The sequence below is a fragment of the Episyrphus balteatus genome, chromosome 4, assembly GCF_945859705.1.
Source record: "Episyrphus balteatus chromosome 4, idEpiBalt1.1, whole genome shotgun sequence".
NCBI lineage: Eukaryota > Metazoa > Arthropoda > Insecta > Diptera > Syrphidae > Episyrphus > Episyrphus balteatus.
The window spans coordinates 69,984,198-70,128,376 of NC_079137.1; the positions used below are offsets into that span (position 1 = coordinate 69,984,198).

The 144,179-nt window shown below is 28.9% G+C and overlaps 9 protein-coding genes across 23 annotated transcripts in view; 4 read left to right on the forward strand and 5 right to left on the reverse strand.

Annotated features, from left to right (window-relative positions):
• Positions 1–4,945: 4,945 nt before the first annotated feature.
• On the reverse strand, positions 4,946–8,777 carry LOC129919701 (cationic amino acid transporter 2-like). The gene is made up of 5 exons (XM_056000672.1): positions 8,389–8,777; positions 8,041–8,301; positions 7,708–7,976; positions 5,777–6,014; positions 4,946–5,717 (listed from the first exon to the last, which is right to left on the reverse strand). Exons 1-5 carry the CDS (start codon positions 8,735–8,737, stop codon positions 5,095–5,097), a joined length of 1,740 nt encoding a protein of 579 aa, XP_055856647.1. The 5' UTR covers positions 8,738–8,777; the 3' UTR covers positions 4,946–5,094.
• Positions 8,778–12,776: 3,999 nt separating this feature from the next.
• On the reverse strand, positions 12,777–48,198 carry LOC129918303 (high affinity cationic amino acid transporter 1-like). 2 transcript variants are annotated; one of them, XM_055998767.1, is made up of 6 exons: positions 47,765–48,198; positions 15,422–15,850; positions 15,082–15,342; positions 14,755–15,023; positions 14,457–14,694; positions 12,777–14,392 (listed from the first exon to the last, which is right to left on the reverse strand). In XM_055998767.1, the coding sequence occupies exons 2-6, from the start codon at positions 15,768–15,770 to the stop codon at positions 13,683–13,685; spliced, it is 1,827 nt and encodes a 608-aa protein (XP_055854742.1). In that variant the 5' UTR covers positions 15,771–15,850; positions 47,765–48,198; the 3' UTR covers positions 12,777–13,682. The 2 variants fall into 2 exon arrangements, with proteins under 2 accessions (XP_055854742.1, XP_055854743.1); XM_055998768.1 differs by lacking the exon at positions 47,765–48,198 and adding an exon at positions 30,469–30,668.
• A 3,418-nt stretch (positions 48,199–51,616) lies between these two features.
• On the reverse strand, positions 51,617–56,607 carry LOC129919714 (general transcription factor IIH subunit 2). The gene is made up of 4 exons (XM_056000690.1): positions 56,456–56,607; positions 56,196–56,397; positions 55,998–56,137; positions 51,617–52,517 (listed from the first exon to the last, which is right to left on the reverse strand). Exons 1-4 carry the CDS (start codon positions 56,518–56,520, stop codon positions 51,698–51,700), a joined length of 1,227 nt encoding a protein of 408 aa, XP_055856665.1. The 5' UTR covers positions 56,521–56,607; the 3' UTR covers positions 51,617–51,697.
• Positions 56,608–65,000: 8,393 nt separating this feature from the next.
• LOC129918357 (uncharacterized) lies at positions 65,001–76,209 on the forward strand. Of its 3 annotated transcripts, none has more exons than XM_055998832.1 (9): positions 65,001–65,388; positions 70,654–70,718; positions 70,790–71,233; positions 71,297–71,480; positions 71,537–72,266; positions 72,323–72,463; positions 73,904–74,774; positions 74,832–75,479; positions 75,548–76,208. In XM_055998832.1, the coding sequence occupies exons 2-9, from the start codon at positions 70,667–70,669 to the stop codon at positions 75,643–75,645; spliced, it is 3,168 nt and encodes a 1,055-aa protein (XP_055854807.1). In that variant the 5' UTR covers positions 65,001–65,388; positions 70,654–70,666; the 3' UTR covers positions 75,646–76,208. The 3 variants fall into 3 exon arrangements, with proteins under 3 accessions (XP_055854807.1, XP_055854808.1, XP_055854809.1); XM_055998833.1 differs by lacking the exon at positions 65,001–65,388 and adding an exon at positions 65,569–65,592 and having other exon boundaries at positions 75,548–76,209; XM_055998834.1 differs by lacking the exon at positions 65,001–65,388 and adding an exon at positions 65,934–66,108 and having other exon boundaries at positions 75,548–76,209.
• Positions 76,210–79,419: 3,210 nt separating this feature from the next.
• Positions 79,420–92,649, reverse strand: LOC129918205 (ADP-ribosylation factor 1). The gene is made up of 5 exons (XM_055998602.1): positions 92,492–92,649; positions 84,490–84,768; positions 84,310–84,419; positions 83,839–83,964; positions 79,420–80,537 (listed from the first exon to the last, which is right to left on the reverse strand). The coding sequence occupies exons 2-5, from the start codon at positions 84,635–84,637 to the stop codon at positions 80,373–80,375; spliced, it is 549 nt and encodes a 182-aa protein (XP_055854577.1). The 5' UTR covers positions 84,638–84,768; positions 92,492–92,649; the 3' UTR covers positions 79,420–80,372.
• Positions 92,650–96,919: 4,270 nt separating this feature from the next.
• On the forward strand, positions 96,920–98,391 carry LOC129918551 (tRNA (cytosine(72)-C(5))-methyltransferase NSUN6). Its single transcript, XM_055999156.1, has 2 exons — positions 96,920–98,155; positions 98,220–98,391. Exons 1-2 carry the CDS (start codon positions 96,990–96,992, stop codon positions 98,314–98,316), a joined length of 1,263 nt encoding a protein of 420 aa, XP_055855131.1. The 5' UTR covers positions 96,920–96,989; the 3' UTR covers positions 98,317–98,391.
• A 2,179-nt stretch (positions 98,392–100,570) lies between these two features.
• Positions 100,571–101,427, forward strand: LOC129918552 (ER membrane protein complex subunit 4). Its single transcript, XM_055999157.1, has 3 exons — positions 100,571–100,736; positions 100,792–100,921; positions 100,975–101,427. The coding sequence occupies exons 1-3, from the start codon at positions 100,681–100,683 to the stop codon at positions 101,287–101,289; spliced, it is 501 nt and encodes a 166-aa protein (XP_055855132.1). The 5' UTR covers positions 100,571–100,680; the 3' UTR covers positions 101,290–101,427.
• A 4,238-nt stretch (positions 101,428–105,665) lies between these two features.
• LOC129919848 (uncharacterized) lies at positions 105,666–109,780 on the forward strand. 2 transcript variants are annotated; one of them, XM_056000932.1, is made up of 7 exons: positions 105,686–105,749; positions 105,811–106,064; positions 106,131–106,293; positions 106,348–106,392; positions 108,741–108,998; positions 109,059–109,171; positions 109,243–109,780. In XM_056000932.1, exons 2-7 carry the CDS (start codon positions 105,814–105,816, stop codon positions 109,613–109,615), a joined length of 1,203 nt encoding a protein of 400 aa, XP_055856907.1. In that variant the 5' UTR covers positions 105,686–105,749; positions 105,811–105,813; the 3' UTR covers positions 109,616–109,780. The 2 variants fall into 2 exon arrangements, with proteins under 2 accessions (XP_055856908.1, XP_055856907.1); XM_056000933.1 differs by having other exon boundaries at positions 105,666–106,064; positions 106,131–106,290.
• Positions 109,781–135,070: 25,290 nt separating this feature from the next.
• Positions 135,071–144,179, reverse strand: part of LOC129918266 (CUGBP Elav-like family member 4) — a 993,834-nt gene continuing 984,725 nt past the window's right edge. For 5 of the 11 annotated variants that reach the window (XM_055998714.1, XM_055998715.1, XM_055998716.1 and 2 more), the window contains 5 exons: positions 143,235–143,372; positions 141,894–141,971; positions 137,802–137,978; positions 137,311–137,475; positions 135,446–135,827 (listed from right to left, as the gene is read on the reverse strand). In XM_055998714.1, coding sequence (XP_055854689.1) covers positions 137,348–137,475; positions 137,802–137,978; positions 141,894–141,971; positions 143,235–143,372 — 521 coding nt within the window. In that variant the 3' untranslated portion in view covers positions 135,446–135,827; positions 137,311–137,347. Of the gene's footprint in view, positions 135,828–137,310; positions 137,476–137,801; positions 137,979–141,893; positions 141,972–143,234; positions 143,373–144,179 lie in introns of all 11 variants that reach the window. The other 6 variants (XM_055998708.1, XM_055998709.1, XM_055998707.1 and 3 more) reach the window with 6 other exon arrangements.

Consider the following 144,179-nt stretch of genomic DNA (forward strand, 5'->3'; position numbering starts at 1 on the left):
TAGCTTATTTGAAAGGTTATAAGTTATAACATAAAGGTCTGCACTAAGAAATTATGACTTAAAATTTAATCTTAAAAAAAGGTAAATAGGGATTAAATGAGATGGTAAGCGGCTTGTCGTTAAGAGTTGAATTTTTTTAAATAGAAAGATAAGTTTATTACAAGAATGGCATAGATCTTAAAAAAAAAATCTTAAAAATTTCAAAGCTGAGTTGTGAACAGTTTTCTAAAACGGAAGCATGAGGTAAGTCTTGAAAAAAGTGATTACTATGCTAAGAAATTTCTGACGAAATTATCTTATAGGTATTATTTATCGATTTAGTGAAAAATTATTTTTAAAAATTAGATTTTTTTTTCTTATGACCTAGATTTCAAAATATAATTTTTTGAAAAACACCTTTTATTCAGGGTTCAAAAAAATCATTTATATTTCTATGTATTACAACCGAAAAAAATTGCTTTAAAAAAATGTATTGCATTGAAAAATATTTGCATTAAAAAAATATTATTGCATATATATATAATATATTTGCATTAAAAAAAAAAACAATTGCAAATAAAAAATTTTCTGCGTTAAAAAAATTCAATGTGTACATTGAATATTTTTTTTTAATATTCGTCCAAAAACTACAACAATGTCCTACATTGAATTCATAAATCACTTCGCAAAATATTGAAAACTTATAAGAAATCATGCGTGCAATTCACTCGTGGTAGAAGTGAAACCTTAAAAAATCATTTTTCTTACAAAAAAAAAAATTGAAAAAAATCTACCTTTTTTTTATTCCATCACCTTTAAATCCATATAATAATAAATTTTATATCATCTGAAAGCTTATTATTTCACCTTGTATATGACGCTTCAATCACATTTCTATCATGCCTACAAAAAAAGAAAGAATTTTTTAAAGCCAACTATGTCGAAATTTCAAAATTTCAAACTGAGATTGCGGTACTTCCTTTACTGGTAGCTGGTCATCGGCAACAGATCTCCACACTGCCTATAATCTCGTAAAGGCCCTAACTACATTTTTCATACTTCTGAGTTATAGAGGAAAACTCTGAATCCAATACCGCAATTTGCATATAAAAATGAAAAAAATTAAAAAAGTGTTTGGAATTTGCTGACTTATTTGAAGACCTAGGCTAAAAAAATAAATGAGAATAAATCCGAGGCAATACCCTAACTCCAAATTTGCAAAAAAATCAAAATCGAAAATTTTGTAGTTAGGGCCTTTACGAGATTATGGGCAGCACAGGTGTTTTGAGGTATTTTTCAAGGACTGTAGAGCACGTACCGTTATGTGTGATATATCAAATGAAAAGTAATATTATCAGCGTGGGTATTAAAGTTTAATACAATTTGTATGTGCTCTAGATCAAAAGATATAACGAGTTTATTATTTTTTACCGTTATCTCAGGAAATGAAATTAATTGAAGTTTAGCAAATTTATAGTATATTTTTAATTACCTATCTACAGCAAAAATTTCATTCATCTATCTATTAAAACAAAAAAGTTATAATCAATTGATTTTTCCTGTCGCTTTTTCGTTTCATCTTGTTTCAAATCACTACGATACTAAAGAAGTTTTCACTTCAAAAAAAAAAAAATATAAAACAACAAAAACAAAAATCACTTTCAATTTTAATGATCAGCTAACAAACCGGCGAATGTTTACTGACCATTAATATTTCAAAAATTCAACTCACGACAAAATTATTATTTGCTCACCTTTCGACGAAATCGCTTCGGCACACTCATTCCACCACATACCTACTATATTGGTTATTGGTAGGTATTGCAAATAAAAGTTCCGCATGTCGTCGGTGGTTCAGGTACAAAGGACTCTTGCATTGTTAAAAAATTTTATGCCAATCTTTGAGCAAATAACATTGCACATCGAAATCGAATAAGGACCATGCCACACACATTTTTTTATTCCATCCTTCCAGCTATTGCGAGTATAGTAAACGTCATGCATTTATGTTTCCTCCTGAATAACGGTTGGTATACTGGGAACGCACCTTTCAAAAATTTGTTTTATATTCCTGCAAATTTATTTATTTACCTGCAAGTTAAGCACAAAAAAGCTGCTTACACAAGCACAAAAATCCATTTCTGTTGTGGTTGGAGGGTTGTGGGGGTATAAAATGTAAATAACAACAATTTATCGAGTGGTAGACAATTAAACAATAATAAAATTGTATACACCACACGCACAATCACATCTATCCATATCGTTTTTCGTTTTGATTTTGTGGATGCTGATTGCAACAGACAGAAAGGACACCCATTACTTGGACCAGCATCCTTTACAGTCCCTTGTAAAGTTTTAGAGATTTTTGATTTAAATCATGAATATGCCTGCATATTTATATGCACCTATAGTTTTTTGGGGAAAAGGGTGTATAGATCCTTTTGGCTGCTGGATTACCTGCTTTTGTTTCTTTGAATAATTCATTAGCAAAAGCCTTTCAAGTGGAAAAAGTGCATCGAAATATTTATGGCAACACTTTACATTTTCCCACCTTCGTTTTTTGGCAACAAAACAACATCCACATACAACAACTAGGTAACGACTACGACATATAACAACGCGTGGACGACGACAGCATCCCTTAACGTAACGAATTTTGTTTAATTGATTGGAAATATTCATAAATTAATTATTGCTGGGGGCCCATCACTATTGAATTTGTGCAAAATTTTACACCACACTATACAAAACTTTTTACGCTACTAGCAAATAGCTGATGGGTAGTTTTACAGTGGGACAGACTCAATCGAGTTTTGGAATAAAATTATAAAAAAATTAAGAAAGAATTAAGCATTCCTTCAAGGATTTACTAAAAATATCTAAAATTAAAATTTAATAGATATTCGTTCTGTAGCTTATGAGAAATTCTAATAAAAATCTAGTACAATTTTTGGTTAAAATAGTCTTGGCTTTTAAATCAGTTACGACTTACTACTCTAAATTGGGTGCCATTTTGATAATTTATTTTTAATTTCATAATATGTTTGATTTATTTTAATTTTTACCCAATTTTGATCCACTGTAGATTTTATAGCGAAACCAAAAATAGTTCATTCGTTCACAATTTGAGGTTACATTTTGCCTATACACTTTTAGCATTTGCAAACCATAGGCAGTTTAAAACCAGGTGTACCAAATTTTTGGTGTTATAATAGAATCAGCAGGTAATAAATAATTAAAATATTGCAACATACTATACAACCACCTACTACTATCAACTCGTTGTTACCTACTTTAAATACTTTTCTGTGATATTATTTAAGGGCAGGTTGTTAATGGAGTGATATTGAGGGGGGAGAGAGAGAAAATGGAATGCAGACAATATATAGTTTCATATAACGAGACTAGACTACCTGAGCTCTATTCCAACTGGAAATGTTTAATTGCATTAAGCTTCTGAGCTTTTACATTCGCTATAGTCCTGCCAGTCAGTAGTATTTATATTATTTTATAGTTTATTAACGATTTTAGGCTTTAGATTTTAGACTTTTGATGATGGCATATAACTTAACTTAAGTGTGTGAAATTGTAGAAAATAATCCTATTTCGTATAGGTATTTTAGGGAATTGTTGAATGTTGACATTTAATTTATTCAAATCAATAAAATGAATTTATGAGAAATTTTATTACCAAGTCAATGCATATGGAAGTATAACTGGAATAGAAGTAAGCAACACACAAGTATTTTGAGTTGAATTTATAAATAATACAGAAAAAAAGTTATACAGCAGAGTTGTGGAGAATTTTAAGGTGAACAATCATTTCACGGACTTTTTTTTTAAATTTGATAAAAAACGCTTAAAATTAATTTTTTTTTTCCTTTTTAGATCTGTAACTTTTTTAATATTCAGAACATCGAAAAAGTGTTCTTACTATAAAAGACGCAAACTACTTTATCTGAACGGCTTAGCAGACATGCACTTTTTATCACAATGATAGTCTTAGTTTGTCTATTCCTCGCAAGATGCAATTGAGTCTGGGAATGGAACCCACACCTCTGGCGTCATAGCCTATCCCTGTAATCATCGCATCAAGGGATACCTACTACAACTCAAAGCACTAAAAATTTGTGATTGTTAGCTTACTCAAAATTAAGAAATATATAGATTAAAAACCCAAAAGCAACATAATCTCAAAGACGCCACCCTTGAAAAGAACAGGCAATTTAATTTTTCTAATCATTTCTTTTTTTATTGCGAATTTATTCTTGACTCATTGTATTTTGAAATAAATTCGATTTCTGAATAAATACCCTCTTGTAGATATGCATCATTAAATACCCTATAAACCTCTAAGAAATTATTCTAATCTCAGTAATCGACCACTTGTTTTGAAAAATTTTTCCATATAAAGATTAGATTATCATCGACATGTTTTTAATTGAATTTTTATCAAAATAAAAAAAATATATACAACAAAAGAAAAAAACACATTTCGAAACCAGTTAATTGTATTTTTTTTTTTTTTAATTCATATAATTTTAATTTATTGTTTTATTTTAATCATTATTTGATTACTTTTTAAATATGCACCTAATATGTTAAAAAATTATCATTTTATTGTGATTTAATTTTTTTCTAATCCTACAATCAGATGGTCAAAAGGCAATAATTCAAATTTCAAAAAGTTAAAAATAGGTTTATATTGTTTTGAAAATAATTAATTAATCACGTTTGTGGCCATTTGATAATAATCTTAAAATTAAGTACCTACACAAAGAAAAAAACAAAAATAGGAATTTTAAAATTAAATTCTTCTTACTTATTTCAAAATATAGTTAAAGTAACAAGTTTAATTATTTAAAACAAATAATTTCATCATTTAATGCAAGTTTAATATCTTTGGTTGTATCGTTGGTTTTATTTTTTTTTATTTTTTTTTTTTTTTTGTTCAAATAACAAAAATATAGAATATTAAACTATTCGATGTCTATGCTCTCTTAAATATTAAAAATATAACAAATTTAAATCTAAACAATATTTTCTTAACAATCAAAAAATACTGTCATGTAAGTTTTTTTTTTTCTTGGAAATGCAAGTCCTTTTTAAAAGTTATCATTTTTCACAATCTAATTTATGTCCATTTTCGGTTGTTGGAATTTTTAAATTATTAGCAATACCTTGGGTAGAATTACGAATTCCATAAAAGAAATAAACTAAATAACCAAGCCCAATCCAAACCAAAAATCGAATCCATGTATTGACGTCTAATTGGAACATTAAATAAATATTAAACAAAACACTGATACATGGAATAAATGGCACCAATGGAACTTTAAATGACAGTTCCATGCTTGATTCTGGCTGTCTTTGTATCGAAAAAACAATCAAAACCAACAACACGACAAGTATGCATAATAGAATTAATCCCCAAGGATTTTCTGTGTTAATATCCATAAATTTAATAACACTGCAAGTCATGAGAGATAAAACGAAAAACAAAACTATTCCAATTTTAGTAATGTTTGATGTAAGAGAGTTGGCTTCTTTGATGAAATTCAAATTGAACAATTGTCTCATGATCACTGGCATTTGAACTTTGACAGATTTCATTTGAATGTCATCTTGTTGGTAACGAAGGACGAGGACACAAATAGCAACAATAGCGTAGGCTAGAAGAGTTCCTATAGACATCATTTCGATCAGTTGATGAAGATCGAAAATTAGAGCCATTATTGCTGTTGGAGAGAAAAAAGTTAAAAATTATATTTATATATATTCTTTTATTAATAGTTACCAGACAAAGTTCCTGCTACAATTGATGCAAGAAGTGGAGTCTTAGTGTAACTATTTACTTTTGCAAAACATTTGAATAGAATTCCATCTTTGCCCATGGCGTATAGAACACGTGGCAGGGGGAACATTGCACCTAATAAACTTGTGCAGAGTGCAAAAATAGCTCCAACTGTAACAATCCACTTGATTGCTATCCAACCAACTTCTTGGAAGACATGTGGAAATGGTGCATCAGGATTCTATAAAAAACAATAAAATAAAACAAAAATCTAAGATAATATTTTTTTTTTTTGTAAAAAAAAATAACCTGGCAACCATATTTCAATGAAAAACCTTTAATTTCTAAAAAATATTCAACAAATTGTTAAAATTAAAAAAAAATTACTCTAAGAAAAATGGTTTCGGTCATTCCAGAGCAGCATCTGAATTAAGAGATGTTTAAAAAAAACCGTTATTCAAGCAGTAAGTGGTTGCCACTTTGTTAAACTTATATTTTTGGACGCATAAACTTAGAAAACATCTTCTTTTGATAAATATCTGGCTTTTAAAAACAAATTTAACAAAATATAGAATGGTTATTCATTGTTTAAGTTTTTTTTAATTTCATGGTTGCCAACTGCTTAAAAAAAAAAAAAAAATAAAAAAACTTTAAATTTTAATGTTAAATGTCACATTAAGTCTAGCATAAAATTCAGTTTTGTTCACAGAAACAATCTTTAAGAAATTGCTTTAAGTTGCTAGGCAAGTTTCTTGAAACTTAATTATTCTATCGAAAAGTATGTCAAGCAGTTTTGAGTTTAATGGTATAAGTATAATTTTGGTACTATTTCTTAGTTGAGATGCAAATAACAAAAAAAAATCATGAAAATTGCATCCACCAACAGAAAAACTGTTTCAAAATTTTGCTTAAATGTTGTATTCGATAAAGATTTTTTTGTTTGTAATTTTATGCAGTTATTGCTTCAGTAACTTATATTTCTTAGTTTAATAATGTTTTCACTTTCTAAGCAAAAAATTTGCATTCAAGTTGAGGCAAGTTTTTTTTAATACTACTACTTGATCCTTAGGAAAACTCTATTGTTATTTTAAGTAAAAGGAATACAGCTTAAGGATCTAAGCCACTTGTCTGCAAATACTATCAACTTAGTTGTTCTTAAAACAAAAATTATACTTTAGTTCTGAAATTTTTTCTTACCGCAAAATTTTGGTTCTGTCCAATAAGAATGAACGTTTTTTTTTTTTAAATTTTTTTTGCTATTTTTCAGTGAAATAATCAATATTTGAACAATTTGATGATAAAAACATTTTCAAAGAAAAAAATTACTTGCAAGTCGAGGCAAGTTTTTTTTATACAACTCCTGCATCTGAAAGAATGTTCACAAAACGTTTAAAAAAGTTTTTCACTTCCCTGCAGTTTTCCATCAACTTAGTTATTGCTCGTTAATATTCTTATTCTATAAAGATGAACTATTTTTATACAAATTTATTTTGCAATTGTCTATTCATCAAATTTGATGATATAAAGGTTTTCAAAGAAAAAATTGCATGCAAGTTTTTTATTATTCCTCAATCTTTAAAAAAAATCTTTTATCATTGCGTAATTCTGCAAAAATGGAAGAAAAGTATCAAAAAATTGCAATCATTTGCCTACAATTTGCTATCATCTTAATTGGAGGAACTAAATTACCTTTATAGCTGTCTCCTCCCACTTCTACTCAGAGAAAAACACTAAATCTTCACTATTTGGAACCAAAAAGTAAATTTTTTAACGCAACTAGGTACACAAGAACACAATTATTGTAAACATGTTTAAAATTTGCAGCCGCAAGTAACTAATCCTAGATTCACTAAAAGTGACATTTTCAGCAAAAATTTTGCTATTGAAAAACACACAAACACATCTTAATTTTGTATTTTTTTTTTCGAACTCACCTGCAAGTAGTAAGGCCACATCATTGTCAACACCGTTGAAACTCCAAAATATGCCAAAAATATAATTACCAACGATATGATAATTGACAGGGGAATATTTTTCTTTGGATTGATAGCCTCCTCACCGGTAGTAGCCACAACATCAAATCCAATAAAACCATAAAAGCATTTTGCTGCTCCAGCCATTACGCCAGCCCATCCATAAGGCATAAATCCACCAACACCAGCATTTTCAGGGACATCTGTCAGTGCCCAATTCCCTGGATCGGCTATATAAAGAGAAAGATCAATCAATTCTCTCTCTGAAACAATCACAATTACCCCCCAACTTACCCTTTATTGCTCCAGCTACTAGGACAATGCAAACTGTCACCATATTCACACACGTAAATATATTGTTCAGCAAACTTGACTCTTTAACGCCAAAAGCCAATATACAACCCAAAAAAACCACCATACCGCATGCAAAGAAATCCGGATAGGCGCCGAGGAAGGCAACATTAATTGGCATTGTATCCTTCAATGTCGTCGCCATTGTGTTGTTAATGAGTGCATCCAGATAGCCACTTAGTCCTCTTGCCACACTCGCAGTTCCTACAGAAAATTTACATGGCCACAAATTAACACCATCACACTTTGATAGTTTTCCTTTCACACACACACACACACGCAGTCACTTACCGATGACATACTCCAGGATCAAATTCCATCCAATAGTGAAGGCAACAAATTCACCAACTGTCACATAACTGTACACATAGGCACTTCCTGCCCTCGGGACTCGTCCAGCGAATTCTGCATAGCAAAGCCCTGCAAAAGCTGATGCAATAGCAGCTAAGGCAAATGATACTGCAACAGCAGGTCCAGCCTGTTCGTATGCCACTGAACCAGCCAGGACATAAACCCCCAGACCAAGGGTACTGCCAACCCCTAATGCTGTCAAATCAACGAGTGTCAATACGCGGGCTAGTTTTGACTCAGTTTCATCTGGCATTTTCCGACGAGTTAACGATTTCCAACAAGAAGCCATTTTGTGTTTTTTGCGCTTCAACAAATTCCAGAAAAGAAAATACTTTGACGACTTTCAATGAAGACGGAGGAGGCTAGAATGAAAATGAGTATTATTGACATGTTAGTTTAAGGCTTGAACAGGGTTTATCAGTTTTAATCATACAAGTATATTGTTTTAGATAAGACCCAATTGCTTACCTCATAAGAACGTGTGTATAAAAAAAAAACTAAAAAGCCTTAATCGCTTCATTTGAAATCAATTTTATCAGAATAATATAAGAAAATTGTATAGATGACTTTTGGAATACGTTATTGAGTGAACCATAAAAGACGTCTTTAAGTGGGCACTAACGCAAGATAGCAATCAGATGTCATCAAATTAAATTGTTCACGAGTTAATTAATCATGTTAAGTTTTTTTTCTTTTTTAAATAAGGATAATTATAATCGGTTAACATGGTGTTTAAGGTTGTAGATTAGATTAGATAGTGATTTAGTTTTCTGTTTTTTTTTTTTTATAGAAATGGTAGTTGGAATTGATAGAATTTGGCAACAGTGATTTTCAAGATATTTGATAATAATTTAATGATACTAATACTATTTATAAAAAATTACTAGTTTTTATCATATTAACTATCTTACAACTCTTGACAGCAAATGATAACATTTAAAGTCTATACACAACTCAAACTAAAAACAACAGTGTTACGGAAGAAACATACAATATTGTAATTAATCATTCAAACCATTCCGAACATATTGGCATATTTATCGTTGCTTTGGGTTTTCCAGGTTAAAGAGTGATTTTTTTTATGGATTTTTACATATATGAAAAAAATATGAATTGGATATGTTTTAATTGAGTGTTTTCAATGAAGAAAATAGCTGTGAGAAGATCTATTGGTTTCTATTGGTGAGAAGGTCTATTGGTTTTATAAAGCAGCGTTGAAGCTTTTGCAGAAGTGTTTGCCGAAGCTTCTGGCTCAATTAACTTCTACATAATCCACTCATCCACAAATTTAAACATCTTTGATGAAGCGTTTAGCGAAGTTATAACTTCTTTAAGAACATTTCATGTGGAAAAAACTTTATAAAAGCCTCATAGAAGCTAGTTTTTTTACCCTTAACGTTATGTTAGTTAACTTCTGTAATTTTATCAGCATTATTTAAAAACATTGATAATAAAGAAAGTAGAAAGCTGCGTAAAGCAAAGAAGAGATTTGAAACTGTGTTAACATGATGACCATATTAATAATGGCGCAAAATTTTAAACGATTAAGTAAATTGCTAAAGGCATTTTAGTAAGTTACTACTACTAAGCCAAAAAGCATACGGATTTGTTACTTAGTGACTTACTAAATGGTTTTAGCAATTTACTTAATCTTTTAAAATTTTGCGCTAATGTAATTAACTAAATACCTAATAAAAAAATTCAATGTTCGCCAAAAAGAAGAATTATAAATTTACTTAAAAGCACTTAATAGAATAAATTAATGTTTCAATAAGAATTAAATATTGACGTTCAATATCAGCTGACAGAGGTTGAGAAACTACATAATTTGAAAAGAAAAACGTATAAAATCTATTAACTAATCAGATAAACAAAATGAGTTGAAACTTTTAAAAATAATCGCAGTACAGATATTGTTAATGATCAAGTAGCTGATCGTGCAATCTTAAATGCGATCAACTAACCGATCAAAAAACGTTATTGACCACACTCCATACAAATTATTGGCGCGATCAGCTTTGTGATTCTACTATAAAGTGCTTAAATGTTGCAAACAAGATACTAACTGAATATCAGTTCATCAAAATTATAAAGAACACCGTGATTGTTGAACTTTAATATTTTACAAATTGTTGAGTCATACGCATAAAATAAAATCAATTTTACGATATGAAGCTCTATACGCATCGAGAAAGCTTATAATCCGCTTAGTTGGCTTAATTTTTTTTTTTACAAATTTTAAGCTCATCCCTTTAAGATCCATCCTTTTAAACTTCTTAAAAAATGATTTGGTCCGAGAAAAGTCAACAAGTGTCAACTCAACCCGCTTGATTAACTAATTAAGAACTTACATTAAAAAAAAAGATACACATACGCCATAGTGAACATAAAATTTAAACCACAAAAAATGCTTCAAGAAAATTTATCGCTGACTTAACAATCAAACCACTTAATTTCAAAAGTATACTGTTGTTCATCTGAAATTGATAGCCCTCACCTGTTGGACAGAAATAGAACGGAAAGATTTTATGTTTAAAAATTACTTTTTCACTTTTCAACTTTAAACACCAAATAAACTTGGCTAAATGAAAAAAAAGACAATTAAGATATACAAAAAACTTAAATCTTAAAATACTTAAGTCAACACAAAATTCTCGTAAGTTAATAAAATTCTTAAAAGAAAACAATTCGATCCGGCTTACTAACTTTTGACATTGAATAAAAATAGCAGATCAACTTGATGTGGTTAAAAAGGCTTTCACATCATATCGTGTCAACGAGTTTTTAAATATGCAACTATGGTAAAATATTCAAGTTATTACCGGTACTAAACCAAAAGGAACAATATTTTTTGTTACTGGATCTATAGGGCAAGTATTGGTTTCGTGTAAAAAAAAAATGTTCGACGTTATTATTAAAATCAACGTTGCGATTCGTGCCGTCAGAAATTTGGGACAGATCATTTTTATAAAATTCTGATTTTTTAAGTACTGCCATTATCTTAAAAACGGCTACAAGAACAATTTTGATTAAACTTTACACACTTAAAATTGTAAGGAATTTCATTAAAAAGCTAAAACGGCCAAAACATGAAATCCAAAATTAAAAACAAAATTGAATTTTAAAAGGAATCACAAAGTCGTATGTGACTCAAATTATTTAACACAAGGTCGTATGTTGAATTCTTAAAAGCTTTGAATTGAGTCTCACACATTTCTTTTTTACTTTTTCTATGCAATAATGTTGGCCTTAGGGTTATGAAGATTTTTCTCCTTTTTATCGCAAATTAATTTTTTTTTCATTTCGACCTTGTTATTTTCGGGCGACGAAATATTTTTCGAGTTTGTTTAAAATTTTTAGTCAAACTGCATTTTTTTTGGGAATTTTTATTTGCCTATAATAACTTTTTTGATCCGCAAAAAACAACGGCAAAACCGTGCGATCTAAACGTGCACTTTATTTTTTGATGAAGTGGTGTTTTTTGAAGCACATTATGATTTTCTTCTGACCAAAATGATGCATATTCTACACTGAAAGAAAAAACCTTGATTGGTTTTAAAGCAAGTTCCTTGTTAAACTTTAGATCGGTAAGTGCTGAAATGCATGCAGTAAGGCAGATATTGAAATCAAAAACTGCTACATTGTTGATAAGTTTTTTAAAAAGTATAATAGTCTAAGAGCCCCCAGTTAATTTTGTAGAGGCACAACCTAAATGTGATCATGCAGTTTTTATATCCAGATGCGTTCTAAAAACGAATTCTAAAGTCTGGCAGCTTTATATGTATTATATTGTTTTCAGTGGGCTAAGAAAACTGAGTTTTCCATTAGTACTCTTATTATTTTACATTCTAATGATCCCATGTTTTGTCAGGTTTGTATTTTCAATTGTTCTAACCTTCAAATCCCAATCTTCTGATCAACATTTGAAAAAATTTGAGGAATTTTTTTCATTTTTCTGTTCCGTTTGACCGACATGAATAAAAATCAATCTAGACAATTTCATAAACTTCATTGAAAAATTAATGAAAACGGCAAAAAAAAAACATACTTACCTAAAATGTAAGACGACTCTCTAAATACTCAACAGATATTCATATTTTTTTTAATCTTAAAATAAAACACTCAAATGTACACATAAAATTTTAATGTTCCACCAATTTTTTTTTTATTTTAAATATACAAAATAATAAATTCTTACAAAACTAAAATGGAGAAAAAAAAATAAAATAATTTTACTAAATAAAAACAAAAATAAATTTAAAAGAAAATTACAAAAATAAACATTAAACTAAAAAAAAAAAACTTAACAATAACTATAAAATGTAGAGTATGTACAAAAATATTACCGGTTAAAAACATCAATAGAAATATAATTATTATATGTTTATGAAAAAACAACAAATTTATAGATATCCAAAGATTTCTTGTAAGACAGCATTTTATGTTAAATTAAATGTCTGACATTCTTTCACAATTGAATTTGAATTCAACGCAAAGAAAGAAAGTATACTTTTAGGTAAATGTTCTTAGATTCGGACCATTGAAAATGATGCTATAAAAAAAATGCTGCCAAATTGAATACAATTTAAAAAAAAGCAATAAAATGGATAGTTTTTTTTTTAAGTTTTCTTAACTTAATTTCAAATGGCAATCAAATGAGAAAAAGATTTTAACCAGTAACAATAAATACATAAAATCATTATTTTATACAAAAAATTAATTATTTAATCTTTTGTTTCATTATATAATATCACAACACAATATTGTATAGCTTTTATTTTCAATCTTTTACCTATTTTTAATTAAGTAACAGATTTGATTTTTTTTTTCTTGTATATAAAATAATATTTAAGTAACAAATGACAAATTTAAGGTAAAAATGTAATAATTTTCTTTTTTGTTTTCTTTTGTTTGTAAAATTGTCGAATAAAAATGATTTATAGGAAATTCGAGAGGACGGAATTTAATGGGCTCTTGTTTAAGACCTATAAATTCATATTATCCGAAATCTATACTCTCTTAAAAAAAATCCAAAATCTATACTCTCTTGAAAAATAATTTGTTTTTTAAAAAAAATGTATATGGTATATAAATTGAAATCTATACTCTCTTAAAATATAATAATTATAATATTGATACAGTAGAAACGCAATATTTAGTTTCTTAATTTTTTTTCACTCAAACAGCAAAACAAAAAAATATTGTTTGACAATATTTTGTGGATGTGAATGACTCTAACTTTGCTGTTCTGTAACACTGTATCGTTTGCCATTCGGTGGCTTATCACTCACAACATCACCATTAGATTTTCCACCAATATAATTATGGTTAAAACCATTTTCAGGAAACTGTGCCATGTCAAGTGTTAATTGCTTATTGTCAATGCCTTGAGTTGATTTACGAATTCCGTATAAGAAATATATCAAATAGCCAATAAAAAGCCAGACCAAAAATCTTATCCATGTCTGAAGATCCAATTGGAACATCAAATACAGATTGAAAAAGACACTGATGCAGGGAATAAATGGCACTAGAGGAACTTTAAAGTTCAATTCAGCACCTGAAACTGGTTGACGTTGAATGGAGAACAAGATGAGCAATAGAGCAGCTGTCAAAACGCCTATTGCCACAATTCCAGCAGGATTATCCGAACTAATGTCAACAACTTTCATAATTATACAGGTAATAATGGAAACAATACTAAAAACAACAATTCCAACTTTTGTAATATTCGAAGAAAGTGAATTGGGTTCCTTGATAAAATTCAAGTTGAATAGTTGTCTGATGATAACAGGCAATTTTACGCTGACATTTTTCATTTTAATATCGTCTTGCTGATAACGAAGAACAAGGACACATATAGCAACAATTGTGTAAGCCAGTAGAGTTCCAATCGACATCATATCAATGAGCTGGTGAAGATCGAAGATCAGAGCCATGATAGCTGTTGAAAAAGTCTTAAAGTCAATCACTATTACAAAAAAAAAGTAAGTTGCATTTTGATTTACCTGCAAAGATTCCAGAAACGATAGTTGCAAGCAGAGGAGTCTTGGTGTAGCCGTTAACTTTGGAGAAAAACTTAAAAATGATTCCATCCTTGCCCATGGCATAAAGAACACGAGGCAATGGAAACATGGCGCCCAATAAACTGGTGCAGAGAGCAAAAACAGCTCCAATAGTTACTATCCACTTGATTGTTATCCAACCAACTTCCTGAAAGACGTGGGGGAAAGGTGCTTCAGGATTCTAAAAAGAAAAAAATATCAGTTTTTTTCATTTTGATATAAGCCTGCTAGAAAAACTCACCTGTAAATAGTATGGCCACATCATTGTCAAGACCGTAGAGACTCCAAAATATGACAAAAATATAATTATCAATGAAAAAACAATAGAAAGAGGGATATTTTTCTTGGGATTGATAGCTTCTTCGCCCGTAGTTGCAACACAATCGAATCCTACAAAACCGTAGAAACATTTTGCAGCTCCAGCCATTACTCCAGCCCATCCATATGGCATAAAGCCACCAGTACCAGCATTTTCTGGGACATCAGTTAAAGCCCAATTACCCGGATCAGCTAAATAAGTCTCAAAATCATCAAAAGCTCTCTCACCATAACCTCACTTATAACTTACCCTTAATTGATCCTGCAACAAGGACAATACAAACTGTGACCAAATTGACACAAGTGAAAATATTATTCAAGACACTTGATTCTTTTACACCGAAAGCCAAAAGGCAAGCCAATAGAAGAACCATGAAGAAGGAGAAGAAATCTGGGTATTTACCCAGGAAGCTGACATTAATTGGCATTACCTCTTGAAGAGTGTGTGACATTGTGTTGTTAATAAGTGCGTCAAGGTATCCACTTAGACCTCTTGCCACACTGGCCGTTCCTTTAAACAAAAACCGATAATTATAACCAAACTGATAATTTAACTTGTTTATTAAATTTCATCTTTAAACCCTACTTACCAATAACATATTCCAATATCAAATTCCAACCAATAGTAAAAGCGACAAATTCACCAACTGTCACATAGCTGTAAACATAGGCACTTCCCGCCCTCGGGACTCGTCCTGCAAACTCGGCATAGCATAAACCAGCAAAAGCTGATGCTATGGCAGCAAAAAGAAACGATAGCGTTACAGCAGGACCAGCCTGTTCGTATGCTACCGACCCAGCTAGGACATAAACGCCCAAACCAAGTGTACTGCCAACACCTAATGCTGTCAAATCAAAAAGTGTTAGGACACGGGATAGCTTGGATTCAGATTCATCGGGCATTTTTCGACGGGTTAATGCTTTCCAACATGCAGCCATTTTGTTTTTTTTTTTTTTTTTAAGTTATCTTCTTGGTCTATTGAACGATTTTGAGAGTTTGTGACTTATTTCACTAAAGGCTTAAATGAGAATGAAAAAAAAAAATCTAACTTATATTAGGGTTTAAATAGTGGGCCTAATCGTAATCAAAGTTTTTTTTATTAGGTAATTTGTTAGTAACTGAAGACCCTCTATTATTTAGTTAATTTTTTTATGTTTATTTTTGTTTATTTATATCACAAAACCAGACGAATGTTTATCTAAGATCTTTAGCAATAAAAGGTTTGTTTGTTATATGAATGAAAAAGAGAAAAACAAATTTTAAATCTGCACCGGATGTTTGAATTAATATAGAACAAAGATACGAGTTTTTAGTAAACACCAAAAGCTTTTAACAGAACACAAAAATTGAAGGACATAAATACAAAGCATGTGAATGAATTAATTTCATCTTTTCGGATAAAAGTTACTGAAAATATAATATACACTATAAACCATTAATATCCAGAGTAGCACAAGTCAGTAAAAAAGCAAATAAATTAATTTTTTAAAAGATCCAAATTTTAAGCCATCCCTTTATTGAATTAAATTAAACCAATTCCCATTTTTTATTTATTCAAAAGCAAATAAATATATTAAATTGTTGTTCTTAGAAAATTGCAAATACATTTTTGTATACCACCAGACTAAAATGTGATAATATCATTTAAGCTATACGTAAAATCATACCATTTTTCACATTAACTCTAGTTAATGCTGTCATTAAGAGCCTTTAGTCTAGTGTATTACTTTCATTTTGAGGAGTCAAGCTTAAAAATTAAGATGAGATTTGAGTTGATACTTTAAAAACTAAACTTAAATAAATATTTTGAAATACACGATTTGTGTAGTAGTTAAAATATTGGCAGATTTTTAGAGGAAACCATTCCCTGTGGTACAAATACTAATCCGACTTTAACCAGTTTTTCAGACATTAAGTCGGCTTTAATATTTCTTTCATAGATACATTCACGGAAATTTTGTCGTACGTGACAATCAACATTTTCATATGTTAACTTATATCTAACGAGATTTCGACCATAGGGCCAGATTATTAAGGGGGGGAATCCCTCTGAAAATTTTTATTTTTGCATTAATTTTTGTTTGCCTTATAAATTCATTTATCAACCGAAGAAACTATTTTCAGTGGTCTAAGCCTTAAATGAATCCTCAAATGCCCCAAGATAGTCCCGAAACCCATGCCCATTGAACCTACCTCAGTACGAAAACGAAAACTTTAAATGGTTTTTCCTCAAAACGCGCTTATTTCCGCGCCTTGCAACGTAACTCAAAAACTAATGAAGCTATCGACTTGAAATAAATTGCAAATTACTCTAATTATTGGCCATTGCATGAATCTAAAAGTTCAACAAAATTTTTACAATAAATATTTTTTTTAACAATTTATTTATAAAAAATCATTGTGTTTTTTCGTCTTTTTGGTCTCTAATTTTTATTTTACACTTTTTTTTTACTAAATTTAGGTTCATGCATGCGTATAAATATATTTTATTGGTTTTGATTATAAATAATTTTCTGGACCTGGACATTGCACGGCGCAAACTCGAGGCGTCAACTTTAAAAAGCTGTAGAGCCACCATTTTGTTTTTTTTTTTGTACTTCAAAAAAATTGTATCAATACTTTATAATGTCAATAATACCTATCACATACTTTCCCAAATTTCAATAAATGCTTTCAGTTTTCCAAAAAAAATTATTGAAAAAGCTGTCGTCCCGAGGGATTTCCCCCCTTAAGGAACTTTGTCAGTCTGTACGTGACATTCCTTGTTTTAAATTATTTTAATAAGCTGAAATAGCAGAATATTTTTTGGTCATAGCGATAATTTTACTACAAACTCGAGGGTTTGGTTTAATCTTCAATAAGTAAGTTAAAATTAAAGGGCAGAAAATTGAATGGACCGGGCGCCTAGCATTGAAATACGCTACTGGCGTCATGCCTACTTTCCACATTATTTATGTGTAATGTGTCTTGAAGTTTTACTGTTTCATAATGATACACATTAAATATGTTTATGAATAAATTGAACAATATGTCCAGGTGTAGTTCGTATCAAGGCTTTGGTCATTTCAGATTCGACTGCACCTTTAAAACACCTGCATAAATAGTAAAATTCTTGCGGAGCATAGTAAATACCTACTTGTATTGCTTTCAATTAATTTGTGACGTTAGTAGCTAATTGTTTTATAAATTTAATTGACCAACAAAAATTTACTTTATTGCTAGATAAGGCCAACAAGCACCAGGAAACTATTTAATATGTATCGTTTTAAAAATTATAATTTGTGTTGGAAATTAATAACAATGTGGTTTTTGGCTAAACGAAATATCATGCCTAAAAAATTGGTTGAGAAAGTTAAACAAATCTGTTATTTCATTGTGTAGCTAGAAAGATAAAACTTTGTTTAAATCTTTGGGAAGCATTGTTAAGATTTTTTCCAAATGAATTAAACTAAGCTAATATTGTAAAGAAAAAACGTGCATGATATGTTTTTACACATCTTTTTCGATTTTTAAGAATTTTTCGAACTTTCTTAGAGAACGTTCTTAGAACAACCAGTAGGTAAATATAAAATTCTCATCATTTTGCCATCGCAATTTCATTTCAACTTTATTTCAATTTCAATTATATTGTATTTCAATTTAATTAATTAAGTCACTCGAAAACTGATACAGTGATAGCTTGTAATTTATTTATTCATTTTGGTCACACAATTTCATGAGAATCAACAAGAACGAACATTTAACCTTTAGTGCTTTGATTAAACGATTTTTTTTTTCAGATCTTGAAAACGAAATAATTGTTAAAAGTGCACTATTTCTTATAAGAAAATTACAGTGGTAACAGTTGTATTTTATTTAAATTCACTCCAAAACTTAAGAACTATTAAATTGACACTTTCCTTTATATACTTATTGGCTATTGGTCTTATATCTTTTTTGTTGACCATTTTTACATAAAATGGAAATGATGAGTGAACCAGTGCAATTTTATGAGCGTCAATAAGACAAAATTAAACGCGTTTGCATGCAAAACAACCGTGAACACCTGCACTTCGATGAGCGATTCTGGTTTTTTAGGAAACATGTTTACATTTTGTTTAAGAAGTTTGTTAGCTGGTTTCAGTTGGTATGTGCTTAACTAAAGACAGATAACTAGGACGTATTGGACTTTGAAAAAACTTCTAGACAAATAACTTCGTTAGAGCAATAGTTTGTTGAGAAAGAACAGTTTTTCAATTTCATGCTACACCTTTTCTTAGATGAATAAAGAAGCTAATATTGTTACTCTTTTTTACGTTAGCTTCGTAAATGAGGTTGATTTCATACTTCTTTTCTTCAGGAAAAGATTGAAAGCCATCCTTTTTTCCAGGCTTTACAATGTGTAAATAAATATCATACGCTTCTGTCTTAATTTTTTCGAGGAACAAGCAGTGAAAAGTTAGAATCTAAAACTGGTCAAGACAATGGATTTCTATATGCTTTACTTAGTTCAGCGTAAACATTACGATTTCAGATCAGATTCTAGCTAGAATGTTGTTATTTTCCAGAAAGTCCGAAGGGCTCAAATGTCTGACTTATGTTTTATTTGTCTGGAGAGACCTTAAGGCTATACTGGCGCCTTTGTTATTTTCATTGAAAATGGCTTAGTCATAGTTTTTTTTTTTTTTTGATAAAAGTCATATCTCAAAGTAATAAAGATTCTATCTTTATCAACTAAAGGTTTGACGTATTTTTTTGTTAAATAATTAACTTTGTATGAAAAAAGTATTCTTCCTTTTGGTAACTCACGTTATAAAAAAAAACGAATACTTTTTCGTTTCGGTGATTCACCATTCAAATATATCAAATTCACCATTTCATAATTTGTGTTTTCCAAAAAGTATGCAATCTTATCAAAATCACAATAATTTTGGTGTAAAACAAACTATGTATTCATAAAGTGATTCATAGTTTGAAAGGTATTAATGAAACCAAACGTTTAGCTATCAATAAAAATAATAAATTAATCAAGCAAATGTGAAGTACTAAATCCTATTTGAAAAGACTTAATTCGATTGTTGCCTACTTAAAATTTAATCTAACTTCATTCATATAAAATTAAGATATACGTAGGTAATTATCTCTTGCATTAGACTTTAATCAACCTAAACAAGTTGAGCATTGCACTGTTTTCACTTGTTTGTGTGTTCTGAAAAAATTGTTTACAACTCGAGGTACCTACGCTAGACGACTTTCAATAAACTTATTTTTTTTTTTTTTTTTGTTGGTTTATCAATTACAAGAATGTGCCATTACTTAAAGTCTTCTATAAATCTGGATTTACTTAATAAAATTTAATAATTCCGATTAATTTTAAAATGAATCACCTGAAAAAAAATAACAATCAGTATAGTAACCGTCATTAAAAAGGTATTCAATAATATGGTGTCACTATTTTTTCACAGTTACTAAGTTTAAATAATTTTATACTCTTATCACTTCAAAAAAGTCAATGACAATAACAATAATGAAATTTCAAGGCTTGAGTTTAAAGTCTCATGAATAAAATAAAATTTGAGATATAAAAGTCAAGTATCGAGAGAAGAAGAAATTCATTGACGCAAGAAAGTTAAACAGTTAGGAATTTAATCAAATATTAACCATTCACCATTTCTAGATTTATTTTTTATCTGAATTGTGGGTTTTAAGGGGGTTCTTTTCAAGACTTCGAAGTTCAAAAGAAATACATCTGAAGACTGAAGTTGAATTTTCAAAACACACTTCTTCAAACGATTTTTTGAAAAGGCTACCACAAAGTAGCCTTTTTTTAGTAGGAAAAAAAATTTATTTTTTGGCTAGGTTTTTTAACTGTCAAACTAACGAGATTGTTCAATTATAATAAAAATTTAATTCCCAAGAAGTCATTATTTTTTTAAAATGTTTTTATAACTTTTACTGATAAAAGTATTAAAAAATGCAATAAATTTGCTTATTAATAATAAGCTTTAATAATATGTTTTGACAGACAACATGTCTTGCTTAAAATTTCAAAAACAACTCAACAAATAAATCTTATCATTTTTATCATTAATACCCATTGAGGAGACGGTCGTCGACGCCTAATAATAATTTATATCATAAACTTAGTCAAATTCATCAAAAGCCGCCACAGATTGAACGTCACAATATAACTGATAATATATTTATTTACCAAGTCAGGTGAAATTATATATTGATCCACTTATAAATTGTTATTATGTGGGTTAAAGAATGTATTGGTGATTAAAAATATGGTTTAATTAAGTGAGAAAAATATTAATTCATATAAACAAAATAAAATATATTTTAACGGTAATAAAATCCAATACAATTAGCAGGGGGTTATAATTGATGTAAAATCATGCTTAAATCTGTAATTTGTTTACTCTTTTATCAATAAAATATGAGTAGGTAGTTAAATTATGGATTTGAATCTGAAAAACAATTTTTTGAAATTTTAACTTTTCTAACAATAATTGTATGCAAGCAATCTGCTTGAACGCTTGAATCTGCTCTCTGTAAAAATACCCTATTCACTTGAAAGCAGAGTTGTAAAAATATTAATTGGATAAAAATGCATTTTAAATAAATAAAAAAAAATTTGCTTCAAAAAATATTTATTCCAACTGACAAAAAAGAATTTAATTGCAATATTTATTGCAACTAAAAATATTTTGCATTAAAAAAATGATTGCAACTGAAAAACTATATGCATTGAAAATAAAATTTTTATAGCATATAAAAATATTTTGCATTAAATAAAAATGTATTGCAAATAAAAAAATTTTTGCATTGAAAAAAAAAAATTCCATGCAATTTTTTTAAATATATCCATCGAATTTTTATAATTTTGAATATTTGATCATACGTTAGGTTCACTTTTAAAGTTTACATAGCTAATGTAAGAAATTCGATGAATATAAAAAATTTAAAATTTAATGCACACATTTTGAATTGTTTTTTTTTTTTTCAATGCAGAAAATGTTTTATTTGCAATAATTTTTTTTTTTTAATGCAAAATATTTTTAGTTGTAACAAATATTTTTTTTATCAGTTGCAATATATTTTTTTATGCAAATTTTTTTCAGTTGCAATAAATATTTTCTTTTACCTAATGTAATTTTTTTTATTCCCAATAAATATTTTTTTTTTAATTTGTACAATGGAATTCAAATGCTTAAAAAAAACGATTTCCAATTCTACTTGTTGTAACCAAAACATCAACTTTCGACAGTTAAATGTAACACAAATACGCTTTACATTACGAAAACAAATACTGGGAATAACACATTTTGTTTAGTTTAATTCCCAATGTCAAAGTCCCAGTCCAACTTAGCAAACATAAAACCGAAAACTACGGAAGGTCAAAACAAATGATTTAATCGACAGAATCAAATTATTTTTTTGTACTATTTTTGTGATTTTTGCAATGCAAAGCACGTTTTTAATTTTATTACAGAGAACTCAGTTGTGTGTGGTATTCCCAGAAGTAAAAGCCACTCGAGGGAGTGGAAAAAGCCTGCAAGGCATAGACCCTTTATAGCACTACACCACTTTTACTTTCACCATGTAAAAATTGCTATTTTATTTTTTTTTGTCTTTTAATGAATCAACACCATACGTTTTTACATCAACTAAATGATATTCAAATTGAAATGCTAATTCCGTTTTAGAATTTTTTACAAAATTGGTTTTAACAAAAAAAAAAGGATTTTATTGATTAAGCGGAATACCTATGTTATATTTTATTGATAAAGATTGTAAAGGTTTTAATTTCTCTTTTATAGGTAAATTGATTTTTTTTTATTTCGAAAAAAAAAAATAAATTGGACTTAATTTTAATTGGAAATATTTAAAACCATTGAATAAATTTGAATAAGCAGAAAAATATCCTTTTTTTTTTGTAAAGGTGAATTGATTAATCCGCTTTAAGGGTCTACATCTACATACATTTGAAAGGTTTTATTTTTTGTTCAATGCCAGAGAAAATTGGATAGCAAATGAAAATTTGTAATAATTATGCAAACCAGCCAATAAGCTAGGTACTACAAAAAATGTTTTCAATAGAGAAATTAGACTTTTTACTACCTTTTATTATTATTACTACCCTAAACATGCAGATTAAAAAATAGTTTCACGAAAGATCAGTTTTTTTTTTTTTAATTTAAAAAAGATATTAAGCTACTACTGAACAGTTAAGAGCAGGTAAAACGTTATCAAGACTACCAAAAATCCTGAAATTCGTCCGATATGATTTTGAATGTGCTCTGCTTGAGTATAGCTTTTTAAATATCTTTATTAAACATTTTGGATAAAATAAGATACACGAAAAGATAAGTGATTCAAATTCAAAACACACAAGTCTCTAGGTTAATAACAATTTTTTTAAGAATTGTCTGAGATAAATTGTAGCTTTCTAATTTGATTATTTTCGGGTAGTAACAACAATAAAAAGTTGAAATTTTTTTATATTTATCTCTGTTTTCTTCGAATGCAAAATTACACAAAATTTGTAAACAAAATTTATAAAATACAACGCAAATGCAAAGTAATATTGTTACCAAAATGTTTATTATGATCGCGTGTCAGTAACATTTTATAGAGTGTTAACCTATCTACTAAGTTTATTTATCATTCATTTAAATTTATCTTCAAATCATTTTCCCAAGTACCTTGTCATATGAGACTGAAACAAATAGTACCTATTGTATTTTTTTACGATCAAGTTTATCTTTCAAAAGGTTCACAAGTTAAACCAATTCAATATTAGCTTTTTTTTTTGGAACTTACATAAATATAGAACTATAAGGGAACTTGTTATCTAACTAGGTGGCATCCGTTGTTGTTTGTATAGTTTTTGAAAACAAATTCTATTTGTTAATCATTGAATGAAATAAATATAAACTTTGAAAATGCTACCATTAAGTCTAGAGTTATTGTTATTACTGCACAAAATTAAGAGCTTTTTGTGTATCGGCACACGTTAATATTTATCTATTTGCCAACGTTAACTAATAAATAAGAGTTTGAATATTTATATTTGTTAGATAAATGTTTTAAGTCTTTTAAGATTATTTTAAGCCTTCTGTCAAACAACTATCTTGAGTAGAAAATCCTTTAATTTTGATAAAAATTAATTGATTTGTTTTTTTATTTAATATTCTTCAATGGGTTTTTATAATAACTCTGTAAGACTCAAGGAGATTAAAAATTTAGATTCAATATGTATTAAAATTTTTAATTGTAGTATCAAAAGTGGTAGGTAATTTATTATCAAGATCTACAAAAAAAATTATAATTCGGTTTTCGAAAAATTTAGTTTTAAATACAAAAAATTTGTTTTTGATAAATTTCACTTCCGATTTATGCAGGTTATAAAAACGGAATTAGATGTTTTTTTTTTTCAATTTTTACTTGCGATATAGGTACTATATATCAAGTTATGCATTTGTACAAAAACAAAAAGCGAGATAGCATTTTTCCATTACATTACGATGGTAGAAAATGCCAAAAAAGTGGGTCCCGGAAGTCCGTCTGTCCGTCCGATTGATTTCAAACTTGGTATGCAGCATTATTTGTTGACTCTCCAGACGGGTTTTTGGACCAAAAATAACGGTACTTGTCATATTTTGTTTAAAAAATTCAAATGTAAGTTTAAAGACAAGGTCTTACTCCTAATAAAAAATTTTTACTTGCTCTATAGGGCAAGTATTGGTTTCGTGCAGAAAAAAAAATTCGAGGTTTTAATCAAAACCAACATTACGATGATGGAGAAGATCAAAAAAGTAGTTTTCGTCATGCCGTCCGTCGGTCTGTGCGTCTGTGCGTCCATCTGTACATCGAGCTAGGGCCTAAACAGGTGGATGGATTTGCTTGAAACTTGGTACAGATAATTTTTGCGTAATTTCCTAGGTCTGTTTTTTTTATTTTTTTAATATCTCCTTTTTAACGCATACCTCCCATATACCGTTTTTGAGGTATTGCACTTTTCTCGAAAACGGCTCTAACGATGTCGATAAAATTGTATATACGTAATGGTCTTATAGATCCTAACAAAACTGCGTTTTTAGTTTTTCTCAAAAAATTCGGAGAACGGAAATATGGCGTTGCCATTTTGCAAAAATTGACATATTTTTTAGGTTCATATATTCAATCGAAGCATAAGCTAATTTTATTCAAAATTTACAGACAACTAATTCTTTTCATTTTGAAATGTAAACTAATTTTTTTTTTAAGTTATAAAAAATTGAAAAATTTAATTTTCTTAACATTCGATTTAAAAAAAAATTTTTTTCGAAACTTAACAAAATCTTAAATTTACAATAGATATTTAAGATAAAGACACTTTGAACTACAAGAGCAAGTACGTGCGACCTAGTCGTGCATTTTATTTTTTTTTTTAAATCATTATTAACGGTACCTGCCATAGAATAGTTTTTTTTTCAAATCTCCGAAACTGCTTATTCGATTTCAACGAAACTTTATGTGAAGAAGCATTTATATAATTTTAATATAACCCAAAAATAAAATTTCAAAAAAAAATAATTTTTGGATTTTTCAAGTTTTCGAAAACGGGACATTGAATTTTTTTGAAATTTTGTTTTTAGATGTTGATTAGTGATTACCAATTTTATTTTAAGACTTTTTTTCCAAAAAATTATTTATAAAAAATAGTTTTTTAAAAAACGGCTCTTACGATTTTGAAATTTTTTTTTCTAAAAATGCATCTTAATACATCAATCAAAACTGCATACTTGTTTTGGAGGGCAATTTGATTTCAGATATTACTTAATTTTTTTTTTTAAACGATAGTAGGTACTTATATTTTCCAAATTTCTATATAAAAAGTCTTAAAAATTTAAGCAACTTGAACTCTAAGAGCAAGTTCGTGCAACCCAGTCTTGCATTTTATTTTATTTTACATTTACCAAAACTTTTATTTTGAATGATATTCCCTTAAAAATAAGCAAAAATATTGTAATTTTTTATTGTAATTTGTTGGTGGAACATTTGCTATTATAAAACTCTACAAACATTTTCAAGTAACATAGTTGTGTTATTAATTTTATTTTTAAAACAAATAATATTTTACTAAATTAAGTGTGAAAGAAAATAATTGTTTAAAATTAGTAGTTTTTAATGTTCTAATTTTGAAGCACTTCGAACTTCGAAGTTAATTACTTGTTCAAATTTAATAGCGAAATATTATTTTTCAAAGATCCATTTCCCTTCTAGAAATATCTGCCCAGATACGGTCTTGACTGACCCAATAAAATTATAGAAATAAAATCAATTAAACTTTCATTTAAATTCATTGACAAAATTCAATATTGTTTGGTGATTTATATATCATTGTGACTCTTGTTGTTGTCGGCGGAGTCTTCAATCATATATTTTTTTTTTTATTTATTTAAGATGATTCAGCAGCATGTCACAAGAACACACAAGAGTCGATTATTCAGTTTAATTAACTTTAAATATTTGACCAGGTCAATTTGCAAACATTGACTCTCTTTAATTTGAATTTAAGTTATCCATGAAAGTATAGATAACCAACTAACCATTTTTCGAACCTTCAAATTTTGAGTGGTTGTTAGGTTGTTAAATTCTTTAGTATTCTTTAAGTTCCCAAGTTTGAATTTACATTCAATTAATAAAGAATTTAAATGCAATTATTCGTTTGTGGAATATAAACAAAGTTAAGTAAACAAAAATTTGATGTCAAGCAGGGGCGTAGACAGGATTTTTTTAAAGAAGGGGCTTGGTTTAAAACCTCCTGAGAAGTTTTGTAAACAAAGATAGATCTGATTTAGAGAACAAGAAGTTAGACCGTATTTTCTTTCTTATCAAAACTAAGTTTTTTTTTTATTCGTAAAAAAAAATATACGTTATCAGTTATTTCTTAATTCCTTTCATTAAAATTCTCAATTTATCATTTGAAGTGCAGACATCAGGTTTTCTGTTCAAATTCCACTTCAGAGTTACGCGAGTCGCATTAGGTTGTGACAACAAGTAGTTAAGAATTTAAGTAGCCACCTATTTTGCATGAAGTAAACAATTTTGTTTTCTAAACAAAACCAAACCATGTTATTATTATTAAGTGTCTCCTCTTGACAAAATCCGATATCCCTAATTTAAATATTTAAAGGTGGTTATTCGATGATTTTAGATTTAAATTTATTAAATTATATAAACCACCTTAATAAATATACATAGGTCACCACATCATGTTGTTTTTTTCTAAAAAAAAAATAAAACTTTTGTGTGTGTGATTTTAAACAAAGCTCCAAAATTTAACCACAAACATTAAATATGGTTGAAATGATGGTTTTTCATATTTCATTACAAATTTTATAAAATAATTTCATAAAAAAAAATGAATTTTAGATTTAGAATGCATTTTGTTTTATGAGCTTGTGGTGTTTTGGTTTAATTCTAGATTTTTTTTTAGATATAATTGCTAACCACATCAAAAATATAATAAATTAGGTATTTTATTCTATAAAATGCATAAACACAATTTAGATATAGGGATGCGTAGCGTATATGGATATGATGTAGACCACAATTCTGTTATTTAATTTTTGTATTGTATTGTGTTTTATATCCTGTTTTATATGGCTTTAGAAAAGTATTGTGCAGTTTAAATTATTTAGAATTAAAAATTATGTGCTTACTATGATTCACAAAGAGTCATTTGAAGCTCAGCTAATAACAATTTTGAATGAGGCAAATATTTCTATAATATCTTAGCAATTTTCAAAAAAACTGTTTTTCTTTTTCATTAGCATAATAAAACCTACTAACTGTAAATAATAAAAAATTTGCTTTAACACTTGTTGTGTTAAATATTTGTTTTAATAATTAATAACACTACTCTGTTATATTTAACAAAATAAGACTAACTTGATTCCTTATTAAAATATTTGTTGACAACAAGTTTGATCAAATTTGAATTAATTAGCATGTTTTTTGTCATGCCATCTATTATTATTTGCAATGCTAATTTTTTTAGCACGCTTATTGAATGAAATATGGAAGTGCACTGTTACGAATGTTAATTTATACAAAAAAATTTACTATTTTGTCATTGTTTCATTCAAAAAAATTTTGAGCGTAGGATTTGCCTTAAACTTGTATTGATTGTGATTTTGAGGACAAAAGATTTCTTTCAATGTCAATGTGCCGATTTCTCTTCTATATTTTTTTTATTTATAATTAAAGCCACTGTCTTTCTTAAAAAAAAAAAAAAACAATTTTTTGAATAAAAAAGAGGTGTTTACGTACATTAATTAAATGGCATTCCGGAAACGCTTGTTTTGGAATGAATGTATATTCAAATAACATTTTTTTCCCTGATACTAGGTCATTTTAATTCTAATGCGAACAAAGAAAAATATAAAAAAAATATTTATCGAACTGTCATTTCCGTGATAGTGGTTTCCAAAAAATTCAGTTCAGGGAACGCATCTTTACATATTATGAGACGGACAATATTGAAATTCTGTTTCAATACTTATATATAAAAGAAAAATTATAAAGCGGTAAAGTTTTCATAAAAAAAATATTACTCATACACCACAGTGACTCAAAGTTTTCACAAAATTGATGAATCACTGAGGTTCAAATATTTATTACAATTGACTTTTGTTGTTGATAGTAGGTAAGAATTTATAATGTCAAATGTAAAAAGTATGTTTTTGAAAGGTGATTAATACTTTCACAAGTAAAATTTCGAGAATTCAGAAATTTTACTTTCCGAATAGTTTTTTTTTTTCAATCAGAGTTGTTTCCACATAAGTGGAAAGTAGTGAAAATGACATGTAGTGGTGAAGGCACGATGTTGGAACTGCTTTAATTATACTGGAACAAAAGGGTTTTGTTTTACTAAGATTGATGAACTTTTCTAAAGGTTTTTGGGGTTCTGAACTCGAACTCGACAAAAAAAAAATTTCTACCAGTCCGCGTTTTCGAGATATTTCCATTTCAAAATCTCAATAATCGATTATTTGCTTCATTTTAAGTATTTTCCTAGTACCTATCTATATGACTTAAACTAGAGGTGCTCGAAAAATCTGTTGGCAATTTCGAAATCAGTGATGCCAAATTACTAAAAAAAAACAGTTAAGAAACTTCATAAAACATAAAAAAAAGGTGCAAGTTTGCTTACCAGTGCTATAATACTGGCCAACAATTTTCAACTTTTTAAAATTTTTGGGGTAATTTCATACTTTTTTTTTTTTTAGATTTTATTATTGGGTACAAGCGTTTTTTAAGTTTTGTTGGAAGAATTTGGAAACAGAGTTGGAATTCTGTTAGCTAACACTCCTCAGAGGAATTAATGGATTTGTAGCTTCGTTTTTCAAAACTTATTTTGTTAAGTATTGTAAAAAAGTTAGGTACATTACATTTTTTTAAAATTTTTTGTTTTCAATTGGTTTCTGCGATTTGAGTATTTCAGTAAATAATAGAAGCTGTAAAGCTTAATAAAAACCTACGTTATTAAAATTTTTAAGTTTCTGTTTTTTTTTTTTGCAACAGAATTTAGAAGAGTAATTTCTATCTTCGTGACCTTTTTCTTATAATATTGAATCCTAAGCGGGCTTTAGGTCTTTATTGAATCTAGATTATAGATTATTTATCGACGTTTCGACGTTTCGAACGTTCGAACGTTCGAAACGTCGATAAATAATCTATAATCTAGATTCAATAAAGACCTAAAGCCCGCTTAGGATTCAATAGAATTTAGAAGAGTATTGAAAATGATATTGCTTAGTTCCTGTAGTTCAATAAGATTGTATTTGTAAATTTATTTGAGGAATTAACTGGTCACTAACCAATGGATTAACCGATTAAGTCCATTACTTATATCTATTGACACGGTCAGTATTTTCGTAAAAACTTAAAAAGATGTGTTTTTCTTAAAAATGTTTTAAGAACGCAAAAAGGCAATCTTTTAACGAATCTCTAAATTTGATTTAAACAACCCAAAATTCCGTCACATGTTCACTGAGTTGTAGCTGGTGGAATACGACAAGGCTCTTATTTCAGCCGACCATTTCCATGGTTTGCTTTGATTTTTAGTTTTGTCACTTGTCTGGAGGAAATATTGGAATCATTTACGTTCATTTTTTTATGTTTAAGCTTCAAATTCCATAATCCCTTGAAAATAATACAACACGCAAAATGTACTTAGCGTTAAGTTGGTCATGAATATGAACATGAACTTTTTTCGAAACTAAGAGTTATTTTTAATATTAATATTTTTATCAATAGTTTTACAGTACAATAAAATAACCTATATACTATACGATCAAAAAAAAATTCAAGGTACCTATATTTCAAAATTATTAAAAAAAAGTTAGCATATTTCTGGCTTTTATCCAAAAAAAAAATCTCCATGACAACTGTGTGTCACACATAAATAAAAATGTTAACCATCACGTGTGAATAAAATAAATTAAAAACAATTCACTCCCCCATATAATATATCATGCTGTTATAAATACAAATTACAAAAATTTAAACAAAAAAAATAAAATGCTTAAAGGTATATAGAAAAAAACAAAAAAAAAAAAGGTTATAACACGATGCACGACACAAATCGTCAGTACTTACCGACTTACACAATACAAAAAAAAAAACTTTTTTAATTTTCAACTAAAATATTTTAATTCGCCACGTTTATTATAAAAAAAAAATAATAAAATAAACGTAAACAAGTAAAACGATTAAAAAATTTATTTTACAAAAATAAAAAAAAGTAAAAACAAATTTGCAAATTAATCACAGACTATTATATACTCCATCGCCCACACTCTATATAAGGTACACAATGTGGTGGAAGTGATGGAAAGTAGGTAAAGGTACTGCTTTAATGTCAGTGTCAGACACAATATTGATGCATCATTTTAGAGGAGTTGTAGGTAGACCACACAAAATAATTAATATAATTTCAATTATCTATTTCTTAAGCGCACTGTTATTATTGATGTGGAGGTGGAGTTCCATCACGAGGCTAAGTGTCAGTTTAACCGCTCATTAAGCCGCTTAATCTCCCTATTTCTGGCACCTTATATTGTTGTTTACATAATCAAATTGTCTTGGTAAACAGTAGAATCTCTTTAACATGGGTCACACTTTATAAAATTAGAAAGAAAGGAATTTTGACATCAGCATTGATCAGCTATGATGTGTCTTCTGGTCGAAATATATTAAGTCTATTTGGGTACTGCCTAAAACAGAAGTTTTTCAACATTTTTAACCCAATTCCTGTTTGGGTAGGTAGTCTAAGATTGTGCATTTTTTTCGCAAAAAAGATAGCCGCGAGAGAGAAAATAATTTTCCCTTCTTGCGAATTTCTGCCCAAAATATTTCTTCGGACAAAAATCTGAAATCTGTAAAAGGTAGTGCTTTCTATGTTTTTCTTTATTTTTTCTTTTAAAATACATATTATATGAAAAAATTAAAAAATGAAAATGTTTGAAAAACAATACAAAAAGTTTTGATATTTTTCGTTTCTATATTTTTTTTTACAATTGATGTTGTTGAAAAAGTAGCAGAAAATTTTTTGCTAAAAGCGTTTGGGTACTTTAACACAATTTTTTCACTCCTTAAAATTTGACAGTTTTCATATTTTTTTCCAAAAAGAACCCAAAAAGACCTATTGTCAACGTGTAAAACCTTCTTTTATATTCTTTTTTTGTGTCTTTAAGGCTCGGTGCACTGCACACTTGGTTTTTTTGATATTGGAGGTAACGATGTGTCAATCTAATAACACTTGTAGGAAAAAAAAAATGTCGGAAGAAAGAACTTTGTTTGGTGATTTGAATTGACTTTAGTGTGCTGAACTGTTTACAGATTTATTCTTTCACGTCTAGTTTTTGAGCTATACTCATCACAATTTTAGCTATAAAGTCTTAAAAACTAATTTTAAACTCAATTCTTTTTTATGTCTGTGCGTCCATCTGTACATCGAGCTAGGGCCTAAACGGATGGACGGATTTGCTTGAAACTTGGTACAGATGATTTTTACGTAATTCGTTAGACCTTTTTTTATTTTTTAATATCCCCTTTTTAACGCATATCTCCCAATTAACGTTTTCGAGGTATTGCAATTTTCTCAAAAACGGCTCTAACGATTTTTATTAAATTTGGTGTACGTTTTAGTCTTATTAATTCTAACAAAACTGCGTTTTTAGTCTTTTTTCTCAAAAAATGCGGAGCACGGAAATATGGCGTTGCCGTTTTTTGCAAAAATTGCCATATTTTTAAAGTTCCTATATTTCATCAAAGCATAAGCCAATTTAACAAAATCATAAATTTCCAATAGATATTTAAGATATCGATACTTTGCACCACAAGAGCAAGTCGTGCATTTTATTTAAATATTTTAGAGTACAAAAATTAAATACTTTTAGAACGTTTTAATATGGCGTTTTGAGATTTCATAAGTAGGTAGTATAGTTTAAAAAAAAAAAAATTAACGGTGATGTAATTCAAAAAAGTGTTTTTTACCTGTTAATATTCAATTATTTCAAAAAATTGACGTGCCATTGAAATTTTGACTTCGGATTCTTAGCACACAAAAATCCTTTAGAAAAGTAGGGGTTGATTCAAGCTCTATTTTCGTTGCCAGTGTAATTGATGCAACAGGTCAAGTGGTACCCCTGCGATGTAGTCTTATAGCATTTTTGACCTTAAAGCTCGGTCCCGGTGCAAACGTGCGTTTTTTTCACACCATTTGAGTATACACAAGATCGGTGGCACTGCTTCAATCAACTGATAAATGTTACCACTTGTGCGATGGCGTTGCGGGAAAAAAACTCGCAGATTCCCAAAAATACCGCTGCGTCGCCACAGCGTTACCGCACTCTTTTATGATTTCTGTAGAATCAAATAACTGCGTCATGCGTCAAAAAAAACGCATGTGTGCACCGGTCTTTTTGTATTGTATTTTAATCTTGTTTAATGGTTGGAAACAGTAAGATAAGTTTCAAAAAGTTATTCCAAGCATATCGTCATCTTATAAAGTTTGTTTAGCGTTCTTTTTATGCCTTTAAGGTCCAGTGCACACTAATGTTTTTTTTTTTAATTCAATGACGCAGTGATTTGGTTTTAACTGTACTCAGGCACACTTGAGGTGACGCTGAGGTGATCTATCGAGCGAAAACGCTGCTGTGGGTTGAAATTCCGGGAAAAACGTAACGGGATGTCAAAGCTTCATCGCCAAGTATGTGTTTATGAATTATTATTAATTTAACCTTCAAAAAAAGCAAGTATGCATTGGGTCCAAGAACAAAACACTAAACTCTGAATTCTGAGAGCCTATCAATCATGAGAGTATGTACTGTTAGCCACAAGAAAAAGACTGATACAAAAAAAAAAAAAACAAACCCATCTGTTCGATGGCGGTAAAAACGATTGAATTTGGATATACACACAAAAATATTGAAGGCTAAAAATGAACTAAAAGCCTTGTAAGTCGTTTTAAATAATAAAGCTTTAAGTCTCTCTTTCGCTCTTTGTTTCTATTTTAACTGTTCAACCTGCAATAAACTAGCTTCAAATGCTACGTCTCACAAGTTGTCCATAACAGCTGGTAATGTTGGTGGCTGCCTATGATTTTGCTATCCGATGTGATTTGACTTTCAATGAAAAATAACTTAACCAAGTTTGAATGCGGAATTTCATATTAGCGCATAGCCGATTAACTTTTTTTTGGGATGTATTATGACATTGACGTGACCCAAAGATGGTTGAATCCGACTAAATTGGATTTTATCACGCCATAATTAGATTTTAACGCAATAAATTCCAAAACTCAAACTTCCAATTCAATATAAAATGAATTTATTATAGACAAAAAAAAAAAAAAAACAAAAATTCCAATCCATTAGAACCTTAACGGTTATTCTATATAGAATTCATAAAATCTATATTTTTAGTTTGGTATACCTAGTTTATATTAATAACCCTTTTTAGGTTATGGTTTACTGGTTTGGTTGTAGCTATTTCTATGTTTCTAAAAGTTCTAATAAACCAATTGTCCAGGAACAAAAAAGACTATATTGGCCCATAGAGAACAGAACATAGAGAGGACATTACTAGTCAATTAGAATTAATTGAAATTGAAATAATGAACTAATTGACATCCTGAACGCAATTATTGTTTGTAAAACATGCTTTGCTCTTCGAAGCTATTTTTCAGACTCTACCACACCATACAGGAAATTCATTTTAACAGTCAATTTCACTTACAATAAAACACAAATAAATATGTATATATTTTTTGGTCCTACAAAATTGTGTCCTTTTCCACATAGAATTTATATAGTTCATCATCATTCGTCCTAATCAAAAATAAAGATAACACATAACAAATATAGTTACAAAAAAAAATTAGGTTTGTTTTATTCACAGGAAAATGTAATAAAACGCAATGTTGGTCAGTAAAATTTATAGAGAAAATTTATTATTGTTTTTTGACAACCCAGACCAGACGATCGACTATATGGACACGACGACGGACGACGGAAATCGATGATGATATAAAATTTGATTGGGAATTCGAGAGAGAGAGTATAATTTTCGAATATAATGAATACAATAATACAGATTGGTAATTACGACACATACACATTCACACAATGTATGGATACAATGAAATTTGAATTTTAATAAATAATAAAGAAAAAAAAATATCCAATATTGACCTTTTGGCGAATATGCGTGATAATAAACTCTGGAAAATAAATTGAAATTGTCGATTGATGAACTGTAAAAAAATTAATATCAATTAAATCGTATATTGACATGAGACTACCTATTTAAAATATATTTTTTCGGCATATCATTCAATGACCATGGGAGAAATGAATGAGAAAAGGCTTTAATTGTTATCGACTTAGCAACTGTATAGCCAAACACATGTCAAAATATTGCATTAAATTGGCAAGGGGGCATATTATAAAGGAGAATGAATGAAGTATTAGATCTTCGATAGGGTAAATTGTGAATAGTCTTGTAAGTTTAAAATTAGATTTTGAAAAAATAAAATGCACGACTGGGTCGCACGTACTTGCTCTTGCAATTCAAAGCACTTTTATTTTAGTTTTATCTTGTAGAATCAAAGAACTGCCTCTGCATACATTTTAAAGAAATTTGGTTGACGTAGGGGAAGAGTCGACTTGGAGGTTGGAGACCACATTTTTGTTAAATTTTTTTTTTATTGACTTTTTTGAGAAAAACTAAAAATGCAGTTTTATTGCAATTACTTTGAATATTACGTAGGAAAAGTTTAATCAAAATCATTACAGCCGTTTTTAAGAAAATTGCAATAACTCGAAAATGTTGTATGGGAAGAGCCAACATCAGCGATTTAAAAAATACCATATTTCCACCATGCGTATTTCTTGAGAAAAACTATAAAAACCCACTTTTGTTGGAACTATTTACAGCATTACGTGTGTTAAATTTAATCAAAATCGTTAGAGCCGTTTTCGAGAAAATTGCATTATCTCAAAAATTTTGTATGTGAGAATGTGAGATACACGTTTAAGCGAGATATTAAAAAACAAAAAAAAACTAACCTTGGAAATTACGAAAAAAACATCTATACCAAATTTCAAGACAATCCGTCTACCCCTTTAGGCTGTAGCTACTTGTACATATGGACGCACCGACCGCCGCCGCACCGACGCGACGCACAGACCGACGGACGTCATTACTAAACCCACTTTTTTGGACTTCTCCATTATCGTAATTTTAGTTTTGATTAAAACCTCGAAATTTTTTTTTTTGACATGAAACCAATATTGCAAGAAAAAATACTGTAAGGATTAAAATAGTATTTTCAGTATTTTGCCTGTGTTCTTTTGTTGAGGTTTGCCTCCAGGAAATTACCAGAATACTTTAGTTGAATGGCATACATTCTACAAGTCTTTTGATAAACCCCAAAATCATATCGTTAAAAAACACCGACTTAAAAACAAAACAAAAAAAGAAGAACTGCAGTCAATATTAATAATTAACACCGGAAAATTGTAAATCACAGCCGATATTGAGAAATCGCAGTGGAAATCGGTGAATTGTATTCGAGAAATAGTAAATCTCACTTGAAACTACGCAATCGCACTCGAAGATGATAAATCGCATCTGAAAACTGGTTAACCGTACCCGAAATAGCTTAATTGCAACTTGAACTTGTAAATCGCAAACGATAAATTTATGAATAGCAATTTACACTCGTTAAGTGTACCTGTAAAAAATAAATCGCAGCTCACAAATCGCAAGCAAAAGTAGTAGGTTGCGATGTGGTTGTTAAATCGCATATAAAGCTGATAAAACCCAGCCAACACTGGCTAGTCACGGTTAAATTGCAACCGAAGAAACTTTGAAACTTTTAAATCCTAGCTGAAACTGGTAAAGTGCAGGCTGAACTGGTAATTAGTTTTGCGTAAACCGATTTCAATTAAATCTTTTTTAAGTCCCGGGAAAATAGGGCCACGGTACGGGTCAGAAAAATTAATGAAATTCCTCCATAAAGTAGGCATAAACGCCCATAAAAAAATAACATCAAGCTAAATTTAGAAAATAAAATGTTAAAAATTATGTTACACTATTAAAATAGCATAAAACTGTAATGCCTAATTTCATAAAGCCTTTATAAATATTTATTAGGGTTTTACATCCTAAAATGACTTTTGTTTAATACAATAACAAAAACGTCATTCAAAACCTGTTAATTATAAAATCGGATATAAAAAATTCTATTTTAAAAAATTTCCAAATTGGTTAAGTAGGTACAGTTTTCATAAAAGTCAATATCAAAACTGCATGAATGAAAATGGGAACGAATTCACCTTTCGAAGTGCAAAAGTCGCTGCAATTACCTACTTATTTAATTGTAAGTAACATTTTCTTAAATGGTGTAAATCTACTGTTCGCATTTCGTTTGCAGTAATTAACGAATCAGAAGTTTAAACCCTTAGTATGTATTAAATTCATGAATTATTCTTCTACAAAAGAAAATTCTGTTTAACTCATGAAAAATGTCAACAAAATACATAATTGCATTCCAATAAATTTCATCACAAATTGTTCTGATATTTGATATTAATAAAAAATTTAAGTTAATGTTAAAATTGAAAAGTCACATTCCATAAGCTTTATTCATCAAAACAGAAAAAAAAAGAACATTAAATTTAAAGATTAAAAGGTCATGCAATTATATAGCATTGTCATGTGATTCCTTAAAAAAAAAAGTGTGTAAATGGTCAATTTGATATAATAAATGTATATTTACTACTTTTTTATTTTTTTTTGTTGTTGTTGACATAATTTATTATAGAAACAAAAATACTGCTAAAATTGCATGTAATTTTCTCATTAATATTAATAATATATATAAAATAAACGACTATATGCTTTACTTTCCGCATAAACAAATTCAAATTTCCACGAGAAAATTACAATAAGTTCCGCTCTTTTCAATTGAAATTCATCAAATGAAGAGAGAAAAAAAAACAGCGAACGAATTAAAAACCCTGTGAATAATTGAAAGACTAATTAAATTCGTGTACCAACTGATTGAACAGGTTGGTAATCCACCTTGGATTCGGTATATTACAAACTCCCACTATTTTTTTTTTTTTTTTGTTTTTCAATTTGTAAAACGATAAAATAAATGATTTTGATATGTTGTTGTATGACGAGTATATTGATGGGTTTCAAATGGCCTCTCGTTTACATAGGAAAATATTTTTTGTTGTTTCGTTTTTAATTTAAACAACAAAAACGCTTATTTTGCAATAATATTATGCGCATTTTTTTGTGTTTCATTGAGTGCATTTAATGTTTTTACATATATATTTTATTGAATAGATTTTATGATTGTTATGTTATTTTGTGTGTAAGGACTTTGGGTAAAACAAGCTTGTTCGAACTTCAAAATCTTAGGTTTTGTACAACGCAATTTGAGGGTGCGTTCATTAGCTGATTGTTAACTTTCCATTGTGAGTCAAACATGCGTTCCGGAAAAGAGATTTTTTTAATTTAATGGCATGACCTGTAATATCGACTTTAAGAGAAAACTTATTTTTTTTTCTAAAATATTTCATTTTTTTAAAGAATGATTAAAAAACCCAAACAATATGTAGTAAATTTATGTCAAATTTAAGAAACGTTCCGAAAAAGCTGTTTTTTTTAATCAAAAAATCATATGGTGTTAAAAAGTTATTATGCATTGGAACTTACTTTCCGTTTTTCATGAGAGTCAAGAATCAAAATGAAAATATTTTCAGTGAAGGGTGTTTTTTTTTTAGTGACATACTTTTGAACCTTAAATTAATTGGAATTAGTTTTATCTTGAAAAATTGGACTGAAAAGATTTTATCTACTGAGAAAGTAAAGAATATTGACATTTTTAAATTTAAAAAAAATTATAACTCAAAAAATCCTCCAAGAAAGAAGTGCTCCAGATTTAAAATCAATAAAATAGGGGCAACCATTCTGTAGATTGTCATTTATTCTTTCCACTTTATTCCAAATTAAAAGTTACAAGTGAACAATAAACGATAAAAGTTTCTACACGATTGTTTTACGAAGTATATTTATGCAAAAACACTTTAAGAAATTAAAAAGAAATATTTTAATTAAATTCATAACTCTGATTGTACTCACATGTCACGTCTCAAAAATCAACATCTTGTCGAACTTGTTCTTCAATATAGATAGAAATCGGCATTAATCATTCCATACAAAAAAAAAATCACCCAAGAAAGTAAGATACATTTATTCTCATTTATTCATAAGCTTATAATTCTGCCGGAAGTGAGTTGAAAGAAGAAAATCAGCAAACTTAATGTTGCACATTTTTTATACTTTCATATACCTTTGTTTATCTACTTCCAAAAAAAGGTACATTAAGGTCACTTAATGGATTCATGCATACATATTAGGAACCTCTTTATTAAATCTATCGAAAAACTAATTTTTGATATACATTAAGGTGGTCCTTATATTGCTTTTTGCCGAAATTTCACGGTGGATAGCCATCAATTATGTAGTTCTAAATAGCGAAAAAAATATTCTCTATATTTTATTTCAACTGACTTGTCTCCCGGTACAATCCGGAAAACCCTTTATAAAATTAGAAAAGGAAAAGGAGAGGAAGGGAGCCAAATAAAAATCTAAAAAAATTAGGGAAATTTTTTTAGCATTTCCAAATTAGCGAACATTTTACAGTATTTGCAACCTGATGGGGGCTATTCAACTTTGAGTCCCAAATAAGGACCACCCTAATGTACATACTTTAAACAACTTATCAGTTTTCTGACAAATTTAGATCAAAAATTTTATTGTTTTTTACCAATCGAAAGCACCATTTTTAATGGCATTCAAATTGTTTGTCTTGACTAAGCACAATTAGCTATGTACCTATGTAGTTCAAAAAGTTTAATGAAGAGGTCTAAAGAAGTAGAAATTTCGTCCGTGTAGCGATATCTATATTTCCCATTTTGAAGTTATTGAAATTTTATCAAAAACGGGTTTGAAAAAATTCTATTAAATTTGATAGGTATGAATATCTAATTTTTAGAGTTATTGTAAAAAAAAAAAATGAACCGTAGGTTTTTTTAACAGAACATTAAAATCTAATATTATGGAATTTAGAACCATTAGAGCAAGATGGTGCAACAAGTCGTACGCTTTATTTTGATTTCTTTTAATCGAAAACAACTTTTTTGCAATCAACTCTCACCTCGTCAAACTTGTTATTTAAAAAAAAAGATATAAAACAAAAATGTAGGTACACGAAGAAAGGGTTCAGTGTCCGTTTTACAATATTCTTTTAGCATTTTTTTTTTAGAAATTCCATTAATAAAAACAATAAAAGAGAAATGTCTGTGTTTTGCCATATGGAAAAAAAAACAAGATAAATGTGGGTTCGATCTACCAAGAAGGTACCTACGTATATTTTTGGAACTTATACATTTTTTTTATGATAAAGAGCGTTATTAATGAGTACCTAATCTCTCAAATGTTAAAAATTGCAACCGTACATGATGGCAACAGCAAAAGGTTTGGAACCATCCAGAATTTTAACTTGAATTAGGTTATTTCATTTGGTCACCCACTCGAAGCTTTTTGGCTAAGACGAATGTTGTAAAAAAAACAAGCTAGTTTTAATTAAAATTTATATTTTTTATAAGGAATACAGCTTTTTGACTGACAGACAAAAATACAATTAATTGTTTCTTAGAACACAATTAATATTTCAAGGTCAAAAGCAGTACAATGTAAATGTTCATACTTGTTACTGACTAAAGCAAGTAATAAAAACCGGTTTCGCATTTGAAGCTGCATTGTTGGTCTTTAAAAGTTGGTACTTTACAAAACACTCACAACATCTTAAAACCTGATTTAGTTACGACTTATTTCTTATGATCAAAAAACACCCATACACAAACTTAAGTCATAAAAACAAGTACATTTTGACCAAGCCCTGGATTTTATTTCAATTTGTGGGTAGTTAATGCTCCTTTACAGTGAATGTTGATGAAGGATTTAATTCCCAGAAAATTCTTAACATAAACTTGGCAAATGAATTTCCCGAAAATTATAAAACGCCATTCCCCCTTTTTTCATTTCAAATCGATATTTAGATTTGAAAATTTAGATACTTTTAAATGAATATTTATAACAAATTTGTCGTTTCAAATTAAAATCCCCTTCGGCTCAAACAATTAACAAAATACTAAAAAAAAAAATTAAATTTGCACGCAAAAGGCTCGCTCAGGCGACACGGAACACATCAAAAACAACTTCGATAATGACAAAGCCGCATGGTTCGTTTAATTCGTTTATATTTGTATTACAAATATACTATACCAACCATATTCAAAGAGAATTTAATTATTCCCTTTGAAAAGTGCATTAAGCCTCTGGCTAAAAGAGATGATGACTCCGCACTTTATTGAAAATGTCATAGTCAAAAGATGTCCTTGTAATGACTGACGACAAACAAAAAAAAAAAAACAACACAAACTCTCACTCACAAATCAAAAACATTATAATTTGGCTATGGAGTTATAACCACCCTCTAAAACCTCACTCTATAAAGTCTCTGTCATTATGAATAAAGAGTAGATAGGTACACTATAAACAAGTACAAAGTACAGATAAAAAATAAACAACCACTAAACACAAGTTTAATAAAACATTAAAAGGATATTTGTTTAAATAATTTTATGCATAAATCATGAATTTAATTGATGTATAAAATGTGGAAGGGTGTGCATAGTTAGACTAGGGCTTCATTTTTGTTTCAATATACAGTACACACTGTGAACCACAATATAATTAAACGTAATGCGTATCGACTTGTTTTTAATTGGCATGTTTTCAAAAAAAAATACCTAGCTATTTCAAATTTATTTGCACAGTTTGAATGGAAATATAAATGTGTATGTTATGTATCTTATTGGAAATTTATTTGTAATAAATAATAATAATTATTTGTGGTGAATGATCGAGGTGTAAATATTTATATATAAAATGTTTCACAATCAAGGCCGCACCGAAGAGTGTTTCACTAGTTAATTAGTACTTTTTACCCACTATTTATTCACATTTATTTTACAATATTTGATAATATTTTGTTATAATTATTGACTTTTGCAAACATTTAATAATATTGAAATTTGATAAATAGAACTCTTATGCACATGAACGTAGAATAGCTAATAAATGTACTTAATGAGTTCTGTGGTTTATCTTCAATGTTTGACAAATTAAAAATAAACATTTTTATTTGTCAGGATTATACTTAATTTGGAGAGGAAAAAAAAATAGGTACAGAAACACTTATAAAATTTTAATTTATAATTCTTTATTTAACCGTGTACTGATTACAAGTTAGGTAGGTACTCATAAAAATTTTATTTCTAAATATGTACTGAATGAAATTCAAATATCAAAGAAATTATTCATAGATACAGGTCATATTCTCAGTAGAAATTATTCAATACTTATGGAAGAAGAGACCTAAAATGTATCATTTCCTAAATTTGTTACACTTTCGAGATGTACTGATTACAAGTCTGTGAACAAACAAATTTCTTTGGCACATCTTCCATGTGCAGAATACAGTGTGCTAGCAAAAACGTACCTTTTAACTTAATAAATACAAGTTTTATATAATGCTTTGCTCTAAATTGGTTTTATAGAGTACATGTGCTATGAAATGAGTACATAAAACATTAAAATGGCAATGTTGCCATTTTACCCGATCAGTGTGTTGAAGATTAATTAATTATTTAATGAAAAGGGAAAATCAGTTTAGAACAATTTGAAATATAATTAGTTCTTAAAAGATTGTATAGACCAAATATGCTATACAAAGAGTACATTGAACACTGTGTTTGCGTACCTGATCAGTGCGCAGAAGTTTTGGAATTGATTTAAGAAGAGTGGGGAAAATCAGCTAATCTATAGACAACTTAATTCTAAAAAGATTGTATAAAAGACATGTGCTATGCAATGAGTACATAGAACACTAAGAACATTGTGTTTGCGTACACAATCAGTGAGTGAAAGGTTTGTTATTGATTTCATAACATGAAAAATCAGCTTCGCTTAAGATAGTTTAGTTCTAAAAAGATTGTATAGTTAACTTGTGCAATGCAATGAGAACATAGAACACTAAGAACATTGTGTTTGCGTACACAATCAGTAAATGAAAGGTTTGTTATTGATTTCATAACAGAGAAAATCAGCTTCGCTTAAGATAGTTTAGTTCTAAAAAGATTGTATAATTAACTTGTGCAATGCAATGATTACATAGAACATTAAGAGCACGGTGTTTGCGTTTTGCGTAGCAAATAAGTGTACGGAAAGTTTTGTAGTTGATTTCAAAAAATGGAAAATCAGCAAGACTATTGGCGGCGAAGTAAAAATTAAGTAAGTACAAGAAAATACATTCCATACATAAAATAAAGGGTCACAATAAAACGTCATATGAACCGATTACATAAATATATCGATAGTAGGAAATTAAAAGTTATTATCGTGAGAACTCACATACGCGTTATTTATACAAGTAATATAAGTAAGAGTCGAGTAGTAAGCTACATATAAATTTGTATTGAGTACACAAAGTATTGTACTCATTTAAGAGTTTTTACCAAACACTTTTTATTATTTATTTATTACTGTGGTACTATATTCATTCATTTAGTACATTTAAGCATGGCTATAGGCGTTTGCCGTAGTAAACTCCTAGACCTGCTTTACTCTAAAATGCTTCTGTACAAAAACGATCATTACAAACACTGTTTTTTTTATTGTTAGATTGTTACTGTTAAGTCAGTAACATTAACTTATCCTATAGTTTTTACTTTGAACTAATAAAGTTATTTTAAATCCTCAATCCGAAGAAATGACGTCTGCTTAATTTTTTTTTTTATGTTTAGGTAATTCCATAGAGATTAAACTCTTGTTAAATCATCTAATGAAAAAAACCCAAATATTTCAAAATTCGTGTGCCCCACTTAATCTCTGATAACTCTCCTAATTACGCTGACTTGCAATATCCAATGATCTTTAACTGCTATATAGTTAAGTAGATTTGAAGACAGGCCACACTTAAATTCTTAATCACCTTTAAATAAATGATCAAATAGTAATAAATCGCTTAGTTAACTTGAGTAATTATTACCTATAGTATATTATTATCATTATTATTTATCAACTTAACACCAAACTGTTGTTGACCAGATGTACTTTTTTTTCTTTTTTTCAAATCTGATATAAAAAAAATCTTTCCACTCACAGAAATACTTGAAAAATTATACGAGGTTAGTACCATACATCATATAACATTTTTTTAATACCTATTGAGAAAGTATCATTCATTAATGGCGATCAAACAAAAATGTAAACACAACGACTTGATGGTGGCTAGCGGCATGCAGTCAGCAGCGGCGCTAGGCTATAACCACTTAACACATAACTAACAACACTTTGATTGATAGCAACCTTGTAGAGTAAATAATAAAATAAAATAAATAGATAAATTATAATTATTATTTATTAATCAACAAAAAAAAATATATCAGTTTCCTACAAGTGCACTAAATGCAAACTACGTATCTATTGATTTTCACACAATGATTTCAATATAAAGTCTGTGATATAAATAATAATTATAGGTATCACACAAACATACTTTGTTATAAATTTATGCTGGGCCATCGTTATACATTTCAAATGGCAGTTTACCATCGAATGTAGACTGTATATTTTTAAGTTATACTCTTGGTTTGTAGTTTAGGCATTAGCAAACGGTCAGTTATTATGGCTATTAGATGAATATTTTGTTGAAGTTACTGAAGCTTTTTTTTATTATTTGTATCTTGACGTTGTTTACCTTGGTTAAAACAATTTTACTCTACTTAAAAAAAACTTGGAGGTTTTAGTTTTAATTACAACAAAATAGTGTAATTTTTTCTTGATTTTATAAATCAAATTCCAACTCATGCAGTCAGGCCCGTAAGCTATGGAAAGGGAATCTGATTGATTGATTTGATTTTTCAATCCGACTTTTGTACTCTTTTTTTCAAGTTACTTAGAAACTAAGGGAACTTATTTGCTTCGAAAGGGAACTAAGCCAATTAATTCAATAACAAATTATTTTTTAACAATCACTAGCAAATTTATTTCTTTTCCTGTGGAAAGAAACACTTTGAGATTAACACAAAAAGTTAAAAAAAAATTTCGCGACTACGGACCTGAGTGCAAAATTGGTATGATGCTAATCAAACAAGATTTAAAATGTTTATTTTTAAATCAAAAGTGCATTGGCCTGAGGTAAGTTGTGGTTGGTCATTATAAATATACGATACCTCAACTTTTTTTTCCAGAACTTGGTCGTTGAAATTTGACCAATTTTTTTTTTTTTGGGTTGAATATTCAACAAAATTCAAACTCGTTATAATGCGCGTGGATTCTTAAAAAGAAGATCACTGATCTTATTCAAATTTGATTACATTAAACAGGAATTTTTAGGATATCCCACACGATAGGCGTTTCTGGTAGAATAAAAATCACCTTTTAATGTAATTCTTTTTTTTCTCAGAACTAATTTTGAAATGTGCCACAGTTTTTATTAGCTCTTTTATTAGACTTGTTACTTTTGAAAAAAAAATGTTTGAGTTTGTAAAATAGTTGCGATGCATTAGTCTTTTCTTTTGCATTTATGAATTTCTTTATGGCAAACAAGGGTCTTAACAGATTGAATGATTTGCGTGCCTTAAAAATAATCAAGGAGTTTAGAGTTTTTTATGTTTTTATAAATTAAATTATTTAGAAAGAAATCACATATAAACGTATAAGACCCGGTACACCGGGGTGTATACTTACTTTTTTCTTTGCTTAGAACCGACAAGTTTTACAGCTATAGAAACTTGAACTTTTACATTAAAATTAGGATTCTCGATACTATATGACACATTTATAAAAACATATAATTCTTATTTAACAAACATATGTTGATAAAAGAAAAATATCAATAATTGTTTTTAGAATCATCTAGGAAGAAAAGGAATAGGTAAAAATTTTCGAAAAAAAAACAGCAATTCCAAATTTCGGTTACACGAAATACCATTCCATGAAAAATGGTATCCGTTTTGAATTAAATGAAAAGAAAAAAAAATCAATAAACGGGTTACTAAAAATATTTTACTAAATTTGAAATGTATCCACACTTATTTTTCAGTTTAACTACTTCTTTAAATTAAAAATTGTAAAAAATAAGTTTTAACATTTTTTTTCTTTTTTTTAATTTCTTTAAAGTTATATTTCTTTTCCAGCGTTTGTATCAGTGATTACAAACTTATCGTGTGAACCTACTTAATTTTAAAAGGCGTAACGAGTATCTACGAAAAAAGTTTTAATTAAATTGAATTTCTGTGAGTGAGAATTATAACTTCAATCGCGTGTACATGCATTCGACCACGGTCGCACAAAATTGCTCTTATACTTAAAGTTTTATGGTTAAAAAAACAGAGGTTCATTTTTAATATAATTTTTGAGAAATGTAAAAAATATTATAAAGTTAGTTTTTAATACTACTAAAACCATTAAAAATAATTGTTTATCAACTCGAAAGTTAAAGCCTTAGAAAAAACTAATCTTAAATTGTTATTTGAAAAATTGTTATTTGAAAAAATATTTTTTTTTTTTATATTTTACATATTATTTTCAAAAAATTATTAATCAATGCATAAAAACAAAGTTTTAAAAGAATTCATTCATCCGTTTTCCAAAAAAGTTATTTTTCAGAAAAAAATTGCTTTATAAAATTCAAAAATTAGTTTTTCGAACATCGAATTGAGAAACCCATTTTTGCATTCTCTAGATAAATATATGTATATTATCGTAAAGAATTAAGAAAAATTGTTTAAGAATTTACTTACAATATTTTCTTGAAAAGTTGATACGTAATAGTTTTTTTTTTTTCATCAAATCGGTTTATTTTTTTTTTATTTTTTAAGTTTTAAAATATATAACAGCCTAATTAAAATTAAAATCCTTAATAACATCAATAAAAATTCAAATAAAGCTTGACAACTTCTTGTTAATACCAATTTTCGACACAACACCGAATATTTTAAATTTGGATTTATTTCAATAATTTCCAAGTAAACAAAACTCGAGACAGAAGATAAAAATATACAAACAAAATTCAAATGGGAGACAAGATATCACCGATAAGTGTTGTGTTCAAGGATGCTCTTCAGAGTTTACTTTGAGTCGGCTTCATGTTTAAAGATGCTGTTTTTTGGAGAATTGGTCTTTTGGAAAGAAAACAAATTTCTTGAGAATATTTTATTCAAATCTCACACAATAATTGTAGATTAATGAACATATTGTCTTTTATGTGTCATTTAATTTTTAAGGTCTTCTGTAAAATTTGTTAAATGCACCACGCACCAAACCAAACTAAAAATACCTAAAAAGACTATTTCTTTGATTTATATTGCAAAACATCTTAGAATAATGTTTGTAACTAATTTTTATTTGGGTACCCATACCCAACCTAACAAGGAATGCACCATCTAAAAATGTCCAAGCAGCCGGTCGCATTCCGATAACTCTATTCACATTTAATGAAGGCATTAAGAAATGATCATTTCTCGATCATGGTTTTTTTCCATTACCTACTACATGTGTCAATTTGTTGCATAGACTTGTGTGAAGCCTATTTTGGTTATAGGCATTTAATGACAACTCATTTCAAATTTAAATACAAAAAAAATTATATAATCAAAATCCAAGCAGTCGTTCTTTGTGAAGAGAAAAAAAAATAAAAATGATATAATTTTTTCCATCAATGTAAAAATTTGCATAACTTCACTTTCTAAAAGAATTAAACAAAATGATATTTTTCGTTTTCTTATCAAATCTAGGTTTAAAATAAATTTGGATAAAAATATAATAATAATGCATCTTTCAGCTGTGTACACAATCAGTTTTTATCTTTTTTTTTTATTGTTGTCTCATATACAATCGAGATAAATTGAGATCTTATTTTCTTATTATTTTGTTTTTCAAGTAATAAAACCTCGCCAAGACAATTAAAATGATTTTATCTGTCTATTATGTCTGTCTCGCCGCCCTTAGAAGCAAATCACTAAAAATTGTTAACAGAATACAATCAGATATCAACTAGAAATCAGCGGTTACTTAATAAAGCTTGATTTTTTAATTCACCCACCACCAAAGCAAAAGCAATTTGATTTTTCCCTTCAAAACATTAAGCCTTGACCAATTTATATGTTTTGATTTATGTTTAAATATAAAATTAATTTGAAACAATTATTATAAATTTCAAGAAAAGCAATTAAATCCATACCTTTTTGTCGTAAGGTTGTTATTTAAGCCCTTCCCTTGTTTTTTGTACGTTTGTCGTTTATAACGGGGGTATTTTAGTTACTCTCACTGTAAACTTTATCTTTGATTTATTTTTATTATTTTTTTGTAGCTTTTGCACAATCACTTTTAAGGTGTAACCAGATAAATCAGATAAACACCGTTAAACGTTATCACTTTGGGAGGATTTGAAAAATTGCTTAATCAAAATTTTTCACACAGCTCATGAAATAAAAATTATGCTCTTTTCTTTTTTCTAATTTATTTTATTTTTATTTTTTAATTAAAAATAAAATTTTTAATTTTTTTTTCTACATAAAAATATAAAATAATATTAATTTATAAAAAAAGATATTGTATCCATAACGTTTTTTAAGGCGACCAATGTACAACACCGACAAGATCGATAGCTTGAAAGCATCTGATCGTTTGGCTTTTTACTTGGGGAACTTTTAACTAAAAGTATCTTTCTGTTTCTGTTGATACAATATACAACCGACCGAACACCGAGTTTGTTTAACTTCTTTTGCTTGGGGTTTTTATATACACTCCTGCTCAAATTTAACGCACATCATATTTATTTTACAGAAAATTCCTACTATTACTTTGTCTTACAGTATCGTGGTTATTTTCTCAAATAAGACAGGAGTGATCTTAAATTGAAGGTATGGAGTAAAATGTTTGTGGGGAAGATTTGGAGAGATATGCTGAAGTCTATCTGTCAACCCGCTAACCTTTTAGAGATGAGTCATAAATTTTCATGAAGTAAAATCTGCTTTACAACACCTACGGAGTTAGTGAGCTCTCCTAGACCTACTTTAAATACCCAAAAATACTTGACTGATATCCTCGAACACCATGCGGTTCCAATCACCCCTAGATTTGGTCCACAGTTCAGTCTGATGCACGATAATGCATGCTAGAGTAGTTTGAAAATATCTTCAAGATTAAAATATGCCACCCTTGAATTGACCACACAGATATTCGGATTAGAATTCAATAGAACATGTCTAGGAAATGTTGAAAAAAGTGCAATTGCGGCCGAAATCCACCTCCAAGCATTCTTGATCCACAGAAAATTGGAGTGAAAGAAAAGTTACAATAAAACCTTCAAATGTTAATTCGTGGAATGAATAGATGACTCCAAGTTGTCATAAGCGCTAGAGGAGACAATGCCAAGTATTGAATAAAATTATTGGAAAGAACTGTCACGTGCTTCCATTTTAAAAAAAATTTTTTCTTAAAAAACAAAAATTATTTTAATATCAGTTTTCAGACCTTAAATTGCTAAATTTGGTTCATCTTTTTTTTGGTTGATAATACTGTTGCAGTTTAGCATTTTTCTGACTTGCTTAATAATAACCAAACACAAAAAAATACAACAAATAATTTAAAAGCCATTTTAAATAAGATGTAGGGGTATGACTAAAGAAGAAAAAAGTGTGCGTTAATTTTGAGCAGGAGTGTATATTATTGTTTGTTGTTGTATCAACTTTAATTGGTGATGTTATAACACGTGAGAACTGAGTGTGGAGGCAAAAAAAAAAAAGTGTATTTTAGATAAAACAGGTAATTATAATAAACGCGACACAAAATCTTGTGCGGTCAAAGCTTTAGCAATGAACTTTTACATTGCATTGGATATTGCAGGTGCATTTGGATGTTCTTTTCTTTGAAGTGCGACTTAAGTCGGATTGATAATGATGACCAAGAGAGGCCAGTAAGTAAGCCAGTAATTTAGAAAATTGATGAAGCTTTTTTCTTTGACAATTTATTAAATTCCATGACATTGTTCAGGAAGTTTTGTTTTATTGCCCAATCCTTTAAGATTTCCACATGATTAAACAAAATGATACCAAATCGCAAAATTTGATCTTATTTTAAAGTACTTTTTGAGGTACGAGAAATAACGTTTTTTAAGGTTTGGGTAAAAAAAAATTATCAAAATCGAAAGATTAGTTCTTAACCCTTTGTTGCCCGGAGTAATTTTTTTCTCAAAAAAATAAAAAAAACTTTGAAAAAACTTTAAATATTTCTTGAATGTCGCTCCAGAAAAAAATATATCCATTGCACTAGTAAATATCATTATATCAGTTAACTTCTGAGCTAGGTAATTGCTGATATATTTAATTGGGAAAGAAAGTAAAAAAATAAAGTTTAAAATGTGGTTTCTTATTATAACCACCGGAAAACAAAGGGTTAAGAAAAAATATGCTTATCTTAAGTTGACAATAATTGATAGATACCATTATTTTAGTCCTCAAAAAAATCCCATCCTTCTGAAAAATGATTAAAAAAAACGTAAGATAGCTACGCGGTACGAGCTTTTCAAGAAATTTAGAAGCAAATTGAAAAAAAAAACTTTTCTTCGTATAAGAGACTTTTTTTCAAATTTTTCAAAGGATTGAAAAGAAGTACGCAGTCATTTATCGGAAAAGTTTTTGTATGTCTTTTTTACTTGCCATATACATATGTAGGTACCTACAATAGAGCAAGTTTAGGATTCGGAAAAAAATCGAAATCGGGATAACAATTTTACACGATGATGGAGAACGCCAAAAAAGTGGGTTCGGCAATTCTGTCTGCCTGTCTGTCCGTCTTTAAGTACCTCGAGCTACAGCTACAGCCTAAACTACTTCCGCGATTTTCATCAAACTTGGTAGTTAAAAGTTATGGTAGATTCCCTAGAGGACAAATTGAAATTTTTTTTTTAGAACCAAAACTAACGGTAGGTAGGTGTCATATAACGGAAATAGAAAAGTTAATTTTTTTAATAAACGGTTCTAACGATTTTGATTAAAATTCTTGTTTACAATACCTACTATTGCAGATAAGAGCCATGCTAAGCCGCCTCACTGCCAGAACTGTTTTTTTTTTTTTTTTTGTTTCTGAATATCTCGTAGGTACAAGACTAACCCGATTTCTACGAAAATATACAAAAGCGTTTAAGTGAAAATAATATAATTTTAGACAATTTTCAAAAAACACAATTTTTTTTTTTTTTTGAAAAAATCAATTTTTTGAAAACGGGTTGGTGAAAAATTTTGAAATTTCGTTCTTATGTGTTAATTATTTCTTCAAAATGGCATACCAAGTTTTTTTTTGAAAAATGTTACAAAATTTTTATATATAAAAATATATGTAGTTTAAAAAAAAACGGCCTTAACGATTTTCAAAAAGTTTTTTCTAAAAATTCCTTTTCATGCAAGAAATCAGACAGCATACTTTGTTTTGTGATCAAAATCATTAAAAACGGTGTTTTATTAATTATAAAACAGATTTTATGTACCTATTTTTTTACATTTTCGGAAATGTTTTAACAAAAGCTTTGAGATAAGAGCTACTTTTACCATAAGAGCAAGTACGTGCGACCCAGTCGGGCATTTTATTTAACGTTTCTGAACCTGCCCATTAAAAAGATTTTTTTGCTAGCTAACCAATTAAAGACCGGAAACTTGACTAAATTTTAAATCCCTAATGCATAACGTTCCGCTGTTTTTGAACCTTCTATGACTATAATAACAAAAACGAGAGTCTCATAACTTTTGAATCAATTTTGAACTTAATTTTATTAATTGAAAAGCATGAACATGAGCAATAATCATATTTGAAAAGATTTCGTTCAAATTAGTAATTTTCAAAAGAAAACCAAATTCAAGAAAAACATTTTCAAATCATTTTTGCATTTTTTTTTTAATTTTAATTTTTTTCAATTTTTATAAAATATGAAAAAAATCTTTTCGCTTCAGCAGCATACTTGGTTCAAATGATTATCGCCAAAACCCAACTTCAAAGTCTAGAGGAAAAAAAAAACTATTTCTATATAAATCTTCTCAAATTGCTTTCGTTTCTTTATTAACTTGATAAATTCTTATCACCATTTGATGGTGTAGCACATTTTGAACTTATTTATCTCTTAATACTTAGGCGCTACAGGTTTTCTTGCAGCGACCATCTCTGCAATTCCCGGTATCGTATTACAACCCGGACACGTATGCATAGTATCGTGAATGAAAACATCGCAATCGGAACAGTAGTACTGAGAACATGTCCCACAGTGATAAATGAATTTTTCATTTGGCGCAGGGAAAAGTTTCTGACACGCAAAACATTGCGTAGCTTGATTGTTGAATTCGGTTTCAGTGAAATGCATCACCGGGAATAAATGATGATAGGAACGTGCTAAATGAGGCGCTGAAACCAAAGTTAGCCCACATATCAGGCATTCTACTGGCAGTTCACAGTATTTACTGTAACACTGTGGACAGTGGAATCCACCAGAAGTCAGTTTACTCGGTTCATCAGCATTGTCAACGTGACACATGCACATAGTCAACGCAGGATCCTTGCCCTCCTCGACTTTGGTATGAGGAAAACCCATTTTGATGAGGGAATTTTCTTGCAGCTGAGCAGCAGTTGGTGGATCGACGAAGGCAAGGAGTTGGTCTTTGAAATGGCAATCATCCAGAACAGCTCCAAAAGTACCATTCGTCTCCATTGTTAATCTCCGGCAGGCATGAATCTCTGCCGACAAACTGATCACCGAACAGCGAACACTTTCGTTTTTAAGAGCTTCAATGGTTTGATTAATGTCAACAGGATCACAAGTCGTTAGACTGCCCATGATGACGAGAATCTCTCGACTTGCATGAGAAGGAACAACTTTTAGTGTTTTCATGGCCAAATCAAGTCCATTCTGGAGTGATGGCTCTCCAGTTAAGGTAAGTTTACTTAAACTGCAAAACATACAAATTTATATTTTATTTGTTTCTATGTTGAAATTTTTTATTGTTTATTTTTATTATTTATTTTGCTTCATTACTGGCTGAACAGAATGGAAATTCGCTTGTGGCAAAGAAAAACGCCGTGGTACAAGGTGTCAAATAAAATCGCTCAAAATGTAGAAAAGATGAACAGAATTATGTGGCGCACTAAAATATCAATTGCCTTGAAAAAAAAATAATATTAACTGAGCAACCACATTAGAAACGTCAAAAGTCATTGCGCTTGTAGCTTGAAGTAAAAGTCGACTCGACTTGTACCACAGCGAATTTCCTTGCCACAGCCACAGCTACGTATTCTGGCACCAATATACTAATTTCATACTTTTTAACTTTGACAGCGACACAAGACACAAGCCACAGACACACATTCTGGTCTACCAGTTAAAGTTAATTTCTTAATTAAAACGCATCTTGTATGTATATTTTTGAATATTAATCCTTCTAAACAATATATTCCTAAATTGAGTGAGTCACTATCTAAAGTTTGCCAATATTTTTTACCTTAAGTTAAATAAGCAATGAAACCAACAAACCAAAATTCAAAACTTTTCGTCAATACTAAAAAGAAAACTAACAAAATTGATAATAGTGGATTAGTTTACTCTATAAAATGCAATGATTGTTGTAATTTATATGTTGGAGAGACTATCCAAAAATTAGGCTGGAGAATTGATCAACACAAAAATGAATGCAAAAAAGTTATTAAGGGTTCAAATACAAAAAATGTTACTGCTTTGGCTGAACATGTGATACAAAATTGAAACTCGTTTGATTTTGATGGGGCAACAATTCTAAAGTTTGAAAGAAATAAATTTAAATTACAAATTCAAGAAGATAACCAAATTAAAAAAAAAAAAAAATAAGAATTCGTATGTAAATATAAAACCGATAAAAAGGATTATACAAACACTTACTATAATTTTATAGTTAATAGAAATGTTCAAAGTAACTAAATTCTAAATTTCTAACATAATCTCTTGAATAATACCTACCTTAAAAATTCTTTTAATTTTTGTTGAAACTAATTTTTGATTTTTCCATTATTTTATATTAAATTTCGTTACAAATTCTTATAAAATAGTTTATCTTTTTTAATAATATTTTATTGGTAATTAATTTTTTACTACAAATATTTTAATTATCTTTTTTAGACCCTGAAGATGAGGCAATTAAGAGCACGAAATACACTCCTTTTCATCAGAATAGGTACACAAGTTTTCGAATTCATTAATTGTTTATCCCGAATAGTGGTTCGTGACCTAATAAGGTTTCATTGTTTTCTGTTAGTTTAAGATGTTAGAAAAACCAGCGGTTAAGATTGTTTCATAAAGGACCATAACTTTCCCATTAATTTGCTTATGAAGTATTTAGGGAAAATTGATCGTTAAAACCAATAACTGGAGTTTCCTAAGAGTAATTTAATAATGATATTAAAATTTTGAAAACCATTGATGGATTAAAATCGCTAAATATGGGCGGAAACACTCTAATAATAAAATAAGGAATAAGGGATACACCAGACATGGTACGGTTAAATGAAGTGTTAATGTGATCTATTGTCACTTCAGATAGAAATATTCCGGAGGTAAAAAAAAAACATGAATGGTGGTAAAAAAAAACTGCAAATAATCATTTTTAGCAAAAAAACAAAACCGACTTCCATGGATCAAAACTGGGTTTTATGGTTTTTAAAATAGTTCCTATCGCAGCCACCAGCTATCCAATACAAAAAGAGTTATCAAAATTGGTTCACTCAGTCCAAAGTTATGCGGTAACAAACATAAAAAAAAAAAAAAAAAAATACAGACGAATTGAATACCTCCTCCTTTTTGGAAGTCGGTAAAAACCACTCATAAACGAGTAACTGTTTACGCTTGCCACCAGTTTCAGTGGATAAATGACAAGATAAAGAGCAAAACACAGTTACTATTTCTAAGGTTAGGACAGTAAATAGAAAGGCGGTTCGAATTCCCTAAAATGGCCGAATTTTGAAAAGACACGATCACTAAACCAAAATCAGAATTGTATGCGATTGAAGTTTTTGAAATCTTATGTCACATGGAACGTTGAAGTGTATTTCTTGGTATTTTTGAATCACAGAACATTTTATGAGAAAAACTATCACTTTTACGTTCTGAAGAAGGAGAAACCATTTTGAAACCTACTTCATAGCTAAAAAGGAAGTGTTAAGACATAGAAGAAAGTAAAGAAAAGTGATACTATTGACCTTGAATTTCAAATGTGAAAAATGGTCAAATAAATCTGTTAATGAATATTGAAGAAACTTGTCTCTTAATCTAGTATTTGTGACCAGTATACTGGATTTTCAGCAGGACCACGCCTTTTCCCACAAAAAAAATGCTCAGTAAAACATTATGATGAAGTGCAAAATTTAAAAAAACTTCAATATCTGCAATAGTAAACGGACCTAAACCTTGTTTAAAATGTTTAGAAATGGCTAGCTCGTACCGATAAAATTTGTGATTGTCGATTTCAAGTTGAACATTTTTCCTAACCCACTATTTAACAGTTTAGGAAAGAGATTCAGATAGATTGCATAAGGAGATAAAACAATGTAATTCCTGGACATTTGTTATTTTTTAATGAATAAAAGGGCTACTATAGAAATATTATAATAAGTAAAATATAGTTTTAAGAAGAACTTGGTATAAATTCATGGACCACTTTTTTATCCTTCTTTATATGTACCTATTCCGATGAAACAAAAAAAAAAAAAAAAAAACCGAGTTTTTCGATATGAAATACTTTTTTATAGTGAAACAAGAAAAATATTTTGAATTATTTTTTTTGTTGATTCTGCTAAAGAGTATCTTGACATCAAAAAATTATTTATTTTTACACTGTAAGGAAAAACGAATACTGAACATTTTAAAAGTTTTGTACCTATTCTGATGAACGGCCATTCCATTTGCATTTTTAGGACATTTTCACGCTTATTATCCAGTTTATCTCTATGAAGAAGCAATATTTTTTCTTAAAACTTGATGCGTCTTAAGGGCTTACGGTAATGGTTATGTTCTAGAAGTTTCAAGAAAAACTAATTCAAAATAACTAAATTATGTATTAACAGATAAAGACGGTAACGAAGAAGACTTGTACGCGTCTTATCCATTACCGCTTTATCGGTGAATAATTTGGCTACGTTTAATTTGTTTTTTCGTGAAACTTGTAGAACATCAACTTTATCATGAGCCCTACCAAGTTTGAAGAAAAAAGATTTCTTCTTCAACGAGATTAACTGGAAACAAGGTCAATATGTCTTCTCCATTACTTTGGAATGGCCGTGAAGAGAAGTCAGAAGTGTTTAAGATGCGTTTTAATTAAGAAATGAACTTAAATGAAGCAAAACAAATAAGGTAATAAATATACAAATTTATACTATCCTAATTTTATCTCTTGAACTTGATATACCTTTTAATAGCATCCATATGACACTGAGCAGTTCCAGTTAAATCTGTAATCTTTTCAGCTCGTTTAGCTTTCAACGTTATGATTCCCATTTGGCTAATTGGGTTCTGATCGAAGAATTCTTCTATGAAAATCTCTAAAAGCTTTAAGAAAAAGTCTCTATCAACTATTCTTCTTTATATTATTTCTAAAGATTGTTACCTTCAATGTGCATAAGAATCTAGTTGGTTTCAAGTCGGGCATTGTCATGGCTTCGGAACAATCTAAGACCAGATACAAGTGTCTCATCATTCCCAAACGGTTTTTAATAGTTTTCTCTGCTTGGCGCTTACGTTTGGCTTTTGAGATGATGTCGGCTATGACACCATCCAGGAGTCCATCGTCGTCTTCTTTTATTGCTTCCCTGAAACATTCATTTATCTATAAACTTCTAGGTTTTTATGAGAAAATATTTAATTTACCATGTCTTTTCGTAGCCAGTTTCCCAGCGATACTCTTTGGGGTCATCTCCATCGATGTTTTCCATTATTTTTTATTTTAATTTTCTTATTATTTTGATTCCAAAGATTTTTGAGCGGCTCCAAGAAGTTCCAAAACAACAAATGAGAAATGTCAAATATATTCACCATTTTTAACTATTTTATTCACCACCAAATTTGAATTGGTATGCGAGCACTGTTTTCGTTAAGGTGAAAATGTGTGCGATGATATGCAATGCGATGGTAGGTTGGGAAAACGTTCATGGGTTTTACAAAATTTTAATAATTAAGGTATACTTACACCAAGTTATTTTTGTTTTAAGGTTATGTTTTAATTATGTTAAAGTTTAATTTAAAATTTTTACTATGATTAAATTGTGAAGTTTGGATCAATTTCATCTTTTATTTTGAGTTATATATATTATAACTGTCCCACTTCACTGACAGAGCAACGATAAAAAACACTACTGCTGAATATACAGCACTCAGGAGCGACAGCAACCAGCTGCTGTTAGCGGTCGTCACGTCAGTCGTCGTTGGTGTGAATGATTCGATAGAAAAATCACATTGTAGCCAATTTTAGGAGCTCACACGCCGAAAAGGCAATGGTATAAATTTTGTGTAGGTACAGCAAAATACCGCTTGCACTATACACTATCTGTGCAATCATAATTACAGCTTATCAGGACTTCATGCCCTTGTACCTGTACCGCTACCGGTGCCTTTCTGGTGTGTGAGGTCCCTTAAAGGCTTGGCCACACCGGAGGGTATGCGGTAGAGGTACGGGTAGCGGTAACGATATTTGTATGAAAAAAATTCCACATCTGAACGTTGATATGTCAGTTTGGAATTTTTTTCATACAAGTACCGTTACCTCTACCCGTACCGCTACCGCATACCCTCCGGTGTGGCCAAGCCTTAAGGCTACACCACATCGGAGGGTACATATGCGGTAGCGGTACGGGTAATTGTATGAAAAAAAAAATCCACATCTAAACGTTGATGTGTCAGTTTGGAAGTACAAGTACCCGTACCTCCCGACTAACAATTTTGCTTCTATAAAGCTTTACAGATGCTTCTGTTGCTTCTATAAAGCTTTATAGAAGCAAAATTGATAGTTGGGCTTGCGTTCTTTTTCTAACAATAGTCAACTATCGTTGTTATGTCAAAAAATATTGTTGATGTGTCATTGTTCGAAATTGTTGGGTTTTTTACAAATCATTTAGGAACGATTTATTGTTAGATATTGTTAAACTGTCAAACACCAAAAAAAAATTGTTTTGAAAATATTTTTATTTGCATAATTATAACAAAAATAATGTTTTTTTAGTCAAAAAAAATTCTCTTGCATCATAAAATTGCAAAACTCTGTTTTTATTTTCATTTTATTCCGCTTATTTCCAAAAGAAAAAAAATCCTTAAGTTGGTTTTGTAAACAAAACATCCACTTTGACACATCAACAATCTCATGAGTATTCAACTCATATCATGGAGGTGAGTTGGAAATAGTTACGATTTGTAACTATTTGACACTTGAAAACGAGTTTAGGAACGATGTTCATCTGTCAAATAGTTACAAATCGTAACTATTTTGTAGTTTAGGAACGACAAAAGTTAACGATAGTTAACAATAGTTAACTATTGTTAGAAAAAGAACGCAAATCGGTGTGGTCTTTCCTTCAAATGTGGAACTTTTTTCATACATATTCCCGTACCGCTACCGCATACCTTCCGGTGTGGTCAAGCCTTTAAGGGCCAGTATTTAATCCGTGGATCAGCAACTTTTATCTTTAAAATCGGTAATAAAGTTGAAGTTTGGCACTGGTTCAAGCCCTACTAACAATTTTGCTCCTATAATGCTTTACAGAAGCAACAATTGCGTCTGTAAAGCTTTATAAAACAAAAATTGTTTGTCGGGAGGTTGATATATGTAAAAATTACCACATCCATGCTTGAACCGAGGTTGATCCGCACTTAATTGTTGACTTTTTGGTTTGGAGTTGTTGTTGTTTCCACACCTAAACGTTGATGTTCCAGTTTGAATTTTTTTTTCGTCGTTGGTGTAGGACAACCTTAAAGCCTAGTACACTGCTGATGCGAAACGAAATTTTCCATACAAAATTTCGCTAATGAAATCTTGAACGAAAAATTTCGTTTTGCTTTTCGTTTTTTCAGTACGCAGCTCTAGCGAAAAATTGGAGAGTTTTCACTCATTTGTCACTTACTTTTTAATGTCCTTGTGCATTTTTCTTGACCCCAAGAGCATTGTTGACGGTTTTTCACTTTTAATTCATTTATTTCTTGCTTCAAAAATTATTTTCTGTTGATTTTTCTTGAATTTAAATAAATTTTGAATTTTTTTATTTTGACTTTGACAGAATACTCAATGATATTTTTTCGTTAGCATTTTCGTTGTCGACTTTGGAGACTTGAAAGTTTTTCGATTCACATCAGCAGCGTATTAAGCCTAGTTTGCAGATCGGGAAAAAACAAATTTTATCTCTACAATTTTAATCTCTACAAAAAAAATTGTATCCCGCGCAAAATTTTGAAGTTGAAGAAATCAAGTAAATTAACACCCCTATTCTGGCAAACCTCACAAGTCACAAAAACCTCACAAGCTGATCATAAGGGGTATTCTCGATCTGGTGCAACAGTAAATGTAAAATTTTATTTTTTTTACAATAGATCGTGAACGCCCCTCTTCTTATCTATAGTAAATATTGAAGCATATAAATATTTTTTTTTCCTCCACCGTTGCTTCTTCTTTTTTCCATTTTTTATTATTTAATTCTTTGTTTTGTTCGGGTTAATTAATTTTCACTAATTATTTTACATCAAAAGAAACTAAATTACGGGACATATGAGTAGCGACAACCATTATAAACAGAATAAAAAAGACAAACTGTTTATCATGCCATCTGTCAAAAATAATTTTACTCCATAGGGGTATTCACGATCTGGTGCAACAGGCCTAGTAAAAGTGTAAAATTTTATTTTGTTACAATAGATCGTGAATGCACCTCTTCTTATCTATAGTAAATATTGAATGGAATCCATGATATGATTTATATCAGTTTCACTCTTTTTTTTCGGAGTTGTCTTTCCACCGAAGCTTCTTCTTTTGTTTCAATTTTTTTATAATTTCATTCTTTGTTGTGATCGGGTTAATTTATTTTCACAAATTACATCAAAAGAAAAAAAAAAAAAAGAATACCTAAGAATAAAATAAATAAACTGTTCATCATGGGCGACACGCGAAGGCGAGCTGCCATCTGTCAAAAAAATTTTACACCATTGTATTTTTATTTTGCAATAGGGTTAGGGTATAGCAAAAGTGCAAGACCATTGTAAAATTTCAATGCATATATTTTGTTGTTGTAGTGTTGTAAGATTTTACACTTTTGCAATGATACTAAACCAGTTGCACCGGATCGTGAATACCCCTCATGCACGAAGAAAAAATAAGGTATGAACCACCTTATTTCTTGTATATTTAACTTTAATGTAAAGTTTAAATAGGGATGACTCCCCAATAAAATGGAATTTACCTTACTTTTCTAGTAAATTTATAGCTTATGATTAACTTTACAGTAAAGGCTTGGCCACACCGAAGGGTACATGCGGTAGCGGTACGGGTACTTGTATGAAAAAAATTCAAAACTGACACATCAACGTTCAGATGTGGAATTTTTTTCATACATGCGGTAGAGGTACGGGTAGCGGTAACGATATTTGTATGAAAAAAATTCCACATCTGAACGTTGATATGTCAGTTTGGATTTTTTTTTCATACAAGTACCGTTACCTCTACCCGTACCGCTACCGCATACCCTCCGGTGTGGCCAAGCCTTTAAAGCCTTTTTTTGTATGAATTTCTAATAGAAATCACTAGAAAGTTAGGTACATATTTTACCTTAATATAAGGCTGAAAATACTGATTTTTAAAGTAAATTGAACTTCTCTAAGAAAGGTATATAATTTAGTTACAGATTGGATCAAATAAAGTCAATTTCATTTTTATTGATGACATTTTTCTAAATAAAATTGTATGCATTTATCTTACAAAAATTAAAATAAAAAAGTGTAATTATTGAAAAGCATAACTATATAACACGTACTTAATCCTCAAAGCTATTTAGAAGTACGTAACGTATAACCCTGTTATGTTTTTTAATAATTACATTAATTACCTAGTTTATTATAATTTTTGTAAGGTGCAAACAAACAATTTTATTTAGGAAAATATCATCAATAAAAATGGAATTGACTTTATTTGATCCAATTTTTTTCTAATTCTTCATGAATTAATTAGATTGAATGATGTTAATGCATATATGGATACATATATTATTCTAACACAAGAAAAAAATTTGCTATCCGTAATTACGGAGCCAATAACAACGCATAAAAGAAAACAAAAAGTAATGAAAACATTTCACTTCCAAAAGAAAAACACAAATGAAAAAAGAATTTTTTAGATTTTATTTCTTTATTAATTATTCCGCACCCGGACACCTAAAAGCTTTGACAAAAAAAATTTCCAAAACACATGGAAGACAAAATGGCAGACTTCTCATGACAGCAATTAAGAGTTATTACTATGTATAGGGGCAAATTCCTAGAATTAGGTAATATTATTACCTTAGTGTAAGGTAAAACTTATTCATAGAATAGTTAGATTTGTAAAATATGTTTTACTAGAATCTTAAAGTGAAAAGAGTCATACCAAACCCAGCGGTCGGCTCAGAAGTTTTTTCTAAATCGCCAGCTTAACTGAAGCCACCTGTGCGATAACATGAGACAATTTTCAACTATGTCTCCTCCTCTGTGCCACGTAGTTCAGTGTTGTATGTTCTTCTCTCGTTCTTTCTCCCTTTGTCTTTCTGTGTTGTATTAATGTCTTGTGTTGTATCAGCAAAATGGACCTAGATTCCGAAGCTGCAGTGTTTCTAGTCCGGAGATTTATCTTCAGACTAGTTTAATATGTAATGTAATGTAAGAGTCATACACTTTTTTGGATGAAGGTTTACTTTACTCTACGTAAAGAAAATATTGCTACTCGTAAGGTACATACTACTTTATTTTGTTCGCCATAATTGTCTTGCAAACATTACTTTACGGAGCCAAGAAATGTTCAATACGTAAGGTAAATTTTACTTAAAATCTAGGGCTTTTTACTTTAATTTCCCTACTAGTCATATGGAGTATAAAATACTAGATTCATTTTCCTCCGTGTGTATTGTTTTGCAATAGGGTTAGAATATAGCAAAAGTGCAAGACCATTGATTGTAAAATTTCAATCCATATATTAGGGGTATTGACGATCCGGTGTAACAAAAAAGTGTAAAAATGCAAAATTTTGTTTTCTACTACTACAACTACAATAGACAAATTTTGCAATATTGTATTTTATTTTTGCAATAGGGTTGGGGTATAGCAAAAGTGTAAAAGTGTAAAAAAATTGTAGTCTGTATATTTGGTTGTTTTATTTTAAGAAAATGTTACACTTTTGCACTTTTACAACGATACAAGACCATTTGCATCGAATCGTGAATACCCCTATTTTGTTGTTGTAGTGTTGTAAGATTTTACACTTTTGCACTTTTGCAATGATACTAGACCAGTTGCATCGGATCGTGAATACCCCTATAAACTTGATTTTGTGAGGATTTATTTCTCACAAACTTCTTGTTAGCAAAAATCCATCTTTTGTGAGTTGTGATCTCCTTCATAGCAGATCACAAATTCGTAAGTTTTTGTGCAGTGAAAACCTTACAAAAACAAATTCAGCTCAGCTTGTGAGGTTATCATAACTTGTAAGGTTTGCCAGAATAGGGCTGTAAATTTATAAAATTTTGTTCTTCTTTCAAATTAAATTGGATTTTTTTTATTTGATTTTGATCTTTATTTATTTCGTCTTCACTTTCCATGTATTTTATTAAAGAGCCCCCTTAATTTTGTTTGAATATTTTTCAATTTGTTTTATTTTTTTCTCTAGTCACAATTTTGCCAGCAGAATCATATGATTCGAACATTCTTTGTCCACGCAAAATTAAGTGCAGACTATTTCTTTACAGCGGCTCCAAATTTTTAAATTTTTGCGCGTGAAGTGCGTACTGCTTGGAAAAATATTCAAGACAAAATTTGTCCCGAGAAAAAATTTGTATGAAAAATAAAATTTTTCCCGATCTGCATACTAGGCTTTAGACTTAAGGCTTAAGTCAGCTATTACATGAAGCCTCAAGAGGCGCGCCTCTTTTCAAATCTAATGAGTGCAAAAGAGAAAGAAGATAAAACAAAAAATTATCCGACCGGAGAGTCGTGGGCCGAAATTCTGAGACTCTTTTTTGACGTTTCTTTTTCCACTCTTTCTTTTTTCAACATTCCCTTTCATTTCTTTTTGTTTCTTGGTGAAATACAACAACAACAATACTACAATCAAATGAGAAATGTCAAATTTGAGTCTTTGACTCAAGAGGCATCGTGTAATAGTACGCGCCTCACAGAATGATTATCAAAAGAAAATTCGAAAAAAGAGTCAAGCCTCTTTAGGCTTCATGTAATAGCTGACTAACTACATTGGGCTCTTCCCTGCAAACCAAACCTCAGTAGTTTAGGGGAAATTACAACCACCAACAAAGTCTATACTTTGTAGGTGTATGTGTTTCCTTATTTACCAAAATCTCTCCCCTCAAAATATTGTAGTTTTGTTTCTCCTGAAAAAAATAAACTCTTTGGTAAATGGGAGGAAAAGAGAGCGATGTATGCAATGCACAAAGTTTTGTCTCTTTTGTAATGGCGGCGCGCCATTGATTTGACCTTTCCTGCATTTTATATTTTCTAGTGAAACCTTGATAGCCGCAGCAACATATTCGTTAAGAAAAAAAACATTTCTGTGCTCCATTTGATAGATAAATAGAACAATTTAACTTAAAAAATAAATAAAATCTTCTCAGTGTTCTTTGTGAAAACTATTTTCTAAAAAAAAAACAATCTACCGCACAAATTCTTCGGCACGCCACATAAATTCCACCACCATTTCCACCATCAAAATGCACAGCCTCAGCCTTGTGCATTTAGAAAAAAAATGACACAAAAACAACCACCAATTGATTTGGAAAATAAAGGTATGCTGATTATAAAATTGATAAATTATAAAGTTGTTGATTTTTATGTCTTTTAGTGGCGATCAATTCCAGACATCATTGACTGAGTTAACAGCAGCTTCAACATTGAGCATTTACAAAAAAAAAATCAAAACAAGATAAAAAAACTACCACCAAAGTGCAGACTGCAGAGTATTTTTTTCTTTTTCATTTTTCTTAACTGGCCAGGCTACAGTCGCGTGCCCAAGGATCTCTTTTTTTTATTTATTTTTTTTTTTTTTTAAACTATTTTGTGTTTTTCCAATAAAATATTAAAGAATAGTTGTTTAAAAAAATTGTTTGTTTGTTTTGAAGATTTTTTTATTTTCAGATGAAATTAAAATATAGATTTTAGCAGTACGGATATAAACCGATGAAAGTGCTCCAAATAAGTACTTTAAAAGTACAAGTTTCAGTGCTTTTTCTGTAGGTAAAAAAGTACTGCAAAATGTACATCAGAACCACTTCCAGAAGTGCTTCGCTGATGCACTTTTGAAGTACATTTGTCTGTACTATTAATGGAGGGGAAATTTATTTCATCTTGCATGCAAGAAAGAGATAGCTGCTTCACGTATTCTTATATACAGAAAGTATATAACTGAGTTTTTTCCCGGGCTCCTATCTTTTTTCAGTGGAAAAGAAGTACTTCTTTTACGTACATATTTCACCGGTTTTTTCTGTAGTTCTGCGTTTGCTGGGAAAGCAACACAACGTCAAAATGAGACGGTGGAGTAAGTCCAATGTGAACACCGTCTTACATTGAGTTATGGTAGCTGCGTTCCTTTGGAAATATTTATCTACTTTTTAGTACTTAAAGCTGCTTTGAACTACTTGTTCAGTATAGCAAAGTAGATCAAAGTAGTTTTAAGTACTAAAAAGTAGATAAATATTTCCAAAGGAACGCAGCTGGTATCAACCTACTAAATTTTAAAGTCATGTTCACACGAGTATGAAAAACTTTAATCACACGTGTTTAATAATATTTTTTCTACATTTTTCATCGCTTGTTCCTCCAAGCTTAATTTTGGCATTTCGAATATATGAAGCTGGAAACAAAAATGATTTTTTTATTGAGCTTTCTCCAACTCAGCTGAAATTCTTCAATACATTTTAGCTCCGGTTAATTTTTGACAGAATTTTGCCTGAGAGTTAAAATTTAGTTTGCGTAATAGGAATAAAATGGCGAATATTAATATTTAAAAAAAAAAAAATTTGTCAACATTCCTTGTTAATTATTTTCGTCTTCATATCCACGCCACCTTTAAAAAAAAAAACATGTACACATCTTGTTTTCTTTCATGCCTGCTGTACAAAGCCATATTTCGGCCATTTTGTTTCGTTAAATTTTTCTTTTCGGCAAGACTGTCAAGTCAAGTCAACTTCATCACGCGTCGCTCATTGGCCAAGCGACTGTGCGACATTTTAATAAACGGACAAGAAAAAATTTAACAAAAAAAATTTTACTTTGGTTTCTCTTTATACTTTTTTGCATCTTCTTATATTTATTTCCAAATATATTATCACAAATAATATCCATCGTATTATAAGTGTTTCAAAAACATATTCAACAACTGAACTTAAATAAATGTGAATGCAAATAAAATCCAATTTGATAAAGTGAAAATTTTCGCGCTATTCTCCACACACATACAAAACACAGTCAAGGGGGGATACCGACGAAAACTGATTGAAAAAATAGTAAAATAAAAAAAAAAACCATTTATAGTGTTTTGAATAACAAAGTTGCATATTTAAAACATTTGCCAGGTTGGTTAAATTATTTTATATAAATTTATTTCTTTAATAAATTAATCATTGTCTGTTTTTTCCTTAAATTTTTGAGGCAAAAGTTGAGTTGGATATTTCTTGTTTTTTTTTTTCATCTTGCTTGGTTTTCTTCTCTGACAAAAGTGCAGCAGCAAAATCCAACGAAAGTCGACGGACGACGCGCGTACTTTTTAGATCTAAATTGTAATTAAAATTAATTTTAAATTATTTAGCTAATAGTTTACTTTAAATAGATTTGAGAAATAGTAAAAATGCCGCAAGAGGCGCATTCGAAAAAGTCTTGCACTTAGTTCTTGGTTGTTTTTGATAAGAAAGAGTGATTCTAGACAAATTGGAAAGAAAATTTGGCGGGTGAAAATTCTTTATATACTTTTGCCGCGGGGCTCCCGTCCATTTGATAGGAAATGTATATCTATCAAATTAATATTTGACAACTCCAGTTGTCAGTTTTTGTGCTGGCTACTAGTTTGCTTGCTAGCTTGCTTGCTAGTGATGTGTTGTTATATTTTTTTTTTCTTTGCTTTTAATCTAGTTTCGCCAAGTTGTATTAATTTTGGGTTAATTTTAAAGAGAACTTATATAAACTTACAAAATGCCGTACAGAAATGAATAAAGTTTGTCTTTAGTTTGCGTGGATTATGAAAAATTCCAACCCTAACAAAATGGCAATAGTTTTAGGTTGAGGAAGAAAGATTTTAGGTACCTAAACATAACCTAGTAAAATTAAAAACAAATGGTTTCGTGGGCACTTACGTGCTGGGAACTGTACTTTTTTTATGCAGATTGGAAACAGGCTTTTTTCATGATTTAAAATAAATCAATTGGAAAGTCTAAATAACATTGCTTGCTTTTAAGGAAAAGGTACATAGGTACTATTTCTGAATTTTACTCTTTCCTAACGTGTTCATAGGCATTTTATTCTACCTACAGCTACAGCAATACCTATATCCATTGATTATTTACATCTGTTTTTATCCCTCACAAACACTAAATTGTAGCCTAACGAATTTGATTTCTTTAATAATGATGCAAACAGTTTTTGAATTGCAAAATATGTATCTATTATTTATTATGGAACATATTTTGCTTTATAATCAAGCAACATTATTTTGGTGGAAACTGTAATTAATGCAACTTAAAACTGCAGATTTTAAATAATAACGATACCAAATAAATGGTTTACATAAACTTTTATGTATTGCAAAGGAATGCCTATCTTATTGCCAACCACTTTATCGGGATCATAACACAGGCACACAAAAAAAGTGGCATATAGGTACTATCTTCCGATATGTATTTGGACCCGCTGAATCCGAATTTCACCCTCCAGTTTTGAGTAGAATGCAAACAAACTTAAAAAAGGTAGTTTTTTGCGTTTTCTGTTTTTTGCATTTTTCTCAAAACTGGAGGGTGACCGGGTAAAACGCACTTGAAATTCTTATTCAGTGGGTCGAAAAGCATATAGAAAGATAGGTCTGGTCTAAAGTGCATGCCACTTTTTTTTTGGTGTAATTGAAAAAAAAAAACTAACTTTAAAGTGCCCACACTGTGTGACTCGTACTCGTACTTCTAAAAAGATAAATCAAAGTAAAAACTAACCGTCGGAATTTTCCTTTTTATCAAAGCTATTGGAAAAATGGTTGATCAATCCCTTTCTACATGAGAGCGACCAACGAATGTAGTTCAGTTAAAGCGAAAAAATCTAAAAAAGTTGTGACGTCAGCTAAGTTTGGATGCAGTTTTGAAGAGAAGTTTATTCTGAGTTTGAAACTCACTTTGCGTATTAATTGGTCTTGTGGGGCGTCCGCCATTTTGAAAAACGCGACGGTCTCAATATCTCGAAAACGACTTGTTGCACATCAAATATGTACCTAATTTTTAGTTATTTCACAAATAACTCTAACAGTTATACAAACGTAGGTGCTGTAACTTTGAAAATATTACTCCCATAAGAAAATAATGTACTAGAGAAAAAAGATAATTATATTTCCAATCGTAAATGCCCTTGCAAATTTACAAAAAAATGTGGAATATATAACAAACGAAAGGTACAAACATGTTGAGGAATATTGGCGACTTCCGGCTTCCGTTATACAGAAGAGCGCAAACACAAAATAACGTTCTTTACAAAGGACTTCAAATGTTTAATCTTCTTGCTAGAAATGTTAAAGCTATAACAATATTGAATTAATTTAATTTTAATTATTTAATTTAATTTAATTAAACATTAAAAGAGCTTTGATTTTGGAAATTTTTTTAAGTAAAACTCCTTAAGTTTCATTGAAATTAAATTTTTAGTACAAATGGAATTTAATTCATTTCTATTAAGCTTAAAAATAATCCAAGGAAAAAATAAGCCTCAAATTAAGCGAGCAAAATAATAGCAGTGATTTTATTTTTCTATTAAATTTAAATAAAACAAGGGCGAAAATAGTTTAATTAAACGGTTTTTTATTAGAGAAAAGGTAGTATTTGCTCCCATGATCGGTTTTTTTTAATTACCGCTTCGCAACGACCTTTCATGAAGTCTTAAAGTCCCTGAGATCTTTGAATTGTTATAGATCACCAAACCAGCTCAGTAACGGTTAATAACTCCCGTTATTTTGAGTTTTGGCTTTAGACACATCTCTTTTTATATACCCCCAAAGTTTCTAGAAGGGATTGAGGTCTGAAAGACTGAGCAGGTCACTTTATGACCCCAATTTTAGTATCTTGAAACCATTGCTTGGCTGCTCTGCTGATGTGCTTTGGGGAATTATGCTCTTGGAAGACCCATTTAAGCTTCATTTGGTGTCGAAGTAATAACACCATAATGTTTTGCAAACTATTCAGGTGCCAGAGCTGGTTAATTACAGTTTTGATCCAACGTATTAGGCCAAGTCCATAGTAGCAGAAGTATCCCCAAAACTTAATTTTAAACCCTCTTTATTCTCTTGAATATTCTCTGGACTGATGAGAGAAAATTGGTTCTTTATGTCATTTAGGGTCTCGGCAATTTGTGTAACGACCACGGAAAACGAAATTCAAAACTAGATACATTACAAAAACTAATTAACTAGGAGGGTCCAGTATAAAGTTTTGGGGATATTTCTGCTACTATGGACTCGGCCTAATACGTTGGATCAAAACTGTAATTAACCAGCTCTCTTTATAAGGGTGAAAATATTTTTTTTCGGAATTGTGAATACAATATTGGAATTCCTCGGAATATTCTACATCAATTTCATACTTGATTCTCTATAAAATATTGTGACCGAAAAAAGTTCTAGCGACATGAAAAAGTATAAACCAAATTCGCACCCGTGTGCCTATAACGTCACAAAAAAGAGGTGTGCCTACAGAGGGTTAATTTCAGGCTTATTTTGTCTTTGGATTATTTTTAAGCTTAATAGAAATATGTAAATTAAATTCCATTTATACTAAAAATTAAATTTTAATGAAACTTAAGGAGTTTTACTTAAAAAAATTTCCAAAATCAAAGCTCTTTTAATGTTTAATGCTTTATTTAAAATATTTTTCAAATCGCTGCAATTTGTTGCTCGCAGCTGTATCTATAACATTAACGGTCTGAAATTTCAATTCGCTATCTTAACCGCAAGAGGATGCTAGTAACAGTTAAATTTTTAGGTTTTGTAGGTAATCTTGATTTTTTTTTTCATTTTTTTTTTTTTAATTTTTATTTAAGTTTCACTTGTCTATATGAAACACATAAAATATTTTTTTTTTTTCGAAAAAAAGGGAGAAATAATTAATATACTAAATAACACTGGTCGGCAACGAAAATGGAGCTTGAACCGAACCATACTTTTCTAAACGACTTTTGTGTGCTGATTCCAAATCTGAAGTCAAAATTTCACTGGCACGTCAAGTTTTCGAAATATTTAAATATTGACAGGTCAAAAACGCGTTTTTGTGGTACTTTTGGAGTTGAATTTCATCACCGTTAAATTTTTTTCGCAAAACTACATAATGCAATATTTAAAATCCATATTTTATCGTCTTAAATACGTTTATTTTTATTTTCAAAATTATTTTTTTCTAAAAGATATTTGGTATAGAAAGGTATGATATCTCATAATCTTGGTGGTTAATGTAACTTATGGTTTTTGAAGCAGATTTGAAGTAAATTTCAGTTTTCGACTCCTGATTCGGTTGAAAAAATAGCAAAATATTACGGAAAAATAATATTTTTAGATCAAATGTCAAAAAACATTTCATTTAAAATTAGTTTTTGGGACTTTATAGTAGCTAAAATTGTGATGAGCACAGCTCAAAAACTAGACGTGATGGAAAAAATCTGTAAACTGTTTTGAATTCAGCACACTCAAGTTTATTACAATCACCTTACAGAGTTCTTGCTCCCGACTTTTTTTGTTTTTTTTTTTTTGCCGACCAGTGTAATAAGCAAAATGTGCAAATAAAAAGTCTGTGTACCACCTGTTGACGAAATTTACTTGGGAGTGTCCCCAAAAATTATTATTTTGATATTTTCAGAATAAGTATAACAACCATAACTTTCAAGCAATTTTTAACTTAAAATTAAAAAAAAAAAAAAATAAACATAAACTGATGTTTGATTTTGGGAACCCAACCTTTATTTGTAAAATTAGAAAAAGAATAATTTAAGCCATCATTTTGCAATTCAAAAATATGAAAAGGAAACGTAATTTTTTTAAGCTTTTAAATACGGGAAAAAAATTTTAAATATTGAAATACATGAGAATTTTTGAAGAGTATAAAAAAAGCAAATGTATTTCTTATTTTTATGAGAAATTTTGCGAAATAATTTTTAAAAATATTTTTTCCGTATTATTGGGATCAAGTTTAATTATTATTTCAATAATTTTTTTTTTCAAAATTGGAAAATTCATGCATTAAATGCATTAAATTTTAAAGGTTCCGGTTATTGAAGCAATTTTTTATTAAAGTAGTTGCAATCTGTTAAGTCATTAACTGAAAATTCAGAAATCAAGAAATTGTTTATATGACAAGAAAGATTCAAAAATAAATTTTTATGAATTTGTCCAAAATTACAAATACATATATATATATATTGCTTCAAATACGAAAATTAAAGTGAACTTAAATTTTTAAGTTCAAAACGTTTAAAAGCGATCTGTTGTTCTTTTTGCAACAAAACAAAAATTATTTTTAAGTATATGAAAACACGCAATTCCAAACTTTAAACTTATTTTCGTCGTTGATAGTTTTTAATTTTAATTATTGTATCATTTTCCTCCAAAGAAATCCATAAATCATGGTTGGAATAGACCCATCCGATATCGGAAAACATCAGAAACTGATAAAAAGTAAGTTTTTTAAGACTTCCACATCAAAATTTCATTCATCATATAATTTTATTACTCTACCATCTATAAAGTCGCTCAAGAAGACATGTCACAAATCGATGTGCTTGTATGTGGTCGTTGCTTGGGCGTCTTCCATTTTGTTGAAGAATTTAAAGATCATAAGCGTTTCGCATGCGACAAAGAGACACAAATTCGTGATGGCCCCGATACGAAACCAAAAATCTGGGCATTTCTCTTATGGAAAGCAAGCCAATTAAATAATAAAGACAACAACAACAGCAGCAATAATAGCAGCTTCAACAGTAATCTAACATCTGGCAATAATCAACAACAAAATTCATGGGCTCTCTATCAAACATGGGTGAAAATGGAAGAGAGCATTCGCGAAACATGGATTGTAGCTGGCAAGACAATACAATCTTTTGCTAAAATGGGTCATGGTGGTTTACAAGAGATGCCCGTAAAAATTACAAAAACTGTTGTTGATAATGCAAATACTAATCCTGAAGTTAAAAGTTTGTTTTTAAGTTTTTTTTTTTTATAAACTCGATTTGATTTTTCTTCTTTCAATTTTAAAGAACCAACGGTTCCATTAAGTAAACCAATTTTGACCAACGTAAAGCCGCCGATCGTTACAAAAAAACAAGATGAAGAAAATGATCTCTCACCGATCCGCAGTGCGGTTGTTAAAAAACCACCACTACCCGTACAACAGGTCCCGAATAAATTGGTAACAAGTACACCAATTCAAAGAGTTCCAAAGTAAGTTTGAAGAGTAATCATTACAAATTTATTTTATTAATAAAATGGTTTTTTAGCCGTCGTGCCAAGCGAACTATTCCAAATGCAAATGGTGAAACCGAAGAAGAAGTCGTTGAAAAAATCGTCGCTAAACGTTTTAATCCACGCAGAAAAATGCATGAGTACTTAGTTAAGTGGGAATCGTGTTCGCATGAGCACAATACTTGGGAACCACAAGTTCATTTGGAAAATGTGCCACAAATTTTGGAAACTTTTGAGAAACAACTTGCCCGTCAAAAGGAACAACGAGCTGCCCAACAGGCCAAACAACAAGCAGCAAGTCTTGCAGCCGCTATTAAAGTCGTTGACTTAAAAAAAGATGTCATAAAAGACCCAAATAAAATAGAAGATACACCCAAATTGAATCTATCATCACCAGGCAGTGATTCAAGTCGTTTATCAAGAACATCTAAAAGTAAAGCCCTAGATCAAGTAAAACAATGGTGTGCCGATGAAGCAGTCGAACAGAATACTCCTTCCACTGGTGCCACAAGTATGGCAGCTACACCAGTTCAAATACAAACTCCACATCCTGTATTGCCTCCTCAAGTTGGTTTTGGTGGCGGCGGTGGTGGAAGCAATTTGGCACTAAAAAGAAAATTAGATGATAGTGATTTTGATGATTCGGCAATGATTGGCGATGAGGATTTGGAAGAAGATCTTATTCCTTCTCATACAGTGAAAAGGATGAAAAATGGCGATACTGTGTCGGTTAAAGTTGAGACCAAAAATGAAAGAGCAGTTGAGGTAAGTCTATAATAAAATTTTATTTGCTCTTTTGATTAAAACCTTTTTCCTTGCAGTCTAAAGTAATAAAGGTCAATGGAAATATTAAAAATCCTCCTACATCTGAATCATTTTCTGCTGATGTAATCATTACCCAGGATACACAAACTTCTGGAGTTGTCAAAAAAGCTGGTTTTAATGGCGCAACAACAAACAATGTAAGTAGCTTTATTTTATAGTTGTAGTACAGTGCATTTATGATGTTCATATATGGGCATGGGCAACCCAGCAGTTTGTAACACCCCCAAATTTGTTAAGCTCATCCGATAGAGAATTGGATGACTATCATAATCCTGATTTTTCACTCTCGTGAAATTCACCTTTTAGCCGACATTTTGGATTTTAGTTTTTATTAAATATCTCGACTTCTGTTCGTCCTTGGTAAAAGTTGGTTATACAAAAAATGTTACAATCAAATTTCGCGTCTTTTATGTTAAGAGTACTTTTTTGATATTCTGAATATTAAAAAAGTTACAAGCCAAAAAAGTAGAAAAAAGATATTTTTTTAAGTTTTGATAACTTTTTATGATAATTATGAAAAAAAAACCTTCCGAGAAAAGATTGTTCACCTTAAAATTCTTTACAACTTTTTATTGTACCGCTATAAATACAAAAGTTATTAATACTTTTTTGTCTGTTTTTTCTTAATTTGTTGAAAACCAAATCTTGAATTTTAAATGATAAGTAAGTATTTTATAGCCTTGTGTTACAAGAGAAAATTCAAGACGTGCAACTATTTTATTTTTAAGTCTCTTCATTTGGTAAAAAAGAGGTATTTTTTAACAACCAACTTACCTATAATGAAGAGAAGTCGAGATATTTATTAAAAACTCAAATCCAAGAATTTCACGAGTACGAAAAATCAGGGTTATGATATTCACCCAATTGAGGAACGTTTTTTTCAAAACTCAACAAATGTTTTTTTCACGCTTTTCAGGAGAAGGTTTTTTGTTTCCCATTTGAATACAAACGCAAATTTTCAAAAAGTTAAAACGATGAGTTGTTCTTTCTTGCAAAGGTAACTCAACCTTTATTTTCAGATTTGAAGCGATTTGTCTATATTTTGAACATGAAAACACCGCATTTTTTTTTCAAAATAAAACAAATCCAAAAGTACACTTTTTTCTATCTAACGTTATAATCATAATGTATAATGTATGTACCAATGAATAACTAAAACCAATCAATCCATGTAAAAACTACATTATTATCAAGGCAAAAACCTGCAATTTTGTTTAGTTTTGCAAAACGTCGAAGTATTTGGTTGAGTTTTGCTAAACCTCCATACTTTTTGTATTGGTTTTGTTGAGTTTTGAAAAAACAATTTTCTTAAATATTTTTTTCAATAAAAACTATCAGCTTTTATATTTTTTTATTTCGTCATCTTGTGCGCCTAGTCATTCCAAAAATATGGATACCAATATCTCATTTTTGAATTTTTGGCGTTTGTTGAGTTTTGAAAAAACGCTCCTAAATTCTATAACGAATGAGCAAACAAGATTTGGGGGTGGTACAAACTGTTGAGTCAAATTATAAATACACTGGACTATTGATCTTTAATGTCTCTCTAAACAATCAAAATATTTTTTTTTTTGCAGTCTTCTCCTAAAACCGAAGCTCACATTCGCTTACTTTCAAGAGGTGAAACAAATAGTGGCATTGTAAGAATGGGAAGTGAAGCTGCTGTTACTTTAGCTGCAAACACTATTGAAAACGGCCCAGTTACAAATAACCAAAGCCCAACATCAGCTGCAACCGCAGCACAATCATCATCCTCTCCGAGTGCAATATTGAATACAATTCATCGTACTCAAATGAATAAATCGCTCCCAACGAATCCATTGTCAAGCATTGGTAACATACAAATAACCCAAGTTCAACAATCATCGAACACAATGAGGAGCTCGAGTCCAAGACTTATCAATAGTCAAACTACAATTGCACGCACTACATCATCGACAACATCAACAGGAGGTTATCATCATCAACAACAACAGACCAGAATTCAACAGAACACACCCAAAACTGTACAGACAAACACACGTGTGCTACAGAGCCAACCACGAACGGCGACCATTGCTCAAAGAAAATCTCAATCGCCAGGTATTCAGCAGACATCGCCAACATCGGGTAAAATGATTATTCCACGTGGCAAGGTAGCCAATACAACACAACCATCGCCAGTTATGCGAACTCAAACACCAGAGCAAAAGATTTTACAACTCTCAAAATCTGGCGATTTGAAAGTTACCAAGAAAATTATGTCGAAAGAAACGACAACAAAACAACATCAACTTGCACGCAGTCACCAATCACAAGTTCAGATTCAAAAGGTGCAACAAATTGCTCCACCAACGCGACATGTTGGAGCGCCGAAACAAAAGCAGTCACAAGTTAAGACTGCTGTTATGGATGTTTCATCGTTTAATAGTGACGAACATCAGCCAGCGACGTTGTGTCCAATTACAGGTATGGATAATTTCATCTCAGAAAGAATCTTTCCTAATTCTCTTTTTTTTGTTTAAGGTAAAATACTTGGTCATGTAGAAGGAACAGAAATGCATGAAGAACAACAGCAACACCATCAAATCACAACGATGCAATCTGGTGTTTTGCAAACGCAATTGCTTACTACCGCCGACCACCACCAGCAACAACAACACCATGAACAGGCTGATTTCCAAGAAATGGAGCAATCTGGTAATCTCTTGCAACTTGCCGGCGATCAACAACTCATGACCAACGAAGATGGCTCACCATTGCTTGTGACTGGTGAAGATGGTACAGTCTATCAAGTAGCTGGCAAGAATGCCGAGGGTCAAACAATACTTGTAGCCCAAGGGGCTGATGGGGAACAGCAATTTGCCTATGTAGCTGCTGCTGATGGTGACGAAAATAATGTACTCACCCTGGACAATGCTGTTGCAGAAGCTGTGGCACAACTATCGCCCGAACAACAAGCTGAAGCGCTGGCCGCCGCTGCTGCTGAATCTGGCCAGTATATTTTGAAACAAGATGATGGTCATGGAGGCGAACTGGTTAGTATGAGCGAAGCAAACGAAATGAATCCCGCGCAACAAGGTCAACTGTGCATTCAGACAGGCAGCGAAAGTGGAGAATCACAAGATCAAAATATACCCGCTGAAGTTGTTCAAGCTGATCTCCCATCACCTGGTAAGTTTTTATCATTTTCAGTTATATCCTTTAGTTAATGTTTTTCTAATTTTATTTCTTTTTTTAAGGCGGAACAAGACGTGTGGTCCTTTTACTGCAAGATGGTACGTTTATGATAACTCAAATGCAAGACGACGAATACAAGTCTCTAAATATAGCGTCATAATGTAACTAGGTGTCACTTTTATCATGTAAAACTTAAGTAGGTTTATAATAATTTAAAGATTTAAGTATCGTGTTAGATCCCATTTCTTCCTGCTTCCCAGATATATAGTACATATACATAAAATATGCACACACACACACACAGTATATGTTTTGTATACCTTGTTTGTTTATCCTTCTCTTCATTAATTATATCGCCGCAAGCTCTTTCGCTAGACAAAATTTTTGTTGTATATATTTCTGTTGGCGAAAGAACTCAGTGTCCCCTTTTTAGGATTCATTTATTTCTTAAAAAAATAAAAGAAAAGGAAACTCACTTTTCTTACCCAAATGCATAATGGGTAAGCAATAAAAAAAAAGTTATGTTTGTTTTATATTCTTAAATAAATTAATGTCTTTCGAGATATTTATAATAAATTGACCCCGCGATATAAAAAAAATGTACTACAAGTAAATTGTAATCATATTATTTCCTTTTTTTATTATTTTTTATTAACTAAAACAAAGTTTTTCCCCTATTATTTCATTCAATTCAATTAAAAATTTAAACAAATTGCAAATCAAGATTTATATTGTTTATTTTTTTGAAATTTAGATTAAATCGATTTTTATTAAATAAAACAAAATATAAAAAAAAATAATAATAATATTAATGGAAAATTTAACTGTTTAACATTCATCGTTAAATGAAAAATATATAAATATATTAATGTATAATTTTAAAGTAAGGAATAAAAGAATATTAATAAAAAAAAAAACAAATTGTATTCATTAAAATGATTGTTTGTTTGTTTTGACTTGTTTTAAACTTTGCTGGGCTGGCGATTCCAAGGAGGCTAAAAAAAAAAAAATAATCTATGGCTTATTGATTTATCAAGGTTTTGTCGAAGCAAAGTTTGTTGAGCAAAATGTTGGAATACATTTTAAACACGAACGCTATTTCCTCGTATTGCCATATAAGATAAATCACAGAGTACGATTTAATTGTCATTTTTGTATGAGATTTTTTGTTTTGCTTCAGAATCAGCAGCGTAATTGTCTTTAACTGAAACATTGAGTTAAATTTACGGAACATTATAAGGTTACTGATACTCTAGGTAAAAACAAATCAGTTCCATTCGAATCCAATTGGTACAAAACTTCACTTTATTGTGAATTTCACGTGAAAATTTTTCCAGCGGAATATTTTTGTTCATCTAGTTTAGAATATTTAAAGCTATTGCGAGTTTCACCTGAAGGGAATTAACAATTAACATTTTCGGCTAAACTGGTATTTTTGTTCATCACAAAATTTTAAGTGAAAAAAAAACTACTAAATGTAGGTATTTTTACCGGACTACGGCAAAGTCAAGAGGAGGTTTATGTATTTCACCGCTATGTTCATCTGTGACATCATTCCTTAACTTCTTGTAATTTGACAAATGAAGTATCGTTGGAAGCATTGAATATAAAATTACATTATAATTATTTTAATTATTCAATGGTTGGAAGCGTCTTGCTCAGTCGAATATGGCGCCCTCTAGATGCATAAGTGAAACATTGTTTTGAGTGCACAGCGGTTATGTAAATACTTTATCGTGAAATTATAACCCCAAAATATCTAAAATAAAAAATAAGTTCAAAAACTAAAGCCTGACTACTCCAAAATCACGCTATAAAAATTATGATTTATGAAGGAATGGTGAGTAAAGACCACATAACAATTTTAGATGAGAATATTTTCTTTTTTCATACTTTTTAGGACGGGACTTTAGAGTAGTCAGTTTAAGTTTTTGAAACTATTTTTCATGTATCCTTGTCAGTCTTCACTCCCGAAAAAGAAATTAAAGTGAGTGTTGAAAATCTAAATTGAATCCAACATTGCCCCATTTTATACCTCGTATATTTTTAATGCGAGTAAATCCCTTTGATTCTCCTCTAAGTAAAATCATGCCTTAAATTACGATTTTCTCTCTTCAATTCTCTCCGACGCGTCGGTTGTGAGTATTATTACAGAAGAAGCTATGCATAACATTTTATCTTCTATTTCTCCGAATAGTCGGCCTTTTCACGAAATCCGTATTCGTATAGCAAATTTGCTACTAATTCCGAAAGAAAGAATCACAAAATTTGTTCGTAATGGAAAATATCATACAAATCGTCATTACGAACATATTCTGAGATAGGGGTTTCCGGTATTTGTGGCAAATCTACGATGCGAATAGTTTTCATGATAAGGCCGAGTAAAAAAATTCGTTTTCAATTCTTCCGGAACGAAATACTTACATAATTCCGCTCCAATTTGGTTGCAGAAACCGTTACGGAAAGCTTTTGGCAATCGGAAACGATTTACGAAAATTTAACTTTCGGAATTCTCATTCCAAAAGTAGTAGACATCTTTCCGATTTAGAAATAAAAAAAATCGTTTGAAATTCTTTTTCCTTTCGTAACGAAACACTCTCTAGCGAGGTATTATTTTCCTGGTCGCTATAACTGGCCCCTAATTGCCAGTAAGTATTTGTTATTGGACTCTCTGTTAGATTTTACTGACTGGACTCCGAAGTCCCAAGACAACACGGCAATTAGAAAACTTTGTTACAATGGATGCCCTTATAGCTTTTTTCGTGATTCGTTACAAATCTACGAAACCAATGGAATTCATGTTGTGGTTGAATAACTTACCTACTATGAATTTGAGTACCCGTTACTCACGTTGTGAAAAAATTGTACTTACTTTTAACATTCATTTTGTTTCAAATAATCTAGACAAATAATAAACTGAAACCCAAGTGAAGTACGAAGTATAATTTTAGCATGTACTCTAAGATGTAAGCATATTGCCTACATTTAAGGGGAAAGTCAGCTCAGCAGATTTGTATGCTGGTGTTTGCTGAACAGTTCTTTTTATTTATGTTTATAAAAATTAAGGAAATTGACCACTATATTCGGCACTAGCGAGGTATCCGTCGGTCGGGTCCATCTGTTGTCTAGCAGCCTAAACTATCAATATCCGTTGCACGAGTTTAAAAAACTTTGAAGCCGTTTTTCTCAAAACTACAATTATGCAGATTCGATATAATATCGCAAAGTAAACTTATAACCCTTGTTTACTTTGCATAACATTGCAACAGTATATTTTTTTTTAATTGAAAATCCACATCGAACGACAGTTAATATAATTTAGCATAAATACTTTTGGTTCATTCTCCTTGCTAATTTTAACACTATGCCATTGCTTAAAGCGAATATCACAGATTCGTATTAAACTCATTTCGAGAAAAGTTAAATATTTAAACATTAGACTTAACATGCAAATCGTCGATTTTCTAAAAGAAACACGTTTTGTTTTTGTCTATCGTAAAATATTATTCAACAAATAAAATTGAAACAAAAAATTAAATGCCACAAACTGGAAATATGTATCAACAAACTAATCGACAAAATAAGAAAAGGCTAGTGTTGTGTATTTAATAATTACGAATTTTATGTATATATTTTGTTTTTGTTTTCATTTTTTGTTTTACTATTATAGAAAAGCTTACCCAAGCCAAGTATGTTTTAAAATTTTATTTTTACCTTCATAAATAGTTTTACAATACTAAAAATTGTCTGTTCTCATTTTTTTTTTTGTTAAATTATTTTACTCATTATATTTATATATACTTATTTTACATTTTTTTTTTATTTACTTGTGTTAATAATACAAAAAGAAAATAAATTTTTAACTTTTTTTTAAACAGAGAAGAAACAAAAATGAGAGACATAAACAAAGTAAAACAATTAAAACAGAGATAAATCAGCGGAGAGTTTTAAGAATATTATAATTCTCATTTTTTTTATTGCAGAAATATCTATGTCGTCGTTTATATTTATGTTTATATGTTTTTAGTTTTTTAGGTTATAAGTTCACGAATAAATAATTTGTTTTGTTTCGTTTTGTAATTTATCTTTATTTATAAAATCATAATAAAATTAAAACTGAGTTGGACAACATTACTATCTATAATTTATTTTTTTTTTTGCATTTTTGTTTTTTCATTCTTTTCGAAGTAGGAGAAACACAATGTCGCGTCGTCGCCGTCATCGGGTGAATTTGTTGAGTAGAGAAAGAAGAGGCAACAAATTTCGTTCGTTTCATGCCTTTTTTTTTTTTATATATATAACGAAACGTGTATAGGTAATTAAGAACTTTATGCTAAAATTTAATTCACGCAAGAAGAAGAGAAGGAAATCTTCCTTCTTTTGCGAGTAATTGGTTGAAGTATTTTATTTTTTTTTAGATAGATTTCCGTGGTGCTTTCCTATATATAATATAATTTTTTTGTATTAATAAGAATTATTATAAATGATTAGGTGTCCCGCCCGGTAAACTTATAAATAATTATAAATATTTATAATTATTCCCATTTCGGGTATACTTTTCTGCTTGGATTGTTGGTGTGGTATTGTGTTTTTTTGTTTGTTGTTAAATTTTTCGTGTCGTGTATTTTTTATTTTTTTGTTGTTGTTCTCTCTCCTCGAAATTTGTATAGTACGAAAGGAAAATTATTATTATTTTTTACTTCTTCCTTTGTGTTTTTCCTTTTTTTTTCTTCATTTAACATATATATATATAAATTTAAAAGTTTCTTATTTTGTTGTTGGTTGATTTTAAGTTAATTTAAATTGTTTTCTTTTTTTGTTTTTTTAATTTTATTTTATTTATTATTATATATTTTTTTTTTGTTTTATTTTTTCATTAATTCAATCTTAGCGGTTGGCGTTCTTAAGTTGATTGGACAACCAATCGAGACCCTCGTATAGACCATCGCCGCTTGTTGCACACGTCGCTTGAATGTACCAGTTGCGGTTTCTGAGTGAGTGCAGACCAAGCTTGTCAGTGATTTCGGCTGCGTTCATTGCATTTGGCAGATCCTAGAAAAGAAGAAAAGGAAGAAGTTAAAATAAGACTTTTGACATTTGAATTTTGTCTCAGTTAAAAAAAATTCCAGAATCGAGTCAGAACTTTAACACCATATTACCCTATCATTGGGTATTGTTTTACAATGCGAAGAATAATCTAAATCAGTTTGTATTAAAATTAAATATGAAAGTAACCTGTTTCTTTTGGATACATAATTGAAATTAATAGGTCAAACAAAAAAGTTTTGTTTAGAGCTTGCTCAGTAAAACTGGATTAGAGCTGTGAAGCTTGCTTTGTTTCCATGCGCACAAAATGTGTGGAAATATTTATGTTTCAATAAAAGAGGCATATTTTTCCATTAAATTGCAACTGCCATTAAATATGTAGTTTTATAACCAGAGATAAACAGAAGGAGATCGGAAACTTTCGTACGTTTTACCTCCCACAACCCATTTGTTTATTTCGTGTTGTTGTAACTTCTTTTGTATCCGGAATGATTGGAAATCACACAAAGAATTTTTTTTAGAATAAAAAAGTTTAATTGAATAGTTATTTTTTGCTATAAATGCATTTTTTTTTTTCATGGATGGAAATTCATTTCCCTGAACAGCTGATTAGTAACATCAAAAAATGAAACGAATTGTTCCACGGATTTGTGTTTCAATTTCACACAGTTTCACTGATACATTTCTGTCAAATAAAATTTATCTGGATTTCAACCAGGAAAACTGAAATTTTTAATGATAATAATTTTCAATGACAGAAATTTTCAATGATTGCTATAAACGACCTGTCTTGAAAATTCCAATGATTGGTTTCAATGATGAAAACCAATGATAGCTATAACTGGCCCCTTATTGTATTAAACACACCCGAATTTTCGAGATTTTGTTGTTGTAATTTTAGCTCCAAAGGGCCTGGCTACACAGTGTTGTGCCCAATCACGTTCCAATTCACATTTTCTAGGAACAAACGTCTTGGCTACAAACTGACTGGTTAGGCGATTGAAAAATCACTGTGTAGCCCGGCACAAAGATAAGTTCTTTTGTTCACACAATTATGCCAATAACTGAATTAAATGGTTTCCTATATAAATTTATTTCTACCGTCAACCATATCAAATTTAAGTACAAAATCAGTCAAAACAGGATTTTAGCTTACAAAATGTTGGTAAGTTGCAATTTTTGAACATGGTCGGATTCACAGTTTTTAATTAAAGTTGCTTAAAATAGCTATTAAAAGTAAGACCCGAAAGTGAATTTCGAATCAAAATTTTAAATACAATTTGCTTTAGGATTTTTTAGCATTTAACAGTGAACACCATTCTCTTAGAACATTTTGAAAAATCTTTTTTCTTTTTTATGACGGGAGTGCAAAGCTTGAATGCACAGGTGTTTGTTTTAAGTGCTATATTATGTCACTATATGAAGTGTTGAGTCGTATATTTTGAAGAAAAAAAATGTGCTTGAGTTTTATGTGTCATATATTTAAAGAAAAAAATATGATTTAATTTCATAGATTCTCACTGATAAACCATTATAATAATAATAATAATTTTAACTATATGCCTGTAAGACCTATGGTCTTTTAAATGCATACTGCACGGCACTAGTTATAAGGAATAGAAATATAGGAAAGAATTTTTGTTGCTACAGTGAATTGAGAATAAGATGATTATTGTCTCATATAATCCCACGGGTGGCGTCTAAGCTAGGGGATAAATAAAATAATGCTGCCTAAGGTAGAACTCGAACCCACACCTCCAGTTTAGCAGTCAAGCACTAAATCCACTGCACCATTGCGATCCGACCACCATTTCAAGCAAACACCAAGTTGTTTTTAACGTGGTGAAAAACGTACTTTTTTATTGCCAGTTCAAAATATTGCACTTTTACGGCCCCCATTATGACATTCGAATCAATGTGTTTGCGATTCTATTTTAAAAATTATATTTCACCCCTTCTGATCTGGCTATAATCTATAAAGCATATATTCGTCCAAAGCTCGAGTATAATTCCCATATCTGGGCAGGTGCTCCAAAGACCCACTTGAGTTATTTGGATAGAATTCAAAACAGAGCTTTTAAAATGATAGGTGATAGGTCCATTACTGATACAATCCCACCTCTTGAGCACCGCCGGAATGTATCATGCCTGTCCTTATTTTATAGGTACTTTTTTAAAAAATGTTTTAATGAAATAGCTAGCTGCATTCCTTCCCTTAAACAATTCAACCGTAATACTCGTATTTCAAGGAATGCCCATCAGTTTACACTTGAGCCCAACTTCGGACGTACCGTCAAATACAGAGATTCTTTCTTTAGTCGTACTACTAGAATGCGGAATGCATTACCCGCCTCTGTTTTTCCCTCCCATTTTAATGTTCAGAACTTTAAAACCAATGTGCATCGGTATCTCCTTTTACATCCCTTCCTCTTTTCCTAAAGCTCGTACTGTGTATATATACATATTAAGGGTACCCAAAACCCCTTTAGTGCGCGCTCATTATAAAAAAAAAAAAAAAAAAGACATGTTTGAAAAAAAAAATGAATTTATGCAAACATTTCTATTAAATTACACATTTTGCCGAATTTTATTTATTCTACGGAATTTAAATAGTACAGTGATAATTTTTCCAAAACAACTAAAAGTAAGAACGGGTTCGAATAAGTGTGAACCGTTTGCGGTTTGTATCCATTTAATATATATAATACTTCCCCAAAAATTCATAAAGTAACTCCCCAAATGTGCATAGAATAGTGAATTATTTTATGTGAAAAAGTATTTGGACTGGGTGGAAAAAAGGGTTTTACTTTCAGTTATTGTTTCTAAGTATATAATGTTCTAAAAATTTAAACTATCACAAGTTTTATCTCTATCGCAACAATACAAATATTAAAGATTCCTAGAGTGCATATCTGTATTATTCATGGTCCTAAGAACTTAAAGCTTACATAAAATCTTATTTTCAATGTCTTCAAATATCAAGTTATAAAGTCAAATACTAAAAGAAGCTGATAAATAGTTATTATCAACTGAACTGAAAATATTCATTGAAACTTTCTTTCATAATCACCTACACGTTTGAACCATTTCCATATTTTTTGAATAGGAAGCATATTATTTTAAGACTACTGCGTAAATAAATTTAAATAATCTCCTTTTATTTATACAAGTGATGATAAAAAACAACTTCAAGGTGTTAATCCAAAATAATTATTCATACAGATTTTTTGGGTTATATTTTCAATTCACTTCTCATGATGACATTGATAAATAATAAATTCATAAAAGAAGATAAAAAAAAATGTACCTGTTTGTTGGCGAATATAAGTAATACAGCATCTCTGAGTTCATCTTCAGCTAACATTCTCATCAATTCCTCTCTCGCTTCGCCAATACGTTCTCTATCGTTGCTGTCAACGACGAATATGAGACCCTGAAAAAATGAAAGTGAATTTGAATTAAAATTCATACTTTCTTCTCATGCAAATTAAGATTTTGAATATTAATGTTAAAGTGTTAGAAGCAAAACCTTTACATGCCAAAAATAGTTTTTTTTTTTGTTAGTAAAACACAAATAGCATTAAAGATTAAGCTTAAACATAAATCAGTCCCGTCTTGAAACAAGTTCAGCCATCATCAATTACATCTGGGAACATTTGAATCATCATGATCATAAGCAAATATAGATTAAGTTCGAATAAAACTTTTACTTTCGAACAATAACCTTTGCTTAAAATATAGTTATTAGTAAATTAAGAAATAAGAAATGTTTACTTACTTGTGTATTTTGGAAGTAATGCCTCCACAATGGTCGGATTTTGTCTTGGCCACCCACATCCCACACTGTAAAGCTAATGTTCTTGTATTCTACAGTCTCGACGTTGAAACCTGTAAAAAAGTTTGAAATAATCATTAATTATATAAATGAAATCTTTTCAATGAAAAAAACTAAACTTACCAATAGTAGGTATCGTTGTTACAATTTCGCCTAATTTGAGTTTGTACAGAATTGTGGTTTTACCAGCGGCATCTAATCCGACCATAAGTATTCTCATTTCTTTTTTGCCAAAGAGGCCTTTGAAAAGATTCGCAAAAACGTTCCCCATCCTTGTTCTTTTACTGCTTTTTTTTACTTCAAAAAAATTAAATTAAGCTCTTGCGTGGTGGTAGTGTATTTGATGTATTTGAGAATGTTTAACCGAAGTTCTGTTGTGATTTTGCTGCCTGGGATGTTAATCTGTAAACGAAATTTAATTATATTTTAGTTAAGATCAAATGAACTGAAAAAAAACTTTAAATCAATACGTGATGTTGTTTGTAGATATCATTTTTCAAAATGCAAACAAATCTAATACAAACTCGAAGCTCATTGATCTCGACTCTGTATAATAAACATCGCAAGTGTATAAACTCCAGACAGTAGTTATTTAATGCACGATTGAATTTTTAGATAGTGAGCAACAGCAGACGATTGTTTATTGATGAATCATGTCTCACACGAAGTAATTTTTCATAACAATTTTCGCTACATCTCTTTTTTTTTGTGCGTTGTTTAAACTTTCATTTTGTTTCCTCAATTGTTTAAAAATGTTCATAACAGTTTGAACAAAAGAAAATTGAATATGTTTTGTTTCAATGACCTGGTTTCAAAAATTTGCTGATTTGATGTTTTATTTCAGAAAAAATAAAAAAACACGAGTTGAAAGCAAACGAAACAAATTAATTAATTAGGTTTGATTTCGTTGTAGGTAGAGATACACCATATGACAATGACTTGACTAGATGTTCAATTATTTTGTACATACATTTTGATCGAGTTGAAGGTGTTAATTAAAAACAATCTAAAAATACATTACAATATCTTTATTTTCTTGTGTATGATAATAAAATACTTTTAAGTACAGTTCAATTTCAGAAAACTGTTGCAAGTTTTGATTTACGATCCTTATCTTCAAGATTATTAAGTTCAGATAATGCTTAACCGGTGAGGGAATGACGATAAAGCTTCTGAACCTTTGAAACCTCTAATAAGACTATGACGTTTTCAAAAAATCAAATATTCGAATATAGTTAAGTTAAACATTTAAATGTTTTGTTGTTGATTGTAACTGATTCTGTAAGAACTGATAGTTTATAGAAGTGTCGTGAATATTGATGCCGTATAAACGATCATCACAAATAAACGAAAACCGTTTACACTTCGTTCTCCACACCAGTGTTTTTTAAACTTTTTTAGTTCGCAACCCCTTTGATAGGAAAAACATTTTGGCGACCCTTACACATTATAAAGTGTCCAGTTTGTGGAAATTGTAGGTTTTATAACAGATGAAACATTAAAGAAGACATTTCATTTTTTAAAGCTCTTTTTGCTAACACTAATGGCAAGACGATATATTTATGGAAAGCTGTCGCGACTAAAAATTGCATGGATAAAATGTTTTGCTATTTGACCGGCAGCAAAAGTAAACAAAAAAAGTTCTAGCATCCAAAGTACTTCCTCCGGACTTAAATGATTTGGTTAAAGATGTGACCAGAGTAGGGAACTCTATAAAAGACAAGACTTTGCAAAGTCGACTGTTTAGAACTGAATGCGATGAAATGGATTCAATCCATAAAAATCTTTACCACTGTGTGGTAAAAGGTATTCACCAGAATTTTGGAGTTGAATTAATTTTTTTCAAAGTCTGAAAATTCGAATCATTATTTTCTTTTCTCGCTGTTCTTTTTGAACACTTAAACATCTTGAATACGATTCCCGAAAAAAAAATCAGGGTCCCCAGCAAGTAACTTGATACAATCGAGTGTGGTCGATGCAATCGAGTATCACCAGCATTTAATTTGTTTCAATTGGGGGTTTTCTATGGAAAATGCTCGATTGATACAAATTAAGAGCTGCCACTGCTCAATTGTCTTAATGCTAAATTTTATAGAAACTAACAAGAGAACGGATTTTGTAAATTTTTTTTCAAAAACGACCAAATTTATTCTGCCAAAGGAATACATTTTTTAATTCCTATGAAAGAATCTGCTCATAATATTTAATCAATTGGAATTGCAATCATTGGAATTTTTTTGACAAGTCGTTTATATCAATCATTGAAAATGGGCAGGTTCAGAAACGTTAGGGACTAAATATTTAGGTTATTTCTCGTTCTCTGATTGGTCAACTGTCAACAAAAATCCTTGCAATTTAGGTAGTTTTATTGGAAAGCTGACTGGAAAGTTAGGTAAGAAAATTTTCCCTAAAAATTTAGGAAAGTTTTTTTTTTGTCAACCTGGCATAGAGCGGGCGGCCACTGCAGAAACGCTCAACTCATCGAGCTAAAGAAAATTTTAAATGGGAAGTGAAAGAGGGCTATTAGTAGTTACGAAAACCACAGGTCTTCCCGTTCGCATCCTGGCACGATTGGCGTGGTAAAGTGCATTGTGCATCTCATAGAGTTAAAAGACAATATTGATGTCAAATTAAAGGTGCTATTGTCAGCTATCAAAATTCAGAGGTCTTCCGGGCGAAAGTCTGGCAGTTTTGTCATGCAGCCCGTTTTAAGGTTAGAAGCGATAAGAGTGAGTTTTTTCATAAAGTCTTGTTTTTTGGTATTTTGGTGGATGAGTTAAGGAGTTTTTTCACTATAAAATAAAAATAAGAGTTATTAGCATTTAAATATAAAACGATGTTTTGGAAAAAGCTTGATAGTTATTAACAATAACCCAAATTATATGCAAAACTACGAATAATTCATGAAAAAGTCTCAAATAATACGCTGCGCCCCTTACAACTTACCGAATTAAAAGTCGACTTTAATTTCAAATTAAAGCTAATAATGTCTTTTTTTGAAAACCAGAGGTCTTCCAAGCCAAAAATTGGAAGGTAAGTCACGCAGCTTGTTTTAAGGTTAGGAGCGTTTTTCACTTAAAACGTTCAAGCAGGCTGGGGAGTGAAATGTCAAGATGTCGCTTGGAAGACCTCTGGTTTTCAAAAAAAGACATTATTAGCTTTAATTTGAAATTAAATTCTCCTTTTTTTTCGGTTAGTTGTAAGGGGCGCAGCGTATTATTTGAGACTTTTTCGCGAATTATTCGTAGTTTTGCATATACTTTGGGTCATTTTTAAGAATCTATGAAGCTTTTTCCAAAAAACCGTTTTGTATTTAAATGCTGATGACTCTTATTTTTATTTTATAGTGAAAAAGTTCCTTAAGTCATCCACCAACATACCAAAAAACCAGACTTTATTAAAAAACTCACTTTCATCGCTTCTAACCTTAAAACGGGCTGCAGGACAAAACTGTCAGACTTTCGCCCAGAAGACCTCTGAATTTTGATACCTGACAATCGCACCTTTAATTTGACACCAATATCGTCTTTTAGCTCTATGAGATGCACAATGCACTTTACCACGCCAATCGTGCCAGGATGCGAACGGGAAGACCTGTGGTTTTCGTAACTACTAATAGCCCTCTTTCACTTCCCATTTAAAATTTTCTTTAGCTCGATGAGTTGAGCGTTTCTGCAGTGGCCGCCCGGTCTAGCAGCTGATTGTTTTCAATTAAAGAATTACGTTAGCAAAATTAAATCTATTTCGTGAGAAACGATTAAAAAGTACATTATCGGTTATAATTAATGTTATTTATTTATTAAAGCAAAGTGAAATTTGGGATCTACCCCATGCGATCTGTAAAGATTTTAAATAATTTTTAATAATTCAATTAAACACTATTTCATGTGACCACTCTCACTATTTTTTTTTTACAAAAAAATACGATAATTTTACGCATCTGGTCCTTCCGACAAACTGACAGCTATTTGAATAAGAAATTATAGATTTATGAGCGAGATATCGCAAGCCACAGTACACATAAAAAGGTAGTATATTCCAAGCTGACAATGGTCCCCAAATTATGTGTACTGTGATCGCAAGCAGTCATCAAATATAGTATATGGATTCTAGTTTAACCGGGGTTTTACTTCTAACGGGACAAAACAGTTTGTTTTTACATATTTAAGTGAAAAATGTTCTGCTACTGGAGCTGTTCGGTGCATCCATCCTACCTAAATTCTTTGTAAAAGAGTAGTTCATCTGAATGATGACATTATACCTAGCACAAAATGATTTGTATTTTTTAAAGTACTTCGATTTGAGGTGTACCTATCAGCTTTCGAGTCTTTTGTGGCGACATTCGGAAGTTGATGGAACTTTTTTTTGTTTGCCTTAAATGTGACACTTGACTTTAACAGCATTGCACTTTTTTGCCCATAAAGCAACAACAAAATAGTGCAATGTGACTTGTGAAAGTCACAAGTCACATTATCCGATACCACTTTTCGTTTTTTTTTTTATTTATCTGGATTTATTTATTCGAGTGTATCTCGCGGTTATTAGGAAATAACCAAAATGCCTTGAACTAAATATTTATGGTAAAATAAAGTTTTAGGTACGTTAGATTTACCACGTTAAACAAGATAAACAAAAATATTTGTTGTGGTTTACAGGGTAAATTTGTTTGTTATGATTTGTTGACACGAACACTTTAAATAAATTAAAGCAATTTGTTGTTGTGTTTACCTAGTGTAAAAAGTTTACAGAGGTACATTCCGCTTCAACTGAATAAGCACACAAATTTTCAAAGGTATTCTGTCCATTTTTTCCTAAGATTGAGTTTTCATGTAACATTTGATGATGCTTACAGTTAGCTTGCGATGTTGAGAAACCAAATCAGAAAGAATAATTCTCAAAGTACCGCTATTTTTACTTGCTCTATAGGGCAAGTATTGGTTTCGTGTAGAAAAAAAAAAATCGAGGTTTTAATCAAAACCAACATTACGATTATGGAGAAGATCAAAAAAGTGGTTTTCGTCATGCCGTCCGTCGGTCTGTGCGTCTGTGCGTCTGTACGTCCATCTGTACATCGAGCTAGGGCCTAAACGGATGGATGGATTTGCTTGAAACTTGGTACAGATGATTTTTACATAATTCCCTAGACCCGTTTTTTTTATTTTTTTAATATCTCCATTTTAACGCATATCTCCCATATAACGTTTTCGAGGTATTGCAAATTTTTCGAAAACGGCTCTAACGATTTCGATTAAATTTGGTGTGCGCAATACTCTTATTGATTCTAACAAAACTGCGTTTTTAGTTTTTCTCAAAAAATTCGGAGAACGGAAATATGGCGTTGCCGTTTTTCAAAAATTAACATATTTTTTAAGTTCATATATTTCATCAAAACATGAGTTAATTTTATTCAAAATTTACAGACATAATTTTGAAGTGTCAAAAATTAAAAAAAAAAAATTAAAAAAGTTTTTGAAAAATTTTTTTTTTTAAGTTTTTGAAAAAAAAAATTTAATTTTAATTTTTTTAACTTGCAACTTTATTTTTTGATTTTTTTTTCTCGACTAAACAAAATCTTAAATTTCCAATAGCTATTTAAGATAACGATACTTTGAACTGCAAGAGCAAGTACGTGCGACCCCAGTCGTGCATTTTATTTTTCGTGTTCTCTTACAAAGCGTCCCATATGGAAAAATGCAGTTTTTTTTTTGCGTCAACTGAATAGACACACGGTCTTTCAAGGTCAATATTTTCGTTGTTTATAAGAGTTTTGAGGTGTTTGGCATACCAAATTAAAGGTTGAAATGTTCTCAGTGAGATTTTGTCATTTAATTAAAATTAAAAAAAAAGTAGTAGATTAAAAGCTTTGAATACCGTCGACAGAGCTAAAATTAATTTGTTAACGGAACAAGTACTGACCGGGTCTGCTATAGCTACCAAAATTGATCGGAGTTTTAGTGTGTTGCCTATTCGTACCTCAAAAATAAAAGTTCGTACAGGAAAAATATGAATTAAGGTAAAAAACGGCAAAAAATAGCAGTTAATCGACGAGAAATTTTGAAATTTAAAATAAAAACGTATACTCTACACTGGTCGGCAGCGAAAATAGAGCTTGAACCTAACGTACTTTTCTAAAGGATCCGAAGTCAAAATTTCACTGGCGAATCACGTTTTTGAAATATTTGAATATTAACAGGTCAAAAAGGCTTTTTTTTACATTTGGGGTCGAATTACATCACCGTTAAATTTTTTTTACGAAACTACTTTATAATCTCAAAAGCCATATTTTATCATCTTAAATAATATTATTTATTTTTTTTTTTCTAAAAGATATTTGAAATATACCTACTAAATTTATGATATCTCAAAATCTTAGTGGTTAATTTTACTAATGAAGCAGATATGAAGTAAATTCCAGTTTTCGACTACTGATTTCGATAAAAAAAAGCAAAACATTAGGGATATATATTTTAGATCAAACATCAAAAAGCATTTTATTCAAAATAAGATTTTTGAAACTTTGTAGCAAAAATAGTGATGAGTAGAGCTCAAAAACAAGACGTAATGAAATAAATCTATAAACAGTTTTGAATTCAGCACTCAAGTTAATTAAAATCAAATTACAGAGTTCTTGTTTCCGATTTTTTTTTTTTTGTTTTTTTTTTCGACCAGTGTTGTTTAAAAAAAAAGTGCATCAGAGCACTAGCTATGTACAATAATTACAAAAATTATTGTAAAACTGATGACTGATCCAATATGACACATATGCAATAAAAAACATTTTCATAAGATTTAAATCTTAGTCAGAAGTAAATTTAATAAATTAATCATAATTCCCTTCGTATGCAATTACAAAATTCATTTAACTTTGATTTGCAGGAAATATCCATTAAAATTATAATAAAAATAAAATTAAATCTCTATATTTTTCTCTTAATCTTCGACTCAAACGCGATTGTTATCGTCCACTGAGCACACTTTCCTTTTCCATAATATTTATTTTTTTTTTTGTTAAATTTTATTTATAGAATTTTCCTTTGTAAAGTGATAAGATAATCGATTGATTTGCTGTGAATTTTCTATGTCTGATAAGAAAATTCTTTCAACTTTTTTTTTTTTTTTTATGGAAAGTTCATACAAAAATTCATCAAAGAAAATTGTACGCAATGAAAGAAGAAATCATAATTCCTTTGTTGATTTGATCAAATACAACAAAAAAAAAATTTTAAAAAAGAAACAGAAAATTATGGGCACAACATAATTCCTCAGTCAGTGGGTACACTAGATTTTACAGTGCGAAAAATTTATTAAGTGACTCAGCATCAGCAGCAGCTAAGTAAAAGCAAAAGACGAAGAGAGACTTCTCCACAAAAGCATACGACCAACAAATTAAAAAAAAAAAGAAGGAAACAATAAATTACGTAGGAATAATGGACAAAATCATGGAGAAAGAATTTCCTTCAACAAATGTTATTTCAACAAGATAAAAACTCACAATATTAATTGATTAAATTCACAAGGATTATAGTAAAATAAAAAAAAATATCTTTTTTATTCTCGTCGTCGTCTTTTCTCAACTTCTTTTTGACTTTTCTAATTTATACCGATTTGCTGTCGCCAGAGTTTGCCACCTTCTTTTTAATAAATGTTTACTACATTTGTCTCATTCTTTCCTTCATATATTTTTCACCTCAAAAAAAGGGACGCGGCGAGTGGTTTCGTTTTTTTTTTCTTCTCTCGACAAAATTTTCTTCAGCAGAAAAAAAAAAAAGAAATCTTCCTTTCCTCCTCCTCTTTTATATTTGATGTGATATCGCAAGACGCAAAATTTTTTTCAGATTTTTATTAAGAAAAAGAAAAATCACTTAATAATTTTTTTAACATATGGAAGGAATTTTTTTTCAACAATAAACAGTCGCAATAGAAAATCCAATTGGTCTAACAAAAGAAATAGTGTGTATATACATTAAAAGGACACCACCACCATTTAGCAGCACGTCATGTATCAAAAAAAAAAAAAAGAAACTGTCCCGAGTCGAGTGAATAAAAATTACCGTTTTCTCAATAAAATCGGTGTATTACGTCAATTTTTAACAATAATTTAATAAATATCAATCAAATACACTACCTAAATGGATTTTTATTCCAAACAGATTTAATAATTAATATGAATTTACAGCAAACACGACAGCGAAAAACCTGGCAGAAGAAAAATTACTTTTCTTCGAGTGAAGCGCACAGTGTGAAAAGAAATTCACCACATTTGCCAACTATCCAATTAGCTTGCCATCTCAGTCGGATTATTTTCAAAATGGTTCCGTAAATAGCAATTTGACTGTGGTTAGAAAGAGTCGAGTATATATTGTTGGTTGGAAAGGGAGTAAAACTTGCCACGTCGAAGTGTAGTTGTGTAGAGAATGTGGTGAATTTTTAGATAGAGCCGGCGTATGTTAAAAGATTGCACACTGAAAATCTAGATGGCGCTAGTGATATTTCACCTTTTACCATATTGGTAATTTCCCCTTCCCAGTAAAATCAAAATTCTTTATCGGAAAACTATAATTTTTTTTCCAAAAATTTAATTCCAAGAAAAAAAAAAACTAATCATAAACTTTTTTCAAGTCACATTTTACCATAAAATAGTTCAATATCAATTATTTTCATTCAATAAACAAGTGATTTAGTAATAATAAAAAAATAGTGACCACGCATTTGTGTTAGAAAATATAGGGAAACCAAGTAAAAAAAAAAACCTGTCTTATTGGAAACTCTCAGCAAAAAAGGCCCACCGCACACGAATGAAGAAAAATTTATTTTTTTAAAATTATGTTTTATCCAAAATCACCTTTTATTAAGAATCAACTTGTTGAATCACAATTGTTTTCACGGAATGTAAGTTGCACTGTTTATAACTATATTCTATTAACACTTTCTTTTACATACAATTTTGAATGGAAAATTATTGTTTAAAATCAAATTTTCCAATTTTACGGATGGGAGGAACAATTTTACTGTGACGAACAGTTTTTTTTTTGCACCACACACAAAATGTCAACCCGCAGCTACATGATGATGTGAGAGTGGTGGATAGGGGACGTGTTGAGTTTGGTGAAATATGTCAAAAATTGTTCGATGACGTTGTATGGTGAATTTGTATTAATTAAGGCGGTGATTACACTGACAAGAAATTTAATTGAAATTTTTTTATTTTTGAAATTATTCTTGATGATTTCTCGATGATGGAAAAAATTGCAAATATGATATGCAGAAAGCATATTTTTAAGTCTAAAAAAATTTTAAATACTTTTTTTCCATACAAATTGAGCTAGCGAGAAAAAAAATTTTCACTTTTGCAAAAAGTGACAAATCATCTGGGTTTTGTTGAAAAAAATAGTTCGGTAATTGAATATAAGAAAAATCATTTTTAAGGGTAATTTTGTTTTATCTTGAGGGAATTTTATTCAAAGTAGTTCCAAAAAAACACATTTTAACCCTATTCGTAAAAAAATAAATTTGATCCCTTTTTTAACCAATCGTCAAAATTTAGTCGGCCAAAAAAGACTTCTTTTACGTATCGGAAGGAAAAAAAAGAAGAGTATGCAAATTGCTTTCTAGACTAAAAACTAAGCTTTCTACATCATTTGCTTTAATTTTTCAGGCCGAAAAACTATACAAAAATGCGTTTGAAAATTTTCACTTTTCTACTTTTACATTTTTTGAGCCAATGTAGTTAAGCCTTTTTTTCGTGTATACAGACGACATTCAGCGATTTATAAGACATTAGGTGTGTTTTTTTGTTTATCTATATAGATTTTGTGCAAAAAAACGACATCGAGATTTTTGAAATCAAAACAATTTACGTGTTAAAAACAACAAAAACTTTATCTGTATAGATTTTTGAAAAATCCAGATAATTATCCAGATTTTACTTTCTCTCGATAAAAACAGTAGTGCCAAGGTACTTTATTTGTTGTGTTCATACAAAAATATCTGAAAATATTAACAAAAAAAAAAGCGGAGAAAACGAGGTTTGAAAAAAACTCTCATAGAAAAAAATAATCAAAAATTTGTTTGACATGGTTGCATTGAAATGTTAATATCTCGAGATATACTCAATGCACTTTTCAGATAAAAGTCTTAAATGGATCCTGATAAGATTGTTGAACAGATATGTAGCTATATAAAATTACCAAAGTTTTTTCGAAAAATTAGAAATAAAAATAAAAAAGTTTTCACATTTGATTTTTAAAAAATCGAAAAAAAATTCAATATGGCTACCTTCAAACGCTTAAAACACAAGAACGACGCAACTAATGTTAATGGTCATGGTCTTAAAATGTAGCTAAGAATATACAGATAATTTTTGGTTTTTTGTGAAAAAAACAATTTTTTTGAATCCAACATGGATGCCATGGCCATATGAAAATTTTTGTTTGCATCCAACATGGATGTAATGGCCTTCCCACTTCGGAGTTAAAATAAAAAAAAAAAAACAAAAGCAACATTTTTGACAGACAGCTGCCAAAGTATATGGACAGTGGTGCCAAATGTTTGCATGGATTTCAAAAATCCCGATGTCGTTTTTTTGCACAAAATCTATATAGATAAACAAAAAAACACACCTATTATCAATAAAACAATTTGTATATTTTTTTCACGAACCAATTGTGGTAGCGAGCAAACAAAATTTTTGCTCTATGCCTTTAGCAAAAGCTGCGTTCCTTTGGACCTGGCTAAACAGTGTTGTGCCCACGTTCCAATGTACATTTTCTAGGAACAAACGTCAAAAAGAGGAAAATTCTCACCCCTCTTGCCCTTGCCTACAACCTGACTGGTTAAGAGATTGAAAAACCACCGTGTAGCCCGACACTTTGAGAATATTTATCTATACTGCTTAGTACTGAAAGCTGCTTCTGCTGGACTTACATACGTCTGCATGCAGAAAAGTAAAGGGGGATAGATTATATATTTGAAATCCGTACGTATGAAGGGGAGGCATTGATGAAGACGAACATGTTCGTCTTGGCCATAATCTTCCTATAATCTGCATTTATGAAGATCTCTGCGTTTTCATCTACTCTCTCTATCCAAAATGTGTGGTTCTTAAATACTGTGTCCCAATTCAATGTATATCTGGAAATGCAGACGTATGTAAATCCAGCATTGAACTACTTTTTCAATAGAGTAAAAGTAGTTCAAAGTAGTTTTAAGTACTGCTTGGTACTGAAAGCTGCTTTTAACTGCTTTTTCAGTAGAGTAAAAGTAGTTCAAAGTAGTTTTAAGTACTAAGGCCGTGTGCGAATTGCGTTAAAATGTTGGTTAAAATATGACGTTTGGTTAAAATTTGACACTAGCATGGTGAATAAAATGGGTTAAATTTTACCCAGCTGCGGAGCAGGGTAAAATTTGACACTAGTGGTTAAAATTTGACGTTTCTCAAGATAGAAAGATCAAGATAGATTTGAAATTATTTTTGTTATAATGCGTTGATATTTTAAGAAATGTTAAAAGTATTAATACAAAGTACTTCCTCAAATTAATATTCATCTTGAAAAATTGAAAATCTACTAATTGTTTGTTTGTTTTTTATTTTTTATATTTCTATTTTAGCTGCGTTCCTTTGGAAATATTTATCTACTTTTTAGTACTTCAAGCTGCTTTGAACTACTTTTTCAGTATAGCAAAGTAGATCAAAGTAGTTTTAGGTACTAAAAAGTAGATATATATTTCCAAAGGAACGCAGCTTTTGTTGGCAGCTGGTGAACTACGAATTAGTGTTAGAAGACTGAATTAATAAATTTCTTTTTGATCATAATGAAATGAGAATTTATCGATAAAATAAAAAAAAAAAGTATGTGAAATTGAGAATTTCTTACATTTTCATACTAGAATATTTAACTTGATAAATTTTCAACTGGGTTTTGTTAAAAAAATAGTTAATTGAATATAAGGAAAACCATTTTTGAGGTTAATTTTGTTTTATCTTTAGGGAATTTTATTCAAAGTAGTACCAAGAAAAAAGTCCCATTTAATACATTTTAACCCAATTCGCACAGCAAAAAAATAAATTTGATCCCTTTTTTAACCAAACGTCAAATTTTAATCGTGGTAGAAATTTTAACCAACATTTTAACGCAATTCGCACACGGCCTAAGCAGTAGATAAATGTTCCCAAAGGAACGCAGCTAAAAGTGGCCAATTGGTTAAGGCTTTTTATGTTCATCGCGATTTAGGATTGGTTTGGTAGTGGTTCAATTCTAATTTTTGCTAGCTATGCTATTTTATCTACCTTGAAGTAGTGTTTGACCTCAGTTATAGGCCTAGTGAACAGATCGAGGTAAATTTTAGCTCCCATCCGAAATTCTCTCAAAAATTTAACCGAGCTAAAATTTATCCAAGAATTTCAACCCAATTGAGCACAGCACGAGTTAAATTAACATTTTCGTTTCCATCTGTAAAAATGTTGTAGACAATAAAAAAAAAAAAACGTAGAAAAAAATGTCAGCCTAAATTTAGCGCGATTTGTGTATTAGGCTATACTACCAAAATTAGATGATAAATATTGCTCGAACATTATAAATATTTGTAAATCTCACCTTGATAGATCAAGTTCCTTATTATCTTTTATGTTTAAACAGCAACCAGGAACAAGGCAACTTTTAGAATGGCTATGTCGAACACCTTCAACCACGACTTACCGAATTAATCTTCTATCATCTTCAATATCCGATTTCACTGCCAAACTTCAGCAAACCTTATCCACAAAATATCAGAATATTCCTAAAGTGTTCCACATTAATGGGATTCCTGAAGTAATATGCATACCTAAAGTCGATGGAGTTTCAACATCACCTTTAAAGGACCTCAAAGAAATAATGGTTGATAGTAGTTGTGGAGCTGCTATTCTGCGAGGTGCTCACATATTTGCCCCTGGAGTTTTATCAATGCAAAGTGGAACGAAACTTGGAGAAAAAGTTAATGTATTCGTTGATTTAGAGGGAAAATGTAAGAAAGGCACAAACACATTTTATGAATCAGAACAGAAAGTCTTTGTTGGGATTGGAGAAGTCAAAATGCAACGCTATCAGTTGTATGGAGAAAATGTAGCCAACCATGGTATTGCAATTGAAATGGATTCAAATATATCAGGTGTACCATCTATTGGTGATCTATCGTCCAATGATGCTCTTTTACAAAATTTTCCTTCAATAGTTTGTGTAAGAGTTTTAGATCCACAACCAGGTGAAATAGTTTTGGATATGTGTGCAGCTCCTGGAAATAAAACAACACACATTGTGGAACTGATGCGCGATAATGGAACTGTGATAGCTTTGGATAAGACTGAAAATAAAGCTGATTTAATACGTCGCAAACTAAAGGCTAATAATTTTAAATCACTCAAAGTTTTTGCATTTGACTCAACAAAATTATTAAATGACAATAATGAGGGGTCTGAAGTTGATACTCCACCTTTCGGACCATGTTCATTTGATAGAATTCTCTTAGATGCACCGTGCAGTGCTATTGGAAATAGACCGTTATTGTCTAGTAACATAACACCAAAAATGTTAAAATCCTATCCTAAAGTACAAAAGAAGCTTTTGAGAAATGCCGTTGGCTTACTTAAGATAAATGGAGTGCTGGTTTATAGTACATGTTCTGTGACAGAGGAAGAAAATGAAGGTATGGTGCAATGGGTCTTAGAGCAGTTTCCTGAGATGAAGTTAGTTGAAGCAATGCCTTATTTTGGTGGTCCTGGAATTGGGGAATGTGGATTAGCTGAAGATCAGAGGTAACGATAGAATCATATGTCATATAAATTTGTGTATTATATTCTCATTGTTTTATTTGTACAGACAATTTGTGCAACGGTTTGGTCCTACTGAATATAATAGACACTCCTCAGTGGACAGTATTGGATTTTTTATATCAAAATTTGTTAAGATTTCCTGAATAAAATCATTAAAATGTTACATTATGAAAAAATTATATTGAGACCATTAAAAAGTTATAAAATTCCAAACTCAAAAACACAATCTTTCCCATGTACATAAATAATATGGGAAATACAAAATTTCTTCAACGAAATCTTCAACGAAATTAGATTTGTTTTGGTTTTACTTTAGAACTTGTTTTCTGATGTTTTTTGTTGAATTTTTTTATTAGTTTTTTTTTTTAAGCCTAGTACGCTGCTGAAGCGAAACGAAATTGTCTATACAAAATTTCGTTTACGAAATCTTCAACGAAATTAAATATATATTGTTTTTGCTTTAAAACTTATTTTCTGATGTTTTTTCTTGAATTTTTGTATTTGTATTTTTATTATTATTTTTACTTTGCTATAATACCTCTAATGGTATTTTTTTGTTAACATGTTCGCTGTTGAATTTGGAGACTTCAAAATGTTTCTTTTCTCTTCAGCTGCGTACTAGGCTGTTCGCTGTTAACCATCAGGTAAGTAATATAACAAAGTAAAAATAATAAAAATACAAATGAAAAAACTCAAGAAAAAAATCAGAAAATGAGTTTAAAAGCAAAAACAAATTTAATTTCGTTCAGATTTCGTTAACTAAATTTTGTATGGAAAATTTCTTTTCGCTTCAGCTGCGTACTAGGCTTCTAAAAAACTTTTTAGAAAATAGTTCATCTTTTTTAATAATATTTTAAGACCCTGAAGATGAGGCAAGTAAGACCTCGAAATATATAGGCCAAAAATAAATAATTTTCTAAAATATAAAGATGCGTTTTTAATTTAATATGAACTTAAAGAAGCAAAACAAAGAAGGTAATAAATAAAATAATTATAAAATTCAACATAAAAAACAAATAAAAAAAATATTTTTTTTTTTTAATCAGTATAAGTGCCTGGCTACACAGTGATTTTTCAATCGATTGAAAAATCACATGCGGTGGCTGCACTCTGTTGTGCCCAATCCCGTTCCACTTTTACATTTTCTAGGAATAAACGTCAAAAGAGGAAAAATTTAGCAATGGAACTGTACCACCCTCAGAAAATTCAGTTCTCTTCGTGAGCATCTTCTCGCTTCACTCCTCATCCCTCTTGATGCCTGGCTACACAGTGCTTTTTCAATCAATCGATAAATGTGGTGGCTACACACTGTTGTGCCCAATCACGTCCCACTTTTACATTTTCTAGGAACAAACGTCAAAAAGAAACAATTTAGCAATGGAACTGTACTACCCTCAAGGCGATTGAAAAATCACGGTGTAGCCAGGCACTAATGCGGCATGCTTAGATTTAAGGCTTGGCCACACCGGAAGGGTATGCTGTAGCGGTAAGGGTACTTGTATGAAACAAATTCCAGACCCCGTGGGTCGAATTACCGCACACGATTACGATCATACGTTAACGTTTTGACTATTGCTCTCTCTATTTAATCAGTAGAAAAAGAAAGGGACACATAGCGACAAAACGTTAACGAACGAATGCCCTAGTTTGACCCTGATGTTCCAATTTGGAATTTTTTTCATACAATTACCCGTACCGCTACCGCATATACCCTTCGGTGTGGCCAAGCCTTTATTAAACATTTTGGATGCCGTTTTTCACATAGAAAAATTGGCGAATGTAATACTATGTTTCCACCTACGCTAAATCCGAGATTTAGCTAAGTAGATTTAGAATAAATCTCGAGATTTATTTTAAATCTACTTCGCTAAATCTCGGATTTGGGTTCAGCTACCCTAAATCTAAGATTTTCACCTACTTTCAATCCGAGATTTAGAATAAAACTCGAGATTTATGTTAAATCTACTTAGCTAAATCTCGGATTTAGGGTATGTGGAAACTAAGGGCCATTTGTACAAATATTTAATCCGTGGTTCAGCAACTTTTATCTTCTGAATTCGGTGGTAAAACTGATTTTTAGCACTGGTTCTAGGTCCATATAGGTTGAATAAGCTAAATCCATCCTTGAACCAAGGTTGATCCACTGCTAATCCACCGAAATCGGGGGGTTAAATTCCTGATCCGAGGCTGAACCACGTTTGTACAACTCGACCTTAGTGTAAGTTAAGCATTAAACAAAAATGCGAGTATTTTTTTCGCAAATAAATTTTCTACTCTTGTAATCGTGCCCTTAAGAAAATCAAAATCTACTATTTTCCAAACACTTCCTAAAATCATGGTGAAAATCATTCGACCAATCAAAACCACCCGCACAAATATGACATTTGTAAAATTACAAAAAAGTTGACACATGAAAATAATTTTTTTTTAATTTTTCTCTTTTCTTCAAATATTCATCAAAATCAACTTTAGACTTTGAATTTCCAGCACCAAAAAAACCAAAGAAAATGTCTTCAAAAAATGCATCAAAGAAATCCAAATGGTCATTAGATTTTAGTACAAAGTAAATAATTTATATTCTTTAAAGATTAATTCAACTAAAAACCTTTTTTTGTCAGACAAAACACAGATTTACCATCACCACCAGGTTACAATCATTCAACATTGATTAACCAAACCGAAGTTGTTAAGGATAATCACTTGATTATAAAGAAATCATGGGATCTAGCATTGGGACCATTGAAACAGGTAATATTTCAGATAAAATTAATGAATTTCAATGACCCTGATTGCTTATCTAGATTCCAATGAATCTATTCATCATGTACATGTCGGGTAATTCAATTTCCATTTTCCCCATCATGATGGTCGGTATGATGCTTATTCGACCTATCAAAGCCATGTTCTCAACACAAACTACATCTAAATTGGCTGACGGAGCGCAAGGAAGTGGACAAAAGTTGGTTTATTTCTTAGGTAATTTGGCCAATGTAGCTTTGGCGTTGTATAAATGCCAAAGTATGGGATTACTGCCGACTCATGCGTCAGATTGGTTAGCGTTTGTTGAGCCACAAACAAGACTAGAATACTATGGAGGAGGTGTATCTTTTGTTTAAAATTATAAAAGTAAATGAATTTACTAGCTAAAAAAATAATTTCCATTTTATGTTTGGTCGGATTTAGTTATGTATTATGAATAATTTATGTTTTTTTGATTGTCAATAATAAAATTAATGGTATAGACATAACATAAATATCTTATTTATTTTGTGTAATGGAAGACAATAATAATTCTAAGTAGTTTTTATATTTTGTTTTCTATTTGCATAACCTTATTCGGGTTAATAGCAATTTCTTATATATTAAAAGAATAAGAAAGTGTGTCATCGAATTCAATTAGAGTCATCCTATAATAAACCTTGTCACGAATTTTCATTTGTACTTTACAAATAAAAATCGTTTTCAAATAAAACATGCTGCTAAGCATTTAATAAATTATCATGGATTTCTTTCGTTTCGAAAATTTGTTACGAATCTCTGAATCTGAAGCTACTAAAAATTCATACTTGAACAATTTTTGGTCATTAAATTAATTCAAATTCCTCTGGAAAGTGTCCATATATTCTAGTTTCTAAGTTTGAAAAAAATTGAAATTTCCATAAGAATTCGATTTTTCTTGAGAAGATATAAATTTTCAATTTCGATCTTTAATTTACGTTTAATGGAATACTTACAAAGTTTACCCTATGATATCAGTATGGTATCACTAGGGTTTTTAAAGTGAGATCCGATTTGAACTTTCCATTCCTGAAATATGGAAAGTTGAAGCTTTTATCACAAGCTGCGTTCCTTTGGGAGGATTTCAGCTGCTTTGAAATCCTTTTTCAATATACCAAAAGTAGTTTTAAGTACTAAGCAGTAGATAAACAAAGCTATAATATGCGTAGAAACTCAATGTGCCACCCATATAAAGAAGGAGCAAGATAAATCAATAGTGCGTCCTTATTTAATAGCGATTTGTCATAGAACGCACATTATAAAAGTTTTATTTTCTTCGAAAATGGCATTTTGGATTTTTTTAATCAAATTTTTATAAGGGAACATTGAAATTTATTGAAATTTAGGTTTTTTTTACAAAAATTATATATTTAAAAAAAAAGGTTCTAACCCCCCTATTCTAGAAAACCTCACAATGTGATCATAACTCGATTTTGTGAGGATTTATTTCTCATAAACTTCTTTTTAGAAAAAGTCCAACTTGTGAATTTTGACCTCCTTCAGAGCAGATCACAAATTCGAAAGTTTTTTTGATGCGAAAACCTCACAATATCAAATTCAGCTCACCTTGTGAGGTTCTTATAACTTGTGATGAGGTTTGCTAGAATAGGGCTGTAAGAATACCTTTTAATGAGAGAACCACTTCCATGGATGGCACAGTGGTACCGGTTTCTAAGAAGGGCGGCCATAGGGGATTATGGTTAGGATAGCAACAAAATATACTTGAATATGTGTGAGAATATATTTTTTTAGCAATAAGAAATGAATTAATTTAAAAACAATTGTTTTATAAAGAAATCTTGTATATATTTAATAACAAAATGTAAAAAGAAGCCTTGAATCTACATACAAACAAATGATAAGTTATTTTTTTAAATTATTTATTTATTTTTTTTTTTTTCAATTTCAGTCATAATTTTTATGTTACATTTCAGATTTAAAGCTTGCTTAATATCATATATTTTTATAAAAATATGTGCAAAAACTTAAGGAAAATATAAAAACTTAAAAAAAAAAATGTTTGAAAAAGTTTTAAATATGAGAAATATGGGTAAAATTGAAACAATGAGTGTGAAAGAGTCAGTCGTAGCCCGTCGCACTTATTCGCAGACAGATTCAATTGTTTAAGAAACTACACGTGCTAGAGAAAATTTATGTATATGAATCATGTATTTATATTGATGACAACATAGTTAAAAGTTTCGGTAAAGTGAGAAGAAAAACAAAAGTATGGAATTTTAACCTGTCCTTTTCTAGTCTGTTTTTTATTGAAAATTTGAAATAAAATAGAATTGTAAACTCTTTAAATAAAGTACATACCTTCAACTTTAAGTTCCATAACAAAAAAAAAAACTTTAAAAATAATTTTAACCGAAAAATACACTTAAAAGTTTAAGTTGATTGGACCAAAAATAAAACATTGAAATCAGACTTTTTTCGACAACTTTTCATGGTCGATATGAAAAGTTCCGTTATTTTCTCAAAATGTCTGTTATGCTATCTTAAAGAATAGGCTTTTTATAACAAATATAACGAAAAATGACGTCATTATATTGACATCGATATTTCGGCCTATGGCCTACTACGGAACCACTGTGCAATGGAACAGTTTTTTTTTATTCCGAAGTATCTGATGTTTGGTGTGAATGTATTGATTGAGTTTGACTTGTGTCACATAGGTATATGTGTATTCATTTGTTTTTGTGCTGCAAACATTTAAATCTATTAATGTGTGAGTGATTCTGCTTCTGATTGGTGATTGGAGCACATACTACTAGCGCCGTAGTTTCAACTTTTGAACTTATTTTAACAGGACGGATGTTTACATTTTGTTTTTCTAAAAATGGCGTTCATGTCAAAAGTCCTAACAAAAAAAAGTAAAATGTGGGATGCTGGCTCCTTCCGTACTGTTAATTTTAGTTTTTGTTTTGACCACCGGTAGCGCATTTCAACTTTACTAATCGCCAATTCTGTTTTTAAAACCAGAAGAGAAATTCTCTTTTTTTCAGAATCAGAACTGTCAGTTTTATCCAATTGAACGCTTTCAGATTGCTTTTTTTTGCTTCCAGATTGCCAATTAAAAACGCCATTAATGATGCATGTTTATTTTTATTAAGGCACGACTACATAAGCTACTTTTTGCATAAAGGCCATGCGGTAATTTGTTTGAAAAAAAATTCCAAATCGGAACTCCGAACTATGGAACTTTATCCATACAATTATTCTTCCGACAGATGACAAAAAACGCTGCCCATAGCATTTTTTTATGAAAAAACGCCCATGGTAGGGTTTTTTTTTAATCCACAAGATTCTGTGAGACTAAAATTTCACACCAACACACTGTATGATGAGGATTGAAGGGAGAAGGTGCTCACGAAGCCGAATTTTCTGATTTTAGTACAGTTTCATTGCTTACGCGATAGTCGATAATTGATAATCAAAATCGACGAATTTTGGAGCAAAATTATAGTTTTTGTATCAACTATCGTTTACGCCGATTCCATAATAATTTCGCAAATCGTCACATTTCGAATGTCAAATGGTATAAGAAACTATTTCATTAGACATTCGAAATGAGATAATTTGTGAAATCTAATTTGGAATCTAGTCGAAACAGGCTCTAACTCTCCCATCCACAGTGGTTCCGTAGTAGGCCATAGGCCGAAATATCGATGTCAATATAATGACGTCATTTTTCGTTATATTTGTTATAAAAAGCCTATTCTTTAAGATAGCATAACAGACATTTTGAGAAAATAACGGAACTTTTCATATCGACCATGAAAAGTTGTCGAAAAAAGTCTGATTTCAATGTTTTATTTTTGGTCCCGAATCAACTTAAACTTTTAAGTGTATTTTTCGGTTAAAATTATTTTTAAAGTTTTTTTTTTGTTATGGAACTTAAAGTTGAAGGTATGTACTTTATTTAAAGAGTTTACAATTCTATTTTATTTCAAATTTTCAATAAAAAACAGACTAGAAAAGGACAGGTTAAAATTCCATACTTTTGTTTTTCTTCTCACTTTACCGAAACTTTTAACTATGTTGTCATCAATATAAATACATGATTCATATACATAAATTTTCTCTAGCACGTGTAGTTTCTTAAACAATTGAATCTGTCTGCGAATAAGTGCGACGGGCTACGACTGACTCTTTCACACTCATTGTTTCAATTTTACCCATATTTCTCATATTTAAAACTTTTTCAAACATTTTTTTTTTTAAGTTTTTATATTTTCCTTAAGTTTTTGCACATATTTTTATAAAAATATATGATATTAAGCAAGCTTTAAATCTGAAATGTAACATAAAAATTATGACTGAAATTGAAAAAAAAAAAAATAAATAAATAATTTAAAAAAATAACTTATCATTTGTTTGTATGTAGATTCAAGGCTTCTTTTTACATTTTGTTATTAAATATATACAAGATTTCTTTATAAAACAATTGTTTTTAAATTAATTCATTTCTTATTGCTAAAAAAATATATTCTCACACATATTCAAGTATATTTTGTTGCTATCCTAACCATAATCCCCTATGGCCGCCCTTCTTAGAAACCGGTACCACTGTGCATTGGGATTCCCAATCGAAGAACAATTCCGGATTGCCAATTAAAAACGCCATAAATTTAAAAATCAAACAGATCTTTTTCTTAAAGTACAAAACTGACATTCTTTAGACCAATTAAAAAAGACATAATTTTGACAGACAAATAAAATGCTTGTAAACAAGATTTCTCTACTTTCCTAAAATTGTTTAACAAAAAATATTAAACATTTCTCATTAATCATTGTATTTATTTTTTGTTTTTATTAATATTTAAATGTAATAAAAAAACACAATTTTCATTTAGAAAATGCAAAATCCAATTGAAAACCCTACAAGCACCTATGAATATGAAATGAAACCAATCAAAAAACCAGTTCTCCATCATCATCATCCGTCCAAAACATTTAAAAATATTTATCGTACATCACATTATAAATCATATAAATATGCCGATATTGGTTTTACAATAACAAAACAAAATAAAAAATATGTTGCACATTGTAGAATTTGTAATCGGACTCTTGGAAATACAGCTTATGCCCGTTTAAAGGGTCATAGGTATTTGTTTGTTTTTTTGGGATAGTTTTTAAGGGTTTTCATTGATATTTTTAAATTCTTTGATAGAAACATTTGTCGAGAAACTCCTATGGAAGACAATAATGGTACAGAATGCCCACCATATCCAGTTACTAGTAATGAAACGTTCATTACAAAACAGAACGATAGTCTGTCACAGAATTGTATCTCGCAGGCATCTGACGATAATTCGAGACTGACTTTCAATGTGGTAACACTTGAAATCTATAATTATAGGCTCTTTTCTAAATTTGTTATTTTACAGGTTACACCGAAAATAGAATCAGTAGATTGTCAACTAAGTCCCAATGTAATAACCAAGAACTAAAAAGTTCTAAGAAGACCTTATAAACTAAGAGCCCACAATAAATTTTGGGAGTGAAATAATAACCAAAATGTGAGTATGTAGTTTCATAGACTTATGCGTTCTAATAACGAATTCAAAAGTCTGGCAGTTTTATATTGTTTTCAGTGGGTTGAAAACGTAAGTTTTGCAATTTATAAGTAGTTTAAATTCACACTATTTCCTATTCTTTATAATAGAATTTGATACTCTGTCATTTCCCCTAAGCTTTAAGACATCAATCTTGATGGTGCGATCTGTTTAAGGTGACGTGAAATAACGCCAAATGAAATAAAGCCAAATTCTCAATCTGTGTTTATTTCGCTTTATAGCCCAGGAAAAATAGATTTTTTCATGCTAATTTTTGGTATACAGCTTGGTGTTAGGGTATTTTACAATTTGTTAAAAGTCCTGAAGTTTCCTCTGTCCACTAGTTCCATTATAAGGGGTCAAAGGTCACAACATTTTTCATTTTGAAAAACGGTAGGTTTTAAAAAAAATTATGTTCCACAAAATGTAGCTGAGGTTATTTTACAAAAAATTGTCCTACAAAGTTTTCTTGTATCATGCACCGTTTAGAAATTATATCACTTCAATCTCGCATATGCTTTTCTTGATATATATTTTTATATTTTTTATTTTAATCAAATTACATGGGATAGTTTGAAATGTTGTAATGTATAAACGGTAAGTAATACAAAAAAAAACTTTGTATGACATTTTTTTGTAAAATAACCTCATCTACAGTTTTGTAGGACATAACTTTTTTTTAAAAACCTACCGTTTTTTAAAATAAAAAAATGTTGTGACCTTTGAACCCTTATAATGGGACTAGCGGACAGAGGAAACTTCAGGACTTTTAACAGATTGTAAACTACCCTAACACCAAGCTGTATACCAAAAATCAGCCTGTTACAAATTTTTTCTTTTCTTTGACAATTTTTAGTCTATTCTTACTGGGCTATTTAGAATAGGAAATAATTCCAATTTGGCATTATTTCGATAAAATTTTGTTTGCAGAATTAAGAAAAAAAAAAACAACGTAAAATCATCTTTGTTTTCATCTTTGTTTTTTTTTATGATAAATTAATAATAGTATAACCTGAAGAAAACAATGAATGATGTTAAGAGTTTTTATCCAGCATACCTAAAGTGTATCCTTAATTTAAAAAAAGATAGGTACTTTATCTTGTAGCAAATTAAATTCTTTATTCAAACAAACAAAAAATCTTTGTACAAAGTTTCAAGTAGGGTAACAAAAAAAAAAAAAAAAAAAAAATTAATAGGTATTTAACAAAAATTACATTTGAAAAATAACATTTTAGATTAACACAATATCAAGTTAACACAAGTCAAACAAAACAACAGTCAAAAATTCACTAACTAATATAGAAAATTTAATTCAAGTTTTTTTTAACAGTGTACATTAATCGAGTTTTGCACAATTTGCCTGCAAATTGGACACAAAATCGGCGTATTGTTTTTTGTACATTTTTCTGCAATATTCTTTAATTTGAGTAGCATTGTAGTTCAGAGTTGAAAATCGGACCGGAAGGATAAACATAAAATAAGAATTTTACCTTATGTTAAATCGAAATCTTAGTTTATGTTTAGCCTTTCGGTCCGATTTTAAAATCTGAATTACCATGCAACTTCAGTCAATTTAGAGTCAGTTATTTCAGAAACTATCTTTAAATGTATCAAAGAAAGACAAAATCTCACCAAAATAGGTGTGTTATCAGTTTTATCGTTAGTGCAAGTTTTGATAACATAGTAAGAAACCAACAATTCGAAGAGGGATACACATTTTTGCACAATTTTTATTTCTATTTCTTAACCGAAATAATGCCAAATTCATGAACAATTTGGCTTTATTTCCATTTGGAAAACGAAATATTGCCAAATTTTGAATTTTAAAATGTTCGGGGTTATTTACATTTTTTTTGTTGGCCTTATTTCTTTTTTAAATCGAAATAAATAAATGAAATTTGGTGCTAATTCACGTCACCGCTGTTTAAGCGGTGGGGAATTTCTATTTATTACCTTGCCTGTTTTTTTTTTTAATTAAAACCTCCAAAAATAGAGATTGAGGTATTCAGTCCTTAAATTCAGAATATGAATTTGTGTCAATTTAGCCGACGCACATTAATTAGAAAACTAGCGTTTTTTAACCTCCCGAAAACCATATAAGAATTCGTTATTAAAACGCAAAACGGTATGAAACTGCATATTCACATTTTGGTTATCACTCCAATCCCAAAATTTGCTGTGGGCTCTCGGTCTATTAGTCATTGTATTTTGTTTATTTATTTTAGCTACATCCATACGATAATTCTGATCAGGAATCACAACTGCTAAACGAAGATAATCAATTAAAGTTAAATATGATTGAAGTTCTCTTGCCTATCAAGTACAACAAAAAACTATTACTCTTGACTGAAAACACGAAGAAGAGCGTTGATATGTGGATGGACATTTTAAAAAAGGCGCAATCTCTGGGCCTAGCTCCTACAGGCGTTCCTTGGACTTATGCACGGGATTCGCTATATTCAGTTTGGAGACATCACACACTTGTATGACAAGTACATATTTTAAACAAAAGAATATTTTACCTAACACTCTTACTTTTGCAGCAAAAAAAAGGTGCAATCGAATCTGGTGAAACGAATGTTAAGTACAACATTGTTGATCTTACCATTTGGCAAATTGAAAATGAACCAATGTCGACTGAAGATTCAACTTTTGAGTAAGTTTTTAATCAAACTTCAAGTCCAAACAAAAATACTAATATAAAAATTTCCTTCTTTATAAACAAAGCCTTAATAATTTATATGAAACTGCCAATAATTCTATGGGCGATAAAGAAACAACAGAAAATACAAATTCAACAAAAATGAATTGGAATGGAGAAACGAACACTACCATTGCCACTCAAACAGAAGATGAAATGTACAAAGCTGATTTGAGATTAAAATTACTTCAATGTGAATCGATGGAAATTGAAAATTACAAACGCAGTTTAGAAACTTTGGAATTGGAAAGAAAACTTCAAATACCTAATTCAAAATTTTCTGCAAAGTATTTTCCTACAACGCAAATTCATTCGAACCAAACAAATGATAGAGCGAATAGAAGGTGGTATGAGGAAACAAATAATGATAATATGGTTAAGATTGAATTAGACGATTAGCATCACATATCTAATTTTTTTTTTTTTTTTGCATTAATATTCATTAAGTCGCTTTATAACAAAATCTAATAAGAAACATTTATTTATTTTGGAAAATGCTAGTATTAAATACAAATAGTTGTAATTGTTTAAATTTTTTCGAATAAAATCTTTATCGCTAGAATATGTATTTTGCGTACTGATGAAATTTAAGAAAGGAATCGAAGATCAGTGTAAAAACATTTATAACCGAACAAGAGCGACCAGTTTTATGAGGAAAGCAAATCAAGATAGCAAAATCATACATCTTCTACATCTTACCGTTCGCAAGAATCTATTAGTATTTTGAAAAGCTCATAATTGAACCTTCTACTGCACCGCTTCAAACATGACTGAAATCAAATCATCTGCTCTTTACAAAAGGACCGGAATTATTAATTATTAAATATTACTATTATTTGTTACAAAATCAATTTTGTTGTTTATGAGACCCTTTACTGATGCCGTCTCAGATCACCGCATACAAATTCACAACTGAAATATCCTTTTCTGTCCGACTTGGGGTCTTTTGCAATAAAATCTTATCGATTTTTCTTGGTACTGAGTGAGTAATCTGAGTCAGTTTCGGAAGTATAAACGTATATCCGACTGTCGAAAGATACCCTTCATCCGACTGGCGAAAGATACCCTTCTGAGGCTTTCAGCCCTGGATCAGCGAAAAAGGGGTTGTTCTCTTCGTCATTGTTGATATCAAATAATCATCCGAAAGTTCCTTACTCTTAGCTTCTAGATACCGCTGTTCAAGATTTCTTGGCTGGTTTATGACACTTCCTATTTTAGGGGTTTGGGTGGTTGGTAAGGTTCTGTAGACATCTTCTGCTTGATTAGAGTCGAGTTTTATAATTTTGGCTTCTAATAATAATAATTTTAACTATATGCCTGTAAGACCTGAGGCCTTTTAAATGCATACTGCACGGCACTAGTTAGAAGAAATAAAAAGATAGGATAGAATTTTTGTTGGTACAATGAATTGAATCGTCAGTTGTCAGAACGGAATAAGTCCACTTTTTTTTCGAAATTCGCTTTTTGATGTAGATGTTATCTTTAGACGTAGACACATTTTCTAAGTCGAAAAAAACAAAAAAATTATTTTGGTTGTCGAAGTTACAGGGAGTGAAAAATTTCATAAGTTTGAAGAACAGAATATGTCCAGGATTTCAGGCTACTGATTATGTCTTAACTAAGACGTTCACGGGTTTTAATTGCATAAAACGTTGAATAGGTTATAAGAGAAGATAAAACCGAGGAGTGCTATTACATGAGAGGGTCGAAATTGAAGATAGGGGTGCAAAAGCCCCCTTTTTGGTTTTTTCAATATCAAAAGCATAATTTTGATAAATTGATTTTAAAACTTGTTGAAGAGATTGAAGTTTAATATCGGAAATATGTTTTTTTTAAATTAAAAAAAAAAATTCCATACCAAAACAGTCCAAAAAAATGCGTGAAAAAAGTTAAAAAAAGCGATTTTTTGAGTTTTTTTTTGCTGTTTTAACGGTATTTTTTTTTCGGGCTGAGATAGTCATATGCATTGCTTTAAACAAAAACAGAAGAACACGTGATCTTCATTTTATCTACAGATCTTACTTCTCAAAAAAGTAAAATATAGACGCTATTCAGTTTTTTTTGCGATTTCCCAACACTTTTGCAAAATGGACTTATTCCGTTCTCACAATTGACGATTCAATTGAGAATAAGATGATTATTATCTCATATAATCCCACGGGTGGCTTCCAAGCTGTGGGGATAAAGAAAAGAATGCTGCCTGAGGTAGGGCTCGAACACCTCCACACCCCCAGGCTAGCAGTAAAGCACTGCACCATTGTCACCCACTCACATATTGCAGATTTAGTAACTTGGTTGTTTTGTATGGCCTTTATTTGTTCATTCAATCCAGTTTTTATACTTTGTTTTGTTTCGCCAATATAGAATGAGCAACAACTGCAGGGCACAGAATGTACTCCTGAATTCTGTAGGAGAATTTTATCTTTTATCGACCGCCAATTTTATGCCATGTTTGGATAAAATTCTACCAATACCTTCTGAAACACATTTTCTATAAGGTTGGAAAGCTCTTTTTTCGTTGCCTTCAAATACATTATTTGTATCTTGTGATTTGGGTTTCCAAGAACGTTGTTTTTTTTTTTTTATTGTAACCATTATCCGTCAAAACCATATCAACATATTTTAATTCTTCATTTAGATGATCTTTGTCACAAATCGCAGTAGCTCTATTTATTAGAGAAGATAACAACAAGCAGTCTATCCGTGACCACGATATGTGGAATCTTGTCGAAACGTCGTCGGGCATCAATATTCAATTAATTTTAATAACAAAAAATTGCGGTATGTCCGTTAAGTAAATTAATATAAACTTTTTCTCTTTGACTATAATAATATGACTAATCTACAGACTTTTACATTCATTTGTAGTCATATAAATCGATGATCCGTCTTTCTTAATTTGATTTAGGTAAGCTAGATTTTGGAAATCAGACTTGGTTGCAAATGCAAATAATGTGTGTTAGTGTTATGCAAGAGAGTAAATCTTCTCGTTAATACTCAATTGATATTTGACGAGTATCCAGTGCAGACGAAGTGGTTCTTTTTTTTTTGGTTCTACTCTCTTTTTCATTGTTCTTTGCTGTGTCATTGTTTTATTTGTAAGGGATGTCGCAGTAAGTTAAAGTGAAAGCAATAGTCGACCTTCACAAATTCATCTAATAAACATACAGAAATTAACTGGATTTATAACTTTTTATCTTTTGAAGCATATTTTATTTGTGGCAATTTACATTTATTTGTTAAACTTATTTAAATCAACACAAAAATTCAGTTGTAATTATTATTTATTCTATTATATTAACACAACAAAAATTTAAACAAAGAGAAAATCATACAAAAGAAGAGCTACGTACTTTAGGAATCCACATTAACCAAACATTGAATAATTTTTTATTTTTTACGATGCTCATCGGCAAAGTCTTTTATTTTTTCGATTAATTTGCCAGGTTCATCTACCCGTGGAACCTTGAAAAAAAAAAAAATAAAATTTATTTACTTGTTTTTTTTTTTTTTTATTTACATACATCATAGTTCTGAGTGATGTAGATTCCCGTGTATATACCTGCGCCAAAAGTAAGCTAAAAATAGGAAAAAAAATTGCATAATTTACTTATAGTTTTTTGACATAATACAATCAATTATAAACTTACACTTTTTATAACGATTTTTCATTTAATTTAAGAATATTTATTACTTACCAAAAATTTAAACATGTCGTAAATTGTTGAGCCTTCGCCCGCCAGCTTGCAAGATATTCCAAAAACTGTTGTAGAAGAATATATTTTTTTTTTATTTTCCTACTCGCTTTCGCTAGTAGAAAAAGATGTGACAGTTGGTTTTGGAACAAGTGGAATTTCCACACAAACAGCTGATTTATACCAGTTGTTTTGTTTTTTTTTTTAATGTGAAATTTCTCCAGTTGCCAAATAAAGTGTCAAAAATTCTTTTGTTTTGTTGTTGTGTTTTGATTTCACTTGTTTCACAGCAAGGTAGGGGTGTGCTCTTATCAAAATTCGTTGGTTGAATGTTTTTTTGTGGGTGTTTTTTTTTTTTGTTCAGTGACAAATGACAGCGACAAGTATATCGAGTTCAGGGCTGTTCAAGAGGAAGTTTGAAATTTTATTGTTTTTGGGTTTCGTCATCATCTAAAAATAGCTAGAATGGGTAAATGAAGAATAGGAACATTAAACATACAAAATGACGACAGTCAGTCTGCAAAATTGTTTTTATATTTTCAAGGTTAATGAACAATGATTTCATTCGGCAACTACACACATTTGTTTGTTTGAATTTTTTTTTGCTATGTTATACGTCAAATATCAAAAAATTTTATATTCATCGTACGAAATGACTTACTAATAGGTAGTAGATGTTTTGGTTAATCTAGTACTATCATCTACTCATGTCCTTCTTCCCGAGTATACTCTATATCTGTATATCAACGGTTAAACTTCATAAACTCGTAGGTCGAAAAATTCGAAAAAAATATTATTAATGCAAACAATTCAGAAAATTCAAAGCTATCTTTTGGTGTATTCAGTTCAACAATGTTGTTTTGAACATTTTTCAGGAATGATGAAATTCAAAAGCTCGTATTGAAAGATCCCATACAAAAACAAGAAACACAACATATTGTTTTTTGATTTCTGAAAAATCAATACTGGAATAAAAGATCATGAGTAGATTGTAGAGATTGTAGTAGATCTAATTACCACCTGCTCATGAGTATTTGCGATTGGTAAAGTTGAAATGCGCTACCGGTGGTCAAAACAAAAACTAAAATTAACAGGACGGAAGGAGCTAGCATCCGACATTTTACTTTTTTTTTGTTAGGACTTTTGACATGGACGCCATTTCGTCGCCTCAATAAAATATTGTCGTATGTGCAAAATTGAGGTTTTGAGATTTGAATGCAGTTTTGCTAATTGATTTTTTCTCCTTCGTTCTGTGAAATCCGTATTTCGATATCTGTATCCGTTTCCGAGATAATCGCTATGCATTTTGTCGTATGTGTAGGCTTACAAACATTTTCAGTGGCTTTTTGTCGTAAGTGCACAGAAAACGTGCACATACGACAAAAATTATCACATACTACAATTTTTTCATACAAATCAGTGTTTTTCTTCGTTCGGTAAATTACTGTCGTATGTGCTGTTTTTGCAACACATACAACAATATTTTACTGGAATTTCAGTAAACGTTTGTCGTTTGTCCCATAAGGAAATACACTGACGAGTGTAATTTCAGTTGAATTCAATATGTCGAGCACGTCGGACTAGTCGACCTTCGACAAACCAATTGTTTAGGGCCAGTTGTACAAACGTGTTCAGCCTCGGGTTAGGAATTTAACTCGCCGATTTCGGCGGATTAGCAGTGGATCAACTTTGGTTCAAGGATGGGTTTAGCTATTTCAACCTATATGGACCTAGAACCAGTGCTAGATATCTATTTTACCACTGAATTCAGAAGATAAAAGTTGCTGATCCACGGATCAAATATTTGTACAACTGGCCCTTAGAAGTTAGATGTACAGTTGTGTTCAAAATAATAGTAGTGCCTGCAACAAAATAACATTTGTTTTATTTACGGTGCTTCTATGGTTAAAAATTTAATTTCTTTGATGTCAAAGTTTGTAACGGTCAATTACTAATAAATGTATCGTAATTTTAAAATGAAAAAGAAGGTGCCAAATAATTTTTCATTGATTTTTGGTTTTTCTTTCGAATTTGACCTGTTCAAAATAATAGTAGTTAAAGTTATTTTTTAAGAATTTAAAAGCGGTTTATAACTTAGAATATTTATTTTTGGTTTAAAAGTAAGTACTCATATAATTTGAATAATTTTTCAACAAAAAACGATTTGTTTCGGTTTTAATCTATTTAAAGTTCGAAGAGCAAAACACTGCAGTTCGGATAACGGAAACTTATACGAAAGCTGCTTGAAGAAGGGAAAACCTACTTGGAAATTCAAGTTTATATTAGGATGCTCCCCTACAATGGTAGCCAATGCAATAAAGTCAACGAAAGACCCGAAACGTGCGGTAGAAAAAGAAAAAAGACCGCCGTAGATGACAGGCGTATTGTCCAGACGAGCAAAGTTGAGCCTTCTGCATCGTTGTTTCACATCCAGAAGGCTTTAAGCCTGGATTGCAGTGCAGTGAACATTCGGAGGCGAATGTTAGACTCTAATTTGTACGCTTGAAGCTCACGAAAAGTTCAGCGAAACATGTTAAAAAGCGTATCCAGTTTGTAAAAGACCACATAAACTGCCCAGCAAAGTAATGGCGTAACATATTGTTTACTGATGAGAGCAAATTTGTCCTCTTTGGTGGTACTGGATCTCCACAATACGTCCGACGTCCACCCAATACGGAATATGTTCCAAAGTATACGACGGAAACAGTTAAACATGGAGGGTCGAAAATTTAAGTATTTTAACATATTTCTTTGTTAACAGCGGAACTTTTCGTGGGCTTCAAGCGTACAAATTAGTGTCTAACATTCGCCTCCGAATGTTCACTGCACTGCAATCCAGGCTTAAAGCCTTCTGGATGTGAAACAACGATGCAGAAGGCTCAACTTTGCTCGTCTGGACAATACGCCTGTCATTTACAGCGGTCTTTTTTCTTTTTCTACCGCACGTTTCGGGTCTTTCGTTGACTTTATTGCATTGGCTACCATTGTAGGGGAGCATCCTAATATAAACTTGAATTTCCAAGTAGGTTTTCCCTTCTTCAAGCAGCTTTCGTATAAGTTTCCGTTATCCGAACTGCAGTGTTTTGCTCTTCGAACTTTAAATAGATTAAAACCGAAACAAATCGTTTTTTGTTGAAAAATTATTCAAATTATATGAGTACTTACTTTTAAACCAAAAATAAATATTCTAAGTTATAAACCGCTTTTAAATTCTTAAAAAATAACTTTAACTACTATTATTTTGAACAGGTCAAATTCGAAAGAAAAACCAAAAATCAATGAAAAATTATTTGGCACCTTCTTTTTCATTTTAAAATTACGATACATTTATTAGTAATTGACCGTTACAAACTTTGACATCAAAGAAATTAAATTTTTAACCATAGAAGCACCGTAAATAAAACAAATGTTATTTTGTTGCAGGCACTACTATTATTTTGAACACAGCTGTAGGTATGTTATTTAACCATTGATGTTTTTGTTAAAATTGAGTTTTGCTAGACTCGGGTTATTACCAAGAGCCAATGTGATTTTAAAAAGTCTATAAATTAACGTTAGTTACCTATTTGTTTTTTCGCATTGAATTTGACATCTATTTGTCGTATGTCGTAAACAAGTGTCGAATAAAACTTTGCTTATTTTTGTCGTATGTGTCATCAATTTGTCGTATGTGTTTGGCTAACAAATAGTTTCTGTGAAAACGTTACATACGACATCGGCATATTGGAGAAAATTGACTATAATTTGCATCTGGATTGGAATATTGAAATAATTCTAACATAATTCAATAGACAAATATTTTCTGTATATGTCATGATATTTTTAAGAAAATTCACCGTACAGTTTTCGAGAAAAAAAATCTGAACTTTAATTGCGTTTTTCCAAAAGTAGCCGAATGTAACATACGACATTATTTTATTGAGGCGACGATTTTTAGAAATACAAAATGTAAACATACGTCCTGTTAAAATTAGTTCAAAAGTTGAAACTACGGCGCTGGTAGTATGTGCTCCAATCGCCAATAGTCTATCACCACCAAGGGAACGCGGTTAATGTATGAAACAATCTTTTACCGCAAGAGTTTTTTCGTAAATGAATAAGAAATTTTGAAAATATTAAATCAGTGTGGCCCTTAGTAATAGACTCGAATTTAGTGAAAACTCGATTAAAAAAAAAATCAGTAGTAATAAAATATATATACTTACAAACAAAAAAAATTCGTCTCTATTTCTAATGCCTCTAAAAATGTTCATACTAAAAATTTTCATAAGTGTTTTTAATTTCCTTGTAAAAAAAAAAACAGAAAACAGTTAAATTTTTTTTTAAACTTTTGTTTTGTTTTTTAGTACGCAACATTGCATATAAACGTGTTGACGCAAAAGGTATTAAAAAAAAAATGGATTTCCTTTTCGATTTTTTTGTAACTCAAGAAAATATATTTTTAGTAATATCTTGGAATGCAATATCACTAAGGATAATTTTATTATAATTGTGCAAGATTAAAACAAAATCGATCAAGCCGTAAAGGAGATAAATTGGAATAACCCAAAACCCGACGCAAAGTCAAAGTACAAGAATTTCACTTTGAAAATTAAGTGATAAATTATTTAATTTTTTAAATTCGTATAGAAGCTCAATTGGTAAATTTAATCGAAATCACTTTACTTGCTGTAGTCTAGTCCATGCAATACATCCGATGATATGGCTTAACACTTATAAAAAACCGACGATTATTGTTCTTACTGAAGGAGAAATATAAGAACATATCAATAGTCGAAGATTCGAGCTTTTGACCAAGATTAAACAATAATACAATGCTTTCAAATCTTTTTTAATTTCAGAAACATCTTTTAGTTTAAACTATAGTTATAGTATATTAGCTTTAATATGTATCATAATGTTTTTTCAATACAAAGCAACACAAATCTCATGTAATTTTTTTTTACACAGCATTATCCTTGCTGATTTTAAAACCTGTAATAAAAGAAGCGAATAAAAACAACATTTATTTTTTTTTTTATAATTTTTTTAAAAGTGTATCTGTAACTTTATTTCTCCGTTTTTCTTCATTTTTTGTTTATAAAGTATATATAATATATATATTTTTTTTACTTCTTATATCATCATATTATGTATATATAATAATAATAGCCATAATAATAATAATAATTGTTAATTCAAATTGTAAATTAGGGTGTTTACTTCAACAGCAAACACAACAATTTATAAATTCATTTATCTTCATTTATTTTGTTTTTTTTCTTTAATTTAATATGTTTTTCTGTTTTTTGTTAAATGTTTGTTTTTTTTTTTTATTTTTATTATTTTCTCTGTGTTTTTTTTTTGCCCGATAGTAATAATAATCATAATAATGATGATAATAATAATAATAATAAGAATAATAATAATTTAATGTTTTTTTTTTTTATTTTCACTATTTTATCATTTTTATTTTTTGGTTTTGTTCTGTAATAAAAATTGTTTATTAAATATATAGTATGTATATATATTTTATATATATAGTTTTTGTATTTTTTTTTATTTTGAAATGATTATGCCTTAAATATACATGTATATATATTTTGTTTATATAAAACTAATAAAAGTAGGAAAGAAAACAAAACTGAAATATCTATATTTTCATATAATAATCCTATATGATTTTTTCTTTTAAATTTTTATTTCAAAAAATGTCGGTGTATTCTTCATCCTTTTTGTCTGATTTTTCTTACAGATTTTTTTTATTTATTTATTTTTGTTAAATTTATTATTTTTACAATATGTGTTGTATAATCTATATCTATGTATATATAAATATTTTTTTTTTATTCTTATTTAGATTTTAATTCCCTATAATTTATTTTTTCTTGTTTTTTTAAATTTATTTTCTCTTGCATGTGTGTGCTAATATATTTTTTGTTTTTTTTTTTTTCATAAGGAAAATGTTACATATTTCTATAATAATAATAAATAATAAAAAAAAAATTGTTGGTATGCACATTTTCAGTTTTTTGATGTGGATAATAATTTAAGTCTACCGTAATAGATAATAATATTACTAAATATATAATTTTTTTTTATTTTGTTATGCAATCATTTTGTTTATGTTGTTATTTCATTTGTTTAATATTTATTTTTGTTGTTGTTCCCCGTTCAAATAACGGCCCTAATTTACATAATTGTATTTTTTTCTTCATATTTTTTGTAAGCTTACTTTTTTTCTTTAAGTTTCATAATAATCATAAAGTGGTACAAACTAAATCACAAATAATAAAAATGGCAAGTTTTCACTTAAGTCCTAAGTAAATGTTTGACACGGTTTATTGTTTAGTACTCATCTTTTTTTTTCTTTTACTTTCTTCTTAAATCACCACAAGATGATATTTTCTTTTCTTTTTTTTATATATATAAAGATATATATATATTTTTGTATATATATATATGAATTTTCCTACGTGTGACTTGGAGCTTTTCGTGTATTTTTTATTTATTTTTGTTTTCAAATACACACTTTTTGTTTCATTTTTCTATATATTGTTTGTTTTATACATTTTTTCCGAAAATGGTTTTAAGAATATTCTGGCGCATTATTTTGTTTTTTATTTATTTTTCTTATACGATTTTGATAAAATTAGAATTAAAATTAAAAATAATTAAAAAAAAAAGTATAAATACATATATTTTTTAAGTGAAAGATTTTTTACTTTTAAAAATGTATGCATGTATATAATATTTTGTGTAAATTAGTAACTTACTTCATCGAGAGTATATTTTGTAAACTTTGTTGTTTTTTTTTTTGTTTTTTTTTTTTTTTAAAGAGTTTTGTTTAAAGTTAAATTTGCTGATATGGTTAATAATAGCCGCAGTTTAAATAGTTTCTTTTGTTTTTTTTTTTGTAAGTGTTCCACGTTTTTTTGGTTTGTTTTTTGTTATAATGATTTCAATTTAAAATGTTTGATTGGGTGTTTCTGTTCATTTTTTGTTGGATAAATATAAAATATAAATATATGGATTAAGATTATAATTTGTGTAATTTACAATTTTGTTTAAATAATTTGTCTAAATAATGTTTATAATTTTTGTTAGAATGAGAAAAATATTTATTTAACTATATGAAAAGTATTAGAAACTATTATTATTATTAAATAAGTATAAAAATGTATAGAGAATGATACAGAGACTGCATAATACTGAAGATTTTTATATTATTATTTATTTTTAAACAAATTATATTTTTTTTTTGTTTTATAAATTTCCTATTTTAATTAACAATTTTTTTTTGGTTAAAATTTTATTTTGCGTCCCTGCTCAAAATAGTTGTGTTTGTCTTTTTATTTTTTTGGTTTGTTTTGTTTTATTTCTTTATTTTTTGTTATATCATATTTCATATTTTTTTATTTAATTTTAATTGAAACCATTACTCAAGTTTATGTATCCATTTTTGTTTTACAATCTTTTTTTTTTTTTATTTATTATTTTATTTTTAATCTTTTATTTAGAATTATTATTTATTGTATGTTTCCTTTTTATTTTTATTTTATATATTTAAAGATTATATTTTTTTGACGATGTACTGATATAAATTTATTTTTTTTTTTTGGTTTTGTGTATTTACATATTTTTTGTTTGTTATTTTTAAAAGCTGAATATATATAATATCAAGAGGGGTAGTGTGTGTGATGAAATATTTTATAATTATAATTTTATTTATAAAAAAAAATCAATTTTATGCAATCTCTTTTAAGAAAATAGTTTTTTTTTTAGTTTTGTCTGTTTTTATTATAAATTGAATGGCAAAAAAGAAGTTTATTATGGTTAGAAATAAATAATTTTTGTTGTTTTTGGTGGTTGGACGTTTGGATCAGTACGAATTTTGTTGTGTGTGTTTTTTGTTTGTTTTTATTTTTTGTATTAATTTTTTATCTACATACTATACATGTCATGGTTTCTTTTTGTTTATAAATTATTATTTTTTAAAATGTTGTTAGATTGGTAGTAAAATTATTTTTTTTTTAAAGTTTTGTGAAGCACTACAAAATTGAAGCTTAGAATTTCAAGTAGTTCGATTTTGCCTTTGTGTTCTCATAAAAAAACTGAATCAAAGATAAGTGAGCGATAAATAAGCTCTTATAAGGCTTTACAGAAGCAATAGTAGAATTTGTAAGGCTTTATAGAATCAAAATTATAAGTTAGGATATTTATATAAATGTTCTTAACCCTTTAAAAGTCTTTGATTCAGCTGAAGCTCAAACGAATGCCTTATATTTTTATGTTATAAGTTTAGAAACTGATATAAGAACAAATGCCAAAAATGAACGAAAAGTGACATAATAGCAGTGTTTCCGTGAGACTTCGAAGTCCAGTCACACAATAATCTAGTACTGCACATGGTCTCTTGAACGAGTAGCCAGAAATTGCATTGAGTTTCTTGAATGCACATTCAATTTAAAGTCAAAGAAAGAGCTTGTACTTCGCCACATCCAAATGAACACGCCTATAATCAAAACCGAATCACTCAAGACAACCCTGTTTAGTTCGACAACAGATGCGTTGCATTTCCATTGAACCTTGCGACAGCGTTCAACGACCGTTTTTCTAAAAGAAAAACATTGGATGCATCTATGCAGATAGAAATTATACAGTGGAGCCCAAAATAATAAACTCAAATACGAAAAGTTTCCACGACTAACACATTAATTATGTAACCTACTTGAAATTCAATTAACTTCAACTAAATTTTCTTTACTTAAACAAACTAACAACATACATTTGTGCTGTAAATAATATAATTGTACTTTTCAGAATATAAGAACTTTCCCTTAAAAAAAAAAAAAAAAAAAAAAAATAAAAAAAAAATAATACAGTCAACGAAAAAATAATAGTTACAATTTTTGTTTTGTTTTGGAATTAAAAAATTTGGTTTTGATTTTTATGACTTTTTGCTTTTGCATTATGTTGTTTTTCATTTTTGTTTTGTTTTTGTTTCAATACTATTTTACTAATTTTATTGTTCATGTTAAAGGTGCTCTTCAAAATACAAACATTTATTATTTTGCTTTGTTTTGTTATAAGAAACAAAAAATTTTAAAGTAAAAACTATTTTTTGTTTTGTGTTTTGGTTGTCTGGTTTGCCACAAAATTAAAAATCATATAATTAAAATATTTTGCTTTAACTATATTTTTAATTATTGATGACGACGGTTGGAATCTTTTGAATATTTTTTAAATATTTCATGTAATTTTTTTTGTGTTATTAATTTTTCTAATATAATTTTAAATTTTATGTTAGATTTCTGCGATTTTTTTCTTTTTATGTATTTCATTTTTTATTTTATTTTTTTTTTACTAAATATAATTAAAGGAACTGTGCTACAATAGAAAATGATTATAGTATAAAATAATGCCAAGCCTAGCTTATTGCATGTTTATTATTTTTTTTGTTGTATCTTGTTTTTAAAATTCTCAATTATAAAGTGACGAATTTGAGATTCACACATTCTACAGTTTAGTTGGATATTTTTTTTTTTACTTTTAGTTGTTTTAAGAACTATTCGATATTCCCTAGTATTTTGGTTTGTTTGTTGGTTTTTTAGCATCCTGGTAATCAGGATTTATTTCTTTTATCTATATAATATGCTTTTTTTTTAACTATATCTCAATTTTATTTAATAAACTTTAAATATTTTTAAGTTATTTATATTTATGATTCCTTAGAAATTGTATTTCAAAAAATCCAATAGACTCAAATTATAATGAGAAACAAATAATAAAAAAAACTTCAAGCATAAAAATTCAATGTTTTTTTTTTTGTATTATTTTAAATTGTAATGACTATGTTTTAATTTAATAACATAGTGTTTTTTTCTTTTTTGTTGCTAATAAATATTTGATTTTATTTACAGTATAAATTCGCTTTTCATCTTTCATCGACGTTTTTTTTAATTTTTAATGTAATTTTTATTTACATAATATGTGTTTTTTTTTTATTTGTGAATAATATTTGTATTATAATTTATTTTAATTCAAAAAGGCTGCATTATTTTTTTTTTTATATTTAATAATTTCATAATTTTATATATGTTTTTTTTTTTTTTTTTAATTTTAAGTTAAATGCACTTCTGAGCTTGATATAAGCGCCAATTATTGTTTTCCGTTTTTGTTTTTTTAATATATTTTTTTTTTGGGAAAAAAGTAACAAATACCAAGAGTAAAACAAAATATAACTGAAATTAAAATTGATATCTTTTTTTGTACATAAGATGCAGTTTTTACAATTCTTTTTTTTCATATTTTGGTTATTTTGATTTAGTTGTGTATTGAGTTTTTGATTTCATGCAAATTTTCAGAAAATAGTGAATTATTTTTTGTTGCAGTATAATTTTATTTAGATTTGAAAATGTCATATTTAGTAACTAAAAGTACACGGCCTGGGCATAGTTGAGATCTTCTTTTAAGAAAATGATTTTCATACTAGGAAGAAGTTTTTGAAAATATCTTCGGAATCATGACTCTCGCTTGATACCTACGTAAGTTTTTGAACAATGAATTATACTTATACTTATACTAATGCATGCCGGAAGGAACACATTCAAGCATACATGGAGAAAAAAAAAAATACGCCAGTGATAATTTTACTTCTAGTACAATTAACCATAATATAGTTAAAAATACCAGAAATTAATTAAATATACCCGGAATAAAAATACCAGAAGTAAAGTAATCCCTACGTTATTTTCTCTCTGTGTATCTTGTATTCATGTACAAGACATTAACGTAAACTATGCAAGTAGCGTTCTATTCCTGAGTAGATGATCTAGTAAATTATATTACTCTGCTACGTATACAATAGCTGTGTTCCTTTGGACTTAAGTATCTACTGCTAAGTACTTCTGGTTCAGAAGTGCTAAAAAGTACTTTGCTGAGCCCAAAAGAACACAGCCATCAATGAGCTTCTTTAGCAGCATTCCTTTGGAGATGGTAGACTACTCATGAGAAGACGATTTGTAAATCTTGTGCTTTAATGAGTCTAAAGTAACGGGGCTTTTTAACCTTTCAGAGTATTTAAGTAGTTCAGTTTGCTTTTAACGTCTTGTTTTCCAAAGAGCAACATTCTTCAATTGAATGGAGAAATACTTTGAAATACTTTGTAAAGCTTAATGGAACGCATCTAAAGAATAAGAAATGAACGCGTTCAGCATGTAAATACCCTGAAATTCAGTTTTTCAAAATGAAACTTCTCATTGTCGAACTTCAGTATAAAGATTATTTAAATCTAGTTCAGCTTTTCGCACGAATATTTCAAAATTATTTGTCATAATGAAGAATATGTATTCCTCGATTTAGGTACTTTTCATTTTTCGGAAATCAAGTTAAGTTTAAGTAAAAGTTAGTTCACCTAACAGGTATTTATTGCTAATAAAATTTGGTTCGTTTACTTAATCGACCTTTGATGAATAAATTTTTTGGAGATTTTTCTAAGTCGAAAATTCCATGGATTTATGTGTAAAAAATCCTGGTACATTTTAAAATAGATCATCGTTCGTGAAGAAAAAAAAACTCTCCACTCGTTTTCTCCACACAGGTTAAAGACTACTTTTGCGAGAAACAAAAGTACAAATCTGTAAGCATTAATATCCTATTTCACCATATAAGAATGTAAAAGACTTCAATTTGAAGTAGAGGCTGTGAAAATTAAAGCTGAAACTTAAACAATTGAACGGATTCTTAGTCTCCATTAGGATATCGATGATTCATAAAATAACACTTGATGTGTGAGTCCAAAACAAAGTATTCAATGCTGATATTAAAGGCACATTTTCTCCGATCTTGTTTACTTGTTTTGTAAAAAAACCATCACCCGTGGTTTTTACATCTTACAAATTAAATATAAAAATCCTGCAACAAAACTCTCCACATAAATTTGCATATCTTAATTTTTTTAGACAATGTACTAATTAAAAGCATGAAGTTGATATTATTTTTGCTGTATTTCTATAAAATTAAGTCACATATCCAGTATTTTTAATTTTTTTAAATTTTGTGTTAATTTATGAATTATTTTTTTAAAAATTTATTCGTGCTTTTAAAAAAGAAAGACAAAATAATTATAAATTTATCGATATTAAAAATAAAAGCTTTTCATTTGCGTTCCATAAAAAAAAAAAATTGTTCTTTTTTTTTTATTTTTTAATACCAGCTATAATCTTCTAAATTACTATTCAACATTCTGCAATTTCTAATGTATATAATGTATAAATATTTTACTTTAGCAATTTATTATTTTATTTTTTGGTTTTTGTATTCTTCAAATGAAAAAATATTTTCTTTTTTTATTTTGTCAACCATTTACTTTTATTTCATTTTTTTTTTATAAAATACTTGTCGTTTTTTATATTTTTCTGCGTATTTTCGGAATAATAAAATTTTTAGCAAAACAGAAAAAATTTATGTATTTACATGCAAAGTAAAATTAATAAAAAAAAATATTTATTAATATTTTGTTTTTTCGTTTATCGATAATTTACCTTTTTTTCTCTAAGTTATATCTCTATGTATATAAATATATTTTAATATATATATGCAATACAAGTAATACATATGTCATTTGATTTTGTTTTCCTTGTTTTTACTTAAATAATTGCATGAAATACCCTGTATCCTCTATTTTTTTTTTTTATATTTAAAAAAAACACACAGCTGCGGACATTATTATTAATAATATACGAAACAATTAAACAAAATTAATTTTTATATTTTTTTATCAAATGAATATCATTAATTCAAGGCAAAATGTTTGTCTGTTTTAAAATTTAAAATTTAAGCTAAAAAAATGTCCATGCTGTTTATACATTTTTTTTGTTTATTTTAAATTTCTACTTCGATTTAAATCTAATTTAAAAAAAAGGGCTCATCCAAAATTGAGAGGCCTAATTAAGTTTTAATTATACTTTTTTTTGTGGTAATAATATATAATATAATTTTATGTATATATATATATATATATTTCGAAGAAAGGCTTTGGTTTTTTTCTAAAAAAAAACTTTTACTTTTTTACATACTTTATAATTTTTTTTTTTTTACTATGACACAATTTAATTTTTTTTTTAAATTTAATATTATTATGATAATGCACTGTTTTTAATACAAAAAAGTCGATTTTTTTTGGCATAATAATAAAAAAAGTCTTATACAAAAATTCAATACAAAGCAGATTTACATGGGATTTTTTTAAGCAGAGTAATAGAACTTTGTTGGCGCTCTAACATTTTTTAAATATTTTTATTTTATAAATAAATTTAAGTTTAAATCATAAAAGACGCAAATTACAACTTCACTAACACGTTTTTATCAAACTCTCATATCTAGCCCAAGTGAAGCCAAATACCTGAAAAAATGTTTCGCTGAAAATGTTTGTTTATTCGAAATTATTTTTGTGAAATTTTTGCTTTAAAGTCCACAGTTTATACTTTGACTTAAAGGTGTTGGATTGGAAAACGTCAATTTTGTATTCTATCTCAGATTTTGATTCCAATATAGTCCAATATTTAGAAGCAGTTTGAGCTTTAAATATCTTGTGGAACCTATTTATTTATCATTTCGTTAGAGGTTAGGACTATCCGTAAGAGAGAAATTCCCTTATGAACTCCAAACATCACTCCTCAATCGTTTGGGAAGAAGCAGAGGGTGAGACATTAGTATCATTTTTTACAACTTCTTTCAACTTCAGTCGACAAAATATCGATCGATATATAGACTTTTCCATGATACTTGATGTTTTTACTCACGACAAGGTAGTGAAAGTGAGAATGTGAATGTGGAATTCATTCAAAACATATGTGGAACGTATTAATATTTAATGTTAAGGATTCTCGTATACAAATCATGGTATTTATCTTGATTTTAATCATTCAGAAACACCTTCCACAATAAAGTTTACATTCAAACTTGCTTGTGGAACGTGTTTATTCGTTCTTTACCTCGTTTGTTATTCAATTTTTCTCGTTGTGATAATTGTAAATTTTTCAATTTTTCTATATATTCAGTTTTTGGAACCACTCGTAACAATTCGTTTGGAAGTATTCTTCGCTTCTGAAACCGTAAAACCTAGGAACTACCTCATAAAAGAAAAATGAACACGTTCCACTTAATGTTACGAATCCTGTTTTTGATCAAGTGAATCAAATGAGAAAAGCCTTAACTCGAAAAAAGAAACTGTGGAACATAGAGCGAATTCCACGCAAAAAACTATGATCAATGTACAAATTTTGAAGGGGTACTTCAGTGGAGTTCCGACTTCTTGAAAAAAGAACAAGAGTTATAGTAAATTTAAACGGGCTTCGATTAGATTTAAATAATAACACATTTTTAAATTGAATAGCTATTAGAAGCTGTGTAAAATTGTTTGAGATTTGAAACTCACAGAAATATTTAAGATCATGGCATTCACTGCATTAAAATTGTCAGAAGAAAAGTTTTAAATTTGTCTCTGATTGAAAACTAATAACAACAGTATTTTTTATTTCTTCAATTTTTTTTTCGTTTGCTAAAAAGTTTGACGTGACAATAAAAAAAAGATCCATTTTAGATCAATGTTCCACAATGGTAAAAAGTGAAAAACGATACAAAAAAATCCAGGAAACCAAATCAACAAAATCGTTTGTGAAACAAAAAAAGAAAAAAATAATCAACAAAACAAAATTAATTAAATAAATAAAACATAATGCAATAGTTTTTTTTTGTAATATTTTTTTTTTATTTTTTAATGTGCGTTTATATAAATATGCTTTAATGTTTAAATTTTTTTTCCTCAATTATTTTTTTTTCTAACAAAATTTTTCAAAATTATTTTTAATAATAATAATAATAGTTGTTTTTTATTCTATGTTTTAAAAGTTCCTGTAAATATAATATAACTTTATTTTTTTTTTTTTAATGTTTACTGTGTAAAAAAATTACATTTTTAGCAAACATTTTTTTTGTTTATAATTAAGTTCTGTTTCGCTAAACTAATATGTTTTTTTTTGTTTATATAATAATAATAATTTTCATATAATTTTTGTTGTAGTTTACTGTTTATCGATAATATAGTTACAAGTTTTTTTTTTGGTTTGTTGATGTAAACTTTCATTATCATTATCGCAATTCAGATAATACAATAATACATTAAGTGTATTTTGTTTTTTATTAAAGAAAAAACTAATTTTTATATGTTTAAGATATAGTAATGAATTAAAAAAAAAAGTTTAAAACTTAAAGTGAGACAAAATTAATCTTTAAATGATCATTAAGTCACTTTGGATGGTAACAAGTGGGAAAGCCTTAATTTTATTCTTTTGTTTTTATTTTCGGTTGTTTGAAAAATTTCAATTTTACTATTTTTTTAATACTATTTTGTATTCTATGAATGTTTTTTCTTCATTTAATAAAAAATTATAATTTTTTTGTTTTGTTTAAATATACCTAATTTATGTTCAAATGTATATACGTTTTTTTTTTTATTTATTTCATACGGATATAGTATCGAGTTGTGTTTTTTTTTTTTTTTGTTTAAGTTAAATAATAGTAAGAGTGTAATTTATATTTTTTTATTTTTTAAGTTTTGTTAAGCGTACGTTTTATCATTTATATTTATGTTTAATTTTATTTTTCTTGTTGAAAATTAAATAAAAATTAAGCATTTTTTCTATATTTAAATAAATTAAAGAGTCATATTGCACTGTAAGTATAGGTATTGAATAAAAAAGATGAAACCTTAACGAAATCATCCACTTTCTTATGATTTTTTTTTTTATTTATTTAGATTTATTTATTTGTTTATATTTTTCTTTAAAGCTAATTTATATTTTTTTTTGAATTTTTATTTTATTTGATAATTTTTTTGTTTATTTATTTTATAAACCTGAAAGAGGGTTTATTGTTGCTGAAAATTATTTATTTATTTAAAAAAACAAAATCATGTATAAGAAGAAATTAGTGTTAATTAAAAAAAAATTTTAAATATTTTGATAAGACAAGAATCTGAATTTTTGTTTTACATTTTATTTTTGTTTTGTTTTTGAATTGCATAAATCTACTTGCAACTAATATCATAGGAACTGCTTTATTTTTGTATTAGTATGCTTACAAAAAACAAATACTAAATATGGCTTAGCAGAAATTATATTCTATTGTCTGAAAATTCAGCTACGTCCCTCTTAAATTTTCTGTATTTTTTTTTGTTCTGTTTATGTTTATGCAAATTAAAAATAAATTAAAAATTTTTAAAAATTATAAATAAAATTAAATTTTCCATTATAATCTTGGTACCTTGTTTTTTCTAGTGTATTATTTGTTTTCTTTTTTTTTCTTTTCTAAATAGACTAGAATATGTATGTATATGCTTGTTGTGTATATATAAATAACATTTTGTTTTGTTTTATCAATTTTCTTTTTTTTTGGTTTAGATTATAGTACATAATAATAAATATTTTCCTGTTTTTTGTTGTTGTTTAATTTGATAATTTCTATATTTCGAAAAATAATATTATTTATACTTAAATATAGTAGCCCTTAATGTATAAATAATTTTTGTTTTTGTTTAAATGTATATTATTATTATTATTTCATTTTTTTATATTATTATTATTATTTATTTATTGAAAATGTGCTTGTGCTTAATACAGGCAAATTTCTAGTTAGTAATATATTTTTGTTGTTGTTGTTTTTTTTGGTTGTATGTGTTCATGATGATAATAATAATAATAATAAATTATTTATTTGTTGTAACATTCCCAAAGGGAATATTTATACATAATGTAATTTATATTTTTGTTTTGTTAAATTTCTATTTATAATGTTGTTTTTTTTTCGGACGCACTTTACTTGAATTTCATTTTCTAATTATTTTACAATTAATTTTGTTTGGTTTTGTTTAATATATCTTTTAAATTTTTAATTGATTTCTAAGATTTTTTTTTTTAATTTAAATAAATAAAAAAAATATTATAATAATAAAAAAAAAAAATAAAATAAAAATTTCCGATGTGTTTTTTATTTTTTTTAATTAAAATGGTATATTTTTTGTTTTGTTTCAATATATTTTTCAACTAGGTTTTTTTTTGTTTTTTACATAATGTGTATATTTAATTTTAATTCGCTAAATGTGGTTCCTCTCTAAAAGAACAAAAAAATAAAAATTTATTGATATGATGAACGGAGAGTCCAAAAATTTATTTTTTTGCGAAAGTTTATAAATTACATAAGTTAATATTATGTATAGGTTTGTATTTGATTTTTTTAATTTATACACAGTGTATAATTAATAATAATACGAAAAATACTGATATTTGGCAATATTTCAAATGAATTTGTGTTTTTTTAGTTTGTTTGTTTTGTTTTTAGGTTGGATTTTTGAAGCCCTTCTTCTTAAAGTTATGCTCTTTGGTAAAATATTTTAAAGAATATCCTAAAAGAATATTATAAGATCATATTCCCAAAATTAAAATGTAAGTTTTTTGAGAAGATCTTTATCTCTAGAGAAATATCTCTGTACAATGACAGTGCAACATTCATAAATCATAAGTAAATTGTTGAATTTAAAAGCTTATCCTAAAGTTGATTACTTATATAACATAACAGACAGCCCTTATGATATAAAATTTAACACGTGTCTAATGCCTTGTTAATATGATTGCAAACTTGCCAGTAATTTTGCCAGACTTAATACTCTTATGGCCGATTTCATAAACATTTAATTTAAATGACGTTTTTTGTATGGAACAAACTTCATTTTAGGATGTAATGCCTGATAAATATTTAAAAGGGCTTTATGAAATTGGCCATTTGTTTTTGATGACGATAAATTTTGATAAAAAATACTGGCAAGTTTTCACTCTGGTTAGAACACTTTTGTTCTCAGAAAGTAGATAGGTTAAAAATCTGGAATTCCATCCCAAATTTATTTTGACAAGTTATTATTTTTTGTGACATTTTTTTTGCTGACAGCTGCCGTTGGATAAAACACTGCATTTGCCTAATTTTTTTTTCACAATTTCTTCCATATTTCAGCATTCTTTACTTTTAAAGTCCAAAGGTTCTGAAATCTGTAAGTTTTTTCTATATAAAGCAGCATAATCATAAATAGCCGTGTTTCTTTACCACCACTTCACATTCTTGTCCCATCCTGCAATAGGACTTTTAAGCAAACTAATCTCTTTCTCAAACTCTTCACTTCGATGAATCTGACTTTTTTTTTTAACTCTATGGTTCTTGTCTTGTAAATAATGTTTTAGTAAAAAACATCAATAAAGTACTTTTCTTTAAAAAGTCTTCCAAATCCATGAGAAAATTTATAAAAATTCGTTATTTGTTTATTAACCTATTTGTATCCTTTTTGTCAAGAGACATTACTCTAGAATTGTTTGTAGCAATAATACAGTTTTCTTATAAAGTCAGTTGATACTTTGCTCAAGCATTCTGTAGTAGAACATTACAAATGTACAATTGATGTCATTTCTCTACTTAGAACCAGAGCAAATGTGACCTTCAATTAGAGTAAAAAAGATGCTACACACTTTCATTAGAAATTTGGAACAGAATAGATTAGTTGATACTAACCATGTACCTTTGAATGTAGGAAAGTAGTAGAAGTAGATGTTGTTAATGTGCGTACCCATGAAAACTGTTAACCTAGTAAATATGTACTTGTTAAGCAAGGCATGCATTTTTTTTTTTGGTCACCCCTGAAAATTCCTGTGAACCTTCGTGGTAAAAAAAATTGGAGAGTTTTGCTTCACGACGAGAAGTAGTGCAAAATGTACTAAAATCTCTTTCACTCGTGAATCTACTCACTTTATACATATATTTTTTGCGAACAAAATTTCTTTGAAAACAAACAAAAATTGTATGAATTCACTTCAAGACTTGCTTAACAAGTATGTACTAGGCTTTAGCAAAGTATTCATAAGAAAGTACTTTGACGCCTCTGAATTAACACGGCTAATATGTTTGTATTATGCAAGTCCACCCGTTTATTTTATTAGAGGGTCCAAATTGGCGAACTAATCAGACTAGGCTCGTCCGTTGAGTTCAGTTCGTTGGACCACATTAGCATTATTACCTTGAGAGTCGTGAATCTTCTAACAAAATTTTGAGCAAATCGTGCTTATAGATTGACTAGAAAATGTAATAGACTGTCATTTTTAGTACTTTATTTGATACGAGCATAATGAAGGTACTCGTACCTACAAATGTTGACGAATGTACTTAGAGTTCAATTTATCAAAACTATTTTCTTATATCCGTCAAAAAAATAACTTTTTTTTTTGTGGGTTATAATCTCCTTTCGTGGTACTTTCAGAAAGTTATCTGTTATTTCAACAAGTCTAAGTTTTCTGATCTTAAATCTAACTTTGTTTTTTCTTTTTTGAACACAAATTATGCTGGAGGTATCGTTTTTAAATTTTGAAGTATTGGGATAGGCCTAGTATGAGTTTGAAAAGCATTTTTTTTCTGATTTTCATATTTTTTCTGTGCCTTCCTTTGGACCTTGTACTTTGAAGTACTTTAGGTTGTATCAATGCCTTATTTTCTATTAAGAAAAATTTATTGAATGCAACGCACCTTAAATCTTTTCCAAAATCATTGGAACGAATGCTGCCAATTAATAGTGCAGTTGAATATTAAAAAAAAACATGAAAAAAACTGAGCGTTTAATAAAAGTAGGTCTACTCTATTCACCGATTATTTATTTATTAGAGTTATTTAAAAAATACCAAGTGTAGCAATAACTTTTGATGTTAATTCTTTTAAAAAAGGACTTCTTAGATATAACTTAATTGAGCTCCAGTTTTTTTTGCTTACAACACTTTCCCATCAAAAACAAATTCGAACCAATTTTTTATACAGTTTTGATAATTTGTTATTTTTCACAAAAAAAAAAAACAAAATACAAATTGCAAAAAAAATTGAATAAAATAAAAAATCATTTCTTTTTTTAACTCTCAATACTTCTTTGTAAAAAGGTACATCTTCTCAATATACTTAACACATATAAATCTTATATGTGTATTTTTTTTTTTAATTCGTATATTTTATTTAATGATATTTTATTCTTATCCTTATATGTGTTTTTTTTTAAATTTAATTTTATTTATCATTTTGGTTCGAAAATTTTGCTAAAATGTATGCGTAATAAAAATGTATGATTTTTGCATTTTTTTTTTCTTCTTATTGTTTTAAAAAATATTTTTTTCTTTTTTTTGTTTTTTCTTATTTATTTAAATATGTTCTTTTCACGACATCGATTTGTGTTTAAAAATTATTTTTTTATACAATGTTTTTTTTTTTTTATTTTCGTATTGACAATGCCACAATTAACAAAGAAAAAAATATATATAAAAACATGGAAATATGTAAAAATAAATCAAATGAATAAAAATTATGTGTAACAAATAAACGAACTGTACAATGACATAAATTTGTATATAACTTTTTTTTTTTAATTTTACTTTTTCATGTGTAAAGTTTTTTAAAACTTTAGTTTTTTTTTTTAAATACTCATTTGATTTCTTTATATTTTTTTTATAGACAAATCACAGCCCATTCGTGGAATTTAATTAAAAAAAAAAAAAACTTAAAAATCATACATATTAAATACATTTCATATATAATTTATATATTTTTGTTTTTTTTTTTGCGTTTTTTTAGTAAAGAAAATGTTTTTTCTTGTTTGTTTCGGACCAATTTTTATAAAACAAAAATTAAAGCTGTTGAAAGTTTTTTTTTTTTCATATTTTGTTTGAAGTTTGAATAAAATTTATTACACTTAAAATATTGCCAAAATCAATGCTTTTTTGTTCGGTAGTATTTTTTGTTTAAATGTTTAAACAACATTTTCTTATTGGCTTAGTTTCTAACAAATAGTTTTTAAAAAGATTAAATTTTTTAAGTAGAATTTGACTAGAATTGTGTTTTATTTTTTAATTTGGTTTTTTCAAATTTTTGGATGTTTTATTTATCAGGGCATTATATAGTTTTTTTTTTGTTTTATTTTTAATTTTATTTATTTTTTTTTTCTAAATCTAAAAATTAAAATTGAGAAAAATTTGTATTATCATTTAGGCTTTTTTTTTTATTTTCTACTTTATACCTACGAACGCACAGATAAAAATTGTGTTACTTAGGGGGGACTTTCATCCGCCTTATATACATATTTATATATATTGTTTTATACAAAAAAAATGTGGCTTGCATATAAAAATATATATAGATATATATATACAGAAATATTGTTTTTTTTTCGGGTTCCTATATGAGTCTGATTTTGAAGTGCAGAGGATGTTTTTTTTTTTAATTATTGAAAATGAAAAATAAATACGAATTAAAGAGAGACAAAAAAAGTTATACACCCCTTGCGCTTAAAAATAAGCACACACCATTTTACCCAAGAAATGAATGAATTCAATGCTTCTACACGGCTCTACCTTTATTTTGTTTATAAACTAAATAATTTATATCTACAAGGTTTTGGTTTTTTTTATTTATTTATATTTATTTCAGTGAAATTTTTTTTCTTATTTATTTGGCTTATTAGCTGTAGATTTCAATTTTTTTATTTTTTTTTAGTCAAAAATTGTTTTGTACATTTCTTTCTCTAATATTTTATTATTAATAATATAATAATAATTTTTTTTGTTTGTTTACATAACAAATACTAAAAAAGAAAAAATATTTAAACTTATTATTATTAAATATAATATATATATATTGTTTGACTAAAATGATAAGGAACAAAATTATATAAATACTAATGGCATAATCATTATGCATTTTTGTTTTTTTTTTGTTATAAAAATACTAAAGATATTTTTTTTGGTTTAAATGTACCTATATATATGTATAGTAATATAATATAGTATATTTTTGTTTATAATTATAATGAATAATGTTTTGTTTTTGTTTGTTAGTGTAATATCTAATCATTTTTATGTTTACTTTACTTAAATTTAATAGTTAAGCATTTTCTCTCTTATCTTTTCTGTTTTTTTTTTTTTTAGTATATATGTTCATAATTTTTTTTTAATAATTATGTTTTTTTTTTATTAAATTTAATTTGAAATTAAATCTAACTAGATTTATTTTTCTTGCGATTAAAAATTTAACAACAGATTAGTAAAAATTCTTAAATCAACGACTTTTTTTTTATTTTGAAACAAAAAACAAAAAACTATTTAAATAAATGTTACAACATTAAGGTAAATTCGAATTGTTATGTTTTTTTTTTCTTTTTCCTTCTTTTACTTCTTCCTTGCTTATTTTTATTTATATCCTTCAATATATATTATAATATAATATATATTAATATATATATTTATTATATATTTTTTTTTATAATAATAATGTAGCTTCCAAATTATGCTTGATGAAAGTGAATTTTTTTTTTTATTTTGGTTTTATAATACAAGTTTTTATATTTTCATGTTTTTTTTTTTTTTTAAGATTTTTGTTTATATAAATATTTAAAGATATATTAAATTCCTTCAAATTCCCACGTGTTTTTTTTTTTTGTTAAATTATTTTTTTTTTTAATATTTTTTCTTATATTTTTTTTTGTATAAAAATTGTTTGAAAACCCCAGATCATATTGGTCGCTCTCCAGTCAGTGTATAATATATATATATATTTTTTATACAATATAATATTGTTTTTTTATTTTTTTTTAATTTTTGGTTTTTTTGTTTTTATAATCATAATTATCATTAATTAAAATACGCTAACAAATGATTTTTTTAAAGTTTTTTTTGCTGTTGTTCAAATTGTGTGTTTTTATTTTTATAAATTTAAATACGATATTTGGCAAATTTTTCTATTTTTTATTATATCAAATCGAGTTTTTTTTTGGTTTGTTTTTTATTGAATTTTCCATTCCGGAGGCTCATCTGTAATGAAAAATAATACAATAAATTGTAAAAAATAGTGTTAAAATTTTATTTATTTATATAAATATAAACTTTAAAAATTTTAATAATACTCATGGTGAAGTTCAATCTATCTGTTTCATTCTATTATAACACTCTAAAACTCTATGCAGCAAAAAAAAAAAAAAAACACACACACCTAACAACTAATGAACATGGCTAATACTAGTGCTTTTTCTCACCGCTGTATACAGATCGAACAGATCATTTGTGTCGGGATTTTGAACACCGGTAATGCATTTTGAATTCACCAATTCCCAATAAAATACGAATATGGCAAAAATTTGCCCAAATTACTGGCAAGCTGTAAATTGTCACCCGAGTAAATAGAGCATAATTGATGAGTACAAGATTAGAAAAGGTGCTCTAAGAATAAAATACGGCAACTCGTTTTCTTTTCTAATCGACTTTAACACTACCTACTGTTTGTAACTTTAAATGTCAAAAATGGCAATTTGACCAGTCCAAATTTAGCTGCTGCACACCGAGTAAAAATAGAAATTGAACTTTTAAAGAAAAAAATCTTAACCACCGCACCACAGCTGCACCACTGCCGTTTGGCGGAAAATTTGGGCGCACCACCGCCGCACCATGACTGCACCACGTCCGCACCATTTCATTTTGTATGAAAAATTCGCTGCACCATGATATATAATTTTGGATTAATGGTGCGGCGATTAAGAAATTTCTGATATATGTGCGCACGTGGCGCAGCGGTGGTGCAACGGTAAAAAAGTGGTGCAGACGTGGTGCAGCGGTTGTGCGGAGGAATTCCATTTTTATTCGGGACTCAAATGCACTGAAAGAGTTATCAACACCATTTTGGTCATTAATTTATTCTAAAGGAGTTATTTGATAAGAACTAAAACTACACCTTTGGAATAAAACAAAAATGGGAATTTTTAATCATCACATTAATGAAAGTTTTTTTTTAAATTTATGCATAAAAATTGTGATCCTATGTTATTATTTTATGTATGTTATTTTTTGACAGCTAACCAATCAGTGATCTTAAACTTGACTTATTTTTTGGTCCTTAACTTTTGTGAACCAGCCCCTTGTTTCGCAAATGTCAAAAATGATCCACACTTCTAAAACAATTTTTAATGTTGATGAAAATCCTTAATTTCTTATCCTTATTTTAAATTCTTAAGGCTTTTTCTTATAAAAGCTTAATTCTAGGAACAGTAAATCCTTGATTTCTTAATCTTGAAGTTATTTTTTTAAAGAAAAAATAAAGATATCTTTTTTAAATCCAATCATGTCATTCTTCTTTGATTTTCTGTCTTTAACCTACCTACGTATCTATCTTTATTCTAAATCCTTTGACATTTTTTTTTTACAAAATTCCATACACTAATGTAGATGTCACCCCTTGGCTTAAATTTAAATATTAGAATACCTAAAAAAAAAAATAAAAAAGAAAAATGTATCAAATTCTTACCTGGCATTTCTTTCTTCACTTTCGAGAACTCGTGTTGTTAATAGGGTCGACTAGCATCTTTTGGCCGCTTCAATTGAACTTTCAGTCTTTTCATGCCAATCTGAAAGCCATTCATTGCTTGAATGGCAGCTTGAGCACTGGCAGGATTATCAAATGATACAAATCCTACAGAAAAAGGACAAAAAAAAAAATAGAACGGAAATAATATATTATTATAAAGGATATGTATAAGGGTAAATAAAATATATTGAATGTGGTGTGTATGATGGGTGCACATTTAAATCACATTTATCTTTACACCAGAAGGTCAAAAAAAAAAAAGAGGAAAAGAAAGGCCAAGAAAAGAAAGTTGATATCCATATTGTTGTCAATAGAAAGATTGAAGATTATGTAATAATATACATATAATCAGACCTTGTATATAAATAGACAAAACGGACTCATACACACACACACGCAGAAAGTTTGTTAAATTTATTAAGTTAACTTACCAAAACATTTACTCTGATTTGTAGCACGATCGATGAAAACTTTCGAACTGATTACATTACCAAATGGCAGGAACATCTGCATTAGTTCGGCATCACCAAATTCTTGTGGTAGATGGTAGATAAACAAATTACAACCCTCTGGGCCAGAAATTGAACATCCTGGGAACATCAGGAAATCTAAAATGAAGCATACAAGGAAAAAAAAAGGGTTTATCGTCAATTGTTGGGGTTTTTTTGATGTTTTTTTTTCTGAAAATTGCAGTAGTAGTCATATGAAGAGATTTATTTTTGATCCTTTTATTGATTTTTGTTTTCGGTCGAAGGAGATAATTTGTTTATTACACAAGGTCCAGCGGTTGTGATAGATTTTGAGTTTTTTTTTACTTGGTTGATTTTAAAATTCTATTCTTCGAAAGAATACACAAGGCTACAAGATTTTTGGTGCCAAGACTAAGATATACTTTTCTATAGGGGTCAAAATCATGGAGGTGGAAAATTTGATGTCCAGGCATTTTTTTAATCAAAATAACATTTATTTAAAGTTTTTTTCTCATTTACCAATTAAATTTATTTTATTTAAATTTCTTTTTTATTCCATTTTATATACCCAAAAACAGCGTTCCCGGACATGTCCATAACTCAAAAACTGACTTAAAAACACATTAAAGTCAATTATTTTTAAGTATTTCTTTTCTAAATACTACATATACACAATACTTTTTATAAATTGGTACATCTCTAACAAAAAAATTAAGTTTTGTTATTTTTTATAAAAGTTGTCCCAAGAAAAATGATGCATAAAAGCAACATTGCTTAATGTATCAATATTTTAATCATCTAACTTACAAATTCTGCTGGAAGCAGTTTTTAAAGTTGATTTTATATAGATTTATCATTCCACGCTTATTTTTATGGATAAATATATAAAATATATGTAAGAAGTTAGTTTTAATTTCATTATTAAGTAGCGTACATCAATCAACCGTCATTCCGGGAACGCTTGTTTTGGGGTATAGTTAGATTGAAATTTTAATTTTTTTCGTGATATTATGATCGAATATCGAGGCCACTGTAATATAATCTCAAAAATATTTCGTTTAACTTTGTGACATAAAAAATAAAAATAAATTAAGGTCAAAACGTCATTTCCGGGAACGCTCTTAGAATCTGAATAAATAATGCAGTCTAACACTCATAATTTTGCATTTTTTGGGTATTTTTATTCAGGAGTCTATCTAAGTATGGCTGTAATATACACTTTTATCAAAAAAGTTACAAGAAAACAAAAGAAAAAGTTACTTATGGCCTGAGTGTTTCGGACGTGCATAAAAGCATTTTTTTTGTAGAAATCGGTCTCTGTCCCAAGAAATAAAGTAATATTTCATTTATTTATGACCTACTACCTTAATATAATAGTATATCATTCAAATTGATACTATTTCTAGACCCCTAAAGTCGTTTTTAAGAGATTACCATCATTTCCGGGAACGTTTTTCTAGTACTAATTTTTGGGGTTTTGCGGTAAATTGGAAAATATACATTTTTGTGCTCTGCCCGTTCATGAACCGACAAATTATGGCTTAAGCGAACATTTAAGCATGAAATTTTTATCATAAAACAAAGTTGATTTTTTAAGAATTCGGTCATTGAAATTTCCCACCTCCATGATTTTGACCCATAGGTTTTTGATGTGCTGAACGTCAATCTGAAGTCAGATATATCCTATCAGCTCCCAGTTTTGAAATATTACAGTTTGAAGATGCAAAAAACTACTTTTGAGGTTATGCTTTTATGTGAAGATATTTTTTTCTTAATATAAATTATAACGGTTTCTTTAGGACTATTTTCCTTCTTTCAAGATCTTTTTAAATCCTTTCGATATCTTTTTTATTGTTCGAGATATCATCAGCTTTTTGGCTTATTGTAAGGTATCAAACAGATATCACGTTTTCGTCTCCTTTTTGATAAATTAACCCAAACACACTTACTTCATTATAATAATAAAAAAGATATTTCAATGATTTAAACAGCTCTTGATATATAGTTTTTGTAGAAACCGTTATGATTTATATTTTTAAAAATTTCTTAAATTTAGGCATAGCATCAAAAGTGGTAAACAATTTTTGTTTTGCATTTTCTAACGTCAATATTTTAAGAAAGGAAGCTGATAGGATATTTTTAACTTCGGATTCGAGTTTAGCACACCGAAAACCTTCAGAAAAGTATATTTTGGTTCATTTAGGAAAAATCTTGAGAAGTTTCAAAAGTTTACTGAAACGACCTTTTAGAGCACTAAAAAATAATTAGCTGATGCGCTGACGGGCCTTAATGTACTGCGCAGACTCAGAAGAGGAGTAGATACTAGATTTTCGATTCTTATCGTTGAGTAAATTATTCAGCAATTAAACAATTTTAAAATTGTATACAAATAACTTAATATAATCTCTTTTTTTTAGTTTAAAATGAGTTGAATTTATTTCTTCCTTACTAATTTATGAGCAGACAAATGCTTTGGTTTCAAAAATACATGACTAAAAAAAAATCCTGAAAATGAAATTTTTCATAAAAAAAAATTCATTTCATAGAACCAAATTCAAAATGTCTCTTTTTTACGAAAAGACAAGAATTTAGGACAGTGATTCCATAATATCTTTTAAAGTAAAAATTAATTAAAAAAAAAGATTTTTTTGACTTAAGAAAAAAAATATCTAAAACTGGTAAAAATTTTACAAATTTAAACATATTGCACATGGATGAAGGTCTAAAAAAGCGTGTTGTTTGCTTTGTTTGATTGTGCAGTTTGATATTTATGAGATTATATGATAACAACTTCTCATTGAAACTTGGAGCTTCAAACTGATTAAGAACCAAATTTTGCACCATACTGGACCTTGAAGAATATTTTTTTTTTGTTTATATCAGTATAAAAAGAAATAACTTATGTAAATAGAAAATAAATTTTAACAAAAATAAAAATCATACAAAAAAAAAATTAATATTAAAAGAAAAAAATATTTATAAAAAAAAAGAATTTACTAAAATATTACCTAGAGAGCTAACATAAATAAAAAATATTTTTTATTTTCTTTTAACTTTATTAAAATATGTTTTTTTTTTATATTTACAAAATAATAAAATATGTAATATTTAGGCGTGCATATTTTTTTTGTATCAATATTTTTTTGAGGAGAACAAAAAAATACATTTATAGCTACATAACATATATATAAATATAACATAGAATATTTATATAAATATTTATATTTTATTATATATTGATTATTTTAAAATCCAACAAAAAATAAAATATTTAGGGAATTAGGGAGCAAAAAAGTTTAACAACGCATGCATTAAACATTAAACGTAAATCCAACAAAAAAAAAAAAACAATAACACAAAATGCGTTCATTTTAAATTGGTTTTTTATTATATGACTCAAAAGAACGAAATGATGGTGGTTTAAGGTTAAGGTATGCTCTGCCTTAGGTTAAATGCAATAAAAAAGTCAAGTTTAAATAAAGGCGTTCGTGTTTTCTTTTTTTTTTATTACCATAATAAATCGCCTTTCATTTTGTGATTTTGGGAAATAAAATCTTCTTAATCTCAATCGTATAAAAAGGGTAACATCCGTTTAAAGGCCATGGCAACAGTCTACACAAACCTTAATGTGTATTTTTTTTTTTTTTCAAACCAACCCTTTTTATGTTTCAGTTTTGTGTTAATTTCAATTTTATGTTTGCTAAAATGAATTGTACCAAAAACAAAAACAAACATATATATTATTTTCGTTTTTTTATGGGTTTTAATATTTTTTGTGTTGTAAAATAGAATTTTATTACAAAATAATCACCACCATTTCGACTGAGAGAGGCATATAATTTATAGTTTAAACATAAATTTAGCGTACAATTTTGCCAAACTAAATTAATTTTTTTATTTATAAGTATATTTAACAGAAAAACACAAAATTATTTATATATAGTATTTTCATTTGTTTTATTTTACTGCTTTTTTTTAACTTATTATGTTGTCCTGTATTTAATTTTGCTAATACAGATTTTTGTTTTGTTTTTACTTTTACATATGTCTTACCTTCTCTTTGAGACGGTGCAACCGCAGCTATTGGTGCTGGTATAGCTTGTGGAAATTGTCCATAAACGGCTGGATATGCTGCATTATAAATAATTTGTTCACATAGTCAAAAACACATTAAGGAGACATCACAACGTAAATAACATTTATTTTTAAAATTTAAAAATAAAAGTAAGTATTTTTATTTAAAAAAAAATATATATTTATGTAATTAAATAAAAACAAAATTAAAATTAAAATATTTTTTAGGCGAGTATGTTTTATATACAAATGTGATTGCTTAGCATAAGCTACAGAAAATAATAATAAAAAAAAATTAAATTTAAATAAATATCACTTAAATTTTTAAATAATATTTTTAGAGACTTGAAAATAATGCTCAAGGAATCGAGCAGATAAAAATCAGAGGTATTTTAATTTACGTAAATTTTGTATAAAAAATCACTATAAAGCAAGTTCCTAGCAAATTTCAAGTAACTTTTGAATTATTTGTAATGCAACAAGAATTTTTAAATTTCCTTTCACTCCTTCTTTTTTATTGTTTTCTTTTTTTTAATGTTTTCAAAAAAGTTGTGTATTTTATTAACAACATTTATGTAAATTAAGATCACACATACTATTTTTTTTATAATAAAAACAGATAACAATGATAGATAGTAAGTTTGTTGCATTTCTTATTTTTTTTTTATATTTTTCTAATTAAAAAAATATTTATTCCAATTTAAGATTTACAACAAACTTAATAAATAAGACATAAACATCGAACAAAAATGCACACAAAAAAGATTTGACATTAAACACTTAAACAATTGAAGCATTAAATTTTTTTTTTTTTTTAACTCTTCTAAGAAAGTCATTTAATTTCATTAAGAAATGAAATCAAGAAGAATTTTTTTAATAACTTTTCCTAGCTTAAAAAAAAAATTGTAAAATAAAATATTATACAATAAACACCAATAAATATGAATTTGTATTTAATTTATTTTTTTTTTTTAAACACAAAACACTTAATTCTACAATCTAAATTAAAAAAAAAACTTGATTTATGATTTATATAAAAAACATTTAAAATAAACTAAACTTAAAAATAAAAAAAAATGTTATATGCAATGAGGAACGAAAAAAAAAATAAAAAAAAAAAATAAATTATATCAAACCAAAAACTATGAGAACAAAAAATATAGAAAAATAAACTATAAAAAGGGGGATAGAAAAAATTACTTTGAGAGTTTTTAAATGCCTTATAAATATTTTAAAAAATTATCCTATCACTAATTTTTTTTATAATTATATTTTTTTTTTTTTTGGGAAAATATATTATAAAAAAAAATTATAACTTACCGACACCAGGATATGGTTGCATGCCAGGATATGAGGCATGTTGCAGTGACGCTTCACCATTAGGTAAACCTTGTGGGGGAATTGATAAATGCAACGCATCTGGAAAACATAAATATTCTTGCTGCAATATTCCGTTGTCTATAAATAAAAGAAAAACGATTGTCTTTTTTGTTTTTTTTTTTTACTCAAAAAAATTTAACTAAATTTGATTTTTATTATGAAGTTAAAAAATAAATAAAAATTTTAAAACTAGAAGCACGAAGAAGTTATGCTAAGAGCTTTCAGTGTTTAGTGGTAAGAAAATAAAGCAATATGACCAAATGTTAAGTATGTTTGCTAAAAGGTATCAAAATATAAAAAAGTTGTACATTTATTTGATTAATAACTCAGTAATTTTAGTAACGAGGTTTCCAATAGAAAAAAAATATTGCTCATGCACCATAGTGATCAACACCCATAAGTAGTTCTGATCTTGGTTTTCTATAGAAAAAAATGTTACGTATACACCGTAGTGACCTATTTCCATAATTGTTCGAATCTTGGCTATTTTCGTTCGATTTTTGAAATTGAGTTATCAAATGAAAACTGGGGCAATATAAGCATTTCAATATATAAAAATACTCGGAGTTATTTATTGTACATTAAAAGAATAATGTAAGATTTAGAGAAAAATCCGTGTGAAAAATTTGAAAATTAAAGAAAACATTTCGGGTTTAAAAAGTAGAGATGCGATAAGTCATGAAATTTTAAATGACTGTGACTGTGATTTTTGATGGACTGTGATTTAAAATTGTGACTTAAAACTGTGATTTAGTACCTTGACTTAAAAAACACTAACAAAATAAAAAAGGCAGAAAACCCGATGATTTTAGCCAAGTACATACATGATCCTTTTGTTAGGAGAAACCCGTGATTTAATTAGGGAACCTGTGATTTAACCTAAGT

Bases quoted from the DNA above. Each gene is read 5' to 3' on its own strand.
- LOC129919848 (XM_056000932.1), top strand. From the start codon at position 105,814: ATGCAAAATCCAATTGAAAACCCTACAAGCACCTATGAATATGAAATG. The intron at 106,393-108,740 runs GTAATAACCAAG...TATTTATTTTAG, and splicing joins ATTGTCAACTAAGTCCCAAT to CTACATCCATACGATAATTC. The intron at 109,172-109,242 runs GTAAGTTTTTAA...TTATAAACAAAG, and splicing joins ACTGAAGATTCAACTTTTGA to CCTTAATAATTTATATGAAA.
- LOC129918303 (XM_055998767.1), bottom strand. From the start codon at position 15,770: ATGGCTGCATGTTGGAAAGCATTAACCCGTCGAAAAATGCCCGATGAA. The intron at 15,024-15,081 runs GTAAGTTATAAG...AGACTTATTTAG, and splicing joins TGTTGCAGGATCAATTAAGG to CTGATCCGGGTAATTGGGCT. The intron at 14,695-14,754 runs GTGAGTTTTTCT...TTTTCTTTTTAG, and splicing joins TGTGGCCATACTATTTACAG to AATCCTGAAGCACCTTTCCC.
- LOC129918357 (XM_055998832.1), top strand. From the start codon at position 70,667: ATGGTTGGAATAGACCCATCCGATATCGGAAAACATCAGAAACTGATA. The intron at 70,719-70,789 runs GTAAGTTTTTTA...CCATCTATAAAG, and splicing joins ACATCAGAAACTGATAAAAA to TCGCTCAAGAAGACATGTCA. The intron at 72,464-73,903 runs GTAAGTAGCTTT...TTTTTTTTGCAG, and splicing joins ATGGCGCAACAACAAACAAT to TCTTCTCCTAAAACCGAAGC.
- LOC129919701 (XM_056000672.1), bottom strand. From the start codon at position 8,737: ATGGCTTCTTGTTGGAAATCGTTAACTCGTCGGAAAATGCCAGATGAA. The intron at 8,302-8,388 runs GTAAGTGACTGC...AATTTTCTGTAG, and splicing joins GATCCTGGAGTATGTCATCG to GAACTGCGAGTGTGGCAAGA. The intron at 7,977-8,040 runs GTAAGTTGGGGG...CTCTTTATATAG, and splicing joins AGTAGCTGGAGCAATAAAGG to CCGATCCAGGGAATTGGGCA.
- LOC129919714 (XM_056000690.1), bottom strand. From the start codon at position 56,520: ATGGAAAACATCGATGGAGATGACCCCAAAGAGTATCGCTGGGAAACT. The intron at 56,138-56,195 runs GTAACAATCTTT...TTTTTCTTAAAG, and splicing joins GATTCTTATGCACATTGAAG to CTTTTAGAGATTTTCATAGA. The intron at 52,518-55,997 runs GTATATCAAGTT...TATGTTTTGCAG, and splicing joins CATATGGATGCTATTAAAAG to TTTAAGTAAACTTACCTTAA.
- LOC129918551 (XM_055999156.1), top strand. From the start codon at position 96,990: ATGTTTAAACAGCAACCAGGAACAAGGCAACTTTTAGAATGGCTATGT. The intron at 98,156-98,219 runs GTAACGATAGAA...TTATTTGTACAG, and splicing joins GGATTAGCTGAAGATCAGAG to ACAATTTGTGCAACGGTTTG.
- LOC129918205 (XM_055998602.1), bottom strand. From the start codon at position 84,637: ATGGGGAACGTTTTTGCGAATCTTTTCAAAGGCCTCTTTGGCAAAAAA. The intron at 84,420-84,489 runs GTAAGTTTAGTT...ACTTTTTTACAG, and splicing joins AACAACGATACCTACTATTG to GTTTCAACGTCGAGACTGTA. The intron at 80,538-83,838 runs GTACATTTTTTT...CTTCTTTTCTAG, and splicing joins TTATATTCGCCAACAAACAG to GATCTGCCAAATGCAATGAA.
- LOC129918552 (XM_055999157.1), top strand. From the start codon at position 100,681: ATGTCTTCAAAAAATGCATCAAAGAAATCCAAATGGTCATTAGATTTT. The intron at 100,737-100,791 runs GTAAATAATTTA...TTTTTTTGTCAG, and splicing joins TCATTAGATTTTAGTACAAA to ACAAAACACAGATTTACCAT. The intron at 100,922-100,974 runs GTAATATTTCAG...TTGCTTATCTAG, and splicing joins CATTGGGACCATTGAAACAG to ATTCCAATGAATCTATTCAT.